Source organism: Apteryx rowi, unplaced genomic scaffold, assembly GCF_003343035.1.
Source record: "Apteryx rowi isolate R43461 unplaced genomic scaffold, aptRow1 scaffold_60, whole genome shotgun sequence".
Lineage (NCBI taxonomy): Eukaryota > Metazoa > Chordata > Aves > Apterygiformes > Apterygidae > Apteryx > Apteryx rowi.
The window spans coordinates 249,733-393,158 of NW_020450872.1; the positions used below are offsets into that span (position 1 = coordinate 249,733).

General features: G+C 42.0%; 5 protein-coding genes, 2 long non-coding RNA genes and 2 other non-coding genes across 13 annotated transcripts in view; 5 read left to right on the top strand and 4 right to left on the bottom strand.

The window, feature by feature from the left end:
- Positions 1 to 5,633, top strand: part of MPC2 (mitochondrial pyruvate carrier 2) — an 8,529-nt gene extending 2,896 nt beyond the window's left edge. Inside the window, exons 2-5 of the mRNA XM_026083381.1 lie at positions 1,473 to 1,513; positions 3,512 to 3,596; positions 4,633 to 4,744; positions 5,388 to 5,633. Of these exons, the coding sequence (XP_025939166.1) occupies positions 1,473 to 1,513; positions 3,512 to 3,596; positions 4,633 to 4,744; positions 5,388 to 5,445 (296 nt within the window). The 3' untranslated portion in view covers positions 5,446 to 5,633. The remainder of the gene's footprint in view (positions 1 to 1,472; positions 1,514 to 3,511; positions 3,597 to 4,632; positions 4,745 to 5,387) is intronic.
- A 1,476-nt stretch (positions 5,634 to 7,109) lies between these two features.
- MPZL1 (myelin protein zero like 1) lies at positions 7,110 to 50,749 on the bottom strand. Its single transcript, XM_026083382.1, has 6 exons — positions 50,608 to 50,749; positions 33,274 to 33,434; positions 29,779 to 29,992; positions 21,736 to 21,868; positions 18,330 to 18,435; positions 7,110 to 11,583 (listed from the first exon to the last, which is right to left on the bottom strand). The coding sequence occupies exons 1-6, from the start codon at positions 50,732 to 50,734 to the stop codon at positions 11,482 to 11,484; spliced, it is 843 nt and encodes a 280-aa protein (XP_025939167.1). The 5' UTR covers positions 50,735 to 50,749; the 3' UTR covers positions 7,110 to 11,481.
- A 3,925-nt stretch (positions 50,750 to 54,674) lies between these two features.
- On the bottom strand, positions 54,675 to 57,509 carry LOC112974435. Of its 3 annotated transcripts, none has more exons than XR_003256270.1 (4): positions 57,260 to 57,509; positions 55,931 to 56,181; positions 55,034 to 55,196; positions 54,675 to 54,833 (listed from the first exon to the last, which is right to left on the bottom strand). It is a non-coding gene; the product is annotated as an uncharacterized LOC112974435 (long non-coding RNA). The 3 variants fall into 3 exon arrangements; XR_003256271.1 differs by lacking the exon at positions 57,260 to 57,509 and adding an exon at positions 57,184 to 57,259; XR_003256269.1 differs by lacking the exon at positions 57,260 to 57,509 and adding an exon at positions 57,018 to 57,102.
- TRNAP-AGG lies at positions 56,419 to 56,490 on the top strand. Its single transcript has one exon. It is a non-coding gene; the product is annotated as a tRNA-Pro (tRNA).
- TRNAP-CGG lies at positions 56,963 to 57,034 on the bottom strand. Its single transcript has one exon. It is a non-coding gene; the product is annotated as a tRNA-Pro (tRNA).
- Positions 57,510 to 61,019: 3,510 nt separating the features above from the next.
- RCSD1 (RCSD domain containing 1) lies at positions 61,020 to 94,948 on the bottom strand. Its single transcript, XM_026083402.1, has 7 exons — positions 94,776 to 94,948; positions 68,687 to 68,794; positions 66,186 to 66,275; positions 64,754 to 64,825; positions 63,195 to 63,398; positions 62,041 to 62,677; positions 61,020 to 61,119 (listed from the first exon to the last, which is right to left on the bottom strand). Exons 1-6 carry the CDS (start codon positions 94,779 to 94,781, stop codon positions 62,048 to 62,050), a joined length of 1,110 nt encoding a protein of 369 aa, XP_025939187.1. The 5' UTR covers positions 94,782 to 94,948; the 3' UTR covers positions 61,020 to 61,119; positions 62,041 to 62,047.
- Positions 94,949 to 104,603: 9,655 nt separating this feature from the next.
- CREG1 (cellular repressor of E1A stimulated genes 1) lies at positions 104,604 to 112,264 on the top strand. Of its 2 annotated transcripts, none has more exons than XR_003256277.1 (4): positions 104,604 to 105,020; positions 107,551 to 107,670; positions 108,942 to 109,135; positions 109,777 to 109,801. XR_003256277.1 is itself a non-coding variant. In XM_026083397.1 (4 exons), exons 1-3 carry the CDS (start codon positions 104,748 to 104,750, stop codon positions 109,960 to 109,962), a joined length of 579 nt encoding a protein of 192 aa, XP_025939182.1. In that variant the 5' UTR covers positions 104,643 to 104,747; the 3' UTR covers positions 109,963 to 109,964; positions 110,572 to 112,264. The 2 variants fall into 2 exon arrangements, 1 of the variants encoding a protein (XP_025939182.1); XM_026083397.1 differs by lacking the exon at positions 108,942 to 109,135 and adding an exon at positions 110,572 to 112,264 and having other exon boundaries at positions 104,643 to 105,020; positions 109,777 to 109,964.
- Positions 112,265 to 121,477: 9,213 nt separating this feature from the next.
- Positions 121,478 to 143,426, top strand: part of CD247 (CD247 molecule) — a 61,548-nt gene continuing 39,599 nt past the window's right edge. The window contains exon 1 of the mRNA XM_026083390.1: positions 121,478 to 123,193. Coding sequence (XP_025939175.1) covers positions 123,136 to 123,193 — 58 coding nt within the window. The 5' untranslated portion in view covers positions 121,478 to 123,135. The remainder of the gene's footprint in view (positions 123,194 to 143,426) is intronic.
- Positions 138,634 to 143,426, top strand: part of LOC112974438 — a 5,959-nt gene continuing 1,166 nt past the window's right edge. The window contains exons 1-2 of one of the 2 annotated variants that reach the window (XR_003256275.1): positions 138,634 to 141,345; positions 141,434 to 143,426. The exon at positions 141,434 to 143,426 is cut by the window's right edge and continues 1,166 nt beyond it. This is a non-coding gene — a long non-coding RNA (uncharacterized LOC112974438). The remainder of the gene's footprint in view (positions 141,346 to 141,433) is intronic. The other variant, XR_003256276.1, reaches the window with a different exon arrangement.

Sequence of the window (143,426 nt, forward strand, 5' to 3'; positions counted from 1 at the left end):
AAGTAATCTGATAATAGTTATTAACTGCAGTTTGAAACCTGATCACTGTCTCAAGCAGTGTGGGTCTAAGAGGACTTTATGCAAAGCTGCCAAGCCAGTTTTTGTTGCATTCTGTGTTCCAGTTGCCCTACCCTTTTGTAGGGCTTAGAAGGCTTTAAGGTGATGCAGCAACTGATATTTGTAACAATAACGCTTATCCCCCAAGTTATGAGTTGCTTCACAGGTGCTTGCTGCAGAAGCCTGTCAGTTAATTTTTCCCAAGTCTTGGTTTTAAATTAGAGGATGCTTAAAACAAAGAGTATGAACAGTTACTGTAATGCCTTTTTAGGGCTGTATTGTTAGTGGAAAAATTAGCACACACAAAAAGCAAGCCACCAAAGTCCTACTGTCTGTCATCTATATTGCAAAGCATTGACTCATAATATGTAACATATTAAAGGGAAAACTTGGCTTCATCTTGCATGTTATCCAAATGCTGAGCAATGGCCTAGAAAGAACTAAAACTTACCATCACTAAATCAGCCCCACTGTCCTGACTGTTATTGCAGTGCTGTGGGTTGATATTTTGGGTCATGGTCCCTCTTTAAGACTTGGAGTGACAGCCCTTGCTTAGTGATTTCTGGTATGGTTGACAGCCTGTGGATTGTAGGTGTGGCATAACAATACTTGTTTGTTTTAATCAACCATTTGCAGTTTTAGCACCATTTGTAGCATGTAAGTACTTGTAGAAGAGATGTTTTCCCCCCAAATCCCCTTCCATTGATTTTTCTCCCTTTCTTCCTACAGACTTCTCCCATAACCCTCCTTTGACTATGGGCAGACTAACAGGGGTTGATTTGGGTGGGGAGCACTCTTTCTGCTAGAAGGATATGGGTATTCAGAGATGTAGATTAGAAGTGCAGGAGGACACTTTCCTTGTCACACGTAGTGCTACTTGTATTTGCAATTTGTACTGTTTCTTTAACCATCCAGTACTGCTGGGCAAAAGATGTCTGTTGCACCAACAGATGGGCTGTGATTTTTGGGGGGGAAGAATAAACTGACTGACTACAGTGTCAGTAATAAAATATTTTGGGGTTTCAATTCACAAGATTCAGTTCACAAAGATTTCAAATAGTAACTCTGTTAGTTTAGTTCTAGAGTACTTTTTAATCATTATATAGAAACCATTTTCACTATTTCTAGGGCTGATGCTAACTTTTGTCTTTGATCGTAAATGCATTTTGCCTGCTGTAGCTTCTTCACTTGCTTAAAAATAAAATATAAAATCACACTTGTCTGTTGCAAAAATAGGTGGACTGATTACATAACTGAAGGCTGATATGATTAGGTGATAGTGCTTGTACAGTGGTGGAAACTATGCTAATGTACACACTTCATTATTTCAAAAAAACCCCAAACTTACTATAGGTTTCAAAACAGCCTATATCTCGCTAAATAATTTAACTCTTTTTTTTCTCACCCCTGCCTAGGTCCCAAAACAGTGTTCTTCTGGGCACCTGTTATGAAATGGGTAAGTATAAGATCCCAACTGGCATCTGGATGTTGATCAGAAGGCAATTTGCAGCAACCCATTGGGCAAGCAGTAGTTTCCCAGCAGATATCTGAGCCTACTGAAGGATTTGTTGCCAAGGCTTTAATGTTTAATATATGGAGAGGAAAAAAATAGCCCTAATAACATACAGCACAACATAAGGATGAAGGGGAAAAAGAATAAGGCTTTGTGAAAACTTGTAAGAATTTCACTGAAAGTTTCCCCAAAGCTCTCTCTTTGTAAAACACTAACTGCTGCTCAAGGTAGAGATGAGCTGGCATAATTCAAAACTCTTAAAGCTGGTATTTCTTCTGAGGTTGAAGAATTTGAAGAGTATCGTAAGGAGGCCAGTTTCCAAGCCTTATAGCTTGAAGGCAGGTTAAAGTGGGTAAGAGTGCAAGGTAACATTGAATAAGACGCATGTGCAGTTAGTAGCRGACATGGATCACAACTGAGTTTGACTTCTGTAGCTCATGCACAATAGGATGTAGACTTACTGCAGCTTTCCTTAAAACCCAATGCAGTACTTGCCTCTGCTACTTAAAAAAAAAAAAATGAAGAAGAAAAAAAAAAGGGGGGGGGGACTGCCATTTCTCATGCAGTTCTGCTTCCCAATTGGTTACATCACTCGGCTGTGTCAGCACAAGTGAGGTATATGCCTAGCCCAAATTCACTGCACTTTCTCAAGTTTTTGAATTGGTGAAGGTAAGATAAATGAGCTATAATATAAAGCTGCTTGATCTCCTTGTTTGATAACGTGATAACAAGCAAGGATATAACCTGTTCTTCTTATTGCCAGCTGGTTCATAAGTTTCCTACTGTGAACCTCAACTTTTTTTAGATCTTGGGCTATGCATATTACGCTCTTATGCTGTAGCTCATTTTCTTTGTCAATCTAAACTGGAGCTGCAGCAACTGTGATTAACCATCTCCTTTCTTAGAAGTCTCCCAGGCAACGTGCTCTTGAGCCTGAGCATACAGGCTGCTCTTTGGAGTAGGTTGCTGATGACTGCTGCTATATCAAAAGAGCTAATACACAAATGGCTTTTCTGTGAAGGTGCAGGAAGACCTCTCTAAGCTCACAGTGAAGTTCTGCACTGAGAAATTGGAATGACTTTTCCTCTATATGGTAGAAGCAAGTTTACTGCAGTTATCCTTTCCCCAGCGTGCTGAAACTCTGTACCTCAGAGGCACTACTGCAGCAACATCAATCAAGTGATGCAATGGGGCTGCACACTAAAGTTTCTAGCCTTTAAAGTTGGCTTCTTGATTGGAGCAAAAGGAGTCCTTAGTGGCAGTCAATAAATCAAAAGCTCTAGTTTTCATTTTGTTTTAGGGAATCCCTGTAACAGAACATCAAACTGTTTCCAGTAGAGGGCAGTAACACAACAGAACAAATCAAGCAGCATACTTGCTAGTGATGTTCTTAAGTAGATTAGCCAAGCTATTCCTCACTTCACCTGGAAATTTTCCGCTTTTAATAATGTTACATTAAAAAATAACTGCTTTTACCTCTGTAGATGAAGCTGAGAGAAAACAACATGGTGTCACACCTACGCCTTTACCTACATTATCTAAGCTTGAGCTTTAAGAAGAATCAATAGAAGGGTGGTATTTAGACAAGCTTCCACTTGCTATATGAAAAACAGTTTGTGCTTAGAGCAGAACAAAAGGGAATGCACTGTACTTGAGTTAACCTTGTTCTTAAACTAATGCAAGGTTGTCACTGCCTACGGTTATATTGCAGGTTGTTCCTAAATGCACCCCCATACCTGTCCTTATTCCCACCACAAGGGACTAGAAGTGAATGGTATCTCCAAGAGTCTAATTAGACTGCTCATACGGTGCATCCCATCTCCTTCATAATGTATATAGAATAAGCACTGAGCTATGAAGCAGCTTCCCTTTGTAAAGCATTTGCATCTTTTACAGTAGGTCTTGGTACTGGATTGAGACTCACTGAATTTCTCTTTACAGGGTTTGGTATGYGCTGGAATGGCTGATATGACCAGACCAGCAGAAAAGCTGAGCACAGCTCAGTCTGCAGTATTAATGGCCACAGGTAAAGACATTGTTACACAGCGCCCTGTCTAAAATTGTATCCACTCCTTTCTGAGTTCTCTGTTAGTACTAATCCACTTCTCTAGAAAAGGCTTAATTATGGTATGTTAGTTGTCACTATTGTTAATGCACAGTTCTAGCAGAGACCTATGTGATTTTGATTATTAAATCTGTAAAAGTTCTGTGATTATACAACGGAGTTTTCCATGAGCGTCTCTAATTTGGAATCATCCACAGCAAATTGTTATGAGTTTCATCCCTTAAGTTACAATGATGTCACTCGTTCCAGTAAGTGTCCTCTTTCACTTCAGGTCAAGTAACTTTGAAATTGGTCCAGAATATAATGGCTGTTTATAGAGCAGGCTTCAAGGGGTTAAACAATGCTAGGGTAATTATACTAACATAACTGGAAAGAATTTCCATGTACTAAGAGGACTTGGAAGCACTGATGTACAGATTGTTGCACTACTATCCGCCATGAGTTTCCACACTGCCAAAACCAATATTCCATACTCAAGTTGTTCCACCAAATCTTGGGGGGAGGGGGGGAGCAGCTAAAGCTAAAATCAAAACTACAGTTGATACTTTTTTTTCTCTGAACTTTATTTTGAAATCTGACACAGTTGCTGTTTTGCATGATATGTAAATCTTTTATTACTGATACATTCTGTAATCTCTAAACTGGTGCAGCAAGGTGGATATACTACAGCAAAATGTCATTACCCTGCAGCTGTGATGGAGAATTAAGGTCAAGACTGTTGTAGAGTACACAGAGATCTTTATTTGATATTAAGACTATGACTGAAGTTATTGTCTAGTTGCGTTATTTTGGAAAAATGTAATACATACGAGTAGCTCTCCCACTGCTGTTTAATGTGTTTCTAACTGAGAAACAGCTAATTTTTAGAAAAGCAATTGTCTAACAGAGTTATAAAACTTATTTACTTAAACTGGCCCATGGTTCTGTCTCTAAACTTAGAGGAATGTTTAAATATCTAAACTTGAGTAATCCTTAAACTTTTCTTTTCATTCAACAGGCCTTATTTGGTCAAGGTACTCTCTAGTTATTATTCCTAAAAACTGGGGCCTTTTTGCTGTAAACTTCTTTGTTGGCTGTGCTGGTGGTTCTCAACTCTTCCGAATATGGAGGTATGTAATAAGGGCTACTCTCCACTTGGTATTTTAAATAAGCTCTCATACTACCTAATCTTAATCAGGAACTTAAATTCTCCTGGCCTCGATGGCAGTGCAACATGCAAGAGAAACTCAGCAATTAAATAACACAGAAATTCTGTGCTACAGTGTTACTTTCCCAGCTTAGTAGCAGTGAAGCTTCCCAATATCTTCAGTATAACTAGAGCATGTCTTAAGAAATGCTCTATTTAAGCTGTAGTTTCTGGGTTTAATGCATTCTTTAAAAGCTGCGTGTCTGATTGACAGAAAGTCCAAACTTTCTCCCATGCATAAGCTTTGCACTGCTGTCAGTTTTCAATTCAATGTTGAATGTTGTCAGTTCCAGCTGGACCATCAAAAGGTCCTTAAGCAAAGCAGCATCTGAAAAAACAGCTCTTTCTTTGAAGGCAAATTTGGACTTCTCTGGGTTTTTCAATACTGGCCAGGAATGAGGCAAAACTTAGCAACTAATTGGGAGCTTTTTACATAAGCTAGCCTATCCTGAGTTTCTACCTTCAAGTCTGCTGTAATTTTAAACCTCCTTTGCTGACCAGGTTGTTATGAAGACACTGTTATTATAATTTAACCTGTATTCTTAGTTGGCTTTTTTTCTCTATAGGTATAATCAGGAGCTAAAAGCAAAACAACAAGAGCAGTTGCAGCAAAACGATGCTTAACCCTACAGCCCAAACCCAGCTACGCACAAACCCTTCCCAGTGGGACCTAGCTTCACTAATTTTAATATTTTTCCTCTAAGTAATGGAAGAGGAAATCTAAATGTCTAGAGAGCAAGAGTTTTCTAAGTGCAAGTAACAAAGTAACTCTGTRCATTTAAATAAAGTGCAACCTTTTAAATTTAAGTAAACTTGCATGTCTTGTGTTTGTTATTAGAGAAGTTGCATTGTTTCTTTACAAGACATAATCCACAGTCTGTTTCTTTTATTACCTTATCTGGCTCTACTGAACAGTGCCAGGAGTAGTGTGGTGTTGGTGTCTATCAACCAGAACCTCCAACTGAAGTGTTCCATGTCACAGTGTGACCTGGGTGGGGTTTTACCATACTTCCAATAACCAGTGACAGTGGCATCTGCATATTATTCCCTGCTGCTTTTCCTTGGTAGTTTAAGGATACTCTTTTCAGCTTCAGCTGCGTGCATCTTCATTTGTTTCCCAGCTACCACCATCTTTGTCAAGAGGAGGGTTAGCCTGTATGTGTCCAGTGTTGTTTTAGCTACTGTCATCCTCTACAACATCCTCTGCCTCTAAAGGCAGAGATGGGCATATCTAAGATCCTTGCTTTTGGGAATGTGAAAAGTAAACAGCCCAAACTTCTAGTACTGGCTTCCCCGCTCCTTAAGTACACACACACTTCCTATGAAAGTGTACGCTCAGAAAACATGTACTTTAGAACAAACACCATCATCTCAGGGAGATAGCAGTGGTCTGCTCTCATCTGTGGTATATTTATGGATGAATATTTAAGCTTTCCCTAAAAGTCCATACCTTTCCCTACTTACTCCAGAGAACAATGTGCCAGTACAAAATCACTTCAGAGCAAAGGCTACACATTACACTGCAAGAGCCCATCTGTTACTGAAAAATAAAAGGCGATTGTGCTCAGAGCATGGCATCAGCTTCATCTGGTGTGCTGTCACAGTGACTCCTTCCACCAAAGCTGGAAGTAAGTCAGTAGCAGAGCTTAGAGCTTTAGATTCAGGAGAGCAAGACAACTGAGAGACAGTAGCTTCTTCAGTATTCAATAAAACGGATGCCTTGAAATACTGGAGTTTTGCCATGTCCTCTCATTAAGTCTTCTCCCTCCCTTCCCCACAATCCCTTTTGAGTTACCAAATAAGAGCATGACAACGGTGGGGAGGAGTTCTACGGTTACAAGAGCTACAGCATCTTGTGGCACTGAAGTCCTCTCCTTCTCACCCTCTGTATAATGCTGTGTTGTCTTATCCAGTGCAAAGTATTTGTGCATGGCAGTAAAGAAGCATTTTTTTCTTCTAGCAAGACATTTCTGCTTAGTAAGATATCCCAGAAACTCTGTCAGATGCCCTTTTCCAGAGGTTGTCCTGCCATGAAGCTCTCTCTTTCTTTGTTTCTGCTACAGACTTTCAGTGTAGCCTTAAATAGTCTCACTTGCATTTCTTAGTTCTCCTAGCTTAAGTGGTAATTCTGAGTATCCATTCAAATGGTGAACGCTCCAGTTGTGTGTTGTTTGCTGAGCTGACAGTGACCACAGCAATTGAAGAATACTGTCAGGAAGAAAAAGGGTGTATTTCAGCCTCCCTCCCCTTGCAGTCGCTAACCAGATAAGACTTGTCCAGCAAACCAGTAATGGGAAAAGAGTGTATTAAAATATTCACAAGATTACAATAGAAAACATGAAAGTCAATTCAAGAAAAAATATCCATGATGACTGTTTCGAGATGAGTCTGTAAAAGCAAAAGCACAAACAGTTGCTACACGGGCACTTTATGTGTAATCAGGCCATGCAATGCATATCTAGCTCCCTCACACAGATTATACACCCATCTTGTAGGTGTTTGTTCTCTTGCATACCTCCAAGATAGAGGTTTACAAAAAGAAAAGTATCTAGTCTATGTGTTTCCAATTATATTTACCACATAAAGCAGCTGGCTTTGTAGGGAGACAGAAAGATTGCACAGCACACTGATCTCAAAAGGCATTGAGCTTATATTTTAGAGAGTGCAAAAATACCTTTAAATAAAAGGGCTCATTAGTAAAGAGAAGGAAAAGAGAAGCCTCAAAGAGCATAATTGCTGAGTATAGTTCATATAATGATTTTGTAGTCTCCCATATAAAATGTTACCTAAATATTAGCACCACAGGGGTGTGACCACGGCCCAGAAATGTTACCCACCTCACCTTGACAGTTTTAAAAAATAATTCCATCACCTGGTACACAATAAGAACATTTTGTATTTGAGGTCCTAGGCTGATATATGAATAATGTAAAATTCCAAGACAAACTTTCAAAACAGACTGAGGGTATTTTGGTTATAAATCAAACAGCTCACGATTTACCTCAATAAATCCACTCTAAGGGAAAGCAGCTCCTAAGTTGCATATACACATTTACTGCAGTTACAAGACAGATGGTTACCTAAACAGTTCTCACAGGTTTAAAAAAGTTAAAAATCTAATTCCAGCTTTTCTAGTCACAAATTGAAATAGCACAAAAGCTTTGAGAGAAAACAAAACCCTACAGGTTTCCAGTTAGAAATGACACATCATGCAATTAGTTACAGGGACACATTTGCTACCCTGTAATGGTTCTTAATGCTATTTAATGAACATGCTGACCATCTCCTTTGCAGAACAACTGCTGAATTCAGAAGGGGCAATGGAGATTTGATGTACTGAGTACAGCTGCTGATTTACTCAGATTCACACCTTATAGTTCATTTCATCATTTTCTGGTAATCAAGAATACGGAAGAGTATATCCACTGTCAGTACAAAGGTAAAACTTTTTTCCACCTTGCAGTTCGGTTAGAAACAGAGGGGCCAAGAAACAGACAGGCCAAGAAGAACAATGTCTTCTATATTCCTGTCTCTAGGGGGTGCAAGTTGGCTTAGCAGCCAGAGCCCAAGGTGGCAATCCAAAACAGCACTCCTTCTTCAATGACTGCAAGTTCTGCTTTACATATAAATGACCTTTTTTCCTCACAGCAGAAAAACACATTTGAGATTGATGCTAGTTTTGTGTCACTGTGCATTAAAACCTGCATGACAAATAAAGAATTCACTGTAAATCCTTTATGTCACACAGACCCTCCCCAACTCCATTATCCAAGAGTTATTGCTCACATTAACAGTTTTATAATTTGTTACTCCCTCAAGAAAGGCTGTCTGCTGCTCAGCTGTGCTTCTGTAAGCCTGCCCACAGCACTTTTTTTTTCTTTTTTTTTACTTTTCTTTTTTTTTTTTTTTTTAATAAGACATGGTCCTAAAAAGAGCTAGCAGCAGTACTGCAGCAGGACAAGGATAGAACAAATAATGTTCCTCAAAGCCCAAGCTGTTCCTCTCCACATACAAAAAACAGCATCAGGGAATTAAGAGGACAGCAGTAGAGAGAACAGAATTAAGTTTCTGGTCAGCGTAACACCAGGATCTGATGATGCAGTCTGGCTTTAATCTCTACCTGCTACCCATCAAGGAAGTAGAAGTCCTCTAACATGTGAGACACTGCTAACCAACTTAGCATCAGTCCCTTTCGCCAGCACAGGGCTACCATATCTGATTAAAAAAGCTAAAGCACCCAGAGGGACAGAAAGTTCACAACAATTTTAGTCACATATTGCCTCAAGTTCTTTTGACTTCAACCTGAATAAGTTATTTTAACAGCTGCATTGTAGAAGCTGTCTATTCCAGCCAAGCAACATTGTTCATGTTTCCATGAAAAAATGAATTCAACATCCTTCAGACTAGAGAGGGATTAAGACTGAGGTCTGAGGTCTGATATTCCTGGGGGTAAGAAAGTTGGTTTCTTTCTAAAAAGGAGTCCAGCATTTTTTAAAAATACTACCTAGTTTATTCTGCCTTCACAAAGAGCATCCAAACAGCCTTGCAAAGAGCCTCCTCAGTATAAGCTATATTCATGTACCTGTAGCTAATCAAAAGCAATATGAAAGATGTTTCCTAAAGTCAGCACCAGAAGTAACAGGATTGTGCTCAGATTTTCCAGTATATTCCAGCATAAGAAAACATTAGTAACAGACAACAGCAGAGCCAAGGCCAGCCCTATCTTCTCAAAGCAGCAGGTTTTTGATGGTGCAGTTCATCACATTTCTCTTACTCCAAAACATCTGGCGAGAAAGACTGTGCAGATCAAAATGAAGTTTTTCAATCAACCATCTCAAAAGCTTCTGTTTCTTGCTAAGTGTAAAACATATTAGGGAGTAACAGCCTGCTAGACAGGGAAAGCAGCAGCAGGACTCATCCTGATTTTAGTGAGGCTTCTAACAAAGGCAGGTGTTGTCAGAAAACAAAGTGTGACCCTGACAAAGTAATATACAGCTGGTGTACCCAACTTTGTTGGGAGAAAACGCACTTTACTCAAAATAGTTATCAAAGTTTCACTGTCACAAGTTTCACTGCCAAATTATCTAAAGCGATTCCAAAAGGGTTTGCCATGGGCCTAAACTAAATATTTTTCATTTACTTGACGATACAGTGGAATGCAAGCTTAAGTTTGCAGATATCAAGCTAAAGAGTGTTGCAAGCTCACTGGAGGACAGGATGAGAATTCAAAGAAAATTTTCATCTGTCAAGTCAAAGATGAGGTCTGAAAAAGCCATAACAGAATTTCAGTAGAGACAAACAGATTGCACTTAGGAAATAGTAAGAACCAGAGAGAAGGGGTTACAGCAATCAAACTGAGTGTGACTTACTGCTACAGAAAAGCCAACATCACATTAGGATGTACAAAACAGAAATCCTTCTACTATACACTGCTCTGATAAGACCTCAGCTGGAATGCCATTTCTAGTTTTGAGCACCAAATTTCAGGATACAAACGGATCAGCTAAAGAAAGATCCTCTTCAGCAGAAAAGAATGATCAGAAATCTGTAACAATCTATGAGGAGTTTATTCTAGAAACAAGAAGCTGGGAAATAATGCTCGAGTAGTAGGCTCGTAAAGAGGAAGGAAATAAACTGTGCTCCACATCCTCTGTGCAAAGACAGGTAACACCACAAAAAAAAAAAAAAAGTGAAACCCTAGATTGCCTCCAGAGGTCATTTGGCCTCCATTAGAGGTTTTTAAGGACAGAAAAAACATCTTTAAGCAAGTGACAGAGGTATAATGGAGCCATGAGGGAGAGCTGAGGGAATAGTGTAACTTCAAGATCCCTTGGAGCCCTTTTTTGTGCTTATGTGAAATGACAGAGTTTCACAGAAGAAACATTTAATTGAAAGGTTCAACAGAATCTGAGGCAGTCACGTAGAACTATAGCTTCCTATTCCTTTAACTCACTAGCTCTTAAGTTTTCATAAGTAAACTACCATTTCATAAATCTGATAGACCAACACTATCCCTGTACCTTAAAGGACTAAGCTTGAGTATATGGGCTCAATACAGCAGTAAACAATTCTGTGACCTGTGTTACACAGGTCAGGTAGGCCTAAAAGTTTCCTTCACTCAACAGTAAGACATGAAATTTCTGACAGCTAGAAGTCACAGCCTAGCTTACCAGACCAGAGTGAAAATGTCTAGTTTATATAAGAAGGTAGCTTGTACTGAGAATCTGACCAAGGAAAAAATGAATACCCTGTGAAGGTTCCCCATCAAGAAAAATTAGGCCCCATAAGCAAAAAAAAAATCTCCAGGTCAAGCTAGAATCTTCAGGCTCTTCCAGTTTCTCCATTAATAATCAAGATAAAAATATTTTAAAATTGTGATGCGAGTTTTCACTTTCTCTCTCGTCATACAAGATACAAAAAAGAATATTGGCAATTTATAAGCAGAATCCTTACCGTATTTCCACATGCAACACTGGTCTCACTTCTGTACGATTAAATAGACTATTTACACACAATACATATATATCTTTCCCTCTGTATGCACATGCATTGGTCCTAGCCTAGGCATCAAAGGCCACATGTGAGTTCTCTGGGTCAAATTTTGTTCAAGCAATTCCAGTCTGAATGTGTGTTTTGCTTTGGATAGGTTAGGATCTCCTCTCAGTTCTTCCGAATGTCAGCATAGACCACAGACTCTGACTTGTTAATCTTGTCGCTGTGCTGTCCTCCGGAGTGATCTAACTGCGCGTAAATGACTGGGCCCTGGAAATGAAATAAAAAAACACAATCAGTATTTCTCAGAATAGGTCACACTGCCCCTCCCTTCTGCAGGGGCTGCAGCTGAGACCAAAATAAAGCAAGACCACAGAACTTTTATGACTTCTAATGGCGAAGTAAGTGAAATGAGCCCTCACCTATACATGAGCTCTAGTCTGCCACCTTTCTCCTACCAGGAGCATGCCAAACAGCACAGTGTCCTCCCTTTAATTCTGTTAAGGCTGCATGCCTTTGCACAAAAAGCAAAATCTAGAATCCTTTATTCTGAAAAGCGGCATTTCTTAGATGTTAGGGAATAGAGAAAGATACATAGCTTAGTCAGATGCATGCCAGGTTTAACATTTTATAGGAGAAACTGTATTATAGGTTTACTTGTAGACAGCAGAGCATATATCATGTACTACCGTTCAAGTTCTGTAAATCTCAGCGCAGCCATAGCACTGGGACAATGAGGAAGAGGGAGAGAACAAACCTGCAGCTGCCTTGTGATATCACAGTCACTGCTCAAGCAAGCACTGGGATCAAAACTTACACAGCAGTGAGCCAAAAAATGCTAAAACACAACAGTAATGCAAATTCTTACCTCATTTTCAAGCCAATCCAGCCCGGAGTTAAAGACCTAAAATTGAATCCTTCACCTCTTGGGCCATCAAGGCTCCCTTGTCATGCTACAGAGCAACCTGAGGCATGGTGCAGGCCCTCAGACTAGAGCACCCCCCATGACCATCATGCCTGACTTCTCCATGCATGAAATAAGTTTGCTGTCTTGGCTCAGTCTCTTCAGCATTGCCCGACACGGACAGCTATGGTCAGGCTTTCCCTCGAAACGACCATGGTAGCAAGCGCCACTGCAGATGCACTAGCTGAGCACAGCCACACACCTTTGTTAGAGTTGCTAGAGGGAAGTGGAGAACAGTAAGTGCCACGTTTCAGCAGAGCATTCAAACACAGCGGCACCCTCCTGAAGCACCATGTGTTCCAAAACACAGCCTACAGGAAAGGGAACAGCAACTATTTGAGATGAGGTGAGGACAGGACCTCAGCCAATGAAGAGCAGATACCCGGTAAGATACAGTTACAGGTGGGACCTTTAGGGAAAGGAACACCTGGCCTGCAGCTCCAATTCTGCACACCTCAACTGAAAGAAGCACAGAGCAGAAGGCTGTGACCACCTACCATGTGACCTCCATGCAGAAACCACACACACAAACACTAGCTGTGCAGGAGAGAAAGGGACTGTCGGGTGGCAGGGGATTACAAGGAGAGGTCTTTTTGTTTGGTTGTGGGTTTTTTTCTTTAAAACCATTTCATCCATTTTACTCCATTTCTCTGTTTCCCTTATCTCCCAGGGAGAAGTAGCCTTCACAGGCATTTCTCCCATCCCTTTTCTCCTCAGTACTTTTGGTATTCTGTCAAATTAGAAAACATCTCTATGGAACTAACCCAGAAACCCTTCCAATCTATCTTCCGAAGCAACTAAGAGCCAGAGATGAAAACAGTCCATCTATACAGAAAAAAAAAGGACCATAGGTACACTTCTGAGCAGCACTTCCTCCCTGCAACACAACAGCAAAGCATGCACCTTCTAAATATCTTGTCCTCCTGTTCCAGAAGCAGTTCAAACCCAAATTTTCTACCTTCTAGGTCAAGTATTTTCCAAGTCATAAAGAAAAAAATAGAGGAAGGGGATAAAAGAATGAGAAGTTGTGAGCAGATATAAAATGCTGAATGAAAATAACATAGAGAAAATGTTTGAAAAAGACAGAGATACAGTCTTGGAAAAATTCCAATTTAAAATCTCATTAAAATCACTTTTTTTTTGCTGCTGGCGCTCATGCAGTTCGAGTCCCCAGCACGTCATCAGGATCATCATACTGCTTCCAGTTAGAGTGCAGTATCTATACAAACTGTTCAAGGCAAAGTGAGCCTAAGGTTTATTTGCAAGCAATTTAGGAAGCCTCATCTGCCTCAAGCCATGGTTCAATGATACAGTAATTCCAGCTCTAGAGCACTTCCAATCAGTTAAAAAGAAATCTAACACTACATAAAACACTGACCACAATATTTCATGTTTGTTTAAGAAATTCTGATGGGTCAGTTTTCTGCCAGAGGAGCTCATTTCAGGATCAGTTATCACCATTCTAATTTTATGCCAGGTTAAATATAACTACCCTGCTGCAACCAGCATGTTAGATGGTGGTGGACAGACTGACTGGTGTGACCACCTGATCCAAATGACAATAGCATTGTTTGGATGTGCTTACCACCTCCTAAATAAATGACAGATTAGCTAACCTAGAGAAAAGGAGGACCAAGATTTATTAGCATGCCCCACCTATTTGATTTGTTGCTAAATGATTTTCTAACTGATTATGATCAGCATAAGAGTCTCTGCAAATGGTCCCTGTACAAAAGATCTGTGCTTCACACATCTCCCCTAAGTATGCTCAGTACCTGAGCTGATGCCACTTAATTCCACCTGAAAAACAAATGTCTCACTAGCATATTCTGCTCCAGAGACTATTACAGAATGCTTCTGGAGCTCCATCAAGAAGGAGCTAATACGATGCTTTTATCTTTTACTCCACAGCAGAACACCTCCCCTGTGCAAAGGGAGAGGAGAAAAAAAATTCCCTGTTAACAGCAAAGACCAATCCTTTGCTAGGATAGCATGAAGGTTGCTGGTCACTGGCAAGCTTTTAAGGACAGTAGATACAAAGGGAAATCCAAGGCCTTCTTTCTGCATTTGATACCTCCAGTGATATGGATCTTTAGAAAGACTCTTCTTACACAAATACAAGCTTCAAAAAAATCTAACCAGTTCAGAATTTTCACCTAATCCCACACAAGCTCACAACCAAAAGAAAGTCCAGCACTGCCATAAACTACTCAGTATTTCCCTAAGCCTTGTGATTTTTCCGGTCAGAATCAATGGARAAGAGTAGGCAGTGTATTGGATACCTTGCTAAAGTTTATCAGCAGAGTCATGAATTGAAAATTATGGCAAAGAAACAGGACTTGTGAAGTCAGACCACCGTGCCACAGAGTTTGCAGTGTTCCCAAATTCTTTAGAAGATTCTAAGAGATGTTGCAGCTACCTCAGATTCCAGCCCAGGAAATTCATCTGAAATTTAAGTCTGGAGTCCCTACACCAAAATCAGCTCCCTCCCAGGGCCCTGGGGTCCAGAGTAAATGTACACAGAACCAGTTCAGGTATATTTCAAGCCAGAAAGAGCATAACTACTGCACAGCTGTACTTAAGTTAACACAGCTTTAGTGCTTCCTGCTTCTACACTGACCAGATCTATCAGCTTAGGATGTCTATGCCATACTGCTCTGTACATCAGAGATGCACTTCCAGAGAAGTTACATTTTAGGGTCAGTGTTCCTTCAGCCTGCCCAGAAATGAGTACTCAGCTGCAAGTACTCACAGCAGTCATACAAATGACTGCCATGCTGGAGTTTGCATGTCTTGAGACAACACACATCTTCCTTCCAGTTTGCCTGCTAGCACCCAGATCACTAGCAAGGACATTCATCTGTGAAACACATACAGTTCTTGTCTTCATCAGAAACACTCTTCTCTCTCATCCAAGTAACAGTATGGTAGAGTAAAAGTCACTAGAGAATGACAGCATGGAGAAGAAACACCACATACGGATTTGACAGGACAGAACATACTTGCTGAAAAAGAAGGAAGAATGAAAACAAGTGGATTTGACTCAACCAGCTGAACAGTCACAAAATCAGATTCACATATTTTCAGTGCTCTGGGGCCCTCTAGAAAGGAAGCTCCAGAGATGATAGGCTTGCACCCAAACACAAAGGAAGTGCAGGTTCAGGATGCAACCTGCAGAGAAGCCTTATATCTAACACAGTTGAGAAATGATGTGCACAACTACCTAATTACAGATTTTTAAACAGATACATAAATAATCAAATTGAATTAATTAAATTTAATAAATTGAATTTAAATGCCATTCTTTGACAGTGAATACCTCTTTTATTGGTCTAAACTTGTGGAGGCAGGGGTGGTGTGTTTGTATACCTAGCTCTTAGCCATCAGTGAAATGTCAGGCATTCAACCAACAAGTAAAAGGAAGCCCATAGGCATTCACTGTTTGACAAGCAGTGCTGACTGTGTGGGCCACTGGTATAAAAATGGTCAAGAGAGGAAAGTGTGCCTGAATTAGCAAGCAACCTGCAACAGTTTCGGGGAATTGCTAGGAATCTGAATATGAACATTTCACCTACACAACAGTTTGAAAGCTATAACTAATTTTTTGATTAGCAAGAAATGGCAGGTTTTATATAGACATAATTTGTTTAAATATGTTAATTTGCATGCTGATATCACCTGGTGAGCTGAGACTTTTTTTGGAAGAGCAATGCCTAGAAGTTTAAAATATAATTGTAATCAATTTAAATTGAGTTTTCTCACTGATTTAAATCATCTGTTTAAAACCTTATCAACCCTCATTTTATTGTGGATCTTTTTAAAGAAAAGTAAGCATGCTTGCTTGCTGTTCTGTAAAGATGGGGCAAAGACTTAACAGAAGGTGGAGGAACCACTTGTTGCTACAAACATTTGCCAAGAAAAGAAAATCCAAACAAAGCTCCCTTCACCTGACAAAAGAGATTCATCTCAACCTCAACACTCAACTATCCCCTTATACAGAAATAAAGCCATTTCCCATACTTTTCCTTTGGGGTCAGGAGCATTCACACTTTCAAGTTTTCCTTTAGGAACCTACCTGTGGAAGAGCCTGAAGGACTCTGTCAAGGAATAAGCAGACTGCAATGACCATCAAAAAGCAAAACCCACTGATTCTGAGTTATCTTTTCAAAGTTTAGATTTACTCTGAAATGCTCCTTATCTTGTACACTACTTTGAGAGCCAGAACACTGGGGATGGGGAGGGGTGAAGAGGACAAGTTTTCACACTAGGAGGTTACAGTGAATAAGAAGACAAAAGTATTCTTGCTTTCAAGATGTAAGTGCAGGACAGAAAAACTCTTCCTGCAGGTAGATCTTACGACATTAGCATGTACCGTTTTCTATCCTGACAATAGTTAGATCAAACACCTTGGCTTTTTGACCAAGCAGAGCTGATTCCAACAGCTACTGCAAAATACTTCCCCACATAAGCTCTTTTTTTTTTTTCAAAAAGAGCACATGTTTCCCCCCCTCAATTTAAGTATTTTTTTCCTAATCTAGGCAAGGCTTTTCTTGTTCACCTCCTTCCAGTTATGTCTCTTCTAGCTCCTGGCATACAGCTTCATCTTCCCTGCCTGCCTCCTCACTTAGCGCAGAGGCATTGCCATCATTCTGAAATATTTCAGTATTAGCCAAAAGAAAATAACTTAATTCTCATTCACCCATTCTAGGAGGTCTCCAGAAGAACTAGAAAAGAACAGTCAAAATTTGAACTCTTATTTTTTCTTGTAAGTTAAGTACATTAGAGATGTAGAGATGTAGAGATGTACTTAACTTACAAGGGATGTAGAGTTAAGTACATATATCAGAGAATAACTGTTTCTGAAGCCACTAGATAGCTTTGTGGGTCTGTATACTAAAACTCTGTTTTCTGGAAGCATCACACCTGTCAAGAACAAGATTCATTTCAAAAGCACACTGTAAGCCCAACAGAGTGGGGACTTAGACTTTATCCAGCTCACTGTGAGCACTGTATTTTTTCCTGTAGTACTAACACATTAACACACATCATTGTTATTTTGTTGGGAGAACTGAAGAAATCAGACATCACCTCTGATTTAGAAACCCCTGAGAGTCAACACACTACTCTGCAGAGTTGCAAAAAAGGTCACCAATCAAAAAAAGTCCAGTTTGGACTTAAATTCACTCAGGATCCAAACCTCCACAGGAAAATTGCTGAGGATACACAAATCATGAGGCAAGAAACAGCTGCAGTGCAAATAAGGAAATCCTGTACATTACTAACAGATAATCATACATTGCGTAGAATCTTTGTTTGATGTGTGCTCTCTCCCCTCTGACTTACTTCCCATAGTATGTTAGTCTGGATAAGAGCCACCTATTTCCTTCAAAGTCAGCAGAACTTTGCTGACACTAGCAGGAACAAGAGAAAGCTTCACAGTTACAAATGCACAAAAGTCGGGTGTGCAGGGCAGCAGAGGAGAGCTCTCAGCAGCAAGAGAGATCTTCACATTGATCCATCACTGGTTAGTGTTTGCATTGCACTGGCTTATTTTCATGTAAAGGAAGCACATGCCACTTAGAACATGCACATTCACAGTGATGGAGAGACTAAGTGAAATTCCTCCTACATTAAAATCCTAGAACAGATTAGGCAGCTTTATAGGGTGTAATGTTATCTTTACATTAAACAGCTACCCACTCCTCATCATTGCCAGGCTCTCATATTTGCACTTCACTACCACTTGTGCTAGTTAACACACAAGAGCAGAATCACCTTTTTCATACAGAAGTATAAAAAGGGCACAAAACTCCATCTCGGCTACTATCAAGGTGTTATTCTTTCAAATGCACTAAGCCTTCTAGGGAAGAGTTCACCAATCCCATCTTACTACCCATCCTTTGTGTGGAGCAGACACCTTTACCACCCAACCCTCGTCACCTTAACAAACAGCACCTAATTGATGTGTCCCACCCTGCTTCCATCTTTTCCATACCATCTCCTCCACGCTGTGGGAGACTCCTGCTTTGGAAAGCAGCAGGAAGCAGTTTACCTGGTGTGATCTCGCCGGCACGCTGTTTACCAGACCCTCTGTGTTGGAGGGTGACTTCTGCGGAGCCTGCTTAACCGGTGACATCAAGCTCTCAGAGGTACTGCAGCTGACGAGGTGGCAGAGCAGAGTTTGCAGGACAACGTTCAAGATGCATACGCAAAAAAAAAAAAAAGGAACAAAAACAAAAAACGAGTGATGGCAGGATGAAAGTGGCAGATCATGCCAAAGTAAAAGTGAACATAATGGATTCTGGAATAAACACACATATTCTCCATCTCTCCCCAGTTATTTCTCTGTCCTTCCTCCCAGAGACTCACTGGTGAGAAAGAGGAAGGAGCAACTCTTAACAGAGGACAACTTCTTCAGAACCCAAGTTCTCCAGCTATTCCCATTTAACCCAACCAGTCTAAAACCACACAACCCATATAGGCCTCTTCTTCACTGAGGCTTCAGACTCAACAGTGAACAGCAATTATTTGCTAACAGTATATAAGCTAAATAGTCCCAGTCACTGAAGCAAGGGTTTTACCACTGCTGCAGTTATAGCAAACACTTTCTAGAGCCGCCAGCTCTTCCATATCACAAAGGCATTTCCCACCAAACTCCACAATAGGTCCCTTGCTTTTGGCTAGGGCAGAATGCCAAAATAATTCTGCCCCCCCCTTACAACAGACACCAGTCTCTGGAATTATTACTTTAAGAGTCACAAGTGATATGTAAGCTACAGGCCTCAAAACAGCTACTTGCATAGCTAATGGGACAAATCTTGTCCGAGAACTTCGGAAACTGTCTTGTGGTGAGAAAACCCCTGAAAGAGGCTACCAGTTTTCATACTCTGCTTGCTTTTTTCCACCTGGCTAAAGCAGGACTGAAAAGACCCGGGGNGAAAGATGAATACCACAGAGCTAAGCATATGAGCACATGCCCTTAAACTTATTTTCAGTAGCCTGTGGGCAATGCAGTAACCTGTCTCTAAATGCTAGCTCTACCTCCTCTTACCCAAGCACCCAGGAAAGAAAACTGTCCACTTCCTTGACAGTAAACACAGGAGTTCCCTTTGCTACCACAACCCCCTAACCACTGAGCACCCTTTTCTCCCAACCTTTGTGGACAGACAGCGTACAAAGCAAGTACGGGAACAAACGAATGAGGACATTGACATTAAGCAGACCACCTCCTCACAGGGCAATCATTTTTTTACTCTTTGGATAAGTCTAACCATAGAAGATTTAGCTCCTCGTACATGCAACAGTAAAAAAAGTACTGCAGATCCACCCACCATAGCAAGGGGCTTCAACTCCGTCTCAGAGACAGAGTAGCCCTCTGTGACTAAAATGAGCTAACCATGAATTGTTTGCTTTATTCACAAAATTCCTAAGATCTACACTATCTAAAACTCATAAATCAGGTTTAAGCAGCTAATGCGCTTAGACCATTCCAATCATCAGTTTTCAAACTCCAAAGCAGTCCAAGCCAGAGGAACATGTATGGGAAATTTCCTTTTATTCTGGCAAGTAAAGGACTCTGAATTTCCTGTGCTCTAGTCCATGCACTGGCGAGTTCACTGTTGGAAGAGACGGAGGGACACCATCTGGGATAAGGAGCAATCCCTCCCCAGTTAGACATGAGACAATGAAACCCAAGCACCCAGTGAAATGCATCACCCCTTGGCCAACAGATTCCAGCACAAATTACAATGAAGTTATGTTAGTGCAAACCTAGCTGGTTAGTCAGCAAGGGAAGAGGAAACGTGTACACACACACACAGGTATTAACAGCAACCACCAACTTGATTAGTTACCATGGTGTCTAGCGGGACTGGAAGAGAAGACCCAGCCCTGTTACATTCCCAATCTGGCGTCTATATCAGGATCTCTGTAAGGAGAGGAAGGTAAGCAGGATCCGATCCCAGTACACCAAGGCAGAAAGAAAAAAAAACACACCAAAGTCAGAGCATGAACAGAGACTGTGGCCATGCAAGGGTTCCAGACACCTCCCAGTGCCCCCACCCACTTCAGTTCAAGGCAGATTTGTTATCTACAAGTAAGTGCATCTCATCAGCGCCACTACACACTGGGTTAGTGTCGCGTAGATTGAAGTCCATAAGTTTGGGGGGGTCACAGCACATCTGGTTTCTCTTAACACATCATGCAGAGTTGGCATAGTCAGTGAAAGCAGTATTAAAACTTCAGAGATTACTGTCCTGGGAGAGTAGTTAAATCTACTACAAGAACTTACAGTGCATGAACTACTGCTCCGGGCTCAGCTCCAGCATGTGTCCTTCAGCAGGAAGGCACTGGAAAGCAGATCACTCAGAAGCAAGGCATGCAGACCTCGTCACACACACCATTGGTGTGTGACACTGCAAGCTTCTTTCAGTTCTTAGGGGAAGGACACATGCAAAAAGGAAAACCCAGGCCTTCCACACAGTTTTGAGCACACACAGCCACCTTCACTACAATCAGCCTTACCACTGGGCAATGGCCAACTCAATTTCTCTAAGCTCTCCAGCTGGCAAAAGGACAGGGCAAAGTTCAATTTAGAAATCCCCATGAGTTTATTTTTGTAAAGTCAAAGAACCTGCAGGGAGCAGGCATATTTTGGTGGGAAAGAACAGGAGAAAATTATAAATCTTGCTTTTGTTTCTAAGATTACATACACAACAATTTTCACTCTTTCTTAAGAAGCAAATGAGCAGCTAATTAGAGGGCGAAAAGAGTGCCACCACCCGCAACACCAAGTTCCATCACCGCAGGACTCAACTCTGCCTTTATTAGTTCTTGTAGCTTTCTCATATCCCCACTGAAGGCTCTGTGCTTCATTTTAGAGACATCCTCCTAACAAGAAAAACCTTGCAGGGATGGTAACAGTTAACTAAAAAACAGACTGAATGAGATGGATGCAGAGTGGCTATTCCTTCCTGCATTGTAAGAGTGGTGATGAATGGGGCTGGCAAACATACTCCAGGCTCAGGATACCTGAGCAAGACACCGGCAACTGAAAATCCAGTCTTAATCTCAGCAGAACAATTCCTTAAAACTGCACAACAATTCCTTAAAATTGTACATCTGGTGCTTTTTTTTGGAGGGAGGGGGAAGTGGGGCAGGAGGGAAAGAGCAGAGCTAGGAGATCTCAGATTAAATGCTCTTAGAGCATACAAGCTTGGGGCTGGGAAACAACTCCACCATTTAGTGATTTTCAGGTGCAATCAGTAGGTCTCTACTCTCTTCAAACACAGTACAAAGATAATCATTCCAGGTAGCTGACCAGTCTTCCACATGGCCGTGTCCTATCCCTAACCATGATTGCTAAGACTTGGTTGAAACAATTCCTACCCCCTCTAGCCCTCCCACTGATCCTACCGCTGTTCCTCACATCATTCAGGGTGAGGAGGGAAATCTCTTACCCAGAGTAACGTTTTTTAGAGTTGTTCTTTCTCACGACAAGACACACGACAATAGAGATGAGCGGTGAGACACCTGTAACCGTACCGATGACTATCCCTGCCACCATGGCAATGGGGAACGCTGGCAGGCTGTCTGGGGAGAGAAGGGAGAAAACATTCAACTCTTCTGCAATCCCTGATTAACAGAAGTGCAAACCACAAATGCTCTTGACCTTGGAGTCTTTTAGAGCAGGAGCCACTAATGTAATATCTAGGAATGAAAACATGCAGCCTAAACGGTAGCGATAGCAGGCAGCCAGCAGAATAATGAATGAACTGAGCACACACCAAGAGCATTCTTTAAGTCACTGTCCTCCAGAAGAAAGTTTATATTAAGCTAAGAATTTTGATTGACATATCAAGGAACACAAGCGACAGTGATGACAACCCTATCTCATATTGTATCTGAGAAACAAAATTACATTCATCTGGGCAATTCCCAGTGAGGTCAATAGGAAAACACAGGCACACTTGAAAGCAGATTTGAACTTAATGTATCAGTAACCAACTGAGTAAGAACACTGAGAGCTGGGTGTTCTTTGGGTAGCGTGCAGACAGCCCAGTTACTACCCATGATTACTCTAAGAACATTTATACGTGTTTCTGGTGCCTCAGAAATACATCTCTATACATTTTTATACAGTCATTCCTGCCCTTCTTAAATCAGGATCGTTATAAGTTATTAGAGATATGCTTACAGGAAGACAGTATTGCTTTACCCATGTTTTCCCCAGTATGCTTTTTAGGGGAGGGGAGACCAAGCAAGAGCAGCCAGGAATAAAGCCAACCAGAGAATGAGTACAAAAGACTTACAAGATGAAGAACACACAGACTGCTATTATAGCCTTTCCCAGTATCAAAACAGTAACAAAGTTGTGGGGGGGGGTTTTCATCGTAATTTACACAAAACGTCTTAGGCTGGAGGCCTTCTCACAAGACTCCATGCTACACTAAATACCTGCATCAAATACAAGTGAACCAATGTAAGATGCAACAGATAAAATGCCATACACAGAGAATCTTTCTCAGATGCTTATGTCCAACCATGCTCACACAAAGCATTCCCAGCAAGTTCACAGTCTGTAGATCAAACCCATTTTCAGATACTTATATAGTAGCAGCAGTACAACACAGTATGCTGAAATAGGGGCATCATACTAACAAAACAAGGCTTACATTTATCACCGTTCATTTTGAGTTTAATAACTTCCAGGAGAAGGGTTACGTGATCTCTAGCCCTTTCACTGATCATGTCATCATGCCACTGAATATCACATCAATAGCTTTCCTGGCACTCCAGTGTTTGAGGCCAATTTATAACAACATAGCAATTCGAAGTCTTAGTCTGAAATTAAAGATGAAGTCACGAGTGCCACACTTTAGAGGAAGGCATCCCTTCTTTACAGAACCTTTGGGACAGCCCAGAGACCCATCTGCTATTAAGGAGAAGAGTCCAAGAAATGGTAATACTTTTCAGGTACAGAAGACAGAGCTTGTGTTTGAGCCACATATGGAGATAAGCAGATTTATTTTGGGTCATGTACGAAATAAGAGTTCCTCAGTTCTTGTGCTTGTCACCTTTCCAGGTGCAGAAATAAATGGCTACAAAAGCATCCAAACATGTAAATTTCTGTTAGCAGACCACCTATTGCCTTGCACACAAGGAAAAAGCCACGCACACACTTTCAGAGCAAGAATTTAAGTGACAATCCAAAACTGTAGTGCAGAGCATCCTCTGAAAGAGTAATACTAAAAAAAGATGGATTAACCGACACCACCTACTAGGTTAGATTTGTCATTTATTTGACTTGGTAGATTTTTTTGTTGTCAGGGGTTTTTTTTAGTAAAGGGAGAAATTATGCTGTTTGCAGAGTTTTAAAGAAGGTACAAAATGCACCTGTTTACATATAAAACCAGACTGGCTTTACTACTTCTCAGAACAGACTTCAGAACAGACTACAGAGAAGCTCACTTGTTCAGTTTTCTGATTTACAACAGCATAGTTTAGCTGAAGAACTGCGCCTTCCTCACTTTGTCAGTTTTTCTTTCTGCTGGCTGCCGTCTGAGCTTAGAGGTGGAAGGGTGCTGCGGGACGGTGGCTGTGTGTTACTGAAAGCAGGAAGCTCTCTTTCCTTCAGCACTCTGAGTTACTTGAGGAGCTTGGCAGCTCCAGGAGCTGTTGCAGCAGTAGCAAAACAGCATTCGGGTGATTGAGAATGAAAGGAAACCATTCTGCCCTCCTTTGAAACAGCAGAATTTAACATAGGCTGCTTTGAGAAGCCTTGGGCTGCCTCTGGTAGAACTTGGACGTCAAGAGTGGTCGGTATGACCTTGTTCAGTCACCTTTTTCAGAGCTGATGCTGCTCTGTGTCATATATGACGTATGGGAACGCATATACATGTGTGTATATATATTTATATCTATACGCATATAAGACGCCAGAGAGGATAACACCACAGTGGATTTCTGGTGTGGAGATGTCAGACGGTCTGTTCTTTGACACACTGGCTCAGCTGGCTTCTTCATACTTGCAGGTTCTCCTCATAAACTGCAACATGGTTGTTAATGGGGTGGAATGGTTTGCACAGACTTCACTTCCACATTAAGGCTAAAGGATGTCAATGAATTCTTCATGTAGCAATCTAATCCAACACAGGGATGCTCTAACAGAAGTTCGTGGAGTTTCAGAGGGATGACTTGGGCATGTCTGCTGCTGGCTATTGAGACCATCAAAACTAGGATTGCTCCAGCAAGCATTTTATCAACAGTGTAGGAATGATGGGCCATAGGGACATAAGTGCCTATAAATGTATTAGGGGGCTATAACTTTTTGCTGATTTTTCTAAAATGCTTTGTGTGGGTGCATGCGTGTGGTGGTGATGGTGGGGGAGTTGTAGCAGTTGTTCATGTAACGCTTGGGAAAACTGTAAGCTTGTCTGCTTGTGGCTAAAACCTCTTAATACCACAGGAAGCTAAATACTTAACCATAATACCTAGAGACTTCTGTGGTTATTGAGTGCTTACCTGCTGTCTATTCTGAATAACCTTGCCATCCCCTACTACTGCTGGATACCTATAAAGACTTCCTCCACAGAGGTGCTTTTAGAGCACTATATTGTTGCCACTCACAAGAGTATCAGTGCTGACACATGGGTAGCTGGGGGTTGTGAATTGGGCCAGGGCTGAACTACTTGAAAACCTGTAACTTTTTCTCTTGACTACTTTTGTGCAAGCTGGCAAAAATGCTGGTGTTGGTACAAAGGAATCGATGAGAAGCACAGCACATTATGATCTGCTTAAGCTCCTGTTGAACCTTCAGAGTTAGGAAGATTTTGATCAGCCCCACTGGGTAAGTTAAAAGAATATTAAGCCAATAAGGTTGGTTAGGCGGAAATGCTGTGTAATGGAATTGTTTGGGAAAGTGTATTTGGAGTACTGCATCTTCTGTAGTCGATACGTGGAAGAAAGGAGTGATCTTGCATATGTGATGTCTTCCTAAGGCCACCCTTGAAGCAGTTAGAATCCCAGGTCCTAGGAAAAATATTGGTGCTTATCTCTTCTGGAGTGGTGGAAGAGCATTTGGGATGTTGCACTCAGTATTGTGACTCTCTCTGGCTGTTCTTACCATGTGCACTGAATGACTTAAGTCTGCCAGACGATTTGCTTTTATCATATTCTTATGTAGCTCTCTTCTGTGTTTAGAGAAGTTTCTTATTCTATAGCTAGGCTGTTCAATTTACACACACGCACGCTCACACAATGTATATGTAGATGGTGTCTTAGACCTTCCTGCTGCCTCTCTAGATCCTGCCACTGTGGATGTCAGCCAGTTGAAGCTGAAGGGGGTGTTTAAGGAAAATCAACAATTATTGGTCTTTATGGTAATCTCAACTCATGTTGGAAGAGGAGATCAGCTGCAGCTTCCTGTTAAAGAATTATTAAGAAGCTGAGTGTTTGGCTTTTAAACTCTGATGCAGGATAGAAAGTAAACTTCTTTAACTTCCCAGTTCTCTGGAAAAGAAGCTAGCCAGGATCCTTCCTCCCTTCTTAAACTTCTGCAGATCTAGTGACCTGAGGCAAAAACTGAGCAACTGTCATAGTATCATCTGTGCAGCTGAAACACTTACTAGCAAAGCTGGCTATCTCATTTCCCAGTAACAGCATAGTTAAGAATTCAACCAATTTGAAAGTCTTTTGCTTCTTGTGAGGTAGTTTTTATCTTTAACCTGAAATGGAACCAAAACTGTACAGCATTTCTGGCACGTCTGGGTTGTCTAAGAGGTCAGGGTTAGCAGAAAGGTTGTATCAACTTCTGCATCTCCTTCTCAGTTGCAAGATTTTTGGGTGCTACCCAGTGTGTAACAGACAGTCTCAGCTGCGTAACCAGACACCAGCTTTGCAAGCTAATACTTGAGTTAATAAAGTCTGGTACAAACCAAAAAAATCCACTTCTCAGAAAAATATCAGTAATTCAAAGTAGCTTCCATTTTCTCTGGAAATGTATTAGAACCAGTTTTATGAACTAGGCAGCAACCCAAAGTTTTCAGACGCTGGTAAGTATAAAGATTTTCACAAGCCAGTTCCAGTTTTTCCCTCACAAATGCAAATTCAGATCAAAGATGCACTGCTTCCAGAAAACAAAAGTTGTCTTGGGCTTAGTGTTAAGTAGCTTCCTATTGCAAGCAGGGGCAGCCTAACATAAAGGACTTAAGAATTCCCTGCAAATTTCTGTCATTTTTCCTTTGAACAGCTGCAGATTCAGCTGCAGAAAGAAACCAGCCTTGCTTCTCATCCCTGCCAGCAGGATGCATCCAATGTAATTCATGGAACTGTCTGTGCTAACACTGTGTAAAAACACTGCAGTGAAAATCAGGTGAGTTAGTTTGGCATGGTAATTTTAAATGATTAAGCCAACTTGGCAACTTGCTAAACTTTTAAGCCAAAAAGTAAGGCTAACCAGGCATCAATGAGATAATTTAGGTGTGTAAAGCATGCGTGTGGCTTCAAATAATTTACAACACCAGACACATACTTCTGAACAATTAAATTTACACAAAATAAACAAAATCTGCAGAAGAATCCACCAATTTCAAGTGAAATAATTTCTCCAGCTCAGTTCAAGATTGGTTACAATCTATTACAAGAGCAGTACTTTCAGGCAAAGTCAGAACACAAGGCAGTGTTGTAGCTATACTGATAGTGGTATAGCTTATAGATCTAGCTTGAAAACCTAGCTTTCCAGGTTTTCCTAAGACTTTGAAGAAAATTGTTTTAGCACTTTTCCCATGACAAGAAGAGGTATTGCCAGATGCAGGGTTCCTCTCAGAAACAGCGAGTCTTTTGTCCAGATGCTCCATTGACAGGGAATGATGCCAAACAAAATTCCCTCTAATTCCTTTGGTTTAAACCTGCTGGCAGCCAGTAAGCAGCAGAATTGTAAGTCAAACACAGCAGCATTCAATTTGGAACACCAGTTATCTTTTCAAAATGAATTATGAAAAAAGATTACTCTAAGTTCTTATCATTGCTTGGTCTGAAGAAGATTTCACAATAGCTCAAGTGTCCAGCAGCACTTATTCTAGCCCATACAAGGTTTGCCTTCAGAAAACATCCTGCCTTTGTGTGTTACTTTCTAGGACTGTATCCTCGGAGGTATCTTTAATTGATCCTTCAAGTCACTTTTTTTGTTTTGTTTTGTTTTGAATCTTCCTATTTCCCCCACAGCAAACTCTGGTTAGGCCTCTGTGCAAGCTTCAGGATGGACAGGAAAAAAAAGAAATAAAAAAAAGAAATAAAATCAGGGATTTCCTTCTGTATTTGTAAAGTGAAGCATCATCCCTCCTGCAAGAGACAACGAAGTGAAGTAGCAGACAAGAAAAATAGGCGCAGCCATTTGTTTCCATATATCATTATTCTTTATTTTAGGTAAATGTAGAGTCACTTGCGCATACTAAACTGCATCTGACTGTTCACAGATGACCCCCAGACCTCACTTTCCCAACACCGAATTCATTTAACATTGAGTTCTTAGCTCATTGAACGTTGATACGCAAGTCTGTTGGGAAAAAAAAAACAAAACAGCTGAATTAGCATACTAAAGTCAATCTTCATTTGCTTAACCTGAGTAAAAATCTGAAGAGGCTTTGCCAAGCTAGCCTGACTTTGCCTATCCAGGAATTGCTTTACTGCTTCTTCAAAGAGATTGTCAATATGTTATAAGAAAATAAACTGACCTATTTTATACAGAAGTCAAACTTCCAAGAAAAGGAAAGCTGGGGGGTGAGGGGGAAGGGTAAAGAGACCTCCAGAGGCCCCTTCCAACTCAAATTATTCCATGAAAAGAAGAGGTAGCTATAGACCTTGCCTATAGAAGTATATGGAATGATTTCACGAGCAGGGGTACAGTTGTTATAGCAACAGTATCTTTTTAATTAGACATGTGCATACACATGGGTATCTTCTCTAATGTACTGAAATCAAATAGAATAGAAGTATCAGCACTGCTACTTAAGAATTCACCATTTATTCTTGTCCTCAGTATATATTAATTTGGAAACTTGATCACTGTGAGAACCATTTTATTATAGGAATAAACACAACTTGGCTGATCTCCCCCTTACCTAGAGCAATCAGATGTTTTGGCTGGCCTGGGGAAATGAAAAGCCAAATTGACATACGGAATGGAAGTGCTCTTGAACTGCAAAAACTGCTACTAAATGCTAATCAGAAGCCCTAAGTGACTGGAAGCAGCCAGTCCTTGCAGTTTCTAAGGGTCAGTATGCATACTGAAGAAAGCCTGAGTAAATGAAAGACTGCTAAGTGCATATTAACGCAAACACTTTTGCACTGTAGATAGTAGCACCATTCTGAGTGTCAGTAGGTACTCAGACCAGATTAGTCCTGTTTTCCAGTACATTGTTTTGGAACACCAGATGTGTTCCAAAAAGAAGAGACTGCCACTTTCTCTCCTTGCTACCAGATTTCATAAATCCTAACCCTTAATGCAGCATAACAGAGGAACCATTCATAGGAGCTGGAAATGAGAAATTGTGTTTCCATCAAGGTTGGTTTGCCCCTGCCTGCAGTCAACCACACACATTTTCCCTTTCTTCAAGCAGGATTTCAATTGATCTTGATTAAAATCATAAGATAAGTACAATAAAGATCATTTTTCCAACTCCACTTCATCAGAATCAGTTAATTCAACTGTTGCTCCCAGCTCAATTTTAACATGTGCATGTTAGACAATGATTTGATCTGAAACAAAGTCTTCTAAAGTCCTATGAGTCTTACAATGGGTCACCAAGATAAAAAGTTTTGCATGTAATCTGTACAATGGTTATATTTGTTACCCCACAGAACAGACATGATTTATTAATATTACTGTATTTCCTTTAAGAAAAAGGAGAAGAGTTCTGTTTTATTTCCTATGTTAACACAGTAATGATTTGAAAGCCTGGTAAAAAAAATAAAAACCTATTCAAAGGTTTAAAAACTATTCAGGAATTTTTAATGGCTGGATGGAACAGTCCTAGCTTCTTTGGTCAGAATGGCAATCAAAAGTCTACCAGGTCTTCATAATCTTCCTAACCAAAATCAGAAAACCCATATTTTCCAAGCCAAAGCACAATCCCCAGTGTTGAGGGAGGCAAAAAGATTTGGGGATTCCCCCCCCCCAGAAAAGTCAAACCAATCATCTATATCTACTCCCCTCCAGCAACCTGAAAGGTAAGTGACAGTCAGGAAGAACTGGGATCGATTTTCAGACTTTAGCTCCCGCTAATACTTGTTAAAGTTTACGAATTTGTGGTAATAGAGGGAAAAAGGGCAAGACATTCAGTGTTTTACATAGATGACAGACTATCAGTTGGACTATTAGGACCTGAAAGAAGAAAATTAAAGAGACAGTTGTTTCCTCCAGTTCACCCCCACCCCAAGAAAAGTGATACACACACAGGAAGGAAAAAAAAAAAGAAAGAAAAAAAATCACATAGGATGAATACCTTTCTCCACAACTCTAAGTCGGATTTCACCTGGCTTGACAACGATGTCAGGTGGGTTCTTCACATCGCAAATGTAAGTGCCGTTGTCCCGGAACTGCATGTTTGCTATACTGATAGAAGCATCTTTCTTGTTAAGATCTCCAGCCCAAGTGATCCTGTCTTTAAATGGTATGTCCTTTCCAGGGTATGGCTTTCCATTAAAGTAATAGAAAAACTGTAGTCAAGTAAAAGAGGATATAAGAACAATCTAATTAGAGATTATAGAGCTAGTATACTTCTCTCACTATCACATCATTCTCCCCAAACCCACTATATTATACAGGACTAGCATTTGAGGTTTGCTTCTCTTGTCTTACCACTCTAGCCTGGCATGTTGCATTCAACAGTAAGCCTCTTGATCAGACAAATAACCATGATATGGTTTATACCTTAATTATACTATCACAGTAAATTGCAAGATTTGGTTCTGAGTCGTTATTTTTTCTTCCCTGTTTTTTTTGTTTTGGGGGCAGGAAGTTGGTAGACAGGAAGAGGAAAAGGAGAAAAATGCTGGGTAACCTGGGAGTAATTAAAGCAGAGAATTGTTCCAGATTACAGCCATCCGCCTTTCAGGCAGAGGAAGCCTTCTGCATCCTCATAAGAAAAGGATAATTCATTTCCTATCTAGTGTTTTTCTGTGTGTGACTTGCAACTACAGTATAGCTAATTTAACATTAAAATGCAATACCCTCCTTCTCCCTACCCCAGAAAAAAACACCAGCAATTTAAAGTGTATGTAGATGTGTTCCAGAAACCTTGAAAATCACTAAATGACTGTTTCTTAATTTTTAAGTGACTAAATTACACGCTGTCCCTGTATTCCCTAGACCTAACCAAAAACCCCCAAAGAAGAAATTGTTTAGTATGGTCTTTGAGGAGAAAATGCTCCTTTACTTGCTATAGCCAACTAAAATTAGCATTTACAGCAGTAAAGAGCATAGGGCACAGCTCTACAGGACAAAAGTCTGCTGTGAAGCACATACATAGAATGTTTGAGCCCTGGTCATAATCCTAAGAGAGGGGTCAAGACTGTATTGCAAGAGTATTTTAATTCTTTATTTCACATTCTGAAAGGGAGCAAGGCAATCTCAAGATTCAGTTCAGTCTCTGGAGCATGCTTAAAGAAACTTAAGATTATATCCCATCTTCCTCTTCAAAATGGAGGCTGTAAAAAGAAGTCCCTCTGTCACAGAACAGACTGACTACATGTCAGTCCTCTTTCCTTCCAAGTCATCTCCCATCTCTTTTCCTGTTCCTACCCTTGATCTGAGGCTGGTCATTCCACCATCATTTGTTTCAGACTTGCATTCTGGCCTGATCATTTGGCAGAACAAGTCTGATCCAGATCAGGTATGTGCACATGACTGCATCCGTCACGTTTCAGTCAATCTGACACTTGTTTGTTGTCTACAGGCTGGCATAAATCCAACAAACTGTCTCATCTGGTAAGAGGTCTGCTAGGACAAAGTTCACCTGTCAGCATTCAGAGGAAATCTGCATCAGGCTGCAGCATTTCCAGTTGGACTGGAACCCTTAGCACAAGGTCTCTGCACTATCACACCCCCATGCAGAGGAAGAGGGACCCAACGGGGAGGCTAGGAGGAAAGACACTAGAAGGCTCAGCTCTATAGGTGTTCTTGCCTGGAGGATGAGAAATCACAAAGATAAATGTCTTCAAACATGAGCTTTAAATAATCACAGACATGGAGTGACTTGTATTAAGTGATTTAACATCAAACTTCTCATAAACCCTAAAACTGATGGGTTTAGACTGGTTTAAGCCAATTGTGAAACTTCTGTCATCAGATATCTCATTTGTTCAGAGATGTTTCCACTCCCATGCTGGGGGAGTTACCCAGGCACATGCGGTGGAGGGGAGGACAAGAGGGGGCAAAGCAGGGGGAGCTTTCAGTCAAGTCAGCCTTACCACATGGCCACAGGACTGCTAGTGCTGATTCTAGAGAGGGATAGGACCATCTTTTTCAGGAGCAACATTGACTTAGCTCAGCCGTAAGTTGATAGCTAGATCGAACTTTCAAATTAATGCCCAGCAAACCATGTAACTGACATGAACAGGGTTAATTCCTCAAGAGAAACAGAGGACTAATACCAGATCATGCTGGATCACATTTTCACTCAAATACGGTTTGCTTTCTTCTAGCTGTGCTGACAACTACATTCAAGTAGACTTTCTAAGTTGACTTTAATTCCAAAAAAAGTCATCCCCTAAAGCTGTAGTTTAGGTTCTACAATATAGGGGTTTGGACAGTGATGCAGAAAGGGATGGGAAAAATAGGATATGTGGAGGATATTTTTACAGAGAAGGGAAAAGTACAGATGGCTTTCTTTCACCTATGCTTTTCATCAGTGGCAGGAAATATGCCCTATTTCCTTAAGTTTTTGCCCAGCTATCACTTCTGACTTCCCAACAAGAAGAGCTCCCTTTTCAAAACCAAGCATTTTTTCACTGATTCTTCAGAACTCTGTATGCTGAGCAACATGTTCAGGTACTGGTTTGGATCATCTCTATTTTGAGTACACAACAGCTTCTAGAGTTTGCACAATCTCTTGTGTCTGCAGCGGAGGGAGGGAGACCAACACCAACAGGCAGAGGAACCTGCTGCCCCACATCCCCCTGCCCCGGAGTTCCCTTTTCTGGTTCCTCTAAATTCTGGCTCAGGGTAGGGGAGCAAGTGGGAGGCAGAAATGCCAGAGAGCTCACATTCAGGTGTCCAAGGCTCATGTCACTGAGGAAGAAGAGAAGGAACAACATACCACAACTGCATATTTGAAGGTTCTGACCCAAAGGATCTGAGCATACTTGGGCTCAACGCACAGGAAATGAGTGATGACGATTACTCTTAGCCTGAGCTGCTTGCTAGTCTGATTTTTGACTTATCAAGTAACTAAATACACGGAAGAGACTGCTTATGATTTTGAGCAATTAAAATCTGTTCTGAAACTAGAGAGACTGGTCTCATTGCAAACCCTTTCAAAGGGAGGTGAAACAGTACAGAGGCAGAAAAAAAGCGATCTGCACAACACAACTGTAACAGTGGTAATTCAAATTCTGTGGCAGCTATCACTCCGTGCATAGCTCCACAGCTCATTTTCAAGTACAAAGAAGATACAGTATTTAGAAGATTCCTAGACACTCATCTACTTTATACACAGGGCTACTACACCAACACCCCTCTTCTCTGACTAAGGAACTACTAGATTACTCTACAGTTGCTGCACACTCTGGCCTGTGCAGAAGACTGAAATAGTATCCAGMATATTGCAATATCTTTAAATATCTCTAGAAAAGCCCCCCTAAAATCAGAGTAGTGGAAACAAAATATGTGGAAGACTACTCCAATCCATATTTGCTTGTCTTCAGAAGCAACCAGAAGGTCTCTGCACATCTATCGCAACCTCCCCTCCCAAGCTTGTTCCCCTATGGAGGTTCCTTACTGAGATAGGAGTTGCTGCTCCCTCTGGTTGAAAGCTCCAAGAAACAGATGCTGCACTGCTGATCACTTCCACAGATGTGAATGTGCATGGAAGCTTTGCGTCTGTCCCGTTCTCCACAAACATCTCCTCTGGTGTCTTGACCTCTACTGCTGATACTGTCACTGTGGGAAGGAGAATAAGAGGTATTAGTGCTGCCTGAGGATCAGAAAGTTGCAGTGGTAAATGTTTGTATCACATTATTTGTAAGAGAAAGAAAGAAGAGACAATATTACTTCTGCATCAAGTGTGTGCACAGACATCACATTATACCTGTAATACAAGACAAGTCTACAGCAGGTCAGTTCACTTCCCTTTTCTTGCACCATCTGTTACAGGATGTTTTCCATCCACAGATGTTTCCACTAAAGCAGCTGGTGGAAGCCAGTTCTACAGCACAAATGATGAGCTTAAACTCTTTCCTACTAGCTGCCAGAGACTGTAGTAAATAAACCCCACTGGAAGAACTAACATCTTGGGTCCAGCTATTACTCAGTTTCCCATCTGGCTCACATCTTGTTCCCCATCTCTTCAGTTTTTCTTCATCTGTGGGTGGGACAAAAAGCTCATCTCCACAAAGCTAAGGAGTAAACCTCTGTGGTTCTTAGCTACGCCATCTGCTTCTTCCCTCTGGCATGCTTCAAGGTCTTCATGGATAAGACCTCATAAGTAAGAACTCAGCTGTAGTTCAAAAGCATTAGAGTAGTTTTAATTTTTTTTCTACCACAAGGCTAAGCATTGTCAAACAGCAAACAAACCACCACTCCCAAATTTAAAATAATAAAGGTTAATGTTGTGTTTGTAGCAGTAGTTTTCCTACAGAACAAGTGAAATTCACCACCCTGGTAAAATCTGTTGAATACATTCTTTTTATCTGGCACTTTTTTTTTTTTTTTTTTTTAACTGCAAACACACTGTCTCTATCCAGATTTAAGCAACAATACATCTTTACATTTATTCAGGTTTATGTTAGAAAATGAAGAGTGATCTTGTAACATCACTAAAGAATGTTTCTCATTGTTTCTGTCAAGCTCCATACAAAAGTGAAATTCTTGGAAAAAAATCATTGTAAGTGGGTGTGCACACTATACATGCCCCTGCTTAGTCAAATGGAAGCCATGTTTTAATAAAAAAAATTAAGACTTATAGCACTGAGGCAATGCTAGTAAGATGCTTATCACATGATTCTACATTTCTGGACTACAGTATCTTATATTTTCAGGTATTCCTTCCTTCCTAGAAGAAGGGAGCAAGCTTTCCCACTTCTTCTGTATGCTAATTATTTTTAGCTTTGAATAAACTAGCTCTTGAAGTTGACGAATAAACTTGAAAATCATTCCAGTTGAAGACACCGTTTTTTTTAAAACCCTTAAGAGACAGGTTTTATGCTTTTAGTCAGTGACATTCACCTGCTCAGTAACCTTCCAAAGTTAGAGCAGGCTCATTTTAAGCAATTAGACCATCCTAAGGTGTAGATTTGCCATAAACCAGGTTATTTTTAATCAGAGCTTAAAGTTAAGCAAAGCCTACGCTCTACAGATAATTTTAGAAACTACCTTTTACTATGCTGCTTTAAGCCTGGCTTCTCAAGAAAACAAAGCTCATGAGAGCTGTGCCAGTTTCTTGCTTCCTCCCTTGCCCTGTGCCTACTGAGTCCATTGGGCAATTTCAACCGACCGACTGCTGCGCAGGGCCATGAGCACAGTGGGTAACAGCAGCTGGCCCTGCAAGCCAGGCTGCAGGCAAGGTCTCAGAGCCACTGGTTTTGGCAATGATATGATGGAGCAAATGAAACAGATAAAAACTCTGGCCAGCTGTGTAAACCAGACAATCAATACATGCATGACTTCGTAAGAACTGCTCTCAGCATGGCAAACAAGGGTAAGGCAGAGCACAGCCCAAGGGACATGGACTGAGCACGCAAGTACTGCAATGGTGGAAAAATTAAGCATACCAGTTTAATTGCAAAAACCAAAGCCAGAAGAAATTACCATTCATTCATTTTGCCAGGCAGAGGCCTAGCTTTTCTCTTCTCGAGCTCACTACCTCCTCAGTCCTGTCAGGTCATCCCCGATCCCTCAGACTACCTTGTCATCATCGCTCTCATTTCAAACAAGTGAAAGAGAAAAGCACCCTAAGGAAGGGAGATTTTCAACAAAAGGTTGTATCAGAGCTTCTTTTCTCTTGTACATACTCTGACTACGGGCCAAGAAATATTCTTTTGTAAAACTGTTACCCAATATTTATTTGGAACCTACAAAGGCTTCCAGCAATTCAATGAAATGAACTCACAGCTGCTGTGCTTTATGTAATTTTTCTGGCTAATAGAGTGGAGCAGAAAAAACAATCCATTGTTTTGAGTCCAAACCACAGAACAAGCCTCCCTTGCAAGCRTAAAACATGCAAGATGCCCTCAGCATTCATGTAGGAGGAAAAGAGTCTGCATAGACATTGTCTGCTTGTATATGGCACAGAAAACTCTTGCCACAAACAGGGTGTGGGTAGCACAGACCTGCTTATTCTAAAGAAGTCACTGTTCTAACTTACTAGTAACTCCAGTGAGACCTGTAGCAAAGCAAAATGCCAACTTTTCCCTATGGTCTAGGAAGGCGGGAACTATGTAACATCTTGTACAGATATTTCCAGCAAGTTCAATTGTCATGTGTCCTATGTGTTGCCTTAACTTCCTGCTTCTCTTTGTTCATTATTTCATGCACTTTTCTCCCTTCCAGCACAAAAAAGGTCACTCACTTCATTTGCTCTTTCACCACATACTGCTTCGAAAAATTTTACTTTCCTCTGTTATCTTATAGCACAAGACATAAGCTCTTCAAATCCCAACATGATGGTTTGGAAATGGTAGAGAGGCCACAACATTTGACATTTGTTCACTCTTAGCCCTCTACTCCCATACTGTCACTGATATGGTGGCAGTTCCCACTATTCTGGACTCTTGCGCTCCTCCGCTGCAACAAAATCCACATGAATCATCTTCAGCTCTGGCTTCTTTGCTTCTCTTTCCACTTTTGGAAGTCTTACAGCCTGGCTGACATCCTTATTTCAGTTCCTCTAGCTATTAAATACTTCAGTCAGAGAAAGTTGAATTTTGAGTCATATTCCAGTCACATTTATCCACTACTCCATTCCTCAAGTTTCCCCAGCCTCAATTCCTTTCAAGAGGAAAAAATTCTATGACAGGAGAAGGTTGGAGAGAGAAGGGAGCTTTAGGAGGAGGAGATCTGCAAGCTAGGCAGGGCAAAGATAATCATATATTATCTACTCTTCTCCCATAGGCCCTCAGTGATCCCATCTCCTTGTCCAACTGTCCTCAGCCCCAACACTTCCCTTTGAATACCTCTTCCAGCCTCCTGTTCCTTTAGTTCTTCCTCTCAACATCAGCATGCTTTTATTTTTCTCCCATGTACCATGAAAATGGTTAAAAGAACATGTGCTTCTTCAGCTGGTTTTTTTCATCTCTACTGTTGTTGGAGTAGCTTTACTCCAATTACATCAACTCCTACCAGTCAAATTTTCAGCCTCTATATTCCAATTAAAATACTTCCAAGTCCAATAATTCATTACCTGCCAAGTCTCAGGACCAGTGCTCCATCTTCATTTTCTTTCTCAGGCAACCCTTCTGTTCTTGAAATAGGACGGGACACTATTAATCCATCCTTTCATCCCATCTTTTCACCTCATACTCATAGTGGATCTTCTTCATTTTCCACCAAGGCTGTACTCTCAGATCTCTCCTCCCTCGGTATCTTATCTCTGGAATCCCACCCACAAAATGAGTTCAGCTCCCATCACTGCACTGACTACTCAGATCTGTGTCTCTGCTTGAGGTCTGTCTCCTTCTGTTTAAAGGACAGTCTCAGTCTGATATCTTTGTCAATGCTGAGATGTCACCTCAAGCTAAGTGGAACTAAAACAGAGTTCATTTCTTCCCCCAGAGCCTTCCACAATTGCCTTTATCACCATGGACTATTTATCACCAGTGCCACATGTCTCTCCAACCTGCAGTGTCTTTCAGAGTTTCTTTTCACCTGCACAGTTGACATTAGTCTAAAAACTCAGTTTTGTATCTTTGTCTTCATTACTGCAGTATTCTTTTTCCTCTGGATTTGAGGGACAGAGTATTTCCCCCTTATTTGTAGTACTTCTGCGCATACATGCATTGATTCTTTTCTTAATGTCATTTCAATTGCAAGCCTTTTTGTATCTTTCCTGCCTTTTACTCTGCACAAATATAAGCTACCTGCTTTTCAAGGCAAGTGTCTCATGGCCCATTTCCTACCCTATTTCTTATTCAAGATCAGACCAACTTCTTAATCAGCTGTTGGGCAATAAAGGTTATCATTACATTTTTTACACAGCACAGCTAATGTGTCCCCTCCACCCCCTCGCAACTTTGTAGAAACATCTACAAGCCACATCTCTGATAACATTCCCTTTAAAACATTCCTTTACCACGAAATACAAAAGCCATCATGACAAGAAGATCACTTGTGTGCTGAAGCCACCAGGCATTCTGCCACCTATATGGTGCATTTCTCCTTTACAAAATCTGTTACCTCAATTGTAGCTATCAGATTTCTGAGGCAGAGTTATCTTCTTGACCTTCCTATATAGCATATCAGGAAACCTGCACACCATCAGGGTCGCCACATGCTTTGGTAGTATGTGAATACTGCAGTTCTTCACCCAAAGAAGCCTGTTTCTACTCCCCAGCAAACCACAGCCATTTTAGAGCACTGAACCCAGTCATGGAGGTTTGGTTACGCCAGGCCAAACTGGCAAGAATCACGTGCTTAGATGGAGATGGATCGATGCAAGCAGAAAATTCACTGCCTTATCTTTGGTGATGATTGTGGGTCAGACAACCAGAACCATCATCACTGTAAAGCAGAACTGCCTTGAAAGTTGTAAACTTACTAAAACCAAATTCAGTAACAGGCTACATCAATATCAAGAAATAGAATCATCCTCCTCCATCATCCGCAATCGACCTACTACCAAACTTGTCTACTCTCTACTTTGTCTTCCAAAATGTGTGAACAGCACTTCAGAAGCCATTTTTCAGATATTATTGCTCAAATATGTGTGCCACAGTCTAAATCCTGAAGCATAGCACTGTTTCAGATATCTGGTGCTGGTCCACAAGAGTCAGATCAAAATTCCAGTTCACTAGAACCTGAAAATATGTAGGTTTCAGTAAAAACAAAGCCAGCCTTTGGTCATAATAGCTTTGTATTAACTGCAAGACATAAGGCAATTCAGGTGTGAACGGAAACATTAAGTGAAAGTTTCATACAGATCAGATCTCCTCCATCAAGTTTACCAAAGCTGACAATCATCCTCCACACTTCAAACAGACAGGAGAAGCTAAGATAACTGAGTTTGAACTACTCAACCTTTAATCTGATCTTGCAGTCCTTCATCAAGACAGACCTGACCAATATCATTTGCAAGGCTCTTCAAAATATCTCCTGCTTCCACCAACGTATGTTACATTCCACACCAATGGGTGGAGAAGTAGGCCCCACTCTTTGGAGACACACTTTTCCCTGAGCAATGAACAAAAAAAAAGTGTGTCTTCCAAATCCTTAACTTTTTTTAGAATTTGACAAAATATCTTAAAAAGACACTGAAAACAAGGATTTTGTGCACCTGTTTCACTAGTGAAAGATGCTCTAAAGAAAGAAAGCATCTCTCCTTATATGTATTTACTGCTGAAGTAGTAAACTAAGCTAATCTAACAGGTGAAACTATCCTATAAGCCCTTAAGTGATTATATGTCATAAAACTTGGCTCTTCACCTGTTTCTCAGCTATGAAGCAACAGTCACAAGGCATACCGGACAACAGAACATGATAGCAGTCTTGCTCTTCAGAGTTACAAAGACTGAACCAAGAATGCAGGTACTCCTTAAAAGCAAGGTTATTCAGAATAGACAGCAGATAAGCACTTATAACCACAGAAGTTGTTTCTAGGTATTATGGTTAAGTATTTAGCTTCCTGTGGTATTAAGAGGTTTTAGCCACAAGCAGACAAGCTTACAGTTTTCCCAAGCGTTACATGAACAACTGCAGTATTGCATTGCTAGGTGAACTGTATCTGTATATTTGAAATGGGGTATCGCTTAACCAAAAAGAGAAATATTAGAGAATCTTAAAGAAGATGGCCAGTAACTGTCTAAGGGGTATTCATGGGAGTCTCCTCTGCAGGTGTCCTCACAGAGGCATCTTTGGTTTGGTCAGCTGAGACTCACCAAATCACCTGCGCTGGCAACTTAGTATGTACAGAAGAGACAATGTATGTGAATGGCTATCTAACAGGTCAAAGCCTGGATACCTCCTCTTGTCCACAGTCACTAATCAGTTACATTCAAAACTATATGGCTGGTTAAACACAACAATACAAAAATTAGGGTCCTCTCCCAAACAAATAAGTTACAAGGCCAGATGAGTTAATTTATCAAGGTTATACATTCACACACACATGCCACAGAGTTGTTTAAATGACACCAAACATCCAAGGAGTCATCCCTGCATCTCACTGTTAAGAGACTCTTGCCCTCAACCATGCTATAACATCGACGTCATTAGACTTTTCAAACCAACATCTCACTACCTTCTCCTAGACGTTGTCTCTTGGGAGGATCTGGTCAGACTGCAAAGTTATTTTGCTTCCTTCAAGCTCTCTTAAAATGCCTTTAAAACATACAGCAACAGCATACGTATAAATCCAACAGCACCAAAATGCCAGAGCTTGAATGTCACTGCCTACCAAAGTTAGTGTTCTTTCACTATTTACTTGTATCCCCTGGTTGCTTATACTTGTTTCACCCTGGTTAGTAAAAAAATCTTTGGGGGAAGAATTTTTTTCATTTTATATTTTTGTATATAGAAATATGGCCCCCACTGTTCTAGACATAGGTCAAAAATGGGGTCTAGTAGCACATCATAAGGAAATCCTTCCTTGGCATCGAAGGTTTATGCTAATTAACATATAGCTAATTAAAAGCTCTTTGCAGACCATAGCCTCCACTGAGATCTTGGATCCAAAGAAAACATTCTAATTTCTTTTTTCTACAAGCACAAACACAGCCTAAGAGGAAACTTCCATCAGATTGATAAATCCTGGATGCTTACAGCTGCTACAGCTTCCATCTTGCACTGGAAAAAGAGATACCCTCCTTTCCTCTTGAAAGGGCTAGTCATCAGTTTACTAACTAACACAAACTATTTGCTTCACCCATCTTAAAGATGCCCGCTAATACAGTAATTTACAGCATTTACACATAAATTGTCTTATGGATGAGAGATCAGGAAATAATCAAAAGCTCTGATGAGAAAGAAAGATACAAAGACTCAGGCAGGCTGTTCCAGGTAACATCCTCCTGCACTGCCAGGAGCCAGACTGCAAAGGAAAAAGTTGATGATAGAGCCACAGAGCAGGGGAAAAGGGAAAGGAACACATTAACAGGTTAGAGTCTGAACTCTTCGCATGTAAAGTTTTGATTAAAAAAAAAAACCAACAACACACACACAAAGAAGAAAAAGTCAGTGTACCTGTACATTCACTGCTACTTATGGGCTCCTAGGGAAACTGCAGAAAGAAGAATGTGGGACTTCCAGTGACTAAGGGTCATAAGACACAAAAAAAGAAAGACACTTGCAAAGCAGAACTTTATGTACAACAAGTATGCTCACTTAAGGGCAAATGCATTGTGAAACATCCAAGTACACTGTTGACATCTCTCTCATGAACTGAATGGCATGCTAGTAGAGTTTTTCTCCCACCAAAAAGTTTCCCCATACAACCAGCAGCAAAGGACAGCAGCGACGACCCCCCTCCCCCACTCACACAAAGCATTTTAGAAAAATCAGCAAAAAGTTATAGCCCCCTAATACATTTATAGGCACTTATGTCCCTATGGCCCATCATTCCTACACTGTTGATAAAATGCTTGCTGGAGCAATCCTAGTTTTGATGGTCTCAATAGCCAGCAGCAGACATGCCCAAGTCATCCCTCTGAAACTCCACGAACTTCTGTTAGAGCATCCCTGTGTTGGATTAGATTGCTACATGAAGAATTCATTGACATCCTTTAGCCTTAATGTGGAAGTGAAGTCTGTGCAAACCATTCCACCCCATTAACAACCATGTTGCAGTTTATGAGGAGAACCTGCAAGTATGAAGAAGACAGCTGAGCCAGTGTGTCAAAGAACAGACCGTCTGACATCTCCACACCAGAAATCCACTGTGGTGTTATCCTCTCCGGCGTCTTATATGCGTATAGATATAAATATATATACACACATGTATATGCGTTCCCATACGTCATATATGACACAGAGCAGCATCAGCTCTGAAAAAGGTGACTGAACAAGGTCATACCGACCACTCTTGACGTCCAAGTTCTACCAGAGGCAGCCCAAGGCTTCTCAAAGCAGCCTACGTTAAATTCTGCTGTTTCAAAGGAGGGCAGAATGGTTTCCTTTCATTCTCAATCACCCGAATGCTGTTTTGCTACTGCTGCAACAGCTCCTGGAGCTGCCAAGCTCCTCAAGTAACTCAGAGTGCTGAAGGAAAGAGAGCTTCCTGCTTTCAGTAACACACAGCCACCGTCCCGCAGCACCCTTCCACCTCTAAGCTCAGACGGCAGCCAGCAGAAAGAAAAACTGTTGACACCTAGTCTACAAACACCTTCCTCCTTCTGCCTCCTCACTGCTGAGACTGTTCTCCCCCCAAGTAGAGACAAATTCTGAAGAGCAAACTGCTAACACAACATGCTTTGTGCTAGCTTCTTTGCACATTCAGCTAAGCTCTGCCTGACTCAAGGATGAGAATAAATAGCATTTTGTCACCTCAAGTGAAAGGAAATCAGTTTCATTGAGAAGCCTTAAGTAGGCTGCAGTAAAGCTGTCCATAACATCCATGTATCCATGCATCCCTGTATACCTCTGTGCGTCTGCTTTGTCAGAACTTAAAGACAAATCTTCAGAGTCACTAAGCTTTAGTGTTACCCTCTGCTCTCATGCTATTAAGTCAATTTTTCCAACAGTCTCCACATTAGGCAAAGCTGTTCATGATTCTTCTAAAAATCATCAGAATAGTTTATGCTGAGATTTACTTCTCAGGTCAATACGTTTAACCAGAAATGAAGGACTAGCATGAGAAATGGCAGCCAAGAATCTCTCAGCTCCCTTCCAAGCTAGGCCATGGATTTCTTGTTCTATCCTGAGGACATCATTTACCCGGTGTATCACACACTGGACCTGGAAAACATGAAATAAAGATACTTGTAAAGGACCCGAGATCCATGAACAGAGATCCATGAACAGAGGTACAGCAAGAGTAAGAATTATCGTTGCATTGTTTGATGCTTCAAGTACAGATTCAGCCACGTCAGGTTTGGGCAGATGCTTATTTAGTCCAGAAGCTGATAACATCTTAACCTGTTCTAGTAATTTTTCCTCAGGGATCAGAGCACAATACTTTCCTGCCTGTGCTGGAGACTGGGACACCAATCAGCAACTCAGGCACTTTCCAAATCAGACAGTATTTTTCTGTTCAACTGCCCTTAAGAGGTTTTCCTTCCATGACCAAATAAGTTTGCAAGCATTCAAAGAGATAAATGGTTCCTGTTGACACAACTGAACCAAAACACTTACAAACCCCAGATAACAAGTCCATTCCCATTTGAAGTCAAGCCCATTCAAAGTGCAAAGAGTAACTGAAATGTCTGATAGCCCCTGTTTTATCTCAAATCCTGCTGTACAAACACAGTCATTAACAAAGACAGAAGATAATTCCTATTTTCTGGCATTTGTCCCTATGCCCAAGATTAAAAAAGGGCTACATAGAAGAAGATACACAGAACACCTTAAAAGAGTCTCTTTGAAGCACACCAAGTTTCTCCCACATCAAAGGATGTCATTAAGCTTACTTAACTGAAGAACTGAGGGAAGCTGACTACATACACTCCACATGTGGCAGAGATACTGAAAAGGGCATCCTACCATCACAAACATTTCCTAGAGTTATTATGGCGACCCACTAAAACTGCATCTGTTACAATGTGTATTAAAGAAGTGAGAATATCAAGGATCAGTAGTTGGAGACAAACAAAAATTCATCGCCCAGATAATTGAGACACACATGTCACTGCCTGGAAGAAAAGTTTCCCTCTAGTTCAGCACTGGTTAGTATTACTAGTTCAAGTGAAATGGTGTTAAAAATATCAGTCACACTGCCAGCTGCTGCTGGTGTGCAGCGCCGTCTCGTCTAAATCTAGCGTTAGCACTGTGGAAGCTACCAATTTCCATAACAAACTAGGCAGTAGAATTTAGGATGTGGATTAGGTGCAAATTATACAAGAAGATACAGCACAAAGGCTATGTATCAATCAGGCATAGATAGTTCTAATTTTTTTTTTATATAGTAATCAATCCAAAGTTAAGATCAACTCAGTGACAGCACATTTCAATACCAGTCACCCAGTCAGTCAGCATTCCTGACCCAACATCATGCCCATCTCTCACCAAGTATTGGCGTTTTCTCCACTCCAAAATGCAAACATTTTTTTTCTGCATACAGAGGGACCTGATTAAAACCCATTAAATAAAATTCCATGCCTTAACAGAACAAGCAGGAGGAATAGACAGCTGAAATCAAGCCATTCAAATGACTAGCTTTCCCAACTAGCAGTCTACTCAGTCATAGGGCCAATCTGTTCTCGTGTGACTGGAGACTTTTCTTTCTTTCAGCAGCTCAAGCAAATCCAAAGCTCTTCAAAGACTATATCCCTTACTGCTTGAGCAAATTCTGAATACTTGCAGCCAGCTCTGGAGCCTTCCTCACAGTAGTCCTTCCACTCGCTTGCTAAACAAACTTGGTAGCAAACCAGTAAGCTCATAACTAAGACCTGCAGTAGTACAACTACAAAACCAGAAGAAAAAGCCCATGCTATGTATTTCAAAGCACTGTTTCACAAGAAATTCTGTCAGTGGTGCTGCCAATTTAAACAGCTCCCATGCTCACCTATGATGAATCAGATTCAGAACTAATCCATGTTCAAAACAGCCTTTTTTTGTTGTTTTCTTTTAAACCAGATCAACTCCCTAACCCAGTCTACCATACAACATATTTGTACAAGCATGGCTGAGCAATGTTAGGAACAAGTGACTAGTAGCTGCTTCAGATGGCTCTTCCCATGAATGCTTCTCTTTCTGGAGGTGTTTATGGTCTCCCTTGCAGCACCCCCTACATTACTTCCCCAGTTTATACATATGAGGCCATTTCCACAGGTACTTAGGGCAGCATTCTCTCTGAGTAGGGCATCCCCTTCATTCACACCTATGCTGAACTTTATCAAGCAGCAGGGTATGCAGCATTTCCATGCAGCTATCATCTCATTACCTTCCACACTGAAAAAGTCAAGCAATCTTATAGGACCACTCTCTGAGAAAACTGTGACATAATTAACTATTTAGATTTAAAGAAATCCTCATGCACATATAGCTTTGTAGAATTTATTACCAAGAGGGAACCTTGTTCACCATCACTGCACTTGAGTGCATTAGATCTTTTCAGTAATTTCTTTATGTAACTGATGGCAAACTGCCAACTGAAGACAACCCTCATCAGCACTGGCTATTTCACCCACCTGGATTACACCTGCCCTGATTCGCCCTGGCCTTGTGAAGTCAAAATATTTAGGAAAGTGCCACCAGCCAGCAGCCACACAACTGCTGCACTGCCCAGAGTTTAACCTGTACTTAAAATCAGAATCTTAATCTGATCTTAAACACTAAAGGGAGGGAGAGACTAATGTTTCAGGGCAAGTCCCCTTAAAATTATGTGTACAAAGCATCAGCAAGTGTGCTGCAAAGCATCTCTTTCTGTAGGACTGGAAGTAAAAGTTCATGAAAACAATCAGTCTTCCTGTTTTCCTTACATCACTTCAAGCCAAAAACTAGCAGCAGCGTGAACTGGAAACTACTAACTCAATAATAGTTAAACAAAAACAAAGGGGCTAAAAGAAACGGTAGCAAAGGGAAACAAGATATGACTTATTTGATATAAACATCCTCTATGAAAAAAAAATAAATGGCTCATTTAGAACAACTAGCAGAATGATTCTGTCACTTTAAAAATAAGAGCGACAGAAAAACAGGGGGACTGGGGGAAATCACCTGACTGAGGGGTCAGCTTTCAACTGATTTCAGACAGCAAACAATACTGATGTTAACCCTGCCTCAAAAAGCAGCCAAAAGAACTTGTAGCACTCGAGCTGTGGCACAGGGTACTGCTAAACCCCATTCTGAGTAAACACTTGCTCTCATAAATAACTGATGTTCAGAGATAAATCATTGCTTGAAATTATATTCCCCAAACTTCTCCAGCAGCAAAGCCAGTTCTGAAGTTCCTGCCCTCTCCTGCAACAACTGCTTACTCTTACATAAGACATATTCCTGGGATAGGGGAAAGAAAAAGCAGTTGACAACTAGCAGCTACTTTGTTAATTTATCAATTATTACATGTAGGTTGTATAGAGAGCCATGTTTGCCATGTGATCAAACCACATCACATATTAAACCACACTCTGAGAGCTCCCACCATAGGTGTTGATAATAAGCTTTAGACAGAGGACTCCTTGATAACCAATATAGCACCATCCTAACAAAATGTGAAGTCATTAAATGTTATTCAGAAAAAAACAAAAAACAAAAAACACAAGACATCTACCTGGTAAAACTAGGTTTCATTTCTTTGGTCTTTCATCTAGACAGAAGGTAGCCTGTATTGTGTACAAGACATTCACAGCCTACTACTATCAGTCAGAATGATAAAAACTAGTCCACAGATGGACAGTGGAAGAGCTGCTTAATTAATTCCTCACTCAATTGCAATTCATACAGGGAGCAAAAGGGTCACACACATCATTACTTACCTAGGGTTAGAGACCTGTTGGATGAATTGGGTTAGAAGAATGTAGCCATTTTACAGGTTGATGCTAAATTACATTTTATCACCAATTTAAGCTACACTCTTTTCAACTACTTTAAGAACTTCTTGGTGCTGCAAGTCAGATAGCCTGAGCGGTAGTCCCACCTTCAATCCAACTAATGGAGTTAAGAGTTTATCCACCTGATCACCTCTTCTCTTTGCAGAAGCTATGTCGTGCTGCAGGCAAGGAAGCCTTTCTACCTGCAGCATCAGCGGACTCAGTTTAGATGAACTAACAGCTTCTGACTGTGTGAATATAGCAATTCTGACTAAGCCTGGCACAAACACAGAAGGAGCACTGCAACCCTGACTTACAATGTTATTTATATGATGCATTTCAAGCAGCAACTGAAATATGCAGGTGAGTTTAATACAGTAATAGACATTTGAACTACTTAACATGTTGATACCCCTCTGCTTGTTACACTTATCTGTGTGTGTGTGTGTGCACGTGGGTGCATGTGTAAAAGGAGCGGGGGGGGGAGGGAATCAGCAGGCTTTGTTGGCAACAGAAAAAATAGAAATACCAGAAATATCAATAATATTCTTTCCAGTAATGTCTGGACGTTCTTTAAGACTTTTTGGAAGCAATCAAGCACCACCCTCATGTTAAAGACAGATGCGGTATCACTAAGCATCAGGGCTTACTGTACTTGGCCTACAAATTCAGCATTGCAAAATAATCCGTTTCCTTGATACTCTGGCTGTTCAAGGATCAATTCACCATAAAGGAGGCTATACCTAGATTAACTCCTTATGCCACAAAGGTCCACAGGATCACAAATAAAATATACTTGAGAATGATCTTTCACGCTTATGAGTAAACACAGCGACTGGGTTTTCAGATGACTAAGCATACACCAGTAAGATGATCCTCCAGTGCAAGCAGGCAGGTGCACACAAGAAAAAAGCTTAAAACCTGTTATCTTTACTCAAGTCATGAAGCAACAGTCACCCTCTTGCTTTGGCAAAACAGACTGTGATGTTAAACCAGGCCTGTACAACACAGTCCACTAGGTAACTTTTCTGTCTCACTGCAGGGTACTGGCCAAAGCAGATGGGCATGCTATCAAGTGAATGAAGGGCCAGAAAAAGAGCCATAAATCATGCCTCTAAGCTGTGCAGCGTGTTACCCAGCTACACATCACATCTGAGCAACTAAGAGGCAATAGTTCTCTGAAGCTGCTACTTCTGCCCCTTCACTTGCTTGGCAGCTTTCAATTCCTGAACCTCTCATTAGGATGAGAGGGCAGCCTGAGGAAAGGAACACAGAAAGAGGGACTCTGGAAACTGCAGGATCTGAAAAGACACACAGAGGCAGAAAGGCACAGTATCACACAGGGCTCCTTACAACCTTAAGTACTAGCGAAGGTCATCTTTCCCCTACGAACCATCAAGCTACCTTGCGTATGCAAAAGGGGTTAAGAGTCTGCACACTGACCACTTATTCCCACACAAGGATGTAACCCTTGTGCCACCTCTGCACAAAGAAAAAAAAAAGGTGCCTTTTTAAAAGCAGAAAGGAGGATTAAGGATGTGCAGTACAAGCACAGAGAAGAGAAGCAAACTTTGGAATAACTCCTGATTTGGAGAGTTAGAAAAATTCAACAGGAGTTGAGGTGTTGGGGACAGAAATACAGTCCAATGTAGATAAGCTACGGTTTTAACATCCATCTACTCTTTTAAATCGTAGGCTCACATTTTAGATTGAAGAGACTCTCCATAGGACGGTGACTAAAAGACTATCTTGTAGATATGCTTGTTTTTAAGATACTGTATTTGGTTACATATCTCATACATTGTAGGATGATCTATTATTCCATACCACCCATAGCATTACTGTAGTTGTACCCTTTGTTGTGGTCAGGGAAAATATGCACCCTCTTTCTCTATTCTCCATATTTTTTTTCAAATAACTTAGTTTTACTGTAAGCTACGTATGTGTACCTTATCTGCTTACTTCAGTCTAAATATTAAGTTGCCTCTGCAGGTATACAGCAAGCATTAGTAATTCCTACTTAAGTTTATTGCAAAATGCAGCATTTTTAGATTAAACAAATCCAAACACCACCACCATTCAGAAAGAAGAAGTTGTAGGTTTCTTACACACTCTGCGCAATCCCTTATTAACCCCCTTTCCAACTGGAATTCTAGTTTTTCAGAAATTTCCAGGCATCATATGAAATAAGGCATCAAGCTTCCTTAATGATTCCTATTGATTTACTCTGCAAAGTCTCACTCAATGGGCAAGTACTGTCAACCAAAAACAACTTCAGGTGATACACACACTGACAGTCTACATTTAGTATCTGTATGCACACAGATACCTTGGGAAAGCTGGGAAAGCTTGTGAAAGTATTTCTGTATTTGATATCTCACTCTGAAGTGAAATGAACACATTCGTCTTATAAGAACATCATAGGTTAAGGGTTACCCTGGCCATTTCTACCACTCCAACATCAGCCTTGTACTTACTCTCCATTTATAAAAGTCTTTACCATTTAATTCCAGCTGATTTAATTACTTCACTACCGACCAAGTTAAGGGTGGTTTTTGGTTTTTTGTTTGTTTGTTTTGTTTTTAAAGTTGTTTACCATAACTCCAGCTTTCCCATTAGCCGGTCACCTCCATGTTGCATTGTCTTTCCCTGACAAAGGAGACTAGCGTCTCATGACTTCATAACCAACAACCACATGCAAAAGAAACAAACTTGCAAACTAGCCAGATGATGCTGCACATCGCACCCAGCATATGTTGCACACTAGGTCTTGGCAAAATTGGCATCTCCAGGAGAGCAGCATGTGTGGCACAGCTTTGCCCTACAGCAAATTTCAGTTCCAGCCTACTGTGCAGTTGAGGTACATCTTCCCTCACACTTTGATGCAATGACTGAACTTTCTATTCTTCATAACAAATACATGAAACGTAACATGCCTAAGCACTACAGTGCATCATATTCTCAAACACACATTAGACATTTTGCTTTTGATCTAAAAATTGAATAAGCAGACTCCTCCAGCCACGAAGGAAATGTACATGGCACCAGTTGAAGATCCACCAAGTAAAACAAGGGGGGTTGATTTTTAACTGAGCTACTTCCTCAGATGGCCTGTGTTATGGAAAATTAGACTCGCTAGCCACCATAACAGGGTTCAACCCTAGGTTCCTGCTGAGGCAGATGTTCGAAGTCAGATTGGAGAGAAATAAAATTTAATGACGTGCGTGGTAATTACAGCTCGAGGTGGGTGCCTCCAAAGAGGGACCCCGTTTGAACAAATCCCTGGGTAATTATACCCTTCCAGTCTAGTATCCACCCCGTGGTTCTGAATCAATCGTAATATTAGAGTTCAGGGTCTTCCAGTTCCTGGTTGGTCCTTTCCATAGTTTCCAGTTGTGTTCTTTACTTCTTATTGCACTTCTGCATAGGTGTCAATGGCTCTTTTACTCCCTTATCTTGTCCCTCGGGAATCAGTCTTGTGGTTCCTTTGTTTCTTTCCTCTGTGCTCATCAATGCTAAACTGCTTATTTCTCTCTACAACCCCCCGACCCCCCTTATCTCTTCAACTTGAACTGGCTCTGTGGCCTTCTTTTACTTAATATCCAGGTGAATGTTCACAGCTTGCAGCCTAAGGTTTCAGTAAATTTAGCTACTAAGGCTAAGCAAGTTATGCTAAGAGATTAATTCTAGACAGCTTCAGTCCAATATTCTTTAACAGCCTGGGAAAAGCAAAATTGCACCCGATTCTCGAAACTGCTTTTTGTTTTAGCAAACCAGCGATTGCAAGCAGGAAAGGCATTTAAAGAGATGAGGCAGCTCTACCCAATTTACGGCAGGGACACGTTATCTCCACAGGCCAGCTCACACCCTTCTCTTCGGGGACTTCCTAACGAAGAGGGGATGGATGGACGCTTGGCCGCGGCACCCTCCGCTCCTCGACCGCGACCAGACGCGGCCGGACCTTGCTCCGCGGAGGAGCAAGGAGGGCAGGCTCGGGGCTGCCGAAGAGTCGCCCTGCCCTCGCCCGCAGCACCGCCGAGCCAGGGCGCCCCAAGGGCCCGGCGGCGCCTCCACCGCCGGCCGCTCGGCCCCCGCTCCCGAGCGCGGAGGCAGGCGGATCGGGGCGGGCGGTCGCGGTCGCGTCGGGCCGGGCCGGGCCGGGGAAACGGGCCAGCAGGCCGCCGCCCGCCCCTGCGCCTCGGGGCGACGGCTCCCCCCGCCGCCCCGAGATCCGCCCAGGCCGCCGGCGGATCTCCCCACCCCTCCCTCCCTCCCTCACTCACCCGCACTCAGCGCCGCGGCCAGCAACCACGCCGAGAGCGGGAGCCGCGCCGGAGCGGCGGCCGCCGGGCGCCCCGCGATGTGTCCGGCCGCTGCCATTTTCCTGCCGCCACCTCCCCGCGCCCCCATTGTCCACCCCCGGCCGCGGGCCCGCCCCCTTGCGCCTCGCAGCCCCCTTCCCTCGCGGGGATAGGACCACGCCGCCGTCACTCGCACACACCTCCTGCGTCCCGCTCGCCCCCGCCCCGGCCCCAGCCCGGCTCCTCCGCGACGATTGGCAATGGGACGGAGCCGTCAAGGCTGGGCGCCCTATCTGAGAAGGGGGTGGCTCAGCCCGCCCCTCGAGCCGGGCACGTGACCGACACTGATCTATCTGCGGGCGGGTAAGCTGCGGGGGCGCCGCCGCGGCCCAGCGGCGCCGAGGCCCCGCGCGCGCTCCTGTGCCGGGGCCGCCGCCGGGCTCCGCCGGTGACGCAGGGTCCTGGAAACCCGGCCGCAGACACCGCAGCGAGGTGCCCGGCCGTCGTGGCTGGGAGGAGGGCCTGGAAGCGTTGAGTCTCGCTGCCGAAAAATCGGTTAGTTCATCCCGCGGCACAAAGCAGGCACACAGCTGCTTTCCACCTCGCAGCTGCATCAGCCTCCTTTTTTTCAGGACGAGGTCTACAGGCTGGGCACTGGCCTGCTGCTGTCCACCTCCCCAAGCACCGCATCGCCTCTCTCCAGGCAGCGGGACAAGCCCCTGCCCGCACGCTGCAATTCATATGGCTGTCATGCACCCGCCAGCTTGTTTGACAGTCCCCCTGCCACCCACCCCACCCATACGACTACCTCCTGACCTGTGTCACTGCTGTCGTGCTGCTACCACTCGCACGGTACCACTGGATATGCTGCCCTCACCAACGTATCTCCACTGATCTCCATCCCATTGCTTCTGCTTTGGGGATGAAATGAGGTGGCACAAAGCCAAATGCCACAACCCCAAGCTTTAATGCTACTCAAGAGTTAACCTTCTATTTAAAAGCTTAACTGAGTATTTTTAGAGACACACTAATGATCTTAGACATTAAAAAATGTCAAATAACTGACAGCCATGCAAACAGAGTTTTGTTTGTTAGTCAAAATCAAAACTAGATTTGTATGTCAGTTATTGGGAAAAAAATAGCACTTTCCTAACTTTCATGACATAAGAGGACTGAAACAGAATTTAAATTGATCACAGCACATTGTCACTTCTCATATAGTATACACTATTTAAGTCTCTTGTAATGCATTAGCAGGCCCGGTTTTCCAAACAGAAACTGTACTAAGAGTACCCTGCAGCACTGGTTTGGTGCCCCCCATCTCTGCAGTCATTGGCAAGCAAGTTCCCCTGCATACACGTTACAGTATCCGCTAGCAAGTGCACATCCAAGTGTTTTTTCCAAGCCACCCGAGGAAGCAGGAGAGCACTGCTGCAGAATCTGTGATCGGAGAAGAGGGTGGATTCCCCCTGCCTCCACTTAAATCTTTTTTGTTCTTCCCCATTGACTTGGAGAGCCTGTTTTGGTGTGCTTCCTGTAAGTACAGACTCCTTTAGAAACTTTCCTGCTACGCTGATAGTATAACTAGGTTTGCCTTTTGCCTGAAAATAGCTGATTGGGATTTCCACCCAACAGACCCGAGACCCCACTTTTACCCTTCTTTCTTTATCTCCTTGTTTTACTCCCTCTGTTTTTGGGAACCTCTTTGTGTATGTTTCTTTTTTTACTTAGCTATGTATTTTAATGAAGCTGCACAAGCTTAGTCATATCACAAGACTATTGCTCACTGCATGAGACTTCACAGGCCTAAAATATATGCAGTTAGCTACAGCCCTGTGCTCCACTGTAGCTAGTCCTCTCACATGCATGTACAGCCAGTTTCTCTGCTGTTCTCTGACTACACATAACAAATACAGCTATGCTACCATTTGCCACCCAATCACGTTTGTGTATGAAAGAGACCGCAGGACAGCCCTGCTCCTGTGTGCCGTGTGGGCCGTGATGAAGCAAAACCCGAGGATGATAGACCCCAAACTGCAAAACACCGCCAGATTTTTTTCCTACTCTTATGCAAGATACCACATTCATAACTCTTGTGGGATTTGAAATGAAATTGTTACCAAGGGCCTCAGACAAGAAGTCGTCTCAAAGGGAGGGAACGGGGGAACTGTTACCAAGGGCCTCAGACAAGGACGCACCCAAGGACTGTGACTGGTACATCCTGAAGGAGTACAGATAAACCAGCAGAAACCAGGATAAAGAACTAGACAGCTTTCTCAAACAAAGAGATGAGCCAAGCTGAGACCATATATGGAAAAGGAGCTCAGAGTTCATGGAAAGACACTAAGAGGCACCTCTTCAACAAACACTAGGGACCACCAGAGACCCCCATAGAAGCCCCCTGGAGACTCAGACCACATGCGTAATGACTATGTAAATATGATAATTAGTTCCAGGAAATAGAATGAATATGTATAATCATTCTGGGAAATTTAACGCATATGTATGTAACAGAGCAATATAAGCTTTGGCTAATGCAACATACAGCATGCACGCTGGGCGGAGCAATCCCCCGTGCATCCAGCACCGTAATAAAGAGAATACCTGCTTCTTAATACTACATTSGTGTTAAGGAGTTTTACTCCCAATTTCGGTGACAAAATGGCTTATGCTTTCATTATTTATGCCCTCAGGGGAAGCTCTGGAACATGCTCATCAGCTAAGCGCTGCACATGTTTTCTAGAAACCCAGACTACCAGAAATCCAGGAGAGCATTTGAGAATAAAGGTCAACAAAGGCAACTCTTTGTATAGGGAATTCTTGCCTTGTTTGGCTGCCAGCTCATTTAGTACCTCTGACTTCCCTTGTAGATGAGACTTTAGCCAATTTATCAAAATCTGCACTTTCCAAGTGGAGCAGAAATGGATATGCAATAATAAGCCTTTCATCTCAGACTCTTTTGCTTCAGTACTCCCTCAGAGCTCTTCTCTTCTGTGGAAACTTTAGCCATCCATCTAGCTCTGCTCAATGACCAAAAGTACTCTACCAACATGGAAGATAGAACATCGGTACCTGAAGTTCACTATTTACCTTCCAGGCCTTCAGTACTACTCAGGCCTTCTCTTTTTATATGCTAATAACCCTGATTCAGTCACAGGTGTCCCTTTGTCAGAGAAATTCTGCATTTCCTCCCTTCCCTGATAGAGCTGGGATAAGGTTGTCACAGGTACAGCCCTACAGATGGCTAACTCACTGTGTAAGAATATTGCTGTTCAATACAGAGAGTAGCTGGGAGATACTTATTGTGGATCCGTTTTTTTTTTTTCAGATGGTAATGACTGAATTAGTATCTTCTGCTATTTTCAGAATAGGAAGAGAAGCTCTGGAACACTGTTCTTAATTTGTCTCTTTGGCCTCTTTCCCCCTAGCTGTGCAATTCCACCCTCTGTCTAGTGATAACACTGATACTTATCAGATTTCTCAGTAATTCAGCTCATTTAGCTGGCAGTAAACTCATCTCTTCTGTGTCAGTGTGGAGTGGTGGGGAGTTATTTTTCTTCCAGCTGAATCCGTTTCCCTTAAGGTCAGACAAGGAACAGTGACAGAGCAGGACTGCTCAGACAGAGGGGTGACAGGGACCACAGCAGCCTCCCTGCAGGCTGCTCTAAAGTTGCCTAACTGGTTTCCAAACTTTCTTACACAGGCAGCAAAATCAGCATTCAGTTCCACAAGAAAAGAAAAAATGCTTTTGTGTCCTTTTTGCTTCTGTTTATCACAAAAAAGAAAAAAAAAAGTGTAACTGGGGAGGAGGTTAAATCAATTTTTTCATGGTTGCTGCTTATGTTAGAAATTCAGACCTCCTTGACCCTGCTTTTTCAGAGGGCTCTCTACTAGCCTACCAGAAAGCAAGTAGGACTATGATGTCAAAAATGCTAACAGAGTAACATCTTCTAGGAGAAGAGGTAAATATATCCAGATTGGTTTTGATTGTTTTCTATTTTAAACTGCATCTCTTTACCTATATTTTTGACAAGAAGCTAAGAGAAAAGCATTTTTGTTTTGAAGCTGAAAAGTCTCTTGCTTTAATTTTCAGGTCCAGGATTATGTGAATTTAAAATGACATGTTCTGAGACATAGTTACAAAGCGAGCACTCCTAAAGGAATTGTACAGTAGAACATGTTGAACAGCTGCGTGCAGATATGCATTCCTGGAGGGGAAAAAAAAACAAAAAACAAACACCTAACATTCTCACTTTGAAACAATAAGAGAACAGCAAAATGAGTGAGAAAGAAAACAGAGAGACCCTATTTGTAAAATAAAGTATTGTGTGTCTCTTGCAAGACTATTTTATCTTCTGCAAGTTGGGAAGAAATTGTGACTGGCAGCTAGTGCTACATTTATACTTACTCTGGCTAAATAGAAGTGCAGCGGTTCTTTCAAAACCCAGAGCTGGCAGCATAGTAATTACATATGGTATTTGAAGAGCTCTGTAAGTATTTGTCTTCTGTAACTAGCTTAGGAAGAACAGCATGGATCACCCACTATTCAAGGAGAAGTATTCTGAGGAAAGCTTACAATGAAAAAAAGATACTAATGATTAGGCATTCTAGTGCTGAATTGATGCTAAGGAACAACTTGAGCCACAAATATTCTTGATAACCTTGATATATAAAAATGCATAAAACGAAAGCAATTATTTTTCCTGTCTCTCCCTCCTACCCTCTCACCARTTTCTTGGAATAGAACCAAACTTATTTCACAGCCTGTTACTGTACAGAGACAATAGCCAGAGGTAGGACTGAACTGTAGCCTCACCAACATCAGTGTCTGCTGTAAGAAGACTGATACTTAAGTAAGTCTGCATAAAAATGTCACATGTGTTAAAGAAGGAAAATAATGTAACCACTGCTTAGGTGTGGTACAGTTTTAAATTATGGAAATGAACAATATGATTTTTTTTCTTCTTTTGATTGGGGTTTGTGGTTTGACTGCTACGGTTAATGGCTAGCCATACTGTTAGCAGATTTTACACACAGGGTTAGATAGGTTAGCAATAGTGAATGGAAGAAACTTCAAGAGCAACAGCATGCACAGTAACAGTGCATGTACTTCATGAATAACCTGGAGCATTGATTGCAAAAAGTAGGACAGGCTGTGGAGTTGAGATTTATTTGAGCTAGCTCAAAAAGATCGCTGTGGAAGACAGTAATTTGTAATCCCTGATCACTCCTGCATGGGCCACCCGCCACACCAGCGAGACTGCTGAGCTGGTGGGGCGATTAGTTAGGCTGCTGTCACACTTACCCTGTCACAGCCATCTGCTGCCTCAGGAGATGGGGAGGGAAGCTGCGAGGGTGAAGCCTTCCCAAGCAGAGGGGGCGCAACTCCTGCCTCCATTGCTCCAGACTGAGGCAAAGAATCAGGCTACAGGCCGGAACCAAGTTAATAAATCCTTGGCTATCGCAAAGCACGGTGCCCGTTTACTGCTTGGCATTTCTGTAACGTTGTTTTCAAGCAGCTTCTCTTTCACCTCTATTATGAATTCTGACGCAGGACTGTAGGGAGGAAAAAAAAAAAATCAGGCCTGGCAAAATATCCTTTGTAACTCTCTATGCACATCTAAGGGCTATTTCTGCTGCAAACGATGGCGTACTCCGGCACCTGCCCTGTCTTCGCCGAGCGAAGGGGCGAGCCGCGAGCGCGGGAAGGCGCCGCGGCGGTTGGAGCCGGTCGCTAACGGCCGCCACCACACTGAGCTTCCTCTACAAGGGAGAGGAAGCCTTCTTCATGGYGGCTCGTTGGTCTAGGGGTATGATTCTCGCTTAGGGTGCGAGAGGTCCCGGGTTCAAATCCCGGACGAGCCCTGTATTTTTCCTTTCCCCGCCTTTCTACGAAGCACGATTAAGCCGAACTGCTGTTCTTCTCTGTGCTTCCTACACAGACAGCTGTAATTACCACAGAAAACAAAGGGGCATGTGCAGTATTAATAAGGACAGACATGATCCGTTTTACTGCCCATTTACCCCTCCCAGCGACTCCCGCGGGCAAAACGCCGGTGCCTGGCGCAAGCAGGGGCGGGAGCCTTTCGCGGCCCGCCGAACCCACGCGGCGGCTTTTCCTCCCTAAATCAACACCGCGCCGACAAGCGGGCTGCCAAAGCCCCGCAGGCACAGCCGCGCTCTCGGCGCGGGAGGCTGCTCCTTTTATCCTCTCCAGCTCCGTCTCCTTCCCTCCGGCACCGACATCGCCGCAGCCCCGCGAAGCGCCGAGGCAATAAAAACGCCCGCGGACGCGGCGCCGGCAAAATGGAAGGGCGCCACACCCCGCCGTCGCGGAGGGCTCGTCCGGGATTTGAACCCGGGACCTCTCGCACCCGAAGCGAGAATCATACCCCTAGACCAACGAGCCGCTCTCTTCTGTTTTCTCCCCAGCTCGGCACTTCACTCTGCGCCCGCCTCCTCCCGCCCGGCACCATCCACGACCGCTGAGCGCTTTCGAGGTTCTGCCTCCCCCCCGCCAGATTCCCTAATGGTTCTGCCCACCCCCGCGGAAGATACCATTCTTTTCCCTAATTGCGAGGCTGGTTGTGATCCCCCCCCGCCAGACTATCTCGTGGCATCGCCTCCATTCAACCTTGGGGCTCCGCCCGGTAGAGCCGATTCCAGTCCCTCGTGGGAGGAAGCACGAGCCCCCTCGAGACTCCCCTCCTAGGTACCACTACGGCTGTCTTCCGCGGGGGGGAGCGGAACCACCCTCCCTTCCCCCGCCTCACGCTCGCTCTACCCCGACGCGGTGGGCAGGCGCAGCCGGCGGGGCTCCAGCCGGGCGAGCTCACTCTGAGCGGAGGGGAAGGGGGGAAAGGGAAAACACCCCCCCTCCTCCTCGCAGCGGCTTTGGTTTAACCCAGCCCGCCGCTGCGCCGGGCCGTTAGGGGCGGGGCGGCCGCAGGTGTGAGGGCGGGCGGCTCGGGTTCACGTCAAGTCTGAGTTTAGTCCGCTTTGAGTCTTGGCAGGCGGCTCTCCTCTCGTGTGCTAACGCCTCCTGCCACCCTCCGGCCTCCCACTCGTGTTTCCACACCTCTGTGTAGCCTTCTGCACCTCCCACATCTTTCAGAAAACCTTATTCCTCCCTTCCGTGGCTGCTTTCGGTCCTTACCCGCAGAGCTCTTTCCTCTGGTTCCCACTACGGTTTAAACATGGTCCAAACAAAATATAACCGTAAAAATAACAAGATCTCAGCCAAACACAACTGCAACAGTCACTTTGCTCTTGTGCTGCGTTCCTCTCTCCACTTCTTTGTTTATTTTTATTTCTCTGTTTTCCTTCTTTTTCCCCCAGCGTAATGGTCTGGCCAAGAAGGTTTGCACTTACTTTTTTTTTTTGATCTTTCAGGCATCATCCACACCAAAGCTATTATAAAAATTATACTAGAATCTTCTTGCTCAGGGTATTTTCCAGTTTAACTGTTAGTATCCTTAACACCTAACCTTATACCTGCCTAAGGGATCTGAGGGATGTCTATGGGTCTGAGTAAGTGCACCCGCTCTATGCATCAAGCCAAGCTGTAGTCTACATTGCAGTCAAAACTTTTTGACCCCACACACCTTGTGGATACAAGACCTGCTACCATTTATGGGCCTGAGCCTACATTTTCTGATAATATGGATGGAACAGAGATACATGCCCATATGTACCCTCTGCTTTTGCAGTGTCACGATGCTAATGCTGGCCAAAGAGCTTTTTTCTAAAATTGCTCTCACTTGCCCTGCAGAAGGGGTGAGGTTTGTACATGGCCTGAGCTAAGATCGCCTGTAGAAGATCATGGATGTCTTCAGCTGAGCAACAGGTGTCTTTTTTTCCAGCAACTTGTAAAGCTATTAAAGACAAAGACGGTGATGTAACTTCTGGCTCAGAAAGTTTCCACCCTGTTGATTGCCAGAAGCTGGGAAATCTCACAGGAAGGGTCACTGTGTGTTGCCATGTTCTTCCCCTGAACAACAAATGCTCTTGGAAAAATGGCGTTAGACAGGACAGAGCTTTGCTCTCTTCTATGCTTAGGTAGCCACAGAGCTGGGGCAGGGACTGTGGCAGTCCTCAGTGTTAGTGTTTGCTCCAGAGAACACCCTCCTTTGGGGATTAAGCACATTGGTTATTACTGTTCCCCAGAAGTAAAAAAACCCTTCAAATTAAATTAAAATCAAATGTTACACTGTTCCAATGGCAGTGGAAATCCCTCACCCATTTTGCCTGCTGCTGTCAGCTCTCCCCATGCCCCTTCAGGCTCCATCTCTCTAGGAGGAAACATGGAGGTTTTTTTGTTTTTACTCCACTATTTATTTCTTCTGTTTCTCCCTCAGATTTCCACTCCTTTGCTTGGGACACACATACACAATCTCTAAATACGCACACACATATATCTATATATACAGTAAGGCACAATCACTCACATCCAGATGGGACACTCTGCTGAGAGAAGAAACAAGTTACAGTGAATAATTGCAGCCTGCCCTGGAATACAAGCTTTAACAAACAGATTGAAATAGATTCAATGGCAACAATACTCCACAACATGGCTCAAAAGGATGTGGGGGTCATGTTTAACAACAAGCCTGTTCTATAGATAAGGGGCAACGCTGCTGGCTCTCAACAAATGACACCTTAGTGCTCTCACCTGGAAAGAAGAAAGGCAGGGCATAGAACCATTTCTTTCCTTGTGATTTTAGTGCTGGTGAACAGAAAGGGGACATGCCTCAAAACCATGGGTGATGCTTTGTTATACTGCTATATTTCAGAGCCCAGTCAAGGATGGACATGGGCTGTATTGTGTAAGGTGCCGGTGTCTGTTCACAGGACAGGGACAACACAGGCTTCCTACACTGCATAGTTTAATGTTTGCTAGGAGGGATTTTGTGAAAGATGACGAGAAGTTGGCAGGTTCTGTCTTTGGTCTCTGTAGCTGCACCTATATTGCTAAATAATAGGTAGCTGGGAGCAGGTGTAAGCATTGGCCCTTAACCTTCCATACCACTTAACTGTTAGTTGACTCCTTGGCTTAGTTTTTGACAATTCTGGTTAGCTGTCTCCAAGGCAATATATATGCTGTAGAGAGGGCTACGCCTAAGCAGTGTGGCCCCTTGGCCTTGAGCCAGAGCTGCTTTTTATTCTGTATTACATATACAGCCTCAAACACTGCTGTCAGGAAAGCAGTCAGGTAAGAGTCCGTTGTTTATCTTCCCCTGCATAACTTACTTCATATGAGCAACAAATACTCTCTAGACGTAAAAGTTTTTTGGCTCAGCCACTGCTACTCCCATGGATTAACTACTATTCCAAGAGAGGCAATCAAGTACAATGCCAGTCCTAAGTACTTAGGAGGGACTTGCTATCTGTACTTTACCAATTCATATTCAGTCAGGCTGTATGGCTTGAAATGCGGCCATCTAAGACCTCTTCATTGATTTGCATAAAATTAATGAGTAAGCCAGGATGCCTTCTATCACAGATGGCACTAACTGGCCTGATGCTGGAAGTTTCAAAAGAGAATCAAAAGATTGGATAGGGTCTGGAAGTGAGAAAGACTGATGGACAAGTGGCCCTTCTAAATCAGGACTAGAGCACAGGGCTGGGTGAAGAAAACTTACCCTATTGACCTACACAGCACATCTTTTCTGTGTATCAAATCTGTTGGTTGTTACTTTCCACCAGTACTAAAAACACCCCAAAGCTGAAGCACACAGAAAAATTGCCTACAGCGGCTGGGTGTTTCATACATAGATCATCCAGCTCAGCCCCCACTCCAAAGGGATTTTATGCTTTATAATCAATTTTCAAAGAGTTTTCTCCGTATTTAGGATTCACATTGTATGCCATACAGCATATGTGGAGAAAACATACTTTTTTCCTGTTGTTAAAACATTATTTCGTTAAATTTGAAAACCCCAAATTTTTCTAAAGAAGCTACTGAAAAGGCACCATACATATAAACATGCATACATACATATACACACACATATGTGTGTGTGTGTGTATATATGTCTGTGTGCATGTATATATATACACATATATATATATGGGTCCTACACTGATGAACTTCATCTGAGACCAATGCAGTGGAGAAGAAAATGACATTTTGGAGCTCAGCAGGATTGAGGAACAGAGGTCCCAGAAGTGGTGGTGGCTGTTGGGCCCAGCCAGGACACCGTGCATCAGGTCTCTCGGTCCCTGAATATCCCCTAAGAGAAGTCAGCCAGCATCTCCATTTTGAACTCTGAAGCAATTATAAGTCAGTCTCTCACTCTGACTGTAACAGAAGATGATGGTGTGAGAGCAGAGGGCCAGGGACTGGTCACTCAGCTCTGGGATGCTTCTGCACCTCGAAGGATATCTGTATTCTGCTCCTCTCCTGCCACAGACAGTTTTCCAGTAGCTTCCATGTTGATTGGGTTAGATGGCTCCTGTTCATGTGTTGTCTCCTCTGTCCTGACTGGATATGTCCTTTTGAGAAGGGAAAAGTAAAGAAATCATGAAAAATAATAACAGGTTTAAGTAAATACAAGGATGGGGAGTCTGTGACAGATATTGTACTTGGGGGTATTTGGTAGTTGCCATGCTAGGAGGGAAAGGTGAGCTGCAGCCTGAGCACCAGACTGCTTCCTTTAGTTCCTCCTTGCCAAACCACATAGGCATTTGAAGAGGGGACAGGTAGTTGATGTGGAATGGGATATTTCCTTAAGCATCTGTAGCTATGTTGGGTATCAGTGGTTAGAGAATAAGTAAGAAGCTATAATGGAATAAGCCTGGCTTTAGCCAGTGGAAATCCTCTTTTATTTTAAGTGGTAGAGACCCATGTTTGCACGGTTCCAGGGCTGACCATGAAACTGGTATGTGTGCAAACACTATTTTTGCTGGCAAAGCTAACAAGTGGTTTGGAAATGTCTCTTTAAATCGATCAGCCTGATAGGAGGGATATATCATATGAGTGTTTTTCTATATATAATATGCATGCATGTGTGCATGTGTATATATATATACACACATATATATGTAAACGTAGGGATGTGTGCAGAGATCATATATATAGTTTCTGCTGGGGAAGAGTGCTTTTTGTTACAAGTGCTTTCAAAAGTGAGCATTTGAGCAGAGTGCCTAGTATCAGAGGGCATCTCTGTTTTCTGTTTTATTGAAGCCAGAATCAGCAGTTTCCTCTCTACTTCTAGTTGGTCCCCTCTCTCTGTAACATGAGCCTGGGGGGCTTTTTGGTTGTTTCATGTGCCCTCCCCTGAAGCCAATGCTGTCTGAGATTTGGTACTCTTGATGAGTGAGGAGCAGCAGAAATGTTAGCCTGCTCTGGCATTTTCATTAGTAGGCAAAAACCTCTGGTATTTTAGGAGCCATCATCACGCAGATCTGTCTTACCTCTGCATCACAGTTGCTCTGCGCCCTGGTCCTGTGTGGGTGATGTTGAAGACTCATTGGCAGTCTCCAAGCCCACTGCTGCCTGCAGCGTCTCAGGTGCCAGTGGTGCTTCTTCAGTGTCTGATGTTTCCTGTGTGTCCGTGCTCTCACTGGTCTCCTTCTTCTCAGCTTCTTCCTTCTCCTTGTCACCTTTTTCCTGTTCAGAGGCACTGCCTTCCTCCGTTTCTCCCTGCAGACCCTTGCACACCTTCTCTTCCTTATCTCCAGAGGGAGGCTGGGGAGCATTCTCCTCCCCTGATGCATAACTCACCTCCTCCTCCATATCTCCTGTGTTATTCTTGCAAGGAGTCATTTCTTCTGCCTGTTTTTCCCCTTTTTCTTCATCTTCTGATCTGCTGGATCCTCTCCTTGATGGAGGCTTCTCATCAGACCCTGACTGTTTCTTTAGTGCTTTGCTCCCTGTTTCTGCCTCCTCCGTCTTGCCCTTGGGCCCAAACACATCATCCCCATCTTCTTTGGCACCATTTTCTGGAGAGGAGATGTTGACCCCTAAATCTTCCCCATCTCCATATTCTGACAGAGATCTTCTGAATCTCCTGGAGGGAGGCCTACGCTTTATTGATCCCCGTGTCCGCACCTTGAATACAGGAAAAGCAGACATGGAAGAACTCAAACAGAGTAGTGTTGGAAAGTGAGAAAGTACAACAGAGGAGAATTCCATGGGAAACTTGATTGCTATGCTGGTGGCTTCACTGCTCCTGCTCTGCTACCCAGAGGCAGGCGGAAGAGGACTGCTTTATAGGTTAAGCAACTCCTTAATATGTACCTCCTTCCCCACTATAAAGCTGGTCTTTGTCCCAGTTTGATCCCAAGTTTGGATCATTGTCCTCATTTAAACTGTGGCTCCCTGTCCAAGTTAGACCCTAAGCCAAGGTTTTTCCATTCATTATGCTTTGGAATATGGTGGTTGAAGGAGTCTGCACAGCAGCTTATCATGGTAAATGAGGGTTACAACTCCCCTTTTAAGTGCCATGCAGTTGGGCTCTATGGGCTCTCTAGTCTGTGTGGCTACATAAGCCTCCTGTTCTAACTCATATCCCAGCAATAAGCAAGCTTTATCCTGCTGTGTTGGAGAAACCCCTGCACATACCTACCTTGTTATAGAATTGCAGCTGAGTGCCTTCTGGGGGTTGATCGAAGCTGACCGGCGTCTCGTTGGGTTCAATGGGTTGGGACTGGATGCCGGGGCTGCTAGGGGTGGAGGGAGGGGTGCTGAACGGAGAGACCATGACTTTCACACCCGGGCTTTTGGGAGATGCTCCCGGTAGCAGGGCAGCTGGAGCAAAAGCCAGATTGGCCTGCAAAGGAAAATAAAACACTGATGTGTAATACATATATTAACCACATGGGGTAACTCTTGCTCTTGCCACGGAGGATAACACACCTCTCAGCTGTCATAACCCACATAGCTTCTGGTTACGGGTCCCTCCTGGTGATAGTGTCAACAAACAAGCCTGGGCAGTGAAGTTATGACTAGACATTTGCCCTTCCTCAACAGCTGGATCTAGGGACGTGGTCTTTTGTCATCCTGAAGCCTTTAGGGATTTTCCAGTGACTGAGCCAAGCCACTATCATCTACGGTGGCTGAGCCAGGAGAGAGCATAAACAAGCAGTCAGCAATCACTCAGAGATGTCAACCACCCCTGTTTCTACTCAGACAGACCTCACATTTGCAGGCCTGGTCTGCAGGTCTTTGGAATGATCCATATGGTTACAAGGAGTGAGAAGATCATGAAAAGAAGCAAGTTTGTGATTAACTGTGGCAAAGCACTTCCTTATCGACTCCTGCTGGCCCATTATTAAGAAGTTCCCATAGGCATATGCCCTTGGGTGCATTAACGGGGACACTGCTATGAATAGGCTTATGTTGTGTCAGGGCGCCCAGGTGGCATTATGGTCAGGAGTCACACATGCTGCCAGGAGAGGCAGCTGGCAGTAGTAGGGCACTACGTCTATGAGCTGTCAAGTGCTGAACTGTCCTCACTGGCATGAATCAGGTGCTACTGAGAGATACAGAAATGGCCCTGGGTATGTTTGTGCGTAACTTGAGGAATTGAGGCCAGGAAAGCACAGAGCTTCTAGGCACTGGTAAGGGAGTGTCAGGGCCTGGAGAGCCACTTCCCACCACCACCATGATTTTATCTGTCTGTGCTCAAGGCCAGCCCCCTGATATGGTACAAGTGTCTAAACTCTTTTTAGACCATTGTGAAGAAAGAGTTAGAAGAAGCCTCAGCCAGGGTTTCTCTCCTCTTCTCTTGGGAGCTGCACTTAAGCTGAGGCTTGTGCCCTTGATCCCCACCTGAGCTGCACTGCTGCCATGCCTGTGCCTGGCCATGTACCTTGCAGATCCAAACCCTGACCCTGACCTGCAGACTGGCTTCCTAGCTTGACCTCAGATCCTCCTTCAGACTTGCTGACGATTGTTGCACTGTGTCTGACCCTGGTTACCATCACCACACCTGCTCTGCCCTTCTTGTTTGTGTTTTGTGGGACTGGGCCCTTGTCAGTGAGACCACTGCCCTGCTGGCCTAGCTGTCACCGTCAGCTCCTGGCTCCCCTTCCTTTGTGGCTGCTCCACAAGAGAGAGAGCCATGACAAATGCCAATCATTTTTAATTTGCTGGGGCAACCATGTGGGCCCTTCCAGGACCTACCTGCAGCTTTTCAATCATGGGGGAGCTTTTCACCTTGACCTTGAGCATAGGGCAAGCATTTGGAGACGGCTTCTGCAAAAAGAAAATGAAACAGGAAAAGGCCACAGTAAAGTAAATGAGAAAAAAGAAATACACTGAAGGCAGAATACTTGGAAGTGATAAGTACTTGTAGGGAAGTAAATCAAGCCTCATATAGGATCTTCACACAAAAGTTTGCTCTCTTCTTTCCTGACTCTGCTCTCCTTTTGTGATCTAGCCATCCTAGGGCTCTCTATATATGTATCCTTCTTGAGGGAGAAAAGGTGATTGTCTGCTTTTTGGCTGAATTACCTGAGTTTGGTGATGTGCAATGGCTCTGCTGCTATTTGGCCTTCAGTAAGGTGTTTAACCTATGACAAAGTTTTCCCTGACATTATCTGAGGACTAGACAGATTAAAATTCTACCTCTCAAAGGATACAAGGCCTTAATGTTGGTAAACATAAGGAACTTTTTGTGACAAAGAAAGGCTTTCTGCCAGCACCTGACTAACAGGGTTAATGAGCATCCAATTAATTTGGACAGGAAATGCCTAAGTGACCGGAAAGGTAAAGCTATGAAAGGCTGAAAACAGCTTGAGAAAGGGAGACTATTGCTTTGAGGAGGGGCATATTGCTCTTTTGAGATCCAAAGGAAAAGGAAGGAATCTAAGACTGTAAAGCTTTGCTATGCTCCTTTGGCTTGGAGGCAGCAAGAGGCTGTAGCTATTAGAAAATAAGGACTAAGAACAGCCTCCTAAGGGCAGGTGGCATTGTGAAATTGGTGGTTAAACCTCACACATTGAAAGATAGAAGGACAGAAGTGGCTGGGAAGGGTCTGAATATAGGAAACTTTAGTGGGTAGCAGTCAGCTTGTTGGGACCTGCTCATTCAAGGGTGCTGTATGGAGTCCAGGTCAAGACAATATTCTGCAGGTATTGCTGAAGAAAAACTTTTCACTCCGGATTAATTATTCCCTTTTTCTGAAGAAGGAAATAACTCAAGAGCAGAACTATTACACCATTATACTCAAACCTCTAGTGTTCATCTGAAGGCAATAAACAGAATAGATGCCCTCTGAGCTAAATGCTGTTCAAATCTAATAAATGCCAGTTCCTGCTGTGAAATGCTTGAGAGGTGAGAACTGGGTGGATCCTTCAGTGCTCTGCTCTGAGGGTAAAAACAACAGCAGTAGAAATGGAACATGTATCCGTGCTACAGGAACGGTAAGCAGCATGGAGCTGACTCTGCAAGGGGGTCCTCCTTGTGGGTGAGCAGGGAAAGGTTTGATGCTTCATGACTGATGTCATGTTGCACAGCCTGATCATTGTACTGCCTCTAAGCCTGTGTCTTAGGAGTCAGAGAAAACAGGCTGCAGCAAAGAGAGACCTTGTCCTTCTATTAAATTGATACTCACTTGCTCATCGTTGTGGCTTGTCTCGATTTTGTGGGAATACAGTGGAAGGGAGCATGGTGGTTTCCTCCGAGTTGGCTTATGTGGTGGTACCTAAGAGAAGAAAACAACCAACTCAGCAGTGGGGAAATCATTTTTTTTAAAAAGGAAGTGAAATTCAAGCACCAAACAGCATGCTCTGTAAGTGACTTGCTTGGATGGCAAGACCCAGCTCGCCTAAAGAAAACATCCAAAGGCAGCATTTAATATTAGCATATGAACATGTGTCTGGCATGCTAGGTGTGCTTACAGCATCTCTAGCCCAATCCTAGTGTTAGAAAAACAGCCTTCATCCCTTCCCCCAGTATGAACCACAAGACTTCAGGCTCTGTGCAAAGCATGCTCTCCTAAGCTGTGGAGGGTGAAGAAGCCTTCTGAGAAGCTTCATCTCCAAAGCATCCTGCTGGAAACCCCCTTACAATGGAATAGCTTGTTATTGTTCTTTTTCCTGTCTTATTACCAGGATTCCTTTTCAATGAGTCTCAGTTTCCTACCTGGTTCATGATCTTGCTGTTCTGTATCTGAATTATTTTAGGAGCAAAAAGGGGCATTCTGACTTTTTTTACATTGCCTGCAGTCTCACTGATTACTCTCTGATGAAGAAGAGCAGCTCACAGAGACAAGGCCTCAGCTGTAATATTTCATTTGACTAAGAAAGAGATTTGCTAGGGGAGAAGGAACTTAACTGCAGGGCAACTTAACTGCAGGGACATTCATTTTGAATGCAATTCACAATTAACACGCAATTTTTGTGTGCTAACACACAAAATCTGTGAATAATATTATGGTACTGGATAATATCCCTGAGATAATATTTGGATAATTTTGTTACCTTCTTACAGGCAGGCATGTGAAAAGTTGGATCATGGCATCTTTGCCCTCTGTAGAGTTGACTGTCTTGGAAGATCAGTAGATTTGATGTCACTTAACTGCTGGTGGTGCTGCACCCAGCCATGGTGATGCTGCTTCTCTAAGCAGCCACAGGCAGCCCTGCCCTTTCGCTTGCATCACACTAGGTAGCAATAATATCATGTCTTACTGAAACCCCACCATTTTGCAACCAGGCAATGCTGCGTTTTGCCCCGGTGATGTGTGAGAGGTTTCCTGGTTGATAGGTTCCCCTTTGCTGGCGAGGGTCAAGCAAGAGTTAAAGACCATCCAGTCAGCCATTAATCTGAGCCCAAGAGGGTGGGGAAGTGACATATGGCTTGGAGAGAAAAGACAGGAAACTTTGTCCTCCTCAGTCCTTGGAGAAATTGAATTTTCCCCCATCATGGGGCCTTTCCGTGCTGCCTTGGCTTGGGAACAGCAGAGGTCTGCAGATAATACTAAGAGAGGTCTGGGAACTTGCTGCCTTCTTAAGAGTGAGGGACTTAGTGCAATTAAATCCCATACCTTAAAAAAAGGAAATGACTGTATAAGGGGAGAGATGGACGAGTGCGCTGGTGACTAGAGAAAAAAGAGTGCTTGGGAAGAGATTGGTTATTCACATCCTGGCGCCCGGCTATGAGAGTGTTAACCTATGATAAATGACTGCATGCCAGTCCTGCAGGCCAGAGGTCACACTACATGAAGCCAAAGCCAAAGACAGGATGGGTGACAGAGAAGATTCCCTTAGGCCCAGGAGGGACAATGCTGAAATCAGCTGAGCACTGAAAGGAAGCAGTTTAGTTTTAAAGGGGTACTCACTGACTGATGAGGGCTGTCACTAAGCATTTATGCTAAGTGTGTAATAAAAGCAGGGACTGTCCCAGAAAGTCAGTCTCCATCCATAAATACTTTGACTTTCTTTACTTCCTAAGAGAGGAATTCAAGTGTTTTGCTTATCTGGTGAAAGAGAGCTTGTGAGGTGAATGCTTAGCATAGTAGACTTTCAATAGAATAAAATTTCAGCATGACAGAGATAGGGACAATCTGAAATGCTGAAACTGGAAAGAGGTTACTAGGGCAAGTAAAGAGACAGCTTTCTGTCTCAGCACTATACAGGAGGAACTACCTGAGGGAAACCTTCTTTTGCGAACAAGGTACTGGTGACCTGCTGCTGAGATGCATGGTGGCTTCTAAACTGTGTAATATGTTGTTTGCTTGCTTTTTCCATAGTTCAGGAATTAGCTATTTTATTATTCATTGTCAACTTCTGCCTCCACATACACGTCCCAGATCGTACATGCATTGCTCTCTGCTACTGCTAGGGAATACATGGGTATCCTACTAGGTTTTAGTGTCTCATTACAGCGTCTAGTTCTCCTGAAGTATGCTTCTACCAAAATATTCATGCACAAGTCAGCAATGCGTGGAAGATACTGTCATAGCTTGCACCGAACAAGTAGTCAAATCCTTYGGGAAGACTGAAAATCAAGGTGGATTATTTATGCTTAGATCACCCAGGCTCTAACTTCTGGAGGTAGGGGTGACTGCATCATTTACCACTTCTTTTACATACTGGTGGCTGCAGAGCTCCTTACCTCTTTTCCAGTGATACTGGCTGCTTGCTCTTTGAATTTCCCTGCTAGCTGAGCCACTGATGGTGTTGCCGACTTGTCCACCTCTGAATTGGTCTCTGTTGGCCTGTTCTGACAAATCAGGAATAAAATGTTATAAGCAAAAGCTGGAAAAAGCAAGGAGGCTAGAGAGAAGCCTGTGTATGTGTTATAAAGTTCAAGAGCAAGCAAGGACTTAAAGCATAGTTTCTCACATCTGGCATCAATCTCCTCATTTGAGAGCAAAAGGTTTGGGAATACAGGACTTAACAGCATTTTCAAATATCTGAGGCTCTCAAAGGAATCTCAGAAAACTAGTAATTCATGCAGAGTCTTCACCACTAGCTGAAGATCCTATAGCCAGTTTTTTTCACTGGAAACAAACTAAATATTTCCAATAATTGTCTGCTGCTCATCTTTTTCTAGCAGTGAGTGGACGGAATTGAGCAATAAAAACTATTCCCATGCACCTTCTCAACCCTCCCACTTCTTATTGCTGTCCTGGTCACAACTGCCCTTCCTTTTCCAGTGATTTTGCTGCATGAAGCCATTCCCTGTCCTTGCAGCAAGTCAGCATTTGCTTGGAGATATGCCATGCTGTTCTGCTTTTTGTGGCAGTGAAATATTGGAGAGGGGGAAATAATAAGGCTGAGAGAAGCTACCCCTCTACTGGGTTGAGAACAGGTTGAGAAGTAGGAGGATTCCTGGAGACTGGATGGTGCAGCTCTTCCCAAAGCACACGGCTCTGGTCATCCCACATTAGCTTTGTTTTCTTTGCTATGTGTATATCAAGCAATATGAGTAGAAAGCCTTAAAATCAAAGTTCATGAAAGGAAACATTTGTTCTTTTATCTCTACTATCTGATGCCAGTGAAAACCAAACCAGAAGAACTATGAATAACGAACCAACAATCCTTGTTTTGTTACAGGCTGACCTCAAAACAACAAACCAGGCTACAAACCATCAGAAAGGAACCTCATACCTCTGATCCCTATACCACCACCATTATCACATGACCAGCACCACATTTCTTATTCCTCTCCCTCAATACACTTTTGTTTCTCAGCCAGAAAGTTTCACCAAAGGCTCTTGCTAGAGGAAGGCATTTCTGTTTCTCCAAGGGCTCCACCAGTGCCTGTCCTTCACCCTTCATACTGCTCTGCCTGGAAAAAACGATGTCTAGCTAACAGAACTGCTCCTTCAGCATTGCTAGAGGTGAAGGGCCCTCAAAACAAGCTGGCCCACCTATGGGCCATTTGTTTTGGGCCACCATACTACAGGGACTGAAGAAGTAAGTATGGAAACTTGAAATCATATTGAAGAAGCAATTTGTTAGGCACCTAGTTTCTAGATTAGAAGTAAATAGAGGAGATTACACTAAGGATCAGCCCAAGTCATAGTACAGCTTGGAGCAATTTCTAGCCTGAAATATCTGGTATAGAACAATAGGGCTAAGGCCCATTTCTAAGTAACCTTTCCCTTCCTCAGGGAGCTGTAGCTCCCCAAAAATGCCATCTTCCTTCTCCCAGTCCCACGAGCCCTTCGTAGATATCTGCTGTTCCCTGGTTCCAGGGTCCTGACTACATCTGCCTTTCTTTGATCAGCTTTCCTGCATCCAGCCATGAAAGCTGTACCAAACTCTTCCTGGTGAACTTCTAGTACCTTCCCACCACCTTTTCAGCCTTCATGAGAGTACTTAAAGGCAGGAGGAGTGGCAGATAAGGGGAAGGGAAGAAACAGTAAGGTAAGCAGATCRGCAGGGTGACTTGCTGCACATGAAAAATAACAGCTGGGCTGAGTGGGGAGGGAGAACCTTCCGCTGCTGCAGGCTAGCTCTGTGTGGTGAAGGAAGAGCAGGCTGGACATAGGAAGGAGCAAAGGAGGAACCTGGAGAAGGGAGGATGAGTTGGGAGGCTTGGCTCTGGCATACCAGAACCCAGAATATTTGGGCGTAATGGAAGTGACGTCTGAACTGGGGACTCAGTACAGGCTGAGGAGCTGCAGGTGCTCAGTGTCTGAGGAGGAATGGTTGCCTCCCCCATAATCTCTTTTTCTCTAGTACTAGAGCTTCTTTCACAGCCCTCTGCCTTAACCCAGAAAAGACAGAGCACTTCCTCTTGGCCTCTTTGACCTCTTGTTTTGGGCTTGGGGATTTATTTATTTATTTATTTATTTATTGAGCTACAGTCTGAAAACATAGCTCCCTTTCTCCGGATTTGATCAAAGCTCTGAGGCTGGAATGGTTCCACGCATTTCTCGTTCTGCTGGGGCAAGGCCTTGCCGCGCGGCTCTCATGCGTGAGCAACTTGCCGCAGGCGCACAGGAAGACGTGGACATGCCATTCTAAGATTAGAACAAGTAGCCCATGGGCTGTGTCCTCCAGAAACCGCCAGCTGCAGACTCTCTGATTACACTATGCATTTTGCAACAGAAAAAGTCACTTCTTGGATCCTTTCTGGCAATTACACTGCAATCCCATATCCAGCTCTTTCTACGGCTTCTTTTTTTCCCAGCTGATGTGCCAGGCTGCATGCCTTCTAGTCAACGGAGTTCACTATGCCGGGGCACTGAGATGCAGAAAGTTCCCTTCCTCCCACTGAAAGAAGAGCACTGTCCCCTTTACTTCCTGAGATGGGACTAGCAGTCACCCTCCTGCTCCAGGGAAGGTGGGAAGCCTCCCTTTCTCACTCTCACTGGAGATGTAGCAGCCCTCAGCCTCTTTCACCACTAAGACACATCTGCTCCTCTCACTCCAGAGTTTCAGTGCTGGATCTCTCCTGTCCCATGGCATTAATGCTTTGTCTCTCAATCCTGGTAAGATTCCCAATCTTGGTGACATAACCCACCACTTTTCAGGATGATGAAGAGCAGCACCTCTGCTCTTGTTTAGCAAAACAGTTAAGATTACTCAGACCCAAATTTTGTGCTCTTTGCAGCCCACTGCAGATTCTTTTGCTTTTCAGAAAAGAAATGTAGTTAGCCCGCATGGACTAAAAATAGAAAGCTAACGTAGAAGTCCATCAGTAAGTAGTGTCTGCTACTCTGAGGTCTTTTACTCGTCCACAAGAAAAATATTTAAGCTCTGCAGATTCTGAAAAATATCAGATAGAGCAGCAAAACCAGAATTAAATTGTACCATCAATGTAAGCATGATGCTGTCTACAAAAGAGGAAGTGCAACTAATGAGTTCTCTGTAAGGGGTTTCATTTTCCTCTTGCAAGTAAGTTTATAAAACTGAGCAAATTTGAAAATGTTTTCAACCCTATTTTTCTTCATCTGCTTTTAAACTGAACCTAGTCCCTTTGATCTGGCAGCATTGGAGAAGAAAATTCTGCCTTTATTCATTGATTAGGTACAGTCATGGTAATTCAAGTTTCCCACCAAAGCCCATCCTTCCTTTTTCTTTGAAGTCCTTGCCTCTGCTGTACTTCCCACCCATCTCTGATCCTGCAGCGATTGCCTAAAGAGGGGGCATTGCTTTTAGCATGGATACATATCCCTGCCTCTCTCACAGGATGCCTGGCAGAAACACCATTAGGGCCCCACAGAAATGTCACAGCCCGTCCCTGCTGGGTCTGGCAAGGCAGCTGGGAAGGTCTCTGAGCTGAGACGCCTGGATGCAGTAGCACAGGTAGCTGTGGCTAGCACAGTCCCAACTTCATTGGCAATTTCATATGCCAGAAGACACTAGGGCTAATAAGACTGACTGATGGGGGTGTAATAATGTCTTGCAGAGGGCTGAGCGCACCCTTCAGGATAGCAATGTCATAAGCTGGCTCAATGACATTTGCTGATTCTCCTGCTAGAGCCTGCGGAGCCATTGGGGGTGCCAGGGCAGAGAAGGTGCATGTTAAACACACATGGCAAAGAAGTCCAGAGACTGAAAGTTTCTCTGTGAATAATGTTTGTTTACTCACACAAAAAACTTTTCTTAAAGATTGTGGATTTAACCTACAGGTGGGAAGTATCACAGGAGACAACAAGCTTCTTATGAAATCAAAATTGCAAAGAATCCAGGGAAAAACTGGAAAGCCGGAGGGGTTTAGGGAATGGATTTGAATCTCCTGCTGTGACTGGCACAAAACCTTGCTCCAACAGCCCTCTGCTAGCAGTTTTGGTCATGACCCACCCCCTTGCAATTAAAACCTATCATGACTCCGTGTCAAGGGATTGGTATCCCACCAGTTTTGTTCATCTTATTGACATTGTCCTTAATATGCCACCGGAAACGCTAGCCTAAAAGGGTACCAGCAGGGGTCAGAAGCAGATATGGAGAGAGAATCTGGGTTTGGATTGGTTCCTTGGTTTTGGCTGATGAAAAGAGCAAAGGTCTATTAGCTGCCGTACAGCAGAGTGTTTTGGCTTAAGCGGCACTTAAATACCAGCTGAATGACAACAGAGATTTGTACTGCCCTGCTCTCCCTCCCTCTCCCCTGAATCCTTTGACTTGCCTGTTTTTGCAGTTAGGATACTCTGGCCACAAGGAGCACCTTTTATCTGAGAATATAACCCTTCACAGTTCTTTGCAAGGCTGGGGTATTTAGTGGCTATGAAGTCAGTAACTATTCCATGACTGTTTATTTTGTTCCCATTCACTTTCCACCCTCATTTTCATGCAGGTGTATCTGAACCTGGTTTTGTGGCCAGTTCCTGACCTTCACATCCCTCCCTTGGTTCTAAAGAGCCTCAAAGGTTTCCTTGCGGGCACTTCTCACACCGATCCATAGCATTGGTCTGCTTTCCTGTGCGCTGTGCTTGCACAAGCACTGCAAAGCTCCCCTGAGACTCTCATGGTGTTTTTCATTGCCACACATACAATCTCCCTGAGAAAATGCAAATGTGGCAAAAATAATGAAAAATATAGTGTGCCAGCAACAGACACAGTAAGGCACAGGAGGCTCAGGCTAGTCTCCTGTTTACAGAAATAGGATCTTGAAATACTGATCCACAGATCCCAGTTCTCCACACTGAAAACAAGAGAGGATCAATGCTTTCAGGACACAGTTTCATAAGATCCTGGTTTTAGCAGAAAGACAGCTTACGTTTCCAACTGCTCATTCTCCCTTGACCTTTCCTTTCCCCTTACCCCCTTCTCTTGTGCCAGTTTGTGGGGCTGTGCTGTAAACCGGATCACTGAAATGATCTAGGCTAAAAATACTTCCCTTACCTCTTTACAAGGTTATTTTTAACCTAGAACATTTCAGTAATCCAGTTGACAGCACAGCCCTAGGAGCACTTGCACTGCCATAGCAGGTGGGGGAGGGATGGCAGGAACAAACTGCAGCCGGTGGGTGACAACTTCCCTTTAACCAGTTTGGCTGAAGATGCCAGAATCTAAAGAAATGATGTCCTTACATGTCCTCCTGTTCAGAGGGTTGATGTTACAGAAAATCATATTTTTGCATGCCTGCTGGTAAAGGCTGTTCTAGTCCGTTGTGTCGGTGTTTCGCCCTGTGATGTGTTGCCTCCTGTCCAAGGCACGGCTGAGCGCAGGCGGTGAACCCACAGAGCACCTGCGAGAGATCCCAGGGAGCACATTGCTGGCAGCTGAGTGATCTGGAAGAAGTCTGCAGTAAAAATTTGCAAATACTGTGGCGGAGATCTCCAGCAGCTCCCCTTCAAACAGCAGCTGCCACGTGCTGCTGCTGGGGAGAGGGTTTTCCAGGGTGTGTGGCAGAGCATGCCCTGAAGTCGAGCCCCAGCTACGGTGCTGGCGCCTCTCGGGCAGACACAGACCCTGGCCCTGCTCCACTCAGCACTGGCTGACAACATGCTAACACAAATTTCACTTTCTCTCAGGAAATGTTCTGCCCATCCCTCCCGCCCACTGGTGAACCAGGTATCTGATTTTAAGAGGTGTGGTTTCATTCGTATGGCAGTGCAGGTGATTTTGGCCAGCTTCTGTGTGACCGTGGTGCTGGTTTAAGTGGCTGCCATCCTCACCCTCCCTCAGGGTGGTGCTCACAAAATTGTTTGCAGGACTGTGCCCTGAACCAGGCAGGGGAGATAATTCAGACTAAAAATAACCCAGCCAATAAAAGGTTGTTCTTAATGCAGGACAGTTCCCTGATGTGGTTCACCGTGCCATCCTCCGAAGAGCTGTGCTGGCACAACGGAGGGGGCAACGCAGCTTGGGCACTGCTGAAGCTGGTGTTGTGGCAGGAAGAAGAGCAGCTCTATAGCTCTGGTACCTGCTCAGCTAAGGAAAGGAGGGAGGAGGCATCTGTGAAGAGGAAGCTACTTAAGACAGCATTGCTGCCAAGATAAAGATCATTGCCCTCTGCCTGGAGTCCACCAAAAAGCACTGTGAGGCAGTGTTGTGCTTTCCTTTGAAGTTAAGTGCCTACGCTCACCAAGAAGCTGAAATTCAGAGGGGAACAGAGCTTCCTGCAGACCCTCTTTTTCTCACCTGATGAAGCAAAGCAGCACTCCTAAGGCAAACAACATGCTTTCTGGCCAAAGGCTTCCCGGACACTACACGTACCCTTCTCATTTTTCACTAAAGTAGCAGTAGGATTTAGGGAGGCAGCCATTCTTAGGCCTTGTCTGCATGCGAAAGCTTATACCACGTACACTGGGGTAACTATCTTAGCTTGCACAGGGAGCAAAACAACCTTAATCTGATTGTCACACTACGACACTGATACAGGTGCCTTTTTTTTAATGCAATTGAACTCTTTCACAATAGGTTCAGCTGAAAAAAGCCATTCTCAAACTTCTCAAGCACCTGTTTCTGTCACAGGAGACAACATTTTGGGAGTGCCGTGTTAAGCAGTCGTGAGGAGTGTGCCTTCCCGCAGGGCTGCTCTGGGGGCGGGATGTGGGTGAGCATTTCTTCCCACTGAAGGGAGGTGCCGCAGTCTCCCTCCCTCCTGGAAAGACCCCCTGCATGCATGGGGTTTGCTGAAGCAGAGATGTCCTACTTGCTTGCAGACCAAGCAAGGACAACGTGATGACAGTGCTAGCTCCTCCCATACTGCCCCACCAGTTCGGGGTGTCCATACCTACAGGCAAGAGCTAATTCCTTCTCCCTGCCCAATCTTCTATTCATCTGCAGAGGCCAGTTAGAGGTAAGAAGGCCACTGAGTGGTCACAAAGTACAGCATCTCTGGTACAGTTACTGTCTGTCTGGAGAGGATTTGAACCTATGCTCTGGAGAAGGCATCATGAAGCAATTTGTCATGACCAGCCAAACGCTGTGTATGTGAGACCAGCCCAATGTGGTTAAAGGCCATAATAATATTCAATAACAATGCAAAACATAATAGTAGTGTGTCTGCATGAAATGAAATGATGGATTTTTTCCTTCAGATATGAGGATCCTTCAACCCTATTCTACATATAAATGTCCAAAGAGGCCAATTTGCCAAACAATCCTTTTCTAAATCTAAGTTAATTTATTGTTCAAGGAAGAGGTTCTAAAGAAAACTGTAATTGATCCCTGGGTGTCTTAAAGCAGAGAATAGTGCAGAACTGACAAGCTTACATTCACCTGGGCAAATCTGCCACTCTTTTTGTCCTGCTCAACAGCAGGAAATAGATAACTGAATTTTCCTTTTCAACCTTTTGTTACAGGCACCAGCTATTTCTGCTCCCATGTTTTTTAAGTGCAGATAAGATTAGATGGGCAGCTGTATGGAACTCCTCTTTAAATGAACTAAAAAAAAAGCTTAAGAATATTTTTTAGTTAGGATTGGATGCGAGTTATCCATGGAAAAATCTCTCTACTGTGTAGATTGTGTGGGTTTGCATTTTTCATTCAAAGCCATTTCTCTGTGTTTCCCATTTAGACCAATCCCTATTTGTACCCTCATGCCAACATAATCTGAACTAATTTGTTTGTCTGTGTATATGTGAGTACATCAATGGCATCAAGATCATATTGAAAGGGGAGCATTGTTAGGACTGGAAAAGGAGAAATAAGTTAAACGGGGCAATTTAGAACAAAGCTCCCCCAAAGGAGCAAACTGAAAGGTAGGAGGGTGGGAAAATAACTGAATCACAGCACAAGGAATTGGGCAGCAAAAATCAGTGGAGGCTATGCACAGTATGAGCCTGTTAATTCTTCTCATTATCCACGAAAGCATCACCGAAGGCTGAGCACAGATTACCCAGGAAGTGGGTGGGTTTGTGCTTGCCCTGGTCTGTTTTTTACATCCCTAGAAGGAAATCTCAGGGCGCCTGTTCCGCCTGGAGCTCAGCAGTCTGCTGGGCCCCTGGCTCAAGAGGCAATACGTCCCAAAGTGTAAGCCTTGAGTAAACAAACCTCTTCTTGCTACGCTGACCCGCCTCCATCCCAATGAAGCATCTTTCTTCCTGTCTCTCTCTCTACCCTTTTTCACAAATCATTCCCATTGGAGACCTTCCAGCTCTCTGTTTCAGGACGGATTTATGTGGTTTATTTATTCTCTTGGCTTCTTATCTGGTAATGAAGCTGCTCCTTGCCTGGTTGTGGTAAATTTTAACTACTGGCAGAAGCCCTAGCTAGAAGTGGCTGCAGCTGTGGCTGCTGTGATACCTCATAGCCAGTTCCTGTTCATCTTTGTATCAAAGTAGCACATAGTACTGTGGGATTTAGGTCCAAGACTCTTACCTGCATTTCCTACCATTCATTCCCCCCTTATGGAACAGGATGTTCCACAATAACGGTGCTGGGCTTCACCAGAGCAAAAGCTACTGAGAGCCTTTCCTCACCTACTTCTGGTGGGGCTGCTGTGAACTTTGCATACCAGAGCTTTATCACAGTTATTTTCCAGGAGAGGACAGGACCAGAATACTTTGTAGATCATTCAGGTGTATCCTAAATGCTGGAAAAGAAATATTACTTTTCTAATTCTCTCTTTCTGTTTCATCTTCTTTGAGCAAACTTTAGCAGAAGCTGAATACCTCCCTTTCATGTGCCAGATCAGCATTTTGTGAGCTTTAAGAATGCCGGAGATCATGGAGTCCTCATCCTTTTCCTCCAAGTTGGGATCAGATGGCTGAGCAAAGAGGAATAGGTGGCCTCAGACTGCCACGGGTCCCCCACTGGCAGGAGGCAGGAGTGCAACACAAAAGCAAGCTGAGAAAAGAAAGTAAGATTTCTATTTGAGGTGCAGAAGAAAGCAAAGAGAAAGATTCAAAGAGAATTCTAGGGCTCATATCAGGACATACAATCTGGCTGCAAAAGAATCTAAGGGCACGTTGAGGTGCATAATAATGATCCAGGCACTTTGCAAAATCCTTGGCCATTGTTTGCCAGGCCTGGCATTTTAAAGGTAGTGTGAGCGCTGTTCCAGTTTGACTTGCAACAAAAGGAATTAGTGGAAAACCTCTATCTGTCTCACATGAGCATGCATGCAACTGTGCAGAATCATTGCAGTACTAGGATAAAGCTTTTTCCACATTAAGGTCAAGTAGCCTCCAGGTCTGACGGATATCACATGTAACAGGTTCAATCTTGCACCTCCACAGAAGGCAATCTGGGGCCCTCTGGAATATGCTGTTTGTGCCAGAATATGAGCTCCAGATTTCTGAGCACTCTGAACAGGAAGGGACCTCAGATTAGATCTGGGACTAGTCTGAGCTCCTGGGCCCTGAAGACAGGTTAAAGACTCCTCTGACTCAGGCACATATCTCTTCTGCGTGCATATCTCTAGACTTTACCTGGCTGTAGATTCTGGTTTCCTTCAGATGGGTGAGTGCTCACTAATTAAGAGGTGTCAAAAAGGTAAAAACATACTAGCCATGGAAGTTTTGAAGATAGGCAGGAGGAGGTAAGGATTCCTGATTACACATGCTACCTTCAAGACCAGTCATTTTTAGAGACCAATGATCTCTAGCAGCTTTCTTCAGTTCTAGTCTTAATGAAAACAAGAGCTATCACAAACAGCCCTAACGAGGATTTGACTAGAACCACTGAAATGCATGTCACAGGAACACAAATTTCAGGCCTCTTCTTTTTCTAATGTTTTCAGTTGAGAGCAAGTTTCCTGCTTGAGTGTAAATCACTGCAGGCCCGTCTCTTGAAGTCTGTGAATAAGCTAGCCACAAAACAACTCTGACAAGTACAACATCCCTCCTCAGAAATGGTACACAAGTCGACACTTACACCTCCATGGATGAATGAACACAGTATGCGTGCCTGAACTCAAATGCCAGGTTCTTACATAGCCATAATGCTGGTGATAAAGAGGAAGGTACTTTAACTATAAAATGGAGCAGAATAGTATGAGGAATGCTGACTTCAAAGGAGGGTTGCATGTTTATTTGTTTTTACAAAAAAGGGCAGGAAAATCCTACTTTACATAAAATATGTAAAAATATGTAAACTTTTCCTGTGCTTGGGAAGAGCTTGCTTTAGAAAAAAAATTTTCTCAAGACATGCAGTGGTCTAATCTTGACCCTCTCCTCCAGAGAGCTCCCTCGTGAGCTGTTGCCATCTTGGCACTCAGGGCCAAGCATAGCACAGAGGATAACGTGAGGATATTCCAAGTCAGTGATGATGAGCAGGCGTTATCCAGAAGACACCCAGCAGCTCCCAAATACAGTGCAGTTGTTTTAGAACTACAGAGACTCAGATCTGCCAAATTTAAAGGCTCAAAAAATCAAAATTTGGACATTGGGCAGAGGTGGGAGATATCCTAGCCAAAAACTAGTAAAGGAACAAATGATTTTCAAAGGAAGCAGCACTGTGTTGAACTTGTCTGCTACACTATAAAGAAATGTTGGATGTATTTCCACCTTGCCTACTAAAAGTAGAGGGGAAATTCCTGCTGGTTGTCCATCTTACAGTGGCTTCAGCTGCCCATGCCTACATATAAAAGGCCTGGAGAATTAGTACAGTGGCTGAAGTGAGGCTTTTCTCAAGAAAGCTTTGCTGCCTCTTTGTCTGGATCAGTGGTTTGCTCAGGGTCCTTCTCTGGCACTTCCCTCCAAGTCATCTCAGGACTGTGCAGGAGATTGCCTAGAGCTCCTGAACATGAAGACCAGTGATTGTCCTGAAAAAAACCCACCTTAATCATACTCRGCAACAAGCACCACTAACTAGGTGATGGGCATTAGGTGGCATGGTTTAAGAGCATTGTAAATTCAGGTGCAACTCCATTGTCCCCAGCGATGCTGTGCTTGTTTATGTCAGAAGAGCCAGCTGGTGAAGGGCTAGGAGGGGACAGGTAGCAGAGAGCAGCTAGTGCTGGGTACACAAGTGAGCAGCTGTGTCCTTCCCAGCAGGATTATAGGAAACATCTGTAGACATCAGGAAATTAGAAATGGTAATTATGCTATCTGCTTTCTATTTTAGACTGACTGCAATGAAAATAAAATAAGATAATTGCTACTTTAATGTACCCTCTGAGAAGTCCCTCCCTTTGCTGTTGATACATATCTACTAGCAAAGTGGGTGCAATGCTAATGTTAGATAACATCATTTTTCATGATTGATGGAAGGGCAGTAACAGAGTGCCAGCTTTCTGTGCATCTTCCAAAGGCTTCCCTTTTTCTCAGAGTAACTCCATGAAGTCTCAGTTTAACTCGATTAGGTGGAGCTATCGCTGCCAGTCCCACAGCCTCATGGACCTAAAGTGAAAAAAGCAGCTTCCTGTTTGCCCAGGCAAAGTACTTTAGTAACATGTCCTAATATCAACAGTTTGGCCTGGAAAGTCCCTTATATAGAAAGGGTATGCCAGCCACTCCGTACTAGTCTTTGGCTGGTGCTGAAAATTTCTGAGGCTGGATTTATGGCCAGTTGTTCTTTTCCTCATGCCATGGTATGCAACTCTCCAGAGTGCGTGGCCTGTACTTTCCAAATGCTGCCCAGTGAGATTAGCAAACCCAGCAAATGCAATTGTGAGAGATACGAGTTAGATCTTGATTTTCCCTTTTAGTAATGACAATACTTAGCAATTGCATAGTGCCTCTGTGTTTCCAACACTGTACAGGCCAACTTATTACAGCAGCCGTATGTCAGAGCCTCATGTGGAGAGGGTAGTGTACTGGTTTGCGCATTTGTATGCATATCTAGCAATTGCTGGACATGATACAGAAATAGTTGTGAGGGAAGTCAGGGGTTTATCTGTCAGGGGAGCCCTCAGGCCACTAAGACACAGGTTTGTGCTTCCTCTGCCCCAAGCAACCTTGAATTCTTTGCCACATGTTGGCATGGCTTCAACGGGAAGGCTGGCAAATGCTTGCCCTAGCCTTCCCTAAGCACCAAATTAAAACTCATCTCTTGCTCGACAGACCAAAGAGTTTCAAGCCCACCCCCCTCATGAACAGAACTGAGCCCAGGCCATTCACTTCCTGAGCAAGTCTCTTATCACTCCTGTCAGCAGCTGCTAAGAATGGCTTGATCAAGTGCCATCGTTATCAAAAGCGGCAAACTGCAGCACCTGGTCTCTCCCAGGCAGCATGCCTGTGCAGGAGGTGACAGGCATTTAACCGCACACTGTCTCAAAGGGAGATGGTAACAGCTCTTGGCTCTGCTGTGCCCTGGGCAACATAAGGCAACTGGCTGTTCAACCAAGACTTGCTGCTCAGGGAAAAAGACAGTAGGCCATTTAAAAATAAATTATTTATTGCATGTGTATGTATTGCATTTTGGGAGTCCTTGGTTGGGGAGATTGCAGAAATCTCCACCAACACATGGGTGTCACCATTTCCTCTTCTCCTGTGTGAAGTGCGTTTTATGAGATGCTGACTGCTGTTTTCTTGTGTTTGCTGTGCTCAGAGTATTCTCTTGGGAAAGGAGTGGAGAGCAGAGATGAGGAAGTGGGGCAGAGAGGAATGTAACAGGGGAATGCCTAATGGCAGTTTGGTTTGGACAGCTGACCACCCACAGATGGGTCAGATGGGGCAATCTCAGGCTTGTGCAAAAGTAGAGTTGTAGGCATGGACTGAACTTCAGTGTCAAGCAGGCAGATGCCTGCTCAAGGGAAGAAACCAGCAGAGTTAGGCAATGGCTGCAAGGGTTTTTCCCACACTGAAAATGTAGAGTACAGTGTTTCAGTTCTGCATAGGCCCTACAGCTGGTCTAGCGCAGAATAACTTGCCCTCAGCTACACAAAATCCAAGAGAGAATTTTAGTTGGAGGCTTCATGAGTCCCACCTTGACACTTGGTCCTCCATAGCGCACTGGCTTTCTGCAGTACATGTGGCTGAGCATGACTACACTGCGCAATGCAGTGCAATTGAAGGATTCCTGTAATAAGGCACCTGAGCCCCACAGTCACCCAGTGTTGCATGACTCCTTAGGATGGTATCGGTCTGGCTGCATTCCCTTGGTGCTGTGCTCACCCCAAAGGAGTCATTAGCTCAGACATGGCGCTACATGAACATGCACCCAGACCAGGTGTCTCTGCATTTCATTTCTGTATTTGGGGCCAGTGGGACATGCAGCCACCCGAAGCTTGTGTAGTACAATGAGAACTTTAGGCACACATTAATTGAGATGCCCTGTTGCCACAAAACTCTTCCTAGGCAAGTCCTAAGACAGTCCAACACCCACAAACTGATTTCCTCCCAGTGAACTACCTTTTTAAGGGGATTTCAGTCTAGTTTCTAATTGAACTGATCAGATTTTTAAAAATTTGATAATATGCAGCATGATTATGCATGCATGCCTTTTAAAGACACTTTGCTAGTGATACAACAGATATCACATCTTGGTCACATGCATCCCTTGTTTCTATTGGCCTGTTTGTTCAGCTTACCCTTCCTGTTTCTAGCCGCGCAGCTGTACTGTAACAATTGTCTGAATGCACAATAAAGTACATAGGCTCAGCAAGCAGAGTCTTGGTTTCCCCAGACCACTATGTCAATAGTATAAAAGGAAGGAGAAGCAAGAAGAAGACGTCAAAAGTAGTAACAATAAAAAGATTGAAACGAGATTCAGTGCCAGAAGACAGAATATGCAGGAGGAAATGCTCAAAAGATACCAGAAGGGTAGGGGGAGTCCTGTTGCAATGAAAGCATAAGAGGCCCACATGAGAGGTATGAAGGTGTGATAAAAGGTTGTTAATTGTCAGTGAGTGCTGAAGCTATGGGGGGGAGAAGCAGTGCTATGTACACTAAGAAGAAACTGTGATCATCAGGATCAACAGATCTTGAAGATAAAGGCCATTTCCTTACTGACAGTGAAGAGGAAAGGGTAGAAGGGCTAAGTGGAGAGGCAAAATCTGTTCTGCCAACAAGGCCAGTTGCCCACAGACAAGGCGACTGGCACGGCTGAGAAAGCAGGACAAACAGCAAAGCTTCATTAAGGAGTCCAATCAATCCAAGGAGAAATGTCCTTGGCCTTTCCTGTAAAAGAGCCATGCTTATGTAATTGCCTCATTAACAGCCCAACACAGCTGCTTGCAGACTGAGGCCAAGCAGCCAACATGGAAATACTTTCAGGCAGCAGGAAAAGGATTGTGGATAAAGCTGATATCTGGCTGAACCTAGTCATACACAGCCACAGAAGTGGAGAAATGATGAAAGGCACAGAGGCTCTCAGTCTATACATGCAGTATAGCAGCCTCTCTCAGGGGTGGCTCTCTGCAAGAGGAGTTTTCCTGTAACCTGAAACAGTGCCAACTTCAAAAACTCATCAGTCTAGTGTTGGGTTCTAAGTCCGGCTTACAACACTGGGTTCTCCTTTCTGAGCTTTTGGGGTGCACTAGTGTATCACATTCAAGGTTTACTCTGCCATCATGAGGGCAAGACATTCATTTTTCTTTTTAAGGGAGGCTGAGATACTCCAGATGCTACAGCTTCAAGAAAAAAAGAAATACAGCAAGATTCAAAAGCTGATAATTCATAATACAGCTACTGTATGTGTTAGTGCATTTCAAGCCCTCTAACTACTACCCAGGGGTACCCTGTACACTTCAAAAAGGAGGTGAGAAACCAGTATCCTAATGCACTGAGATATAATGATGCTGCTAGTTTAACAAAGATCTCTGCAATTACTAAGTTTGACTAGACTATGAGACTAGATTAAAGTGTTTCCTCCTTTTATGATGTCCTGGGAACTTAGTGTCCTGGCTATTCTCTTTGAGTTATAATGCCTGTATTTGAAATACTGGCTGTATTTATCTGGAACAAACAGTTTCAAGAAATTAGAATTCATTATAATGAACATTTGGCCTTAAAAGAACAGTGCTTCCACAGAGCAGAGCTCTTCCCTTGCTCCAAGTGAACACCAATGACACATCTGCAGTCTTTTCTAGCAAGTTTATAATAACACTAAGTGTTTCTGGGGAAATACTTTGTGTCTCTAAAACGTGTGCTGCCAGTGAGCCAGAATCTTGCAGCAGATACACTGGAGCACTCCTATTACTTATGATTATGAAAATCTGGATTGGGGTGCTGAAAACAAGGTCCGTTACTCTGACACACCCTGTCAAATATAGTCATCGGGTCCTCTCTCAAAGAAGGTAACAATGAAGGAAGCCGGTGGGCATTAACCTGGCAGCATGATTTCAGTATCATCTGAGAGCCAATGCACCACTTCCCAAATAGTCAAAGAGCCACAGTCTCTTTCAAACTGCACTACTTTTCCTTTTTCCCTGGTCCCCAAGATTTCCAAACAGAAACTTTATCTTCATTAGATGAACACCTACACAGCTTTCAACTTAGTTCTGGAGGAACTCTTGCTTTTCTTGTGTGTCAAGCAGGATATATGCATGGTTTTGCCATTAGCGACTCCTCTCTGTCTGATGGGTGCACTCAAGCAATAAATGTTGTCTTAAAAGTTGGTTGATACAACCAGACATGAGCTACTGTAGATAAGTAAAATGCAATTATACATGGGCAAGGCATGTGGGGGGAAAAAAGGGGGTTGTTTCTCTCAGAAATTAGCCTTTGAATAGGTAAGTCACTTGAGGTGGTGTAGTTTTAGGAATTCAGATACTCCAGTTCTAGGCCAGCACCTTCAGAGCAAAAGGCTGGTCTCTACCCCTGTTGCGGTGATCCTGATGTCTTAATCTACAGCTGACACCAGCTGTTACCACGACTGCAGCCTGGCTGGACTAGAGCATATTATTTCCTCTGTGTCTTTAGCAGCTTGTACTACCAATATATGGGATTTGTGCTTGAGCTACTCATGCTGTTAGCAAATGCCTCCATGGGTGGAGGGGTGAAATGATAGTGTTGAGGAAGAGCATTAATAAGCACTGTAAGACATAGCCTGCTTACCTAGTGCAGTGTTTGCACCGGCTCTTTGCTTGGGGCTCCGTTCCTGGCCTGTGTCCTCGCAAGGACCCTACTTGGCTTCCAGATGTTTCCCTCTCAGACTTCTGGCTGTTTTTCCTGCTGGTCTGGGAATTGTATACAGCCAGTCAACTTTCCCCAAATTAATTGATGCCTGTCTGTGTGTACTTCCAGACCTTGTTCTGGGGAGCTCTCATAGCTCAAGGGGGGAGTTAGTTCCTGCAGGAACAACTGGCAAAATCTCCTGTGCAGCCCATGGGGAGCGGGGAAAGCAATGCAGACTGTAAGGCAAGTGCATCTGATTGCGGGTGAGCCCCCTCCCCCAGGGACAGGGAGAGAGTTTGACAGGAAAACTGTGGATGTGTGCATGTTATTTGAAAGTTGGGATTAAAATGCCTGAACCATGGTTATCTGACACAGGCTTCTAAGAACTGCTTTCTGTTGATTAAAATGCACAGAAATTAATTTAACATGTGCAGCCAATAATTATTTTAAACCATGTGAATCATAGTGTTGTTTTAAGCCACTTTTGGAGCATTGTAGCTGTAGACACAATGAGAGGCTGCGATCTGCTCTCACCTACACAAATTTACATGCTTGGGTAAGTGCTTTGAAGGAAATGAGCTGACCTAATAGAACAGCCTGGGTAGTAAGAAACGGCTTAGCTTTATGAATCATCTTTCAACTGCTGTTCAATTTAGCTTGTCCCTTGCTTGCCTCATGTGGAGTGAGAAAAAAAGCCCTGCTTTTCAATTTAGCTTGTCCCTTGCTTGCCTCATGTGGAGTGAGAAAAAAAGCCCTGCTTTTCACAGAGGTCTGAAATAAGATGAACTTCAACAGGAAGAGACTCAGACACAATGTTTCAGGTGAGATGAGGAGGGGACAGCTCCTGGACTAAAAGAGTGGTTAAAGAGGGTGACTTTTCAGCAGGTGCATACCCAGTGTGCATTAATTATCTAATCTGAAGCAATTCAGAAGGCCAAATGAGAAACCTAAGTCACTGAGCCATCAGAGAAGGGATGCAGATGATGTAAGGAGGAGGGACAATTCAAAATATTTCAGTTAAATGCTTTAAGTAGACTGTAAATACCTCCCCATTTAGAGTTAAACTCAATACTAGATACAGTCTAGTTGTAGCTGCACAGAGATTCAACTCTTTAATTCATCACGCTGGGAGCCAAAAACCAGGAAGGTAAATGAGCCTACACAGAACTCCCAACTTTTGCAGCTTCCAGGACTCATCAGTTAGGACTGTGCTATCTTTGTAACACATCACTGCTATTAAATTAGGTCTACACTGAATATAAGCAGGGCAGACAAGGAGGTTCATATTTATCTCAGCCAGGAATTTAGTCTAAAAAGATACACAGATATGGTATGAAGGAAGGTGATAGTAAGCATGCAACTGGCAGCCGACTTGAGGTGTGAATGCTAAGCTATATCCACAGAGATGTCTTTTTTAATTGGTCCCTGGAAGGCTCAGTGGCCCCAGCAGCAGCACTTAGGGGCTGGGTCCAAGGGACACTTTCTCAGCTGCGGCCCTCCCTTTGGCTCTGTCTAGAGTTTCCAGTTTGTGGGACCTCTGAAAACCAGGACCTACACTGGGCAAGCCAATTCAGGCACGTGAAATTTGCAGTTATGTTTGAAAATGCATATCTAAATTTTCAAGCCCAGTCTGGATCACTTCTAATAATACATTAGGAATTTAGTGATTTCTGTAGATAAATGACTCCAACATCTACCGAGCAAAATATATCCTGAGGAGAATGCACACAAGTAATCCTGAGCTGTAGCTTGGCCTTTGATGTGTGTTCCTTCTGTGATTTGAGAAAGATAATTATCTCAGAGTTAACCTGCTTATAAAATTCTCCCAATAAACCTGTACAGGAGAAAGCCAATGTTTGTAAGAGCTTTGAAATACTCTACCTATTTCAATGCTCTATTTCTTTTTCCTACCGGCTAATTTAAATTCTTACATGTTCGTTCGGTGACAAATAAGACTGTGGGTTGAATGGGGTCTAAGCTCCTCCAACCTTAAACACAGTTTCTCCAGGTTAAGGCTGAGGCACTGGAAACAGGTGCACGCGCAGTGGCAATGCAGTGCCTGCACTCCACTTACTCACGGAGTAAATCAGCGCTAAGAGGATCTGGCCAGCATGTCACAGATTTCATGGACCTTAAAATGAGAGGTGATGAGAAGAAAAATTATATTCAACCTCCAAAAGAATGATTCAGGAATTTTTGAGTTGCAGAGCACAGGCAGAAGAAATACAATATGACAGTTTCATTATGTGATAGGTTTTCTTTTCCAAAAACCAAAAGGCCTCCCTGAAGGCTTCCAGCTTTGGCCTTTGAGACTTTCCAGACTAAACCAGTGTCTGCTGCAAAGGCTGGAAGGGCCACTCCAGATGATGCAGACTTCAGTGTGCTGGATCTGAGTGTGAAGCTGCTGTGAGGAAGGGACCTTGTAAGAAAGGACCTTGAGCACCACGCTTCTGAGCAATTCCCTGCAGAGTCTGGTGTGTAGGATGTTGCTGGCTGGTCACCCCCACTAGGTGCTTGAGGTCAGACCTGCAGTAGTGTGAATGTAAGATCCCAGTGCCAAGAGCAGGCAGCTGGACTGGGAGGGCAGGGTCGAAGAAGGTGAGTCCCATGCTCAGGGCATGAGGAGTGAAAGGGATCTGAACTCTGCTATGAATACAAAGGAGCAGAGGAGAGTGGCCGAGAAGAAATCCCTTGGTGATTATGGGCACAAGCTCCTTAAGCTATACAGAGCGGAACTTGATATTACATGAGATTAATAGTCTGGCATTACTGAAAAGGCAGCTTTGTGTTGAGATGGGAGATGAAGGAGAAGATGCTAAAACTTTTCTTGTCTGACTTGTTACTGTTGTGTGACCTGTTACCTCGTGCTCCAGGGTATTCAGCAGTCTTCTTTCCTCCTATTCTGTTTCCTTTACAGACACCTGCCGTCTAGAGGACTGGTACACACGTGTGTATACTTGCTTGCATTGACGGCTCTTCTGCCCCTAACCGGGAGTGAATACCTTGGAAAACACTGGGTTTTCTGGAGGGACAGTGTTGACAACTCTATGCACTTTGTCAAGACTAAGTAGGAAACCAGATTAAACTGTGCACATTTCACAAGTTAAATACACACTAGCTGCAGGGCCCAAGGGTTGAAATTCCAAGGAAACCTGGCACACAAGCTCGAGTGTGTGTATATGAAAAGGGAGGAGAGGAATAAAGAAGAGACTTTTCATTTGACCTTACATCAGGGGAAACATGGCACTCAGCAGAAAGGCATTTCAAGAGGATTGACTTGAATACCCCATGATTGCTTTTGCAGTAAGCAATTTTAAAGGATGAAGAAATCCATTCTTACAAGAGGAAGAAGGAATACAAAGTAGCATAGGTCTTGTTTTTCACACAGGCATTAAAAGAACAGTTCTCAGACTCTTGCAGATGTTACGCCAGTTTATTTTGACTTAGGTTTCCCATAGGTAGAAGTTTGCAGGGCTTGAACAATGTGATGTAGCAGGAAGGAATCATAAACACTTTGGGGGCCTGATGTTCAGAGCCATCCAAACTGAATAGCCACTAGTTTCAGTAAGCAGTTCCACATGGGGAAGGAGGGCAGAAACAGTGTCCTCCTGCCCCTTTGGAGGCCCCATCAATACTATTGCTTCAACTCAGCAGAATATAGCTCCTGCCATTATCTTTTCAATGCTGTCTGGTCTATTTTTAAATCTCTGAAGGGAGAGAGGTTTGAATGCTACTAGATCTCACAGCTAAAAATCCTTCCTTGTATTTGGTGAGATACACAACTTCCCTTTAATTTGATCCTATTATTTCTAGGCATACTGCTTTTCCGATGCACTAAATAATTCTGTTTCCTTTGTGTTAAAAGGTTTAGTTTGCTGTCTTCTGTCTCACTGCATAGTCACCCTGAGTTGTTTAACTCCATTCTTCTAAGGCAGCCTTCTCCCTTCTTCGCATTTTTGTGTCTTTCTCTGAACAACAAGTCATTGGTCTGCATCCTCTAGATATTGCAGCTTTCCAAACTGCATGCAGTAATTCACTGTGCTTGCAAAGCTGTGATCGATGTGAGTGCATGTCTTGCCTTAAGAAGTTGTATGTAGCTTGGTTCAATGATAGCTCACAAGGGAAAGGTATTACATTTTGTGAAGTACTTCAAGATGCTCAGAAAAACAATATTGCATGCCAGAGCTACCAGCCTGGACAACAACACAATTTGAATTGTGATTCTATCATGCTAAGAGCATGCATTTCAGAAGCCTGAGATGAGCATTTACTCTATTGAAGCTAGCAGTGATAAACCAATATCCTTTGCAGGTTGGCTACTGACCTAAACGCTGTGTGCATCTCATTATAAAGGGTGGACAGGTTTATTTGCATAAGGACACTTCATACAACAAACAACTTACCACCTTGTTGACTGCTCTGTGGGTTTTGAGCACTTTTAAAATTTGATCCTGAAGAACAGAAGAAAAGGGGCGTGCGTCTATACCAGCTGTCCCTTTGGCAAGTGAGGTAAGATTTATTTGAACTTTTGCTTGGAAGTGACTTCCAGAAGCACCTTTTAGCAAGTGATGTGTTCATACCTGAGAAGAATTTGGTCTAATCTCTTTTCTCTTTTTTTATAGGAGAAAATTTCATTTGGCCCTATTGGAGCAGATGAGCCTCATCTTTGTTGGTACATTACTGGTACCGATACACTGACGATATCACAAAGAGGTGGTCCAGACTTGATGTTAAAGTAAAAACATTTCTGGCATAACACTCATAGCTAGACACATTGTAGCTTGGATGAAGACAGACTTATTTCAGTGCCTTACATGAGACTCCACAAGAACAAAGTATCCCATACCTTGGACAATAACTAGGTGTGAAGCAGTTGTGCAGTGGGTATATAATAATAGTCTTTCCTTACACAGCAGATCTCCTGTCTCTAGAACCAGTTCAGCCTTATGTACGCACTGGTGCAAACTACTAAAGGCAAGTTATGACATTATACTTCATGAGTCCTCCAAACAGATTCTCTTGCTGCTGGATACAGCTGCAATCTCAAATCCCAAAACGAGGGTGTAGTGCTGGTGTTTTAGGAAAAGCAGTGTCCAACTCTCTAGAACTGTTAACCAAGCACATGAAATCAGATAGGAAAATCACCCCTTGTTTGTATGGTTTGGTCATTTCCATGAGGAAAACCAGCAGAGCTTCGTAGCAGCAGCTATAGCAGCTGTCTAGAAAGCAATGCTGATTCTTTCCCTTGTTCTTCAGATAAGCAAATCCTGGGAATGTGGTAGAGAAGGTATGCATAATATGCTGCTCAACAGCAATGTGTCCACCCAATTCGACTGTGGAGTACAGGGAAGGTTTTTCCAGAAAGCCTATTAGTGTGGCATGGGATCCTCAGACACCCAAAGACCAAAATGGGGAGTAAGGGAGAGGAGAGGTCAGAAGAATCATCCCTTCTCTACCAAGATAGTAAAGCTTTAACTTTGCAAACCATTTACTTTGGGGTTTCCTCTAGGTACAAGTAAGGGCCATGGCACAGCCCATGGGGATTGGTTTTGTTCCTTTCTGACCCTCAAGAAGGGGTTTTATCCAGTCGTTGGAATAGGGAAGTCTGGCAAATCTGATCCTTTCCAGCTCTGCTGCAGACATGCTGTTTACTGCCAGGCAGGTCCTAAATCTGTCCAGACCTAAGGAGTAAAATGAGGTCATACAGGACCTTTCCTAGTATGTTTAAATACTCTTCTCTTTCTCCACACAGGTACTCTGCATGAATGTGTCATTTTGATGAGTCTGGGAGGAAATGTTGAAAGTAAGTGCATTTGAGGTGAAAATATTCTATAGGCAAAAAGAAAAAAAAGAAAAGTGGAAAAGGAATGTTTTAACTTTTGGAATGAAAACCAAACAGCAGAGCTTCCTGTGAAATGGAAATTCTGTTTCCTTTCAGTGCTAATGATAGCATACTAGCTGTGCTCAGTCGTGGTCCCACTGCTACAACAGTGGGTGGGGAATTCGCTCAGCCTGGCGTATTTCTGTGTGGCTTACTGTCCTGCTACTCTGAGCACCATAGYGGATAAAAATTTCAGCCCTCTTGACCAACAAATACTAATTGCACTTTCCTCCATCCCCTCCACTTCAGTCCTCTTAGGCGACAGGCTATATAATCATAGCGCAGTTTTCCTAGGAACAGGATAAGGGCCTCTGCTGAAATACAGCTGCCCTGCAGTCTGGAAAAGGGCATCATTCCTCTAGAAATCTGGCAGGATACAGTAACTAGACCCTCAAATGTGCTCATCGCAGCATCTGGCTGACCAGGGCAAAAGGAAGAAATGGCTTCTGACCTCCCCTGTCTAAGATGGTTGAGGAAGGGGATGTGTTTGAACCTGATGAGATTTCTGCAGGCTCCTGCTGCAATGGAGAACAGAGAACTCAGAGGAATTTTTTACACTTCTCTGCTTTTTGCCAGTGGGGTCAGGAGAGGACCCAGGGACTCTTGTGTCACCCACACCTGACACGGCATGGGCCTTTACTGTAAAGACCAACAGCCTGATGCTTCCCAAATGTCCTTGATGAGGCCATTGTGGTGTAGGGACAGCACGGGTCCTGGGACTGGGACCATGTCCAGCAACTGTGCACAGAAGAGAAGTGGCCAAGTAAGCAGAGAACTGCTCTCGTCCCTGGAGAAGCTTTCCCTCTGCTGAGCTGGTGTAGCAACAGGCAAAATGAAGATCCATCAGGAGCTGGTGCAGAAAGGAGACATGGGAATGGAGGCCTCAAAAAAAGAAATTAAATTTGTTGGTAGCTGCAAAGAAGAGGGGAACCTTCTCAAAATAAGCCTGGTTGCTGCACCTACACAGCTAAGGGAACCTAGAGCACCATAGGGAGCCAGCAAAGTGAAATTCAGTCTTGAATTGCTTCCCCTTGCTTTATGAATAAAGTTCACATGTCTCTGTGCTCCCCAGCTCTTACAGAGAGGCTGGAAAGAGAACAGCCATAACAACTGTTGAATATTCACAGTATTTCCTACTCAGCTGGCTGCAGAAAGCCACAGTTTCAGTGGATGCCTTAACTCACAACATTTTCAGCAAGGTTTAGTACAGCTATGAGAATTAGACAACCTGGACCAATTCTGAAGATGTAAACTGAAAAAACAGTGCAACTTTTTCTCATTCTTTTTCAACTGTGAGTGTCAAGAAGATTTAGTGGCTATTTTTATTTAAGAGTAGCTTTGCTTTCATTAGTGCCAACCTTATGCATTTTTAATAAGAGCTCCTCTTGGTTTTGGTCTGGTTTTGGTAGAAGCTTCAATGATTTCAAATTCTTTTCAGCAGTCATAACACTAGAATGAAAACTGATTCTCAAATCTACTTTGCATGAAGGAGCTGGGTCTTCAAGAAAAAAAACTGATGATCAGCAGACTCACAAAATTGTATGAACTGGCAACAGCAGGGTTTTGCTGCCCGGTTTTAAGCAATTACAATTACTGCTTACAATGGGATATGTTCCTCATAGCAGAATGGCAATGACTTTAGGTACTAGCCCCTAAGGAGCAGTAAAACCACACTAACCATACTAAGAAAGTGAGCCCAACTATCTTGCTTTTGTAGGTTTTTCAGAAATGGTGTCTTCCTGCCAGAGATGTGATGGAAATCAGCTGGCTAGGTCAGCCCTCTGCCCTTCTTTCCCTAGTGCTGGTAATCCTCATGTGTCCCATTAGAGCAAAGAGCCTCCAGTTATGCCACCAACAAAGCTCAGAACAGCTCTGCCTGCTATTGCTGAAGCAAATGGGGAAATGACAGAACTTCTTGTTCCTGTTGCACAGTAGCATTAAATCTATTTTTTAAAGCAAAAGACTGTAACGACTCTCTATGTCCTGCTCACGCTGTCTGTGAAAAGCTCTCAGGAAGAAGCAGACAGAGCAGGGAATTGGGAGGTGGGAACTTAAATCTTTGCTCTTGGCTCTACTTTGGTCTAATATCTTCTCATCTGTGGAACATTAACCACCTTTTTGGAGGGCTGGAGTGGAGAGGGAAGACCAAGTGCACTACTTAAAAGATGTTTTGGGAGATGAGATGTTTTAAAAATATGAATAGATGCAGCAACCTACAGATGATCAGAAAACCTGGCAACATGGGGAAAGAGTGGGAAATAGAGGTAAAGGGACTCAATCTAGAGAAGGAAAGTCTTAGGTTAAACATTTCAGAGAAACTTCCTGAGTCAGACCTGCCATATGTGTTACATGTGTCTCCCAAAAGGAAATGGAGGGCCCATCCCTTACTACTCTGAAAGCACCACTGCACCACACAATAGAAAACACCCTAGGGTTGCAGGCCTCTCTGTGTGTAGAGGAGAGGAGAGCATCCGCAATATGACAAAATGTCTGTTTCAGTCCTAATTTAGTCTTTGCTCTGTATGTGACTTCCTGTGTACAGCAGTTGTAACAAATTAAGAGTTCAACTCCCCTTCCCCTCTGAGACATCACAGGATGCTGCATAGCGAAAAAGAATAAAACAAGCGTTAACAGTTACTGATCCAGGTTCTGCCAAATCTAAAAACTCTTATAAAGCCATATAATTGTCATGCTACATACAGTCTATGCTGAGTTGGTTTGATCAGTGCTCAGTCCTTCCCCACACCAAAACCTGCTTAGATAGCCTGTCAAGGACTTTTCTTGTAGTGAACACGCCTGATCTTTTACCCTTGCCTGTAGGGCAGGCCAGCACAGATAAGAACAACTGTGATGTTAACACCTGGGTGTTATCAGAACTGCCCAGATGAGCTATGTGCTGGAAATCTTCAAAGAAAAATTACAGTGGTGCCTCAAGCACACCATTACCTCACTTTGTTGCATGTCCCCTGCTGTTGGGGCCACACCAACGCACACAAAAAAATTTCCAGGAAGACAGTATAAAAAATTTAGTAAGATCTGTGTTTAGCTGAAATACCAAAAGTTCTCTTTCGTCATCTGAGGTTTTGCCAATGTTGCAATTGCCTTTCTGTCTTCTGTGCCTCTCCTAAAAATAAATATTTTTTTCCTCTATCACTTAAAGAAAGTTTGAAAATCTAGCAAATCCAGTCTCACGTGAGTGAAGCAAGCACTATCACTCCCATTTTATATGAATGGGAAAAGAAACAAGGAGTGGTAAAATGCCTCGCCGAAGAGTGTGCTACATGGGAGGAGGCTTGGACTTAAACAGCAGGGAATTCTGACTCCTATTTCTGTACCCCTTTCCATCAGCAGCGTGCCCATCAACAGCCAAGAGCTCCTCTGCTCTTGAAGTTCGAGGCACACAGCGGGAAGAAAGGTATGGGAAATGCTTCATGGGCATGCAGAAGCAAGAGCTCTCATGTTCTCTCTCCTGAACCAAAACTCTCTGACGATAATGAAAGTGAGACTGCATGATCCACGTGGAACTGGGGGGACATCTGGGGCTAAATCACAGCCACTACTGCAAGGGATGGATAGGAATCAACCCCAAGGAGCCTGCTGATCCTATACGGTTTGTTCTCTTCTCTTTATGTGCCCGTTTCTTATGGGTTTTTAAAGCCTCCTATCAAAATGATGCAAGCCTTTTAGAAGTTGACTCTCTGCCACCTCAGAGACTAAAAAAGTAAATGGCAGTCCTTCCTCATTCCCCTTCCACACATGTAATTTCTCCCCCTACCCGTCCCCCGACATCCAAATCTGGACTAAACTCTGCCAAATATTCTGAGGTGCGTGGCAGGGGCTGGCATGGTGGGAACAGACATTTATCTGAACCTCAGCAAAATGAGAGCCTGACCTGCCTGCAGTGAAAAATTGCAAGGTGGAGCTAATGCAGATCTAGTAGCGAGTCACAAGCTAGTGGAAATAAAAGTTTTCTTTACCTCCATGTCCTGCAAGAGAGAGGTGTCCTCAGGGCAATCTTTCTTCCCCACCCCTTTCCCTCTTATCTGTGGGAAAACTTCAGGCAAGCCAGAGTAAAATCGCGCTGCTGTGGAGGGTATGTAATATCCAGGCTCCTGCTCAGCGTGAAAGCTGACAGAGCCCAGCGAGCGGCCCTGCACTACGAACAAGGAAGAAGGGCGGGTGGGTGAGAGGAAGGGAGGGAGGGGAGAGGAAGGGGAGGCAAGGCAATCAGGGTTTAAATTTAGACACAAATCTAAACAGATACTGTCCTGCCCAGAGTGCTGGGCTCATGAGACAACAAGCAGCAAGCTCTGCTGCTGTGCCCAAACATGGGGACACCATGTGTGCATTTTCTCCCTCCCTTTTTTTCTCCTCTCCATATTTTATATCACCTTATCTTTCTTCCTCCCCCCCTCCCCTTCCTGTCTCAATTTCTTTCTTTTGTTTGCAGTTGCTCCCTCCATGTCTCTTCTTGGGTGTCTCCCCTGTCCACACTTTCCTCTCCAAGTCTGCAGGGTCTCCTTCCTTGCTCTATTTGTGAGGTGGATCTTCCTTTACCTGCAATTTCCCCTCTCTTCCCCACTCTTAGGGAATTGCAATCAGCAGCAGACTGTTTTTAGGGTGGTTAGAGGGGCAGAAGAGGAGCAGAGAGCCAGTGATGACTCTGTTTGTGCAGAACTGAAGTCTTAGGTGTCCTGGTCCGTGGCTGGGATTCCCAGGCATGACAGTAATATCAGCAATACTAATGTGCCATTGGGTGAGTCCCCAGGGAGAGATCAGGGCTCCACTGTGAAAGGTGCTGCACAAATGTGGGCACTAGGAGGGAGTCCCTGTGAAAGGTGTCACTGGCTAGCTGTGAAGCAGGACTAGCTCTTTCCACTCTGATTTTGTTTCTCATACTACCAAGTCAGGAGTTGCAGGATGTTCTTCTCCTTTCACAGGGAAGGACAGGCTTGCACACTGGAAATGAGAAGCTTCCATGGTGGTAGAAAAATTCAGATGGGAAAAATTAATCCTCAGGAATGTTTTGCTATGGTTTCCCTTTCCATTCAGATCACAGTGTTGTAAACTAGACATCTTGTTCCTCTTTTAGCAACTGTTTGCACATGCTCCTCCTCAAGAATTTTAGTCCCCACCTCTTGAGAACAGGGTGGTGCAGAGGAATTTGGAAACACTCCCTTTGTCTTCTGCTGGCTCCCCTGCCTTGCGTGCAGCTGCGAAGTGACACAATTTCATGTCATCATTTTGTCTCGGGGACAGAAAAGGGTTAAAGCATCTTTTCTGAAAGAGATGCATACTTTTCCTTCACAGTTTTTCACAAGTCCATGCTGCCTTTGGAGGAAAACACTCCAGAATGTATTTAAATGTGAACATCATCACATCCCAGATGATCTTTACCAAAAATCACCTCAGCATGGTTGTTCTTACAGTACCCTTAACTGTTGCTGTACTGCATGCTGTATGACTCCTGCGGTTCTTTAGAAAGTATAGGAATTAACATTTAAATCACAATCTCATTATCTCCAAAGTTCAATATACAATGGTTACTCAGTCTTTAGCCAAAAGAATGATACGCTGAGTTGCCACAGTCTGAAGGTTAGGCAAAAGGACTAAATCATTTTCTGTTGCTGAAACACTGGATTGGTTGAAGCTCTTCTGCTGTAAGCAATCAGCAGATGTTGCAACTAGAAATCTAAGCAAATAGACCAGGAATCTAAAAGAAATGTGAGAATTAAATTCCTCCTTGGTTGGTAATCCTATTGATTTCTTAAAGTCACAATAGTAGTACCCTGGGAGAGGGGTTAGGAACTGAAGTGATGAGAGCAGGATGAGGAAGGGAGGGCAGGATGCTCTGACTGCCCATGCTTTGCTTGTTACAGGGATAGAAGGAGGATTTCACTATGGACATTGGTCACAAATATCATTTTCAAGACATGTGCAATGAAACAGACCTTCAAAATCACATCCCTCCAATGATTGCTTCATTCTGCTTGGGATCTATTTCAGTATTTTCTTTATGTTTTCAGGGTTGTACTCCGCAGAGGAAACTATCTGCTTAGGTCTACGAAAAAGGAAACTGCTAGGCAGAGATAGTATCATTTTACCTGTATTATTAAAGCAAAGGTAGTTATGGCTTCCCCACCAAAGTATCTTGTCACAAGGCAAATCTTTTCTACCTGCAAGGTTCCCAAATGCCATTACTGTCAGCATGGTACACAGTACTCAGTTTATTAATGCTAAATCTTTCTTTCTGAAGAAGCGAAGAGAACACACAGAACTATGGTGTATGTTGCTCTCCAAACAGGAAGACAGGTGTGGATTACTCTATACTTTCTTGTTTCTGGATTGACAAACAACAGAAAATCTGAAACAAACAACCTGCTTGCTTCAAGAACCTTGTGACAAATGTTTTAAAGGAGATATTAAGTTAGACCAAACTGGCTGTTTTTCATGCAATGTGTGCAAGTATAAACGTGAGGTATTCTAGAGTATGGCCGCCTGCATCTCTGTGTGTATCTGTTTACAGATCTTCTGGGATAGAGCAGCATCTATGAGATTGTCTAAGGTGTTCCTATATGCAAAAAAATATTTCTATATCTGTTCTGCTCAGGAAAAAGAAATCCAGTCATCACAAGTGCCAGTAAAACAGACTCTAGTGGGAAGTTTCATGTGAGTGATAAAATGCTGCATTTGTGGACCCCTGGATTTTGCAGCTTGCCAGACAATTCTTTTCGATATGAGTGAGACCAGACCAGAAAGTTCACTTCAGGCCAAATGACTGCTGTTCCTGCTACATGCAACATGTGAGGGAGAGGTGCAAGGCAATCATTCACCCTGGCATTCTTGCAAAAGAGGTAGCAGAACTAGTTCTGCCATGCTGAGAAGCACCTTGTGTAATATTTGCTGGCATCTTACATTTTGGTGGTAAAGTACGGACCATGGGGCTCCCGCAGGATGCTAGATCAACAGAAAGAAGATGCAGGGACAGGGCAATTCTTTGTTTAGAGAGTACTCCAGGAAGAAAGCCTTTGAGTGTATGTGAGACTTTGACTCAGATATTTGTGTCCCCATGGCTATGTCATTTGGGTGTGTCTGTGCAGGTGTTGAATCTGGGAAAGTATGTTTGTGAGGGTGGTGGATTAGCAAAGGGCAGAGGGAGTTGTGGGTCTCTGCAAGACTGAATGAATCTCTGTGCTTTCTGGAGGTGTTTGGTCAAAATTTATTAGGCCCTGCCTGTCAGTACCAGTACCTGAGACTTCTGTCTGTGTATCTGTCTGTATTTGGCTGGTAATGTCCAAAGCATTTTCCAAAAATTTAATATTATTAACCAGCATCTGTTACCACCTTGGTTTTTTTGACCCCCTTGAAACTGGGGTCTCAGCCTTTCCTGTTCCCACTCAAGTAACTTAATTCTCAACTGAAAAAAAGGGGATAGGGTAACCACAGAAAAAAACACTTGTATTTCAAAGATCAATCATCTCTAAAAGCCAACATCCTGTTTTGTGTTGGGTTTATACCTCAGCGCCTGTAGCCCTTCTCTGACAATGGCAAGCTGACAGGAAGTGAACGTGAGCAGTATTTTCTATGGGAAACTCGCTTTCTGAACCAGCCTTTTCAATAACTCTGCTCTGAAATATCTGTTCCCGCCAACCCTACCCTAGCCCCTCAGTATTAAACTAGCACTGCAAACTTTAAACCTCACCCTCCTCTTCAGGGAGTTATCAGCAGGAAATGAAGTCAGTTGGAACGCTTTGTACTATTGACATTTTTTGCTCTAATTCTGCAGCTGCACTTGAGCACATCTGAAAACACGCAGGCACACACACTCACATATGCGCTCAAGCGCGTGCACACACACGCGCATGCACACGCACACAGACTCGCATGCCAGGCATTGTAGACCTCTGAGAATTGATGTGAATGGATAAGCCCCATTACCAAAGATGCTGTAACTAAATGGAGGGACATGGTTATAAGTGATTCTAGCTAAGCTGTATTGGACAGAGAGTGCAAGACATAGTGTGTTGCATAGTGGCCACATAATAAAATAGCTGATAGAGAAATACTAACTGAAAGGTTGAATCATTTCACGTTTCTTTTGCCAGCTTGTGTCTGAGTGCTAACATCATGGTTCTGTACAGATTAACCAGGCTTTAGACAACAGTCTGTCCCTAAAATGGAGTAAACATAGGGAAAAGCTGTACTGTACAGGGAGCATTTCACCTACAATGCTTTGCCTCAGCGGCTCTGCTCTTAGCAACAGGATCACAGTGAGATACACCATCCTCATTCACACCAGGCAACTCAGGTCTGGTCAATGGTGTACAGATGGCTAGTGTCATCTCTTGCAGCACTTGAATTTCTTTGGAGATCTCTTACTTCCAAGTTCCACTTCAGACGACTTCAGAGAACAAACTGAACTGGGGTACTAAAAGGCATGGCTTCATCCCATTATATTTATACAGTGATGGGACAAATATTACCAACATCAGTCATTGCCAGCCTGTTTCTAGACTGGATAACTCTTCTACTAGTTACTAGTTTTATTATGCAACAAGATGTAATATAAATAAATAAAAAGTTACATTCAGAACATAGGAGCTGACACAATCCCTAGCATCCATGCTGGATACAACCGTGTTTTGTATTGTTTTCAGGCCAGTCCTACTGAACACCTCTCAACGTCATAGAAACCAGTGTCAGAGGTGGCCCTCTCAACAGCTTCCTCAGCATGCAGGCCAAGGTCTGACTGAACAGCAAGTTTTTCTGACTGAAAATTAAACACCATTTCTGATCCCTAGCAGGTTATGCCTAGAGAAAGTTTACATTGCCATTGTCTGTATGGCAGCTGTTAGAAAGATAAAAGGACTTTTTGCTGAATGCCAGTCCAGCACTATAGTCATTTTACCTATTGTTTAATAAATATACAAATGAAAGGAGCAGAAGCTAAATTCCCAGGCAACTTGAATTGGGAACTTTGAGGACAAGAGTAAATAAATGCATTACGCACAAGCATGCAACACTTTTCTGTGCTTGGCAACGTTCTGTGTTGTGTGCGGTTTCCTAATAGTAGTTGCACGGCATCGTTGGACAGGGCTGGTATCTCCTGAGGCTGATATCTCACCAATGTTTTTAGAAACAATTTGCATGGTGGGTCTCATGTAGCACCGAGCATTGGCACTTCAAAGCACTGAGTACTGTAGCTTTTGCCGGAGCTGAATCAGAGGTCAGTTGCTTCTGTCAAATGCAGCAGCAAGTAACTTTAATCACTTGTCACTTGAATGCAGAGACCTGGCCTGGCTCACAAATCAAGCACTATTCACAGCAAGACTGCACAGCCCGCAAGTGTTATCTGGTCGAGGAAAGGGTCCTGTTCATGGACAGACTACATGATCTAGACAGGAAGCTTGGCCCAGCTCAGAGCTAGACTGTGTATCTGAAGAGAAAACTTGCCTAGCCCATAGCACAACTACACTATCTAAAGAGAGAGCTGGCTCAGGGCAAAATCTGCTATAAAGATGGCAGAGAGAGCATGATGACATGGGCTGGATGGAGACCTTGCACAGCTTCTGGCAAAAATACATGTTCTGCAGAGATGTGACTTCCAGATTCAGTTTGTGGCCCATGGCATGTAAGCCAGGCTGAAATTAAGATAGTCCCACTAACTGGCCAACCCCTGTGGAGGGAGTAAAGTGGCTCAATCTATGGTAAGATATTACTGTACATTTATTGTTTTTGTAATGTAGTTAAAAAGAGTTGAATAGAGTTGAAAAGGAGAACTAGTGGCTAGCAATACTTTCTTGATCTTGTTATGCAAGGATCCTGGAAGCCCCTCAACTCCTTGCATCAGAATAGAAAGAGCCCTTCTCCTTTCTCTGAGATGTAGCTGAGGAAGTGAGAGAGACCTGGAGATTTACTCCAGATAATACATTGCTTCAGAGCAAGCCGAAAGAGTTAAAGACCATGTCCTTCACCCTGCAAGTTTGCTCAACACTGCCCAGCCAGAAAGCACAGTGTCAATATAAGCCCGCTTCAGTCAATGCAATGTGCAATACAGGCTATACACTGGCGTGCATTGCTTGCTGCAGACAGTACCCAGCTTAATAAATCCTATTCTCCTTAGCACAGAGAGCCAATACTATTCACTTCAATAAATCCTGTTCAACCCTGAATGTCTATCAGACTCATCAGCCCTGTGCCTGCGAGCAGGCTGTGAGCAGGTGCACTGCACCCCACCGCTGCAGGCTGAGCAGCCGAGGCTGGGACAACAGCACCCCTTTGTGGGTGCTGATGGGGAAGCCAGTGAGAGCCTTTCAAGGCTGAAATGCGAGAGAAAGCCAAGGAAAACTTGGGACATGTGTTGTTACTGTTGGGACGGCTCACTTTCTCTTGTCCCCTTAAATCCCACTTCACACATCCTGTTGTGGCAGAGGAAGTGCTGGATGATTTTGTGTGCTCTCCAAAAGGTTCATTTTGAATCTCCTTTCACAGAGTGGTCAGTGATGGGGCTGTGCACTTCCAGTAACATGCGCTGCTCCTGGCAAATGAGAGATGGCTACACTCTGCAAACACATTCTGTTAATAAATTTAAACTATATAACATGAAATATTTCCCCCTTCCTGTGTTTTATGCAAAAATCAATTGCCATCTTTCCTTCCCTCATCCCCTTCATCTTCTTTCCCTTCATCCTGGTACTCGATTCCTTCCACCTATTCTCCATGACATTCCCCTTTCCTGTACTGACCCCACCAAACACCTCCTCTCTGCTCCCTGTCATGGTTTTGTGCTCCCCTGTAAAATCATTCATGCATTCATCCCTCATATGTGTTTCCCCTGCTTCCTCCCACCACCACTATCACTTGTCTCTTTAACTGCAACAAGGAAGTACCCTATCTAGTTCTCAGAGGACAGGACTGCTGTGAAAATGAAGCAAAACAAGTTGTTGCTATGTATGCGTGCACATGTGTTTGCGGGGGGGGGGGGGGAAGAGGAAGCAATATGCCTCTGTTTATTTTAGCTAGCAAAATCTCTAAGGAAATAGTTTGTGTTACAGTTTGTCTCCCTCATCCATTTTTCTCTTTTCTAAGTCCTTTTCTCTAGATCACTTCTGTCCCTTTCTTCCATACTCTTTTCACCTCTACAGAACAGCTGCTATCTTTTCCCCTTCAAGATGTTCCACTCCTGTCCCTCATCTAAATATATCACATAATCCAATATATAAAAATACATCCTTTCACACAGTACATTTTCCTCTCATACCTCACTCCTTTTCTCACCCTATTTTCTCCTTAGGTCTTTGCCCTGAAACATAACTTGCCCTATATCAAAGCCAAGGGTACTTTTATTGCCCTTGTTGCTGGAGCAGTTCCTCCCTGCGAGCTCAGCTCTCAATTCTGCAAATGTGTGACTTGCCCCAGCTGAATGGCTGCACATAACAGGTTCAGAGCACTCCCTTTTCCCCTTTCAGTTATACAAAAGCTTAAGTTTCCCTTAAATACGGCCAGGGGAGGGCAGCAGTGGAGAGCCCCAGAGGGAAAGCCAGGCACCCTTCCCACTCTCTAGAGGCAAGGGGAATATTGCAGAGAAAAGAATTTTATTCTGTCTGTCCACAACAAGAGGACAGTACATAAATGGTAGACAATGGATGCATGGTATATTTTTCTTCAAGATGAGATGGCTTTCCTGAACTAATCCCAACAAAATGATTCAATTGGCCTGCACCACACTATTCCCAAGGGCCCTTCAGGTGAATTGTGCTGGCAACCCACAACCTGATCCCCAGCACCTTCTTCTTGAGTGCCCCATGACCCTGCCTAGCACCTGGATTTGCATCTGCTGTGTGATGGAGCACCTGGGGACAGATGTTAGCCACATGAAAAATGTTGGTTGTGTGATGGGGAAGGAGCCTTAGCACACAGCCCTCAAGCACCCCTTGTAAATATATGACCTGCCCCAGCTGCAAGACTGAACACCATCATGGTCTGGACCTTGACATTTATCAAAGAGAAGGGAGTCCATTAGGGCAATCTGGGAATCCATACTACTCTCTAATATATGAGCACTTTACATATAAAATGGGTAGAGCAATAGCCTTATCTCTCTCTTGGGGGTCAAATGTCTGCGTGACATTGGATTCTGAGGGGTTCAGGTGGAAGGGCTTTGGGAATGGAGGAGCGTTCCCCTTGTGGGCATAAGTTTTGGAGCAAAAGTTCGTTCAAAGGCACAGCTTTTGCAATCTTTGCACAAGGGCTCAACCTGATTTCCTCTGTAAGGTCATTCCTCAAGGGATTCCATCAGCAGAGAATATTTTGTTCTCAGCGTGATCTGAACTGTTTTTAGATTGAAATTCAACACTGCGTATAGCTGGAGCTTGAACTAATAACTGACCCATGAAGCTCAGTCAGAGACTTGAACAGGGTAAGGAATAGAAAAGGCCAAGCACAGCATATTACATGCTTAGCTGACTTTATGGTCCACAGCTATAATTGCACCAGGCATACTGTAAGATGGTACAAAATAGCAATCTTTCTGGTATCTGATGCCAAAATAATCTTTAAAAACATTGGAACTTGCAACTTTTGTTGCCAATTCCAACTTCTGCACCTACAAACCTGGCACAGATAAGTTTGTGACAGTTAATTTGGATTTCCCTATGCTACATTTCTATGCATAGACATACTTGGTAAGATTAGAGCAGAAAAATGGAAATCTCCCTCTTTTTAGGAAAAGTTGAGTGAAGTCTCAGTATTACTACAATTAAAAACATTCCTTTACACAAATCCTTATAAAGTGACCAAGTGGACAAATAAAATTAGGTGTTCCACAGTATTTATTCTATAAGCAACGGGTTGAAGGCCAGGGTGTTGTTCAAATGTCAAAACAAGTCTTGTAAAAGAGATGTTTTTACATGTCCTGCAGTTTGCAAGCCACGGACTCAAGCTATGTCTAGTGGCAAAGGATCCCATGAGGTTTACAGTCCAAACCAGTTTCAGACAAACCCCACTGGTTGTAATTAAGTGACAGTGCTTTTGCTCAGGGAAGGTGGGGCACAAACACTTGCCATTTCACAGAACCAGCCCTTCAGATTGATTTAACCGCAGCTAGGGATAGCAGGAGCAACCGTGCCACGAATACCTTTTGGATCTGACAGGACTTTCCTGGCCAGACAAACCAGGGCCAATGTCAGGGGCCAGCTGCTGCCGGGCACTGCACAGCCACCATGGCCAATGCCCAGTCACTTAGACCTTGCAAAACACATTGCCTTCGAGTGAGCAGGCCCCGAAAGGCAGGCAGAGCCATTCTGTGGCACTGGCTCTGCTTCAGCTGCCCGTGGGCCACCTCGGACCAGCGCCAGAAGCCTCGGCAGCCAGGTCCTGCCAGCGCCTGCCACAACTCTGCAGCGCGGCCAAGGGCGAGCGGGAACCCCCGGCCGTTACTGCCCCCCGCCCCGCGCCCCTCCCCCCCGCCTCTTCAAGTGATCGGCGGGAAAGGCGGGAGCGAGGCGCTCCTGCGCGGCTACCCTCGTGCCTCTCCAGCCGCTCGCGAAATCTGATTGGCAAGGAGTCCTGGGGAGGCCTCCCATTGGCTGCTGGATGATCAGTGACTCCGCCCCCTTTGCCTCTCCCTCCCGAAGGTGAGCCAGAGCTGTCAGTGATGTTTACAACGGCGGCAATCTGCCGGGATTCGCCCCGCCTTCCGGCAGCTCTCATTGGCTGAAGAAGAGGACATCGCGAGCCCATTGGCTGACGGCGGAAAGGCTAATTTCCCACTCTCAAGGTTCTTCCTATCCCGTCCCCAGCGTGCGCTCATTGGCGAAGGAGAGCGGGTCGGGCGTTCCGATTGGCGAAGGGCGGAGCGACCGCTCCTCCCCGCGTGGGGCAGGGGGCACAGGGAGTTGTGCTCGGGGTTAGCGGCGGTTAGTGGCCGTTGGGGCTCGGGGCGTCGCGCAATGGTTCCGTTGCTGCTCCTGTGCGCGGCGGCGCTGCCCCTGGCGGCCCGCGGGGCCATCCCGCCGCCGGAGGAGGCGGCGCGCATGGCGCGCTTCGTGCTGCACAACTGCGACTGGGGCGCGCTGGCCACCCTCTCCACGCAGGAGGGGCTGCGCGGCCGCCCCTTCGCCAACATCTTCTCCCTCAGCGACGGCGCTCCCGGGCCGCACGGCGGCAGCGGCGTCCCTTACCTCTACCTCACCGACCTGGAGATCTCCGTGCAGGACCTGGAGGTGAGCGGGCGCCGCCGGAGCAGGGTCAGAGCCGCCTCGGAGGGGTTTTGCACCCTCAGTCAGCACAGGGAGGGACGGGGGGGAACGAGGGGTGCGTGTGTCAGCGGCCGTGTGTCAGGAGTTTGGTCTCGGAGCCAGATAAGGAGGCGCGATTTGCAGGTAGGCAGGGACGGTGCCGTTTGCGTTAGCTCCGATACTTTCTGTTGGGTGAGAGCCCCCGCGCGAGCCTTGCGTTTTGGGGTCTCGCCTTGCCTGCATGTTGAGTGGCTGCCACGTTTGCGGACACCACTGGGCAGTACCTGTAGCTCTGACACGTGGGGTGAGGAGGAAGCTCCAGTGGATCCAGGCCCTCTGGGCACTCCAGACCCACACTCTCCCACTGCCTACCCTTCAGCGTCCTCTGAATAACGAAGAAAGCATTTTCAGCTTTCTCTTACCATTATATTTGAAAGCAGAATTATAGTAACAGCTGATGTGAATACGGTGAGATGCACCTACATTTAACAGTCTGTATAGTGTTTTTGCAAAATTCAACCTGAAAATGATATATACTGACTGGAAATAATAATAGGGAAACCAGTATAAGACACTTAAAACTTACTAAGTTGAAAGTTACTTAATTCAATGTCATATTTTTCCTGGTCACTTATGCTTTTTCATTTCAGTAGGAAGTTATGGTTGGAATATTTTTGTAAGGGTCAGGGTTTTCACCAGCATTTTATGCAGGCAATATAATGGTGCTAATGACCATTTCCATGAATGCCACTTCATTTGTGAACCCTGAGGACAATTATTAACCCGTGAGCATCTAAATATTAAGTGGTGCTGTCTGTTTTGACACGCAGTAGTCTTGGGAAGCTCCTGTTGGTCATAGTCCAGAAAGTTCCAATCTCCTGAGCAGTGTCCTGGTAGAGGAAGTAGCTGAAGTTTCAAGAGGAGCACTGAACAGAGAGATGAGGGTCCAAGGAATCTTTAGATAGAGAAAACGGAGAGGAGAACTTAATGCAAAAAATAAAGGAATGGAGGACTGGAAATTAGTAGTGTAGGGCGTGAGCAAAAAGGACTCTCATACAGACTACTGAAGAAATAGTAATTAAATCCCTGGAGTTTACCGGTAAAGCAGGTGCACAGCAAAAGATTGGCACACTGATGTTCTGAGCATGCATAATTGGTCCTTGCCTCAGCTGTTTTGCTTGGCTGTGGTCAAGAGAGAATTGACTAAAAAGTTAGGGAGACAGTGATTGTATGCATCCTTTATTAAAGAGAAGCTTCTCCTAGTAACTACTACAGTATTATTAAAACAAATATGCACAAAACTTAGAAATTTTTTCAGACTTCATTTTAATATAAACCTCTTTGTGTTCCCTCCCACTCAGCTTTTAATTTGTTACTTTGAAACTGTTTATTTATGGATCTAAATGGTGTAGAAAACCTAATTTATCCTGTGTAATATCTCTTCCTCCACCCCACGTACTGGCCTGTTTTCAGATATAAAAATAATGCTACAAACTCTTAATAAACGTTTTCCTACAAAAAGCTCCCCAACAGATTTGTATTCTGCTGTTGTAGGGCAGAAACAGTCACGTGGAGGGAGACTTCTGATAGGAGAAAATGCTGAATAATCATGAATCAGCTTTTTTGTAGTTAAGCAACTTCCTGTCTGTGCTGTGAGTCATATGGTAGCTCTTGCTTCATAAGTTCGGTGGTACACTGCAGAGCACTTATGTGACTTTTGAGATGAACTCTTTTAATGGAATTTCCCAAAGCACATGAACTTTCTGTGTTGGGAGAAGAATGAACTTAAGTATGTGCCATTCTGCAGTAGGCAAACCTGATTTGGACAAATACTTTCCAAGCTTACTGTGGTCTCCAAATTAATTTTAGAACAATCAAATAAATACAGATTCTTTATTCTTCAAGTTTGGTGCCTTACTTAAATACTGAGGGTTTTTTAAACCTAGATTTTAAAATTCACTTTGAATGTCAGAAGAGTTGACCAGCTGGGGGTAGAGGGAGGGCTTGGGTTTTGTTATTTTTGTTTGGTTGGTTGGTTTGGTTTGGGTTTTTTGTTTTGTTTTTTGCTAATTCAATATTTTCATTCACAATTGTGACAGCTAGTTGGTTACCTTTCAGTAATCCTTTGTCCTTCCACCAGAATTAACTTAATGAATTTCACTGTATCTTCTTCTCTATAGCCCTGTATGTTATGTATGATATTGGAATATATCATAATTTGAATGTGAAATAGCTAGATTGTATATTGAATTCAGAGTTTTAAAGAGTGCTGGCTTTGTGAGGTTTGCATTTTATCCTGTCAAACTTTAACACACTTATAAACTGTGCTTTCTTTCAGAGCTCATCTTAGTAGGTTTTCAGATATAATTAGAAAAAAAAAGATGACAGCTTTGTTCTTTTTGCAAGTAATTCTGGACTGAATAAAGTACCAAAAGCTGAAAATATTGTGGTAGATATCACTTTTTTTTTCTTGCAAAGGTACATCAGCCTATTTATCTTACTATTTATATTTTAGATCAATTCGAATGCCTCCTTAACTGTGTCTTTGGCACAGACTCCTTACTGCAAGAAGCACAAGTATGATCCCCAGAATCCACTCTGTGCACACATAATCTTCTGTGGGAATATTGTAAAGGTAAGCAGATGAAAGTTGACATGGGACAAGATTGCATGTGTTGAATAGTATTGTTAACTGAAAGAAGAACAGAAATGTTAGAATATTTATACAGAAGTATATGAAGTTATTCGATGTGTTATGACACCAGAAGGCTAGCTCATAGTTTGTGTGGAGAAAATGAAAAAGTAACCATGTGATATTTGCAGGAGTTCTGCTGAAGTGTCCTTAGCAAGGCATTTGGGAGGAGGATATTGCAATGAAGGAAGTCTCCCTAATTCCTCTAGACCTATTTAGAAACTAAAATATTTAAGACAGTTATCTGGGAGTGAAGTATTGTGGAGATTTTCTTATCTCATTTGCTCAGTTAAGTTCTTCGGTTCATCCAGTTTGGCAGTTGTGCTTCCAAAACTTTACTGAAGTAACTATTAATCTGAGCTATACAGTTACAGGTATTAGAGACAGAAAAGGTGTATTGCATTACGTGGCAGTATTGCTGCCAGTGCAGTATTGTTTCCTGCACTAACATTTCAAATTCACTTTGTCCCATAGAAGGCATTTAGAACGGCATCTAGAAGTGCATGTATTATTTATCAGAGATCTTAATCCCATCACTGAGGATTGTGACCGAGGATGAGGACTAATCATCATTAGTCTCTTGTGTGATGGCCTTAATTCTTATTTGTTGTTTTCACACGTCAAATATTTTTATATTACATTCTAGCAACCCTTTAATTACTGTTGTGTTTAAAATAGTCCCATTACTGATGGTAATTAGTTTCTCTTGTATCATATCCAGAACTCAAACTTGTTGATTTAACCCTTCAAACATTTGCACATTGTGTATTAAGTGCTGTCACACATTTTAGCTGCCATTCTCTATGGATTCTCAACTATTTCATGCTCTGTGTGTGTATGTATATGCATCTGAAGACCCTTTGATTTTTTGGTATCTTTTTGAGCGAGCAGGTGCAGAGGAGGTAAAATTATACCTAAAACATTGCATTGTAAGCATGTAGCAGGGATCTGCTACTTCTGCTTTGAGATTTGGTATTTCAAATACCACCCAAGATCATGCTGTGCATTTTTGCTGTTTACTGAGTTGCAGAACCTTAGTTAGCTTGCCATGTGTATATATTGCCATTATACCTCTACCAACATTAGAATAGAGAGCAAAACATTTTCTAGCCTGGCTTTCAGCTGTTACTGAGTTTTTATTTTACTTGAATACCATTCCTGCCTAAGCACTTACATCAAGGCCTTATTTTTTCCCCCCTTTTTTGTTTGACTAGTCGAGCTGTGCACACTTTAGTCTTGAAGAATATGGAGAAAACTGGGGAAGAAAATTTGTCTCCAAGAACAGCTTTTCAAATCACAGCTTATGAAAAACTTGAATTCAAAAAAAGCTTTGAAGAAGCAATTCTGCATGAAGGTTTCAGTCCCCATTAATGGATAGTTGGCATCACTATTTGCTTTTCCATCAAAAGTAAAATCTGACATCTTATTTATGCCATAATCATCTTAAGTATTTTTTTAATAATTAAAAACAAACCTTTACTCCTCACTCTTTGGAGAGTTTGTCACTCTAGCAAGAGAGACAGAAAGAGATGCATTGTTTCTCTAGCAAGACCTATAAGTATCCCTTTTAAGAGCCTTTCTAATATATGTTCTGTGGACTTGCATAATTGTCTTCTGTAAAATAAATACTCTTCTTCAGCAGAAAAGGGTATGGTTTTATCCATGCTATTTCAAACAAGTCAGTGTCAGGTTGGATCTAGTCTTTATACCAGAAAAGAATTAATATTTCTTCTAAATCCGTCAGTCTGCATATATCTCCATCCAAATAGCAGAAGACTTTTGTTGATGAAGTACTTTCTTGCTCATGCTTTCTTTAAAGTGCATCCTTTTGATTTTAATATTAAAAGCAACTATTTTGAAGTGTTTGCCTGTCTCACGTATAGCTGTAGCCCCCTCTGAAGATAAACAAACTCTGCCATAGTAATGAATCCTTTGGGATAGGACATAGCTAAACTGAAAAGAGCACACTGCAGTCAGCAGTGTGTTTTAGCTAAAATTTATCTTTGCACAACCATATCTTAATGTAGTATTTTGCTGGTTATTGTTCAGGTGAATGATTCAGAAGCGGGCTTAGCAAAAAAAGCATTATTCAGTCGACACCCTGAGATGGAAAGTTGGCCTAAGGATCACAACTGGTTCTTTGCCAAGTTCAACATCACCAATATTTGGGTCCTGGACTACTTTGGTGGATTGAAAATTGTGACACCGGAAGAATATTACAGTGTCAAGCCTTAGTAGTAAGTACTTAGTTTGTTGCATGCTTAGCTTTTGTCACAGTTGGAACCTTTAAAACTTTTTCCATAGGGACATTATTATTAACAGTATATATTTTCTATCTATTTTTTTTTATACCTATTTTGTGTCTTTTCCCTAAGTAAGGGATGCAGTATCTGAAATCTTGATATGTTTGAATGGAGGACCTACCTAGTTACAATATCAAGTATAGTAAGCTTTGCTAGGTATACCATAATTGAAAATCAAAGGTTTGAACTTGTATATCAACTTAAATACAGTTTCTTGAGAGGAAAGATTTTTCCAGAGTAACCGCAGTCACTTTCCTGCATTTGGATTAATTGCAGGATAGATGATATTTTGGCCTATTAGTTAAAAATAGTGAGACTATTTAGCATTTACAAAGTTCCATCAATAGGGTTGTTCCTGCAATATTGTATAAAACTTTCAAATAAGTTTAAAATTACACTTGAATCTTTCATCATGATATCGAAGTGTAGAGAAATTCTGTTCTATTGTCTACATAAAACTAAGTCTTCAGATATTTCAAATACATTTTATCTCAGTCAACACTTAAACTTTCAATTTCATTCTTATTCTTACTCCTTGTAGGTGGAGGAAGATCTTGGGTGATGCTGATATACAAATGAATTGCTTTGGCGGACTGTTTCATGAAAGATTTATCTTTTCTACGTATTGTAGAGCTGAATTAATAATGCAAAAAAACCAAACACCCTGCATTATTAATGAGCTTGAGTAACCCTTCCGAAGCAAATGTTAATTTTCACTGACTAGCACAGCTTGAATCATGTCATACTCACAAACCTTTATGCACAAGCCATAACTTTGTTTTACTCATTGAACATGATTCTAGAAAGCTGTAGTCTGCCTGTTGACAGTCTGCATTCAGAAAGGCTGTGTTTACTGGAAGCGAAAGGATAAGTCCAGTTTTGCATTTTTCAGCGCCTTAGTTAAATCATATCTGTTTGCAGGTACACTCATTTTTTTCTTAATACCAGTTTATTTTAGATCTTTGTTTGTGGCAAAGTAAACTGTAGTCAACTGAATACTATGGGATGGCTCAGCTCTGACTGGAATGGAAAGGGTTGCTTGTATTGCGATGGAGAATGACCTGCTGAGTCTCCACATTCTGTAAGAATTTTCTTTGCATCTTAATACACTCATAGTTTGAGCCTTTTTTTTTTTTTTTTTAATTTTGCTACCTGTACTGAATGTGCTATAGAACATGATTGTTTTTATGCAAACTACATGCATATTTTTGGACTCATGATAAGTTCTTGGTAAGTCTTTGGCTGGCAGTGGTGATATGCCCTAATTCTTTAAAAGAAGCAGGTATTATTACTGAAAGCATCTGAGTTTTGTACAAGAAGAGTTTTGGCTTGTGAATTCAATGAAACTGCTGTGAAAAGAAATTATTCTCTAACTTGGATTCTGCTTTGTTAATCTGATCAAATGACAGCTTTCTTTACCCTCCACAGTAGAACTGAGTAGATTTTTTTTTTTTCCCTTTGGAAGCATATATAGCATTTTTGGGTAACCCAGAAGTGAGAAAATAGCTAATGAAATAGGATGCAGATGTTTCATCACTTGTAGAGAATGAAAATGAATGGTGGATGAACTTAATTCTCTGCTTCTTAAAATAAGCCACAAACACACACAACCATAAGAAATAAATTAACATCATCTTATATCCTCTCTCATCTCCCAACTGCTAAGTTCACAAATATCCAAAAGTGATTATGACTGATTAAGTTAATTTCACCATGAGCAAATACTACCTAGCTAACAGAGGTAAAGAATGTGAGAGTTTGGACCCCTTAGTGGTAGATCCATATATAGGACAGTGAAATTGGTCAGGTCAGATCTCTGCTTGTTAGTATCATAATTATATTTTATATTACTACTTATCTCAAATGCTGGAAAGAATTTTTTGAAAGTATTTTTAAAGCAATTTATTAAATTTTCCTTCTCTGCAAAAGGGGGATAAAGGTACTTGTTGCTGTATTAAACACATCCTGTGCAGTACTTGGTAAGTAGTTTAGGAACAAATAAGTTTGCAATATGGAAACATTTTTTGTTACATAGATAACACTGAAATTAAACATGAAATCAGAGAATATTTTTATAAAAGTATAGCAATTGTAGAAACACAAGTGATCTTATGGTATTGACTTGATCCTTTCCATGGGGACATCTGTATGCATTGCATGTCACTCCATAACTTATGATGTGTGAGACTAATGATGCTGGGCTTTTGTTAAAAATAAAATACTTTTATGACAAATGTTGTTGGGTGTTATTTAATGCACATCCAAGAATACTTCTTCCCTCTCTCTCTCTTTCAAACCTACACACTCTCTTCAGAGTTTTTGTTTTGTTGTTGCTCTGGAGTCTTTCATGCTTCCTAGAGTACRTGGTGAAACTACTTTAATTACACCTGGCTTTTCCTCATTGGTTGAAATAACCATCTCTGTGCTTCATTTTCTTTTCTGCATCTAATACTTTGAAATGGAACATAAAATCACAACATTGGAGTTCTTGAAAATGAAGATGAGGAGGTCTTATTTGATCATTTCTTCTGGTCAGGGCTTCTACATCTGTAAATGACTACATCAAATACCTTTCTGCAAATATTTTCCTGTTCTCAAATCTGACCTCACTTAAAGCTGCTCTTTTGTATGCTTATACATACTCTTCTGTCTGTTTATACATCTGTGTTTTTAATACATACATCCATGTATAAACATTTGTACAAGGTAGAAGCATAGGTTACATATATTTCTTTCATGTAAATCTAAATCTTGGATATTGTTCTCAAATATCTCTTTTAGTTGCTAATGAAAACAGGTCACCATCTTCCTCAAAAATAAATTCACATCTTTAAAAAGAATCTCTTTCATTTAATCGAGGGTCAGGTACAAAATAAGGCTGCCTTTTCTGGCTTCTGTGTGGTAGCTGTGTAGTATTTGATGTTCTATTTGTACAAATTCCCCAATATTTTCTGCTTTTTTTAATAACAATTCATCTTAAGTGGGTTTGTAATATTACTGGATTTTATCAGAACAATATTAGATAATTCAAATCTTATTACTTTACATCTGAAATGTGAGAGGACCTCAGCATGATGCTTCTTTTGGAAAGTGACTTGCAACAGAATGGTCTAGCTACATGCACAGGGTTAATTGGAGAAGTCCTATCTGGAGTTGTGAGTTATGCATCTTGTTGAACATTTGGAAAAAAAGATTTCTGAGTGGAACATAAAGCAAACTAGGGTAGCAATCACACTAAACATCTATCTGTTTTTTTTCCCTTAGTAATAGTTGTGAGAAGTTCAATGTAGATGTTAACACCATTAGCTCATGAAAGTCATCAGGCTTTTGCTATACTTTTCCTCCCCTTCCTTTCTTCTCCCTGGGCTTACCTTTGTCAGTGTTAGGCTCATTCAGGAATTCATTTTTGAGCATCTTCCTTTTTTTCCTAATGTTGTGGCATAGAATAGAAAAGGCCAAATATAAGAAATCAATATAGCTGTAAACAGTGAATCAGTGTTCTGGCTTCTGATTATGCACATCCTCTACTGTGGCATGCTTGACGTAGCTGAGCATCTTCTAAATAGTGATGAAGTCACCCTCCATAGCTGGGGAGTTAATTGTCTCCTTTGATAGGCAAGAATCTGAGGCACAGGGCAAACTTAGGCAACTTGCTAAGTCATAGGATGTTTTTTAGCTGGGTAATCTAATCAGGATAACCTCAGCCCAGCACTCTTAACTACACAGTTATGTCTTTGTCTGCTGATCATGCTCATTGACTTGTGTCCATATTTTTCCATTTTCAATTTCTTTTTTATATTTTGATGTAATACTTGTATCCAATGGATTCTTGCAAAGTGCTACATCATTATAGAATAGAGCTTATGTGTACCACATATCAGTTGGGTTGTTTATCCAGCTCTATCTGGAATTAATTTCTTAGATAATGTTGTATATCTGTGATCTTAACAATAAAAATAGAGGTAGCTCAACCAGACTACTTGCCCCTCAAAAACTACTCAGAACTTCCAGATAAAAGAAATCAGAAAACTTAGTACTGACCTTTCTTAAGGCTTGTTTATGATACAAGTCTAATGGATGAAGTTGTTTTCAGTGTTTTTTTTCCCAGATAACACACTGAATCTAGAAAAATTCAAAATCTAGTAAACCGTTTTAATATTATTGACCACAAGAGGGTGCCATAGACTTATATTCAGGTTGATTACTAAATGTTTAATACATAAAATTGATTATTGAATTCATCATAACTCAAAAATAGTGGAAAAGCATGTGATAGGGGCATTATACTTACAAATTCTTTTTCTACAGTGCTTTACATTCTGAATACTTTCCTCCATAAACACAGCAGTCTGCCAGCTGCTAAAAAGAAGCATTAATCATTCTTTTTGTGTTTTGTAATCATTTTGTGTTATGAAGTGCTCAGAAGTAATGCCCATGAAAATGATTTAAACATTTTTAAATTAAAAAAACGCTAGTAGAGGAATTTGAGATAGGTATAAAAAGCCTTGGAATCTTGATCTGGAAAACCGTCTCTGGATTTGGTAATTTTTGTTTCTCTCAGTACTTACTAATTCCAAGAATCCAAACCAAGATTGTTAATTAGCTTGATGATGCTTTGGCTTATGCTTGTTGTTAGCTGGACTAAACACCCAGTTGTGATTTATAAGGACTAAATATCCAACAGCTAATTAGTCTTCTGTTGGACTTGGATGATTTGAACCAGTGACACAGAAGCACAATCTTCAGTTAGGAAAACAATAGCATGTAATGTTTAGAATAGGACTCAGTTAGTCAAGACCACCACTTGGTGGTCTTTTGGTCTATTGTCCAAACCGTGAGTGCTCCCCTGCTTCCCTCACCATGGGCTTGGGCTGCCTGTGCTCCAGACCAGCTCTAACCTTGTGTTGCTGTGTGACTTTGGGTCAGATGGCTGGGAAAGAGCTGAGTGGTGAGAACGAGCCGGTAGAAGCCTTCTGAGAAGCTTCTCCTCTTTGCTTGGGAGCGGCGTTGGAGCTCAGGCCCTTGCCACTTGTCTTACCTTGATCCTGCTGACTTGACCTCAGACCTGCCCCACTACTGTGGCCCTGTCTGTTGCTCACTGGACTGTGGCTGACCCTGGTTACTGTCACTGGACCTGCTCTGCCCTTCTTGTTCAGATACTAGGGGACTGCAAACCTTGTTGGTGAGGCCACTGTCCCACCTGTCTTGCTGTCTCTCCCAGCTCCTTTTCCCTGGCAGAGCAGCTGGCCCTTGCAGCTCTGAAACAATTTTTTTTTCCCTGTGGGGAAGCTCAGTCCATGAGCTTTTCATGCACAACTCTTGGAGCTGATCCCAAGGCTTTTTGAGTGAAGAACTTTTGTGCCTGGAGAGAGAATTTGTCTTGAATATTACAGTGTAGTAAGATTAGAGTGTAAGGCTCATTTATTCTGTCTATAGTAAACATTATTCTTTATATCCTGGTTTTCTGTGGAAACAAGGCTTATGTAGTAATCATGTTGTCTGGGCATTTGTTTCTGTCAGTTTCCATGCTTGTTTTCAGTTGGATTCAGATTTGAAACAGGTAGTGACCTTGAAGCCACAAAGCCCCTATACGTGTTGTGAAAATTGGGAGCTCAGTAGAGGACACAAAACCCAGTTCATGTCTCATTCAGGAGAAGATGATCACAACTCAGTTCTGTTTCTGTAGGTAATAGTCAGCTGGCTAGTCAGCTCTTAAAGTACAAGCTAATTGCTAGTTACCCAGCCAGAGGATGTGAACCGGTGTTTGGAGTTGTGAGGAATGAGTGTATGAAAGGGAGTACTGTGACGATGTTAAAAGTGTGAAAGGCTTTTTTTTAAAGAAGTTGGACTTCACTAATTGTGCTGGTTGCAAAGCAACTTAGAGTCTTTTGGCTGACTGAGACCAAGCGTGCCGTTAATATCTGAAGTGATTAAATTTCATATTTTTAGTGGGTGTTTTCTTTTTATTCAAGGACCTAGTTGCTGTGGTGATGATTCTCATTTGTTTTTTCTCTAGATTTTCATATTGTTGATAGAAAGCCTTAACAATTCCCAGTTTACTCTTTGCTTCTAACTCCTTAACAGCTGTTAGGCTCACTTTTGCATGTAATTTCTCCAGTTCAAACAAAATAGGTGGTACATTTATGGTGGCACATCCAACAACTGTTGCAGGTATTGTTCAGAGGGGGGGAGTCTCTCCCTCAACCTTAGTGGGTTGTCAGTGTACCCACAAAAATCTGGAACTATTTTATGCTGGTTTTGGTACTGCCACTGACTCAACTTGTAACCTTACCCATTTTGTCCTCCCCACCCTTTTCTGCTCTATAAAAATGTAAATAGACCTCAGCTTTGCAGGATTCATATAAACTATTTGTAAATCATCTCAGTATTTCTAGATGAGAGGAATATTTTTAAAAACAAGATGACTTCTGGTAACTACAAACACAGGGTAACTTGACAAAGCCATGAAGAGGATATGGATAAGTATATGCAAATATGATAGAGACAGACTTTAAAAAGTTACTGGGTTATATGTATGTAATCATGTACATAAGCATGTATATCATATAAAAAAAGTCAAGATGCTTTGTACTTCTGTAGTATTTTATGCCAATGGAACCTATTAAACATCATCCAGTATTACAAGGTAACTGTTTCTTGACTGAAATTAAGCAGTTGTTTAGGGATAAGAAACAGCAATAATTGTGCAAAATCTGCAGTATGATTTTAAGAACCTTGCAGAGTTCTTTCATGTTGGCATTTAGCCAAAAAACAGTTGCCTAATCAAGCATGAATTGGATTTTTGATTTGTTTTAAATGTTTAAATGAATTTCAATTAATTTAAGTTTCCCCCCCCAGATGACCACTTGAAAAATCCAGAAGATGTATGTGTTAGGGAGAAAGAGGGGAAGAAAATATAGGAAATGAAGATACTTGTCTCAGGCATAATATTTGGCTTGCCAACAGCTTTATATTCATGAAAGACATCATCTTACTATTCAATTGTGGTCCATACAGCCATCCAGGAAAAAGAATATCAAACTTGCTCTATAATTAAAAGTAGCATTTCCAAAATGGAGGTTTGGTGGTGAAGTGCTGCAGTTTTCCTATGTATGCTGTAATGTAATAAGGCGAATTCACCTGCAACTAACGGGTGTTAATGTTAAATGTTAATGACCAGTGAGAGAGTATCTTGATTACTTAAAGGAAAAGAAGTATTGTGCTTCCATCTTTAAAATATGGTATAAGCAGTTGGATGTCCAGCACATTAAAAAAAAAACTCCAGAGCAGATCATAAAAGCCTCACTGAGAATGAAAGAATTGGACATTACATATTCAGTAGTCTCAAGACTAGCATATTTCAAGTTTTTACTAACACCTCCTATATAGGTTTCTAAAACCCATGTTGCATGGAAAATTTTAAGAGCATAGCAGAAACAAGGAACTGCTAGTCACAAGAAGCAAAATAATGAATAGGAATTCATTCTTATACTGCATCAGGGCCTCTTTATTATCTCCCATAGGAAATGTACACTCATGGCCATGTTTGTCTTCATGGTACTGCACAGGTGTCTGTTTTCTTTTATTCTTTCTCTTTAGATGTGGCAGGGTTTCTATTTGCACAATGCAGCTGCAAGGAATACTGACAGTCAGGTGGGGTTGTCTTGGAAAAGCAGTATTCTCACACACACAGGGGAGCAGCTGTAGTGAGACCAAGTCCTCTTTGCTTCCTCTTGGGAGCTGCAAAGCAAGACCTGGAGTTAGGCACTCTCTTCTTTCCAGCTATCCATTTGCAATGCTGGCAAATATGCAGGGGATAGACTAATCCCCTTGGAATGTAGCAATTATCACTAAATAAGTATTAATTGCTGCATTCCAAGGGGATTAGCACAGTAGAACCCAATTACAGCAAAGTGAAACTTCACTGTAAGGCACTACAGTGCATTGAAATGCAGTGAAGCAATGCAGGACTGTCAGTCTGCAACATTTTGTCAATATAAATTGGTCTTACACACTGTAAACAGCAGGCTCTTTTTTCTTCTTTTCTGTGCATTAGTCTAGTGCACGAATGGCATGCCTTGCTGAGGGCTACAGCTTTGCTCGCTAGAGAGAGCTGTTGTCTATTTAACACCCATTATCTTCATGTGAGCATCTCCAAAAATTATTTTGATACTTGTTGAGTTAGTTCTGGTACTACAGCTCTCATTCCCTGCTGGATCAGGGGCAAGGCCCTACAGTCTGACTGTAGATTCTCCCCTGTCTTTAAGGTCAGCCAGCTCCTCTATTAGGTGATGTAGGTATTAATTTTGCCTGCAAGTACTGACTGTACCAAATAGGCTTAGGGGAACTTCTGATAACTGGCCTGTTCTTAGTCCCAGTGGTCTGTCGTGATGATTACAGGCAAGCTCTCTGTAGTAGCAATGCATGAGCCAGAGGGCAGTGTGTAGTTATTTTTTATCCTCAGCTTGACTGTGGTGCAGGTTTGTTTTTTAGTTTTCATTTATTTCCTGTTAAAACTGCAAACACTGCTGCTTTCTTATAGCGTAACCAGTAAGCATAAAAAAGGGATGCTTCTGAGGGTGAATCAGCCCCTTGCATTAGAGCTCTTCCAGAATTTCATGTGTCCAGGGAAAGAATGACATATTGATGCACAGAATCAAGTGAATGCATGCTTTGTCTATTTTGTGAGAGTTATTATACCTTATAAATAATGAGCTGCACCTTAACCAGTGTTAAACACAACTGAGTTGTAGGTGAGGACTACTTCAATTCCCTGACCAATTCAGTTTCAGGAACCATAAATAAAATCTTGCACTCTTCCCAGTGCAGGTAATTTTTGAAATGCACTTTCCTCCACAGATGTGCTTAGACAAAGAGTTAAGTTAGCTGAGAGGTTTTCTTCACCCAGCAGGGAGGGTTTTGTCTCCACTGTGGCCTTGTCTGTACTGAGGAAAAATTGCTGCTGGTTCAGCTGAAGTAGTGTTGGCATTAATCTGTACTCTAGCGTTAACAAGGTTCTTATGATCTGAGTAAACTGAAACATCAGCATTGTTTAAACTGTTGGGAAAAATGCATGTGTGAGGTTGCCTAATGTACAACATGGGCAGAAACTGCCAAAATTTTAACTGCTCTATGTAGTTCCTGGAGATGCAAAGACAAATGGGCTGAAAAGAAGGTGGCACTGTAAGAAAATAATTTCTTGTAAGGTAGCACAGGCCATATGAACACAAAAATATCATTTTCCTAGAAAATAGACTATTTCTCCTTTTATCTTTTTCTGTACCCCTAAACTGCATGTGATTTACTGTCTCCTGTGATGTGTCTATTTTGAGAACAACTCGCAATACAAGCATGGCTACTCTCTTGCATACTTTCATTGTATTTAGATTATAGTGATACGCTTGCCTGGTTGCAAAAGTTGGGGGATTGAGAAGAGAGAATTTCCAGGGGCACTATCATGCAAAGCCTGACTCTACCCATACTTCTAGATGAAGTCCGTATACTCTTGCTCTGATCTTTCCCTATCCAGACCAACATCAAAACACGGTGGCCCAAGTGCTGTTCTCCCAGTGTGCATGCTGTTGCCATTAATCTCACTTTCTTATACAGCACTTCATTCCTTTTCCTTACCTTTGGCCTTAACTCTTTATTCAAAGTGATAATTTGCTGGCTTTCTGCCTGAGGGAAAAGCTATGATCAATAACAGGAGGAGACAGGGGTCAGCAGAATAGTGATGAGCAGTGCCATTTGCTCCTCTGAAAATACTGTTACCAAAAAATATCAAAAGTTAGTATGATATTATTTTAGCTTTTGGATAAGGGGTCAATAAGATTTAGGCAGCCTGCAGTGAGAGCAGGAGTCCTTTTCCTCTCACTAACTCCTTACTTCAGTCACTATCCTGTTATTTGGAGAAGGGGATGGAGAGGGCTTATCAGGGTCCTGTTGGAATACGGACCATGTACCCCAGCACAGCCATTTCTGGGACTAATGATGCCTCTTCCAACCCCAACGTGTGATGGTGGCTTTGCTGGACTGTGCCTTGCCCTCTGCCTGGCAGTGAGTCAGGGACCATATCCAGCCTCCTCTTGCTGCTTCAGGGGTAAAAGAGCACAGCAGGAAACCCTCCTTGATGCTGAGGGAGAGCAAAGACTTGGCGCTACCATCTAAGCATCCCAGAATGGCACCCAGCGTTTTGGGCACTGCAGTGCCTAATACCAGTGCCTAATAATTTTGGTATTTTTGGTACCATATATAATAATTATTATTAAATAAAAGGCTAATAGCATGTTATCAATGTATTACCCTTCATTACTCAAGAGAACAGGTAAAGAATTTCTTGGTCTGCTTCTTCCAAGAATTTCAATTAGCTTTGCTTTCAAAAGGCTATAAATCCTTTTTATATGCACAGTAACTCTCACCCTGCCAGTCTTCTTCAGACTGTTAGGAAACAGTTATCACCAACCCTGTCCCCATTTCTGGTGGGGGACCTCATTCTTCTCTCTCCCTCTCATTTCTAAGAGCTAGAAATGATAAAAACCCATTAAGTAAGATACCTGTGCTCCCCCCCACTCCAGCCTAAGATCTGACCCTGGAATTCATTAATAGAATTAATATTGTAAACATTCAGCAATCTTGTGTTGGCTTTTTTTTTTGGTGGGGTAGGGGGAGGTGAGGTAGGCTTTAAAGTGCCTCTAAGTCATGTTTTCAAGCTTTTTCTGATTCACAATTGCCTAAAATGTAGTCTTTATTTCTGTTAGTATGAGTGAAAATTTTTATTCACATTAAAAAAGAGCACAGTAGTGTGAGATTTCACAACATTATGTCCATATGAAAATTAGACAAAATACTAATTAATGCCCTAATACTTTCCTGGAGAAATTACTTCAGTCTAGTATCTCCTTCTCAGGAAGTTCTTTCTAAAACTCCAAATTTCTCCTTTCTTAATTTTATCTCTTTATGCTTGGTTGTTCCTCCTCTCTATTGCACTAAATAAATCCTTTTATTAACTGCTTGCTAATAATAATAACAAAAAATGTAATACTAGTGCGAAATGCTGAGGAGGAAGTACCCCTAACCACACCCTGCCTCCCCTTGCTTTTTTTCCCATGCATTTAAAAATTCTATGTTTTTTAAAAGGACTATGAAGTGTCCCTGATTCCTGGTTCTCTTCCCAGTGCTAGTGCTTTCTGTTCCCTGTCTCACTTAAGCTTTTACAGACAGAGAAATTAAGTCTTAACTGCCACAGCTTTGTAAGGCTAATTTGAAAAGCATGTTGAGGTCCTCCGATAAAAGCATAATGAAATTATTTAATATTGTTAGCACAAATCAATTTCTCGTCTTTTGTCAACTCATAGTGTGAAATGTTCTCTAGAGCAACCTTTGCTGGGTTACTGCTTAAATATGCTTATTCTCTTGCCTGTGTAGTTATCCACAGCTGCATACTGACTGTTGCTTTAATACCACCTGATTTGATCTCTAGCTTGGCTTCTTGAGGAGATGAACTTCGTGATTCTTCTAATTCAGCCTGCCCGTCACTGCTACCCCAATAACTCTTGAACTGAGGGTCAACTTTAATCCGGTTAAACACAGGAGTCTCAAGAAAATTCAGTTCCTACTTGTAATTTCATGTAGCTAGCTAGAGAGAGCCTATTAGTGTTCCCAGTGAACCAGCAGCAGAGAAAACAGGGCATTTTTGCTTTTGCTGGCCCAGCAACAAGCAGCCAGCCCTGGGCTGCTTGGTTGGTCAATCAGCATGCACACATGTGCTTCGAGTCAGCCACGTTCCTCACTGCTCCTTGCCCAGCCCGAGGTCAGCACAGGAGAGCTGAGGGTGCAGGAAGGCCATAGGGATATCCTTACATGCCTCGGCTTAGAGGAACGCAGAAGGGACTACAGAAACTGTGCTGGATGAAGAATGCAGGCCTGCAGGAAACTAAGCTTCATGAGTGCAGCTGCTGGGTGGACCTGCCCTGTTTGGAGTTGCTTGGAGTACAGTATTAACTAAAGAGCTTAGAATGCAAGGCTGAAAAGTCCTAGTAATTCCCAGAAAATAACCACATTGAAACCACACTTCCTTATTCTGGGCCGTGCTGATCTACCTTGGAGTCTGTGGCTGGAGGACAGCTACAAGCAGTAAGCAGGTTGAAGCATGAGGGCCACCAAGTCTGTAGGTGTAGCATACGTAGCTAGAGGCTGCCAAGCTTTCTGTTTCACCCTGGGGGAGGAGGAGGAGGAGGAGGAAGACGTGCGCACTGTGTTCTCCCACAGAGATTGCACAGGCTCTTCTCCCTGCACAGGCTGCGGTGACTCCGAGGACAAAATGGCTTCAGAGTTCTCCACATGCAAAGAGTATTTCAAAATACAAGATGTGGTATGTTCACATCAAAGGGCATCTCTGTTTCCTGGTTACATACAAGTACAATGAGGCAGGTAGTGCCAGCTGTGCTGCTGGTTTATGATGTGTGGACACAGTCTGCAAAGACAGAGAGTGAGTCCAGCTCTTTTGGATGCAGGCTACCAGATAGCCCTGAGAGTGCAGCAACTTTCAGTCACTGATGCTATTTCTATAGTTCAGTCAGAGATTTGGAAGTGAACTTTATACCTTTACCAGTTCAGCTAGCTACTTGTTCAGGAGTGACTTGAGCTTGCTTACAATTTAAACTTCTATTTATGATATACTACATACTGAACATAGTTATACAGAATCCTTTTGAAGCATGGATGAATTTCATACTGGATATACTTTCTAGGCCCCTTTTAGAGATTGGTAGCTACAGAATTAGAATGTCTTAGAAACCATCAGATGAACTAAAAAAGGAAAAAAAACTTAAAAAGAGGAAAGAAAGAAAAATACAAAAGGAAACCCCAAACATCAATACCAAGAATATAAAACCCAAACCTCTGAAGCCGCCTGGTTGTGAGGCAGAGGAAGGCGCGTGTGTTTCAGCTATGCTGCCGGCAGGTGGACTCTGAAAGGCCTTAAAGAACTGGTGCTTCCTGCGGAGGCAGGCAGAAGAACAAAGCTCGTGGAGGTGCCTTTTCACCTCCTTGCCCCACTCTACTAAACCGTGGCCTCCAATTCCCCGACACCACCCAGGGGAGCAAGATGAAGTGGAAGAGGATTGTTATCTTTGCTATCCTGCAGGCACAGCTCCCAATTACAGGTAAGGTGAGCTTTTATATTACAAGGAGCTATTTTAAAGCTCTTCTGAGGTGAGGAAAGAGCACGATGTTTCTGTTGGATTCCCCACCCTTTTGGTAGCAGGAGGGTATCTGTGTGCGAAGCTTGACCATATCTGTTCCCCTTATCATGGCTAGTTATGTACTAGTTCAGGACCAGGGCTGCAGGACTCATCAAATATGAACTCCCTTGCTATAAAGATACCCTTTGGAGGGTAGGGAGAAGGAAATGAGGGCAGCAGCAGTAGATACTGCCAGTGAGGCTTGCTTTTGCTGTGTTGGAGCAAATGCTGTAGCTGATTAACAATTTGTAGCTAAATATGGTTCTCGGCCCTCGCCCAAACAGCTTTGCTTGGGATTTAAAAGGAGAAATGTGATACAATATTGAAAATGTAGTCACTTTCAGTAATGTGCATAAGAGAGGCTTGTAATTTAGTTACATAAAATTAGAGATGAGTTACTTCTTAGTAGTATGTCGGGTGGTTGTTTTGCAATAAAAGGCATACCCAGCAGGTTGGAAATAGGGGAGAGTATGTAATGATAAAAAGGCTAAAATCCTTCCATTTGTGTCATTACCTTCATGCTTGTCTCTACTAGGCACAGTTTAAAATGCAAATATGTTGTCTTTATATATTTATTTCTCATGGTGTATACATTGGCTCCTCTTGGGCAGAAAGTGAAGCAGCTTTAGTATGCACAAATCTTGAAAATTCACATTCATTTTGGGAGAGAGGAATGTTCTTCTTAATAGTTCATAGGAGGAAAAAAATTGAATTTACATCCAGAGAAGGCCTAGAGATAGGCCTGAGTTTGGAGAAGTCCGCAACTGTGAAAGACTAGTAGGTCACCTTTGAGCATGTAATTAAAAAAAAAAAATCCACTGGAAGAGTTTCACCCATAAGGTGTGTAGTGAATATTCTTAACAAATACACCATCCTTCTACTGAAAGTCTTTGGAGACTGTGACAAACTTTTTATTCAAGTTTTCTGGAGATTAGAGAAAGAATTCACAGCCACTCACACTGTGGAACCAGTTCTAATAATTTGTGGAGATTGTTTCAAGAGGATTTTAACTAGACTTGCATTCTCTGTGATAAGCATGTGTTCTTCTATTTGTTTTACATTTATCAAGCCTGTGTCCCTTTCTGATACCTAAGTGCATTGTGGACACTGTATGCAGAGATGAAGATATGAGACATGAATAAACACTAGAATGCCCTTTCCTCTGGGTCTATGAAAAAAGTTCTGAAATTTACAGACCCTTAAGATTTCTCAAGAAAAGGTGATTTTATTTCATAGGCTTATACAGAAATTACTTAAGGTCAAAATGTATCTGAAGAAATCTTTTCTTATTTTCTCCTTTTATTCTGTCCCAAGACATCAGTATTTTGCATAGTTCATTTGTACATTTTTAGCAGGAAATTTTTATTGAAAAATATGTAAAATGATGTAATACAGTTTGCAAATGGCTAAAGCCAAGCAATATAAGGGCCTTTGGTGAACAGTTCTTAGGGGTATTCACATTCACAAAGAATACGTAGGGTCAGATTTTGAACAGGCCGCAGTTGCCATTGATTTGGAGATGGTTGCCTCAGGATTTGAGGGGGAAGCATGTTTGACAGGATACCTGTAATTCTTCAAGGAGTAGTAGAGTTTAGCTTAAGAGTATAGGTAAAATAAAAGAAAGATAGCACAATATTTGTAGAGTCATTGCTACGTTATTGATGCAAGATACTGACACAGTAACAAAAATGGAAGATCGCCATGAACTTAGTTCAAAGCTGAGACCAAACAGATGAGTTTTTCAGCTCAAAGCTATGAACAGAAGCAAAGATCTGCTGCTGCCTGGGGTGCTTTCAAGCCTTTTTAGAGTGAAGTAAACTCATTTTTTCAAAAAGCAAACTCAGAGTGGACAGAAGGTCAGTAAGCTGCATGCCATCTTACAGTGAATTCATCTACATCACTATAATGCAGTTTTGTGGTTTTTTGCTAACTAGTTAGCTTAAAGATGCTGCCAGGATTGGGACTGATGAACTCATGAAGACTTTCCTTTTGATCTTTTGAGTACTGAAGGAAATATGACAAGCGTGAGAAACATCTTGTTTTTAAACAAGTAATTCTAGAGGTGGGCAACAAATTCTGATACAGATTTTGAATTATTGACAGCAGACCACAAATTTCAGACTGTTCAAACTTGGCCTTTGATCAGTTACAGAGAGAATTTTGTATCATATCCATACTTAGTTTTCTGTATTTCTACCTTCGGAAGTGCAAAAGGGTTGATTTGGAAGTTTGTCTGAGGTCATCCTATATCCATTCAAATAAAAAGTGCATAAAAAGAAATATTCCAAATTTCTGAGCAGATTACTTTGTTAATCATGTTGTTCTTTGATACGTGAGAAGAATTTTAAAAGTCTGCTGCCCAAAGAATCTCAAACAAAATGGCAAAAAATCTGTCCATGTTTTACATAGTTTTTAGTCTAAAGCGTGACAGGCTTCAATAGCAATAAAGCAGTACTGTGAGCAATATTGTAGAATTGCTCCTAATATTTTTTTAAGGCTGTTGAGATGACGTTTTGATTTATATATATACATGATGCATGCAAAACCACACATACACAGAGTTATGTATATATGCATATACACATTTATGTGCAAGGGTTCTAAAAAGGACAACCCTTCCCTGTTTTGTACTTCTTTACAGAATCACTTTTTTCAAAATTATCTGTTCAACAGAATTGGGCAATGTACTATTTTTGCTAACTCTGCAGAAAGTAGAACATCTCTGCCTTTGACAGATATTACTTGTGCAGCTCATTTTAACAATATTTTGCTGCTCTCCATAACTGCCTCTTCTATCCATTGGGTGCCATGGCGCATAGGGAGCCTTTTTTTGATCAGTTCATAGTCAGGAAAATAAAATGGACAGATTGTGGGGTTTAGGTTTCATTTATTTGTTCCTTTCTTTCCTCAGATCACTTATTTAGCAGATCTGCAAACTAAAGGATCCGTAAACTAAAAGTTGTTTACAAGACTATCCAGGAAACTCAAACAAGTAAATGTAAACTATTTTGGATACCATTGCCACTTCCATTTGCCCAGTCTCTAAGCTGTCCTAGCTGAATTTGTGTTATGCCTAGGGAGAAAAAGCTAAAGGCTTAATTTTGTGTTTTCTTTACTTTTTGTCCTTTCTGTTCACAATGATTCATTAATAATTCATGAAAAAACTATGAACTGGCACATTTGCAAATTGAACAAAATGTAGACAACTGTAGTCTTTCTTTGTCGAACTCTTGCAGTGCTACGTTCGTTTTTCTAATGCTTGTTATAGAGTAAGTGCTTTCTATCTGAAACCTTCCAAGCCAGATTCCTAATGAGTGAAGTAACAGGTTAATGATCGCATTCCTTCTGTTTTGTTTTTTTTTCATGTACACTAGATGGGATCTATATACAAAATGGAAACAACTGTCTGAAAATATATTTCTCTTTTATAATTTTATCCTTCTTAAGTAAGTGTGGATAAAAAGCCTAAATGGATAAAAAAATAGGAGGTTCGCTAGCAGCTTAAAGGGGATCAGAACGTGATTTATGAATAGACATTCATATAAGGAATGCTTTTGACAGCCATTTTCTGTTATTCACACAAACTTGGATTGTGATTAGCGCCATGGGTAAACCAGTAAAACAAATAGTGTGTATATGTATATATATAAAATCCTTGTTTTCCTAACTGCCTCCAAACTGTAACCAAACCCCCTTTAAAAAAAGAAAGACTTGCTTGCGCTATTGCAAACAAACATCAAATAACCGCCTCCTCTAACTCATCGTATATTTGAATATCTGTATTGTATGTAGAAATGTAAAATGCATCAGCTACTGTGGCAAGAAAATAGAGTATTTATTTTTAGGGTGGCATGAACAGAAGATACAACTTCTTAGAATTATTTCTAAAATGTTTATCATGCTAAAGGTGTGCATGCGTCTGTGTATATGTGCATGTATACTTTTATGTAAGTTGTTGATTTTCATTGTTCTACTGATATGACTTCAGTCAACAGCTACATTAAAGTTTCGCTTGATATTTCTTTTTATCATTAAGAAAACAGTTTATGCTGTTCCAGAATCTTTGAGAATTTGAAATTTTACAGACTTTTCTGATTCGCACTACTGCAATAATGCAATATTTGGAGACAGGCTCTGAATACTGTTCTGTTAATTAAATTCAGTTCTGCACCTTTAGAAAATACATAGTATTTGTATTTTAAAATATTACTGTCCAAATCGGATTTCTCTGGAAAGCAAAGGAGATATATAAGTCCACGTTGTCATGTGCAACTGATTAATAATTTCATATATAACCTAGATAAATGTGCATGCAAATGAGAAGCTTAGTTTGCAGTTCTTCAGTCTGCTCACTCAAATGCACAAATCTTGGAAGACAGTGGAAATGTCTAGCCACATACATTGGATATGTCCATCTTTGCAAAAGGTAGATAGACTTACGGATGTGTAGTTCTTTCACTCCTTTGCCAATTTAGCTATTAAAAATAGAAGTGAAAAATATCTAGCTGCTAAACACCTAAGCTCACAAGCACCGGTGTCTATGCAAGTTCCATTTAAGTGGTAGAAGTCATATTAATTTTTGAACCATAGGTAATGGAAATATTTGAATCCCTACAAGTTTTCTAGGAGTATTACAACAACCTTTGCAAGCCTTTAATGTATTTTGTTCACGGCATTTTGTTATATAGTTGATTTAGTCTTAGAAATTGGAAAATGGACAATCAACTAGGATAGACGAAAATATACAAAATGAAAGGAAGAAGAAGAACTGAAAAGACTGGGAGTTTTCCATCTCCACATACTTTTGGTATGTGACAATATGTCAAACATAGTGCTTCTGGCAAACAGGTTTCTGAGCCAGATGAAATGTTCATACTATGGGGCTATTTGTACATGGAATATATAATCATAGGGAAATCGTCATCTATATCCCGATTCTTTCTGAAAATAAGAAAATTTTTAATTTATTTTATTTTTAAGCAAAGGAGAAGCCATAAAGATAACACTTCACTCTTTGAAAGCTCAGATAATACAAAAGTAAAATATATACCAAATTAGAATTGTATGGAAGCTGAATAGGCTGAAAGGTTGAAAAATTATCAACAAACAATAACATGAAGCATAGCAGGACACTCTAAATAGGTCAGGCGGTGGCAGTATTATCGACGTTTGTGGCTTTATAAAAAATCTCACAATATTTGATTTACTTAAACTTGAAGCTGTTGTCTTAGTGAAAACTTTAACTGCCACCACAAATAAACTTTTTTAGTCAAATTTTCTAGTTTGTAAAGGAAACCTTGAAAATGCAAACCTGCATGGCTCCAGAAGCAAATAGAACAAAACAGTTGCATAACATGTCATCTATATATATATATATTTTTTTTTAAGGCAATTGCTAGATCTGGGGGGTGATGGACCAACCTGCTTCAGGATGTTGCGATGTTTGTGGTTGGCAAGCACTGAAAATAGTTTCCCAGTCAAAAAGTATATCAAATATTTAGAACCAGAGAACACAGAAAGAGAAGCTTTCCTCAGTACTTCAAAATTTGAATCACAAAAACAAATGAACAAATTTTATAATAAAGTCAGAAACTAAGGGACACAAACACTGTTCTCATGGTATAAGCTGCAATGTCCAGGAAATGTGATGAAATAATACTGATTTGGGTGATATATTTTTTTCTATTTAAATAAGTGACTTTTAAATAAGTGACTTTTGATAGTTTTAATAGGACAGTGACTATTGAATAAAGGAAAGAACTCTGTGACTACAGAACACATTTTTTCTGGTTGTTTATTCAAATTTTGTAAAGAATTTGTTCCAGCTAGGAGCATGGGTGTTTTGTATTCATTCCACTTAGAATATTACTGTTATCCACATGACAAACAAGCCTTAAATAAACAGAGCCAAATACCTGTATCATAAATGCTTCCCAAATATTTAATGCATATGTGTGTATTGTCAGTTCCGTCAAATTCCTTATGTTCCGTATTTTCACAAAGCAAACTGAAGCTTCAAAGGGGGAGAAATAGAAAAATGTCTGGTTGGCGGTTAGATGGATGAGGACAAACCCTTGCACTTGCCCAGATCCTGCAAGTGCATGGAGCTTCTTTGTGCAGGTATCTGTGTGGGACCAGGGCCCAAAGTGATTTGTTTGTGATTAGATACTTTGCTTAGAAAAAAATTATTTTGTATTATTTAATACAGAAACTCAAAATAAAAATTAACATATAATTTGTTATTTTATCAGATCAACTTGAAGCAAGAGTTTTGTACAGTATATCAATATCACTTTTTAAATATTTTTGGCAAAACATTTCAGTCATAGCGTTAGATACTGCAAACTCTTAGTCCTCAAATGTTGTTTGTTTTGTTATTCAGAAATAACTGAATGGTTTGAATGATGACTTTTAAAGCAATAAAGAAACTGGATTCCTGGGCTGGGATCTTACAGCTCACAACCAATACATCAGAACTTTAAACCTCTGAGAAGAAAAATTTTGGCTTGTGTATCATGGCATGCATCTAGAGCCATATAATTGCTAAGTACTAGACCATTTTTCATTAGTATATTGGCAAGTGTTAATGAGAAAAGCCAACATCAAAACTTCAGTAGGAAAAGTCATTTTTGTCTCCAGCCACTGTATGTTGAGGTTTACACTGTTGCCCATCCTAGTACTGTCTGTGCCCCTGTCACATAAAATCGATTGCAATGCAAAAGTCTTACCAGAATTATCTGGGATAATCTCTGTCTCCATTTCTCTCTCCGTGATGTGAATTTGGCACAGTACCTTTGCTTTGGCTTTTATGTATGTAGAGTGATTTCAGCAGCACTTTGTACAAACATGAGGGTGCGTTTATGAGGACTGAAAAGGAGAATAAAGTCTTGTGAGTTTCATAAAGAAACATATTCTGAAGGAAGGAAGAGAGAATACACACAGAGAGAGAAATATATAATTGATATCTTATTAAAAAAAAAAAAGTCTACCTAACCTAGAAACAGTTAGTTTCTGAGAAGCAAGCAAACAATTCTGTGAATTATTTACTCTGAGTATAGTTTCTCTGTTTATAAAATGTCTTGTAATAGATTAGTTTCTTTTACTGATTTTTTTTTAAAGAATGTTATTTCAATTCTATAGATTTCTTCCTAACAACTTCCTACTAATTTTCAGTGTTCAGTTGCTAATTTACATTATTTTATGGTTCATAAAGGTATGGTACATGACTGAGTTAGTGTGCACAGGTGAACTCATTCTTCATGCCTTAGTCATTATAAACTAGAACTTGTTTAGGAAACTTGTAATAAAATATTTTCAGAAGAGCTGTATGGGAGTGGTGCTCTAAACTATGAAGTAATGTAAGTATGCGTCTTTGATCTTTTATTTTACTTATTTTGTAATATTTTATTTTCATACTTCTCAGAAAATGCAAAAATTCTTGCTATCAATATTGGTTCTACACTTAATTGTCTATTTGGAGAGTTACAAATTTGATGCAACCAAAATAATCCATGTGATTATTAACTGAATTTTGGAGGCTTACACTAGCAATAAATTTGACTTTATGCTTGTTCATTACCTGCAATTTTTTTTCTCCTTTGTTACCTATTACATGCTCTTAATTAGTAATAGGCTTCTGATTCTTTTGATTTCTCTCTGGAAATGTAAGCTTATCTGCATAAATTTTGCTGGGGGTTACCCTGATGAATAAAGATAATAATTAAATCTTTGCATCTGGTGAGCTTAAAGAAAAATGGTGAAAGTAAATGAGAAACCCAACATTTTCAACAATATTATTTTGACTTCCTTTTCCCGAAATGGAGAGACAGTAACGCCCAAGATGCCTAATTTTTAACTTCTTGAAACTATTGATCTTTTAAATGTAAAATGGAGTATATGTATATTATGAGAGTGACCACACCCAATGGACCAGAGAAGACAAGTAGGTTAATCAAGCTTGATTTTTAGCTGAAAGTCAAATATCATTGCACTTGCTGTTATTTTAAAAATGAACATCTAATATGTACTGTGAAAGTCTTCTGGAATTTAGCTCCTCAGAATAAGCATCTAAAATGAAATTATCTCTAAATCTCAGTAAAATTGTATTAAATTATGCTTTCGGGAGGACTCGGTCTCACTTCTACTTCCATTTTAGTAGGAAATTGATGGGCGCTTTGCCTACGCACGCACACCATACTGTGCAGGAGCAGAGTTCTGCAGTGAACACCAGACCCGCCGCACAGCGCAGTAACTTGGGCCGTACTGGCGCAGGCACAGATGGGCAGCCATGGACTGCCAGGGAGCCAGAAAATGCACTTGCTTGAGAGCATTAGTTCAAACCACTGCACGGAGTCATTTTCTCATCGTCCCTAATTTTGACAGGTGGACTTCACTTTCTGCATCAAGCTTGATACAGTTTGCTTACTGAGAATGTGGTTTTCTTTTTCCCTTGCAATTAATGTATAGTTTTACTAAGAACAGCACAACTTTGTCCATCTTCTTTATATACGGGTTTGTGAGAGAACTCAAAGGAGTAATTTGTTTAAGGCAACTACCTCCCAGTTGATTAGCAATGCTGTCGTAAGTATGGTCTAAAAAAATATTGCCTGTCCCTGAGAGGTTGAAAATAACTTCAGATATTCAAGAGTTTTGTTTTTCTGAAGAGTTTTGCCTAAAATATAATGAGATACTAGAAGTTATGCATACTGTGTTCAATACTTGACTTTTTTTGAGGGTGTGCTATGATCACATCTTCGAGCATTTCTCCATGACTCAAGGATTAAAAACATTAAAAAAAAAAAAAAGAGAGAGAGAAATGGGGATGCTCATGAAATTACTTCTCTCTAGGAGGAGCACAGCTTTAATTTACCTTGTTTTGAACTCTTTCTTACATTTCAGATGCCTCTAGTATTAATGTGAACTAGACAGAATTGGAATTTTCCCTCTCCTGTCTATTCATGCAGCTAAATTAATCTCTTTTCTTCTAATAACTCAGCTGTTATTTTACTACTTGCCTCAAAACCCAGCAGTGCTGTAATGCATTCGTTTCTGCTGTTAGGTATGTCTCTTCTGGCTGAGAAGCAGCAGCAGATTTTCAGACTTGACACAATTTTTTTTTTTATAACTCTCTTAAAGAAGTTACAGATACGAACCTTCAGCCCTATCTTACTGTAACATCTTTTCCAAGATGTTTTTATCTGATTTTATCTTCCTCAGCTGCAAGGAAGTAGCTAACAGCTTTGCCCCTTTCATTCTTGCTCTTCTTTTTACATCTTGATCCAAATGTCTATTTGTTAGATATGATGGCTTTAGTAGCCTGGATATCAGGTTTAAAATAGAGCTGAAAGAGAAGCAGTAGTCTCATCCTGTAAAACTTTTCAAAATTTTGTTTTTTTTCTTTTTGTTTTCTACTGGGGTAAACCAAATCCTTCTGAAGCATTTTTGTGAAACACTAAACAGAGTCTGTGAGTAATTAGTATTCTGTGTTTGGAAAGAGGGAAACCCAGATTCAAGTCCTTRCTCTGCCTGATTCAGACCAGGAGCTTGAGAGGGACTCCCATCTGCTAAGCTATTCAAGAAAGACTATTCCTGGTTTTGATCAAAAATTCTGATGCAAGTCAAGAAATGTTCTGTAATTAATGTGTCATTGGAATTTGTACTGGAACGTGTTTTTGATGAACTAGTATTATTTAGTTAAACCAAGGTAACAAAAAAACGCTCAATGTTAGTTCAGATATATCTTGTAGAGTCAGTTTAATCCTTTGCAGTCAAGTAACGGAGTATGTATAGTTTTGTTCTGGAGAAGACTTAGGATGATCTTGCCTATTCTGCAGAGCCATACAGTAAGGGTCAGTGCTACACAGTGGAGTGTGTAACTAAGAATTTCCCCACCCACTGTTGCAAAAATTGTTGCTCTGTCTCCAGAAGTGGCTGTATTTCAGCATGACCAGAATCCCTAAGCAAGCTCCCGTGTGTGAGACTGCCTGCAAAATGGGGCATAGAGGTGCTGCTGTTCTCTTGTGCATAGATACATGAGAATAACATAAAAGTGAGTTTTGATAACATATGCTTAAATATTGATTATCCTGCCACCTCTGAAACCACATTTAGTTATGCAGGACTGTAAGGTTACGGAGAAGGTCCTAGGCTGCCAAATCTTAAGGGTATGTAGGGACCCAAGAGGCAGCAAAATGGAATATGATCAGAATAGGCAATCTGAGAAAGCCCAGCACGTACACGGGCCTTTTGTGAAGAGAAGGATTATCTGAAGACAGAAGGGAGGGATTCAGGGGTTTAAAAAGATTTGGGCAAGCTGCCTCATCTCTAAATATGTTGTCTATAAGCTGTATCTGTAAAATGGGGATAATATTTAATTTATGTCAAACTTTCCTTGTCTAATTAGGGCATGTCTGTGTTTTAGTAAATGCCGCTTGTGTAAACGTACCTAAACTAGCTTTAAATTACCTAGCTGATTTAAGGCAGCTCTCTAGTGGTGTTAGCACAGGGTTTACTTCAGGCTAACTGCCTGGGCATTTACCCAACTGCTCAGTCAGATTTTTGCAGCTCACACTGAGATCTATGCTGAAGGAAATATCCTGTTATCAGCTAGTTTAAAACCAATTTAGCTATGTTTTTGTGAGCCTCTGCAGCCTCCATAGTGACTGCAGTGTGTGCAAAAGCTTTTGAAAAGGAGAAGGTTTCTCATTCTGTGCCTTTGGACTCAGTGGGGTCTTCATGTCTTTTAAAGCTTTAAGGTCATACTATAATAAAAACAAAGTATTGTGTAGCCTCTTCTGTAATTAGAATATATCATATACCCAAGAAAAAGACCGCTGCAAGTAGCTGTATTATTTAGCTCTTATTTGCCAGTTTGCATGTACAGGTGATTTTGCAGAGTGGTTTTACTTCAGTCCTCATTTAGATAATGTCTTATTCCTAATGCAATGTTTTGTTTTGATTTTTTTAATATTTTTATGTTTAACTGTTACTTACCCTGTTTTGCTGTAGTTCTGAATATTGTTGAAGTATCTTGCAGTGCTTTTTGATTTTATCTGATTAGAAGATTGCTATTAAGGCACCAGGAAAAATTCATATGAATTGAATGTAAACTTTTCAATTTGAGAAGTTTGAAATTCAGGGTCTTGTCTGAGGTAGTTGTAGATAAATCACACAATTCTTATCACCCTCACTGCTTTACAAATTGTTTCTTCCCCTAGTGAAATAAAGCTATTTTTTAGCTAAAGCAAGAAAACAGAACAATGGGATTACAGGTTTTGTACTTTTAAGTGTGGCTGATTTATTGTGCAACCTTTAGAAAGCCACTGGAATGTGTGTAGTCATTCCAAAAAGATAGTGTCCAAACTTAGTCAATATGGGCCACTGCATTAGGTTTTTTTAGCTGTAAATTGCCGATCAAGCTGTTGATACACAAATAATACTTAAACTGTTAACATACATGAACCTGAAGAATATACACTATATTAGTTTTTGATTAATCAGCAAAGAGGTTTACTTGCCTATTTCACAGTGACATTTTGGAAACAGATATATAAAGTATTTTTTAGATCTGCCGGTGTCATATTTTGAATATATAGGAAATGAAAATAGTGGCTGTGTCTAATTTGCTGCCACATTCACAGAGACCCTTATTGCTTACAGGACAGCCTTGCTTGCCCTGGGAAAATGGCCAACCTCTCTCCCTCCCTCTCTTTAAAAAAAACTCTTGCCATTCCCGGTTCAACTGAACTGATGTGAGACATGGAAAAATAAAAACTCGGCTGTAGATGTGCCGTTAATCTTCCTGAAGTGGAGGGAAAGGAAAAATAATGTTCTGTGCAGATTGTGTGTTATTTCTTACACTTACAAAGCATCTTGAGATCTTCAGGCAGTATGCGACACAGGTGAAAAATATTTATTGTGCTGTATGCTGCCTACCAAGGAATGCAGCGCATGCATGCTGTTGGTGCTGGTGCAGCTCTTAATGTGATGGTGTTTAACCTGGCTGGCGTCTGAGTGCTGTTGTTCTAGAGACGGCAGTATTGGGATTGCTAATATATTTGAACTATTATTCTAGCCACCTTTTGCTCCCATGAGAACACCTATGCTGAGACATGATTATAATGGCTACATTTCTCATTTAAACTAATTAAAGCATATATTATCTTAATGGAAATAGTTCTTGCTATTTCAGTAGGTGTTGAAGTTCAGCTCTCAGCTGCCTGTCTTCCTATAACTACATGCTTCTTTTCTCATAGATAGCTTCTGGCTAGTGAGGACTTGCCCTATGCATTAACTATTAACCAGGCATCAAAGCAAGGACTTCCTCTGGGGATTGACTGCAGTTTATTTGCTCAATGTATGTAGCCCCTTTTGCCTCAGGCACAGAATAGAGCACCTCAGTCTTGAACTCCTGGGTCTTGGGCTTCTGAGAAATGAGCTTGCCTAAGGGAAGCTATACTTCAGCAAAGCTTTTGTTCAGGGTGTTTTGGCTTATACAGGGTAATATCTGTAATGTGGCTTGGAAAATGCTCAGCGCATGGCACTTGTCTATTTTCTGTGTTGTATGTGAGAGCTGAGAGGGTGTGAGCTTGCCTGAAACCTACTTGGGATTTTCTTCCAAAGCTGTCATTCTACTGAGCCTTTCAATCTTGGCGCCTTGAGCTGAAGGAAGATGGGAAAAGCATGGAATATTTTGAAATAGAACCCTAGAGGCAAAAGGCAATTTGAATGGAATTTACATACAACTTATCAAAACAGAGCCTCTTAGACATCTGTATGTAGTGTGTTAAAGAATACTCACATGCACGTGAGAGAGGTTACAGTTAGTGTTGAAAGCATACTGGGGGGAGAGAGGATGAAGTAAAAAACAGCATGGGCTTTAGAACAAATAGCTGTAAAATGGTTGCTGAATTACTTAAGAGGGGGATCAGAAGAAAGATTCAAACCATCTGAATAGCAGTGTTTTGGAATGGATTTTTCTTGGGGCAAAGGGGGTAAAAACAATTCTTATTCAGGAGGAGCTTGCTGAGTTTATGGAATGGATTTTATCACATGGCTGTATGCAGGAGCAAGAGACTGTTTAACTGGCAAGGAGGTCTTCCTCAGTCCTTTGTTCTTATATATATATTTGGGAGGTATGCAAGAATACGCAGTGTTGTTACACAAGTATGTTAAAAGCATATTTATGCTATGTAACTTCATGGCTGGATACAAACATAATGCTATTGACATTGCCTAAGTGTATACATAGAGAGCAATACAAATATGCATGAATGTGCTTGTAAGCATGCATTACAAACGGATCTGTGCAAACCTATTAAATTCATATGCACAATTTGGTGTGTTGGCATGAAAATGTATTTTGATTCCTTTATCAAAGCCATTTTTTAAATGAAGATTTAATAAGGAGCAAAGGTGATCTTTAGTAAGTGTTTGTATAGTGTTACATGTGTACATGTTGAAATTGCAAGATCTATTGACAACCTTTCATCTTTTATGTGCTAAAGAGCAGTTTTTTCTGGGAAAGTGAAGTTCTAAAGTTACATACATGCAGTGCATGGTGGGGAGAAGAATATTTTCCCAGCTAGTGCCAGGAATAATGGAATATTTCTTTTTCAGCTTGAAATTACTATTTTAAAGGCAGTGAGCACGTGCTAGGAGAAAGTCTTTTAAACACTTCATGGTCTTATCTTTCATTCGTCTTATTTATTCACCTGTTATTTCTAGCTACAAATATGAGATCACAGTAACTGACCAATTACCTTATCTATTCCATATGAGAAGTATACTTTCCACAAGAACTTCTAAGATCAAACTACTTTCCCAAATACTTTAATGTTTGCATGTGTTAGAATGATTTACAGGTCTTATCTAGACCACGAGTTTTTTCTTGGGTAACATGAATATTAATAAAAGGTGATATGCTGTTTGATAACAGCCAATTTGTCCTGATCTGTGAACTATAACATTACCATAATTGAAGAAAAATAAGATCAGATCTAGTACCATTTTGTAATATAAAAAATGTCTTTTTTGTGCTTGTCACATTATAGAATTAGATAATTGGAAGTTAAGGGCTAGCAAACTTCCTGACTTTAAAATATTGAATTTGTTGAGCAACAAGAGTTTGCTAAGAATATCACCTTTGATATTATTTTAGAGGAATGTGTAATTTCCCTGTTGTAAGAAAGCTTTGAGAAAGAACAAAATTCTCTCGGTGTCTCTATATGGTCAGATTTGCTTTATTATCCCTGAAGAGCATATTGGGAAATGGAAATACAAAGAATTAAGACAGCTTTCCTCAAACCTCAAAGTGGTGAAAGTAAGAATGGAAGAACTAAATAATTGTTACTGAGGATATAATAGTGATTTGACCTTCCTCACTGGGTTTTCTCAGTCAGTTGATATTCATGTAATCTAGTGAAGTACATTCCATAAAGTGTGTATTTTAGATAAGAGGAATACGTGAAAGTAGTGTTAGGTAAGCAATTCATTTCTTCCTCTAAAGCTGCATCTATCGCTTCTTGTGATATTTCTGTCTCTGTTCTTCTCATGAAAGTAGGTTATTTTGGTTGGCTTCATGTGTCCCACTCTCTAGAATCTAATGCTATATTTCAGTAGCAATTTATTTTTTAATGGTGAAAATAATAAAGGAAAAATAACTAGATAGAACCACTGTTACTTCAGGAGGATTTAAAACTGAGAGCAGAGAAAGGAATAGTACAGATCTTTTTACTGGAATTGTGAGATACAAGATTTTTTTCTTGTGCATTTCTTTCACATATAGGTTCTCTAAACTCTCAACTTTGTGGCAAGAGCTATATTAATTGCTGCTAAATTTAAAGAAAGGGCTTTCCAGCAGCCTTCTTGCTTTGATTCTTCAAATAATAATAAAGAAATGAGTTTTTGGATTGTATGGGCTCACGGAAAAAGAGAGGCCTCTCTGCCATATTCTTTAATGTGTGAGATGTTGCCTTTCTACCCAGCATTGTGTGTCAGGAGCTAATTGTGTGAGTCTTGCACCCGGTGTGTGAAATCAGTATAGGTTAGCTACACTGGTCTTTTGACCATTATTAGCTTCTCAACAAGTATCAGTGTTGCAATATGGATGGATAATCTCCTAAAAGCCTCAGTGTAGATGGATTCTCTTGTGAATGAAAACAGAAAGAAGTCACTTTGCAAAATCAGTCAAGCTATGCTGAAAAATCAGCTTTTTGGTAGTTGCGATTCTAAACACATTTTGGTCTTGCAGTGTAGACAGGACTGTGAATTGTGTCTTAACCCTGTCCCTGAATTATGTGATAGCCTTTAATTTTCGCTGGGCTGTAACATGATTTGGGAATGTGGCTTGACACCATCTACACTGCAGAATAAGCTGTGTTCCTAGCAGGGATTAGTAGTTATCATCCCATGACTATCTTCTCTTCTCCTCCCTCAATGTAGATTCCTTTTTTTTGTTTGTTTGTTATTATTATTTTTCAATGAATTAATGATTCATTTCAATTTATTCATTTCAATGAATCACTTGCTACTAATCACATTACTTTCATTAATCTAATGATTTCTTAGAAATTTGCAGTGCTTCATAAGCATTAATAAGTCATCCTAATACTCTTCTAGTAGTAGTAGTATGTTCCTGTGATTTCTATTATAATGGGGTAAATCAAGGCACAGAATGGTTAACTGTCTTTCAGAAAGTCTCTGGCAAAGCCAGATATAGAACTGCCAATTGCTTTAGCCTTTTAGCTATATTATGTTTTTAAGTCTGAATTCACAATGGACTAAGAGAATGGAAGACTCGGCTACAACTGGTGAGAACCTATTTATTCAAAAGTGTATTTCAGCACCCTTGATCATGAGTTTTCAGCCAAGGTAGGGGGAAGTTGTTTCTTGATGCTGTTTGTGAACAAAAACAATGATATAATAGAAATCAATGCTGAGATAAGTGTTAATACAACCTGTTGTAACAAGAATAAAAAGAATTGGAAGATAAATGCAGTGCTGAAGCAGATGGATTATAAGATGCTCTACATATCTTTATAATCACCAGATTAAAAAAAAGTCATCAGCCAAAGCAAAATCTGATGGATTGACTGAAAATGCATCCAGCATGCACAGGCCCATACCCCAGATACAACTAAGATGAAATGAGATGTACCTCAGGATGAGAAGGATCAAGAAATAACAGCTAGAAAAATAGTGATCATGGCTCAAACATCTGTGATCACTACAGGGTCTGTCAACAATAATGTTGTAATTAAATTTGTGCAAATAGTTGAGATGATCTACATTAAGAGTCAAACTCCGAAACTGACTGAAAGTTTTAGAAGTCCAATTTGCAGAACCTTGAAGGGCCTTGTCTCTCTGGAAGTGCCGAGCACTCACTTGTAAGCTAAGCATCTCTAAATCTTCCTACATCAATTGATTAAAAAAAAAAAAAAAAAGAAGAAGAAGATAAAGCAAGAGAAGGGAAGGAAGGTGGATGGAAGAGAGGGAAGAGATAACAATAGGTAGAAAAGGACATGGTAATTTGAAGGGAAGAAAATTACTGAAAGATGGAGGAGGATGGAGAATGTGTACAAACGTGTGGCAAAGATCATCCCTGGAACTTTAGTGCTGGCTATTTCAGTAAAGGAGAGCTAGTAAAATTCAGAACAGTGAAATTTCAGTGCAACATTTGAGAGGAAATTAGTATAGTTGTTTGAAATTATGTCTTTGCAAGCCTTGGAAGAAGTTTAGCAGTGCTGAACAGAACTTGGTTAAAACCCATTCAATACTTCGTAACAAGATGTTGAGGTTACTAAAAGGTTGTGTGGTGAAAAGATATTATACAATGAAAGAACAAAAAAATCAGTTAAGATGTTAAAGTAGTTCAGAAAGATCCAAAAATTCAGATTCTTATAGTCTTAGACATCTGTTACTGGTTTTTGCCAATGACAGCCTATTGAGCTAGATGGACTTTTTGGTCTGACCTAGTGTAGGTGTTCGTATGTTAGTCACAGGGACTGGATTGAAGGCTGACTCTTCTGGGGATGTGTAAAGGCTAGTTTGAACCTGGGGTACGTGCAGAAGATAAGAGCAAGAGAAGAAGAAAACAGTTAAGTTAGTATGCAGAAGAGTTCAAAAGAACAAGTGTAAAGAGAGATGGAAAAAAGGAGTGAATGAGGTTCATCAGTTATCATTTAGGTTAAGATGGAAAGCGCATTGGGAAGAGAAAGGCCTATCTGATATCAGAGACAAGAATCAATGCTGGATATTAAAAAGATAGTATCTGTTTATGATACTATCTGTGTTATTGGAAATGCTAAAGATGCGTGGCAAACTGCAACACCAGCGCAGCAGTATTTCCCTTAAGCCAACCATCAGTTTTGGTGTTGGCTTTTCCTTGAAAAAGCTGGACATCAACAGCTGACATTGGAATAGGGTCAAGATGAAAATAACCACCCTGTCATGAATGTGTTCTTACGGAGAAAAATGACAGATTGCTGTCGTGCTGCCAGAAGGGACCTCTGTGTTGGCTTTGAGTTTCTGTTTCTATCCTGGAGAGGCAATACTGCAAAGGCTTCAGCGGAAGCAAGGGAAATGTATCAATTCCCCTTCTTGATTTAGTTCTCATTTCTGGCAGCATTTTAACAGAAAAGAGCATTTTCTTTTTGTCTGAAGCAGAATACAGGTGCAGAGCAATAATACAGTCTTGAGTTCTTAGGGGGCTACTATGAGACTGGACAGTGTGTCTGCATCAACCCAGATGAACCGGGGTGAGTGTTAGGTAACAACCCTTCAGCAAGGCCTGCTACTAGTCTTCACTAGAAGCAGGATGATGAACGTTTCACTAACTCAAAATGTTGGCATCTGTAAAGGAAAAGGTATGTAAATTTAAAGCAGCAGGGGTTTTCCAAGGTGTTGAAAATAAGTGGGGAGAGTAGGAGGCAGAGGAGCCAGCTTAAGTTTTCTCCAAGCACAGAGTCTAAAAATGTTCTGAATGTCTTTTTCATTAGAATTGCACAGCTAAGTTCATGGCAAGAACCAGAGGGGCTTTCAGGAAGGCTCTGCGTGGGTGTAGAAAATGAAACATGGTAAGGCCACAGTCTTCAAATTCATACAGTGAATAAATTCAATAATGTCACAGGGTCTGAAGTCATGATATTAATTCCTCTTTTACAGGGAAAACCACAGTGCCCCTCACACTGCTGGGTGTCACGTGAAGCCTTTACTTTCCTTTTCCATTTGCAGTGTGGTTGGGTCCACCACTGTCACTGATCTTCCTGCTGCTGTCACTGACCATGTGACCTTCAACCAGCCACTAGATTTTTCTGTGCATGTTCCCCCTACCAACCTTTGTTGCTGTTTATTTAGATTTTGATCGCATCAAGACTGACATGCCTCTACAGCCTCATACAGTATAGAAATTAATGCACTGCTTAATCTTAAGCAGAAACACAAGTCTTTGCAGATTTGAGGTATATGCAGTCTGTGGGGACAGTTGCTATCTTTAAGCATGTATACTTATAACACCTAGAACAGTATCATCCAAATCACCTGGACCCCTCAAGATTATTTAATTTATTAATTATGAAAGAAAAAATATTAAAATGTTATTAATTTAATTTGCTGTTATCATTTATGGGCACTGAACACTCATCAATGGGCAAAACAGAGCCCCTGTGGTTAACAGGGAGTTACTATCAGTGGTTTCACATGAAGGGGAGCCAAGCACCTCTGTCAAATGCCAGTAGCCAGTATAAAGCCACAGAGCTCAATATATTTTGTTATGTTTTAAATCTGTCCTTCCCAAAGACAATGGCGTTTTCATGCTAGAGCAACTTGGAAACCAAGTCTCTTCCTCTGGTGCCTTGTTTAGGGCCGGGAGGGTGTTTCAGCACTGGGGCTGACCCTTTTGTTTTCAATATCTTTTGTGCATGCCCTCTGAAATGCACAAGTTTCAGGCTGCTTTCCCCTCAACTCAGCAGAAAATGTTAGTACTACTGATCTCTGGCAGAACAATGGGTGACAAACTGCCTTGTCATTTCAATCAAAGCCACCCACACTTGTCATTTGATTTATCCAGGGTTAAACCGTTTATTACACGCCAGCCTGGGCTGCCCGGGGTGGCTGTTTTTCTTAATCTCTTGTCATAACTGCTGTAGGTTGGAGGTGGGAATGAAAGCACCTGCTGGCTCAAGTGACAGCTTTATTCTAGGAGCTGAGGATTCAGCTCAAAGAAAAAAGAAATGGGAACATGAATTACTGGCTGTGCAGCTCAGTAGGGTTGTGCATTTTGTAGAATTGTTTGTTTAAAAGAAATTATATAGCRGTTTTCATCTCCTCCTACTTCCTATACGCCCTACTTCTTGTTTTCTTTTTTCTGCATTCCTCTTGTTTCCATCTCCCCTGTGAGATTGCCTTGTTTTTGCAAAGAGACTTTACTGTTTTAATTGGAATATATTCAACAAAACTCACTACCAATTCTTGTTCCAGTTTTTGTTTAAAGATGCAAATACATAAGAAAAGACAATATATAATCTATCTCACATTGTAATAGCACACCTCCAAATGCATTTTATTTTTTGCTTTTGTCATGTTCCTATTCAGTATGTTAACTGCCTCTAGATTGTAAATTCCTTTTTTTTTTTTTTTTTTTCATCTTGCCTCTATACTGTGAGGGTAATACTGTTCAATGACTTATCTGTTGGAAGAGGGACCCTTGGTTTGAGTCTGATAATGACTTGCAGTGTGACCTTAGGCAAGTTGCTTTGCCTCCTGCTTATCCTACAGCTCAGTGGAAATAAGCTGTGACATTTGAAGATTAAAAATAGTTATGTTAATGCTTCATCCACATATACAACTTTGCTCGCAAAATATGGTTTAGGAAGTTCCTGAACAAGCAATTGCCAAAAGCTGAGTGCATATATAAGGGAAGATCATTCTATGTATGTGATGTTCTTTCTCTAAACATCTGTCATTAGACTCTATTGCAAGGAATATCAGCTGGATGTGTTTTTGGACTGACCCACTATGACAACACTTTATATAAACAATTAAGAAAACATTAGCCATGTCCATGTCAGGATGTTTCGGAGAAAGAATGAAACATTGTCTTGCTGCTTTTTTTGTTTTTATGTAAACATAACAAATGTCATCTTTAGTGCTAATGCAT

Coding starts and splice junctions, on each gene's coding strand:
- MPZL1 (XM_026083382.1), bottom strand. CDS start 50,734: ATGGGGGCGCGGGGAGGTGGCGGCAGGAAAATGGCAGCGGCCGGACAC. Junction 33,435..50,607: donor GGCCGCGGCGCTGAGTGCGG/GTGAGTGAGGGA, acceptor TCCTTCCCACAG/TGACAGTATCAGCAGTAGAG. Junction 29,993..33,273: donor GAGCAGCAACTCCTATCTCA/GTAAGGAACCTC, acceptor ACTTGACTACAG/TTTTTCTATTACTTTAATGG.
- RCSD1 (XM_026083402.1), bottom strand. Junction 66,276..68,686: donor CCAGTATCACTGGAAAAGAG/GTAAGGAGCTCT, acceptor TTCTTCTCTTAG/GTACCACCACATAAGCCAAC. Junction 62,678..63,194: donor AGCTGCAATTCTATAACAAG/GTAGGTATGTGC, acceptor CCTGTATTCAAG/GTGCGGACACGGGGATCAAT.
- CREG1 (XM_026083397.1), top strand. CDS start 104,748: ATGGTTCCGTTGCTGCTCCTGTGCGCGGCGGCGCTGCCCCTGGCGGCC. Junction 105,021..107,550: donor TCTCCGTGCAGGACCTGGAG/GTGAGCGGGCGC, acceptor TTTATATTTTAG/ATCAATTCGAATGCCTCCTT. Junction 107,671..109,776: donor TCTGTGGGAATATTGTAAAG/GTAAGCAGATGA, acceptor GTTATTGTTCAG/GTGAATGATTCAGAAGCGGG.